The 121,896-nt window shown below is 41.7% G+C and overlaps 2 protein-coding genes across 2 annotated transcripts; one reads left to right on the top strand and one right to left on the bottom strand.

Annotated features, from left to right (window-relative positions):
* The first annotated feature begins 8,989 nt into the window (after nucleotides 1–8,989).
* Nucleotides 8,990–28,168, top strand: LOC139380235 (insulin-like growth factor-binding protein 2-B). The gene is made up of 4 exons (XM_071122770.1): nucleotides 8,990–9,388; nucleotides 19,189–19,364; nucleotides 21,489–21,635; nucleotides 26,706–28,168. The coding sequence occupies exons 1-4, from the start codon at nucleotides 9,025–9,027 to the stop codon at nucleotides 26,883–26,885; spliced, it is 867 nt and encodes a 288-aa protein (XP_070978871.1). The 5' UTR covers nucleotides 8,990–9,024; the 3' UTR covers nucleotides 26,886–28,168.
* Nucleotides 28,169–46,341: 18,173 nt separating this feature from the next.
* Nucleotides 46,342–64,106, bottom strand: LOC139380522 (insulin-like growth factor-binding protein 5). The gene is made up of 4 exons (XM_071123255.1): nucleotides 63,381–64,106; nucleotides 50,797–51,020; nucleotides 50,496–50,615; nucleotides 46,342–50,313 (listed from the first exon to the last, which is right to left on the bottom strand). Exons 1-4 carry the CDS (start codon nucleotides 63,712–63,714, stop codon nucleotides 50,179–50,181), a joined length of 813 nt encoding a protein of 270 aa, XP_070979356.1. The 5' UTR covers nucleotides 63,715–64,106; the 3' UTR covers nucleotides 46,342–50,178.
* Nucleotides 64,107–121,896: the final 57,790 nt, after the last annotated feature.

Here is a 121,896-nt window from a genome sequence, read left to right as displayed (position 1 = left end):
CTCCCTGGGTGGAAGGAGTCCTTTATCCCTGGGCCTCCAGATCGATACCCAACCCAACAAATGGATTGTCGCCTGGGGGATGCCTGATGAATCCTGGACAAATGTCCAGCTTCACATAAGGCCCATATTTGATTTAGTTTCTAAAGATTGTCTTTTTTGAAATTCCACCTAATTTAGTCAATGATGAACACACACACACACACATGCGATTGTATATTGTGTTTATTCCCGGTACAACATTTTTCTCTATGAATATTTAACTGCAGTAGTGACCGTCCTTAACCCAATTTGGTAGATAACACAATAAAAGAAAACAATGAATGTCCCATTAGAGCACAAACACACTTTTGTGTACTCCCCTTATGGAAGAAACTCATGATTTCATATTTTAAATTCCACATGTGAAATCATTTGAAAACATGTTTTTGGTGAAAAGCATGAGGTGGCGCACACCTAAAAAGTTAGTTGAGGTGCTGACTAATGGTGAGTAAACTATAGGCTATAAAAATTAGAGTCGCACACTCCGAGCTCCCAGTAATTTATTGGGTAAAACACCAAAGTTTCAGCATCCCTGTGCCTTCTTCAGGGTAAAATCATGAATGCTTGAACCAGGTTATGTAGATAAAGAGTGTAATACATTTTTATTTGAGCAGACACTCTTATCCAGAGCAACTTACACTAGTGAGTGCATAAATGTTTATACTTTTTACAAAGTGGTCCCCTGTGGGAAACGAAGCCACAACCCTAGGGGTGTATGCACCATGCTTTACCAACTGAGCCACATGGGACACCAATCACCATAATGAGGGGTGTGTCATAGTAAGTAGGGTGATGAGGGATGAAAAAGTGAAACTGTTTATAAAAGACAATAATTTACAGAATGTTTAATATATTAGGCTATTCTTTTGATAATCATATCGCAACATGATCAAAATGATCAAAATGCATTATTATATAATTTCATATATATATATATATATATATATTGTAGCGACCCGCACAGACAGCTGTGTGTTATGTGTTATGCGGTTAGTTGGTTGTGTTGTACTTACCAGTACCCAGTGTTCGTGGGGTCCGACATGCCAACCAACCTGCTATCTGCCAATCACGGGAATGCCTGGAATGTTCTAATGCTGGGCATCCTGGTGGTTGGTGGAGTGGCGGGGAGGGTGGGGGGTTTGGCAGGGGGATGGAGCATTGGACGTTTAAGGCCATGTTTAGCCATTGTTCTCCCTCCTATGTCTGGGCTTCACCAGAGAAGGTCACAGTTGTTTATACCGGTATCTTTCATTTATTTGGTGTGGGCTACGGCCAAACAGTAGCCTGTGTGGAGTTGGGTTAATAAACCGTGAATTCGTAAACTCAAGCCTCTGTCTGGACAATTGTTCCTTTATGATCTAGCCAGGTCATTAAAACGTAGATAAAAGTTAGCCAGATAGCTAGCTGACTACCGTGGCTAGCTAACGTACGTGAGAACGGGGGTTGAAAATAGAGGGAATCCGAAAGTGAAGGTGGAGGTAAGGGACGATTATTGCCAAGGAGGTGCGTGTGCATGGACATCGGAGGATCTGGCTGAGGAGATCGCCAGGGCATCTGAGCACAGAGGCCGCTTGAGGGAGACCGCTAGAATGATGGCGGCTGAAGCGGGTATGAGTGCTCTGTCGACTGTGCTTCGAGTGGATTCTGGTGGGCAGACCGAAGGCGTGACGTCGATCCTGCGGGACAAGGAATCTGGGGCTCAGGTTGTAAACAAACATGCAGCGCTCATTTTCCCGATTGCCTCCGTATCTGCTAAGAAGCACTGAGGAAGCACTTTGGACAGTGTGTACAGCCTGGGCTGCTGCACTCAGAAATGAGTAATAGACGCAGGCAGCCTGGAGAGCCGCTACGGGTGCTAGCTAATGACATTGAGAGCCTCTCTCGGCGGGCATATGCTCACATGCACCCCTCCGTGCCGAGCGAGCTAGCACGGGACCAGTTCATCCAGGCGCTCTCTCCTACGGAGCTGCGCATACAGACCCAGCCGAGTCATTGCAGATAGCCTTGGAGATGGCTTTGGAGAGGGAGCTGGGGCTTCAGCTGGGGCTTCAGTGGGGGTGCAGGGAGACAGACCCACTGTGCGGGATGGGGGGCAGAGCAGCCCAGAGCCGGAAAAGCCTGCATGGGTGGCTGAAATGACTGAACTTATTTGTGCTGTGTCGCTACAAGTGGCACGAAACACATGCCCTAATCCCAGGGTCTGCTGGGGGTGTGGCCAGTCAGACCATCCCCCAGAGTTCGGGGTCCGCATAGATGGGGCAGTGCGGACACCTGGCTCTCTTTCCCAACCACCATCTTCAGGAGGAGCCCACCGACACGCACGGTGGAGCAAGGCTCCACGTCCCCCAGAAGGGCAAACGGAGGGTGGTGGGCTGGACCTGTGTTGTTTTTTTGTTATGTTCCAGTCACTGTGGAGGGGGTGCACTTCACTGGTGGACACTGGGTCCACAGTAACCCTGGTGAGGCCCGGATATTGTGCCAGGTTGGACTCAGATTGAGCCCACAACTGTGCAGCTCCGCATAGTCACAGGTGAGCTGAAAGGGCAGGGAATAATGACTCTGACAGTAGGGGGCAGGACTGTGCGTCATTCTGTGTGGGTGGCGGCTGTGCAGGTCCCTTGTATCCTGGGGTTGGACTTTCTTAGGAGCACAGGCTGCCAGTTAGACCTAAATGGGGGCACACTGAGCTTCCAGGAAGGGCCTGCAGTCACCATGGTCCCCCCTAATGTCACATTCACACAACCCAACAAACCCATTACTCCAACAGTTAAAGCAGCAGAGACTCATGGCTGCCCCCCCCCCCCCTCCACATCTGTGTGTGACTTTTCCCCAGCCCCTCTGTCACCTACGGCTGTGTGTTATATTCCCCCAGATACCTCCACGACACATCCTTCCTTGAGCCTTGCCCATGCCCCCCCAGCCCAGCTACCCCAGATGGGAGAGGAGAAGACACTGTCTGCAGTGAAGGAGATATGGGGGAGGAACTGTGTTGGTCTTGACCCCGAGCAGCAGGAACAGTTGTGACAGATGCTGTTTGAACTCAGAGACCGCTTTGCGCTGAATGAGGAAGAGATGGGTCAGACTCATCTGGTGCAGCATGAGATCGACACAGATGAGCCCCTGGGTGTCCCCGCCATATCCCGCTGGCACGCATTAGGCGGCAGACAAGCTGTGTTGGAGATGCAGCGGGCAAACTTCATCGAGCCCTCAGACAGCCCCTGGGCGGCGCCAGTTATCATGGTTCCTAAGAAGGGGGGCAAGCTGAGGTTCTGTGAGGACTACAGGCGGCTGAATGAGGTAACCAGGAAGGACTCATACCTCATACCACGTATTGGTGAGTTGCTGGACGTGGTTAGGGGGTCCTCCTAGTTCTCCTCACTAGACATCCGCAGTGGCTACTGGCAGGTACCCCTCTCCCCAGAGGCCAGAGCCAAAACTTTGTTCTCCACTAACTGTTGACACTGGCAGATCAAGGTCCTGTGCTTCGGCCTGTGCAACGCCCCAGCTACTTTTGAGCATTTGATGGACAGGGTGCTGGATGGCATCCCCCAACAGGAGTGTCTGATATACCTCAACAACATCCTGGCCCATGGCAGCTCCTTCCAGTCAGCCCTGGGGGCGCTACGGCATGAGCTGGAAAGGGTGGCTGCCGCAGGCCTGAAGCTCCACCCCGAGGAGTGCCACTTCCTGAGGACTGAGGTGTCCTTCTTGGGCCACCGAGTGGGGAAGGAGGGTATCAGCACCATGGAGGATAAGGTTGGGGCTGTCCAAGAATGGCCAACATCAGCTGAAGAGCTTCCAGGGCCTGGCGTCGCTGCTCTTCCTGAACCGCCTGCTGCCGAAGGACAATGCCTTCACTTGGACAGTGGGGTGCGAGGAGGCCTTCATGACCCTCAAATGTGCACTGATCGAGGCCCCTGTGCTTGCCCCCCTGACCTTACATTGCCCTTTATCCTGGACACAGATGCGAGCAATGTGGGCATGGTTGGGGTGCTGGCCCAGGTGGGGCCAGAGGGGGAGAGAGTGACACAGTAGTGCTGGTACTGTGTCACCCGACGGGAGCCCCTGTTGTGGCTTCCATCAAACACTTCAAGTACTACCTGGGTGGCCTGCCATTTAATGTAAGGACTGACCACTCTGCTTCCCAGTGGCTCAGAGGGACCAGGTTGCATGCTGGTAGGAGGAGCTTCAGCCATACAGGGCAGGGGCACACCACTCCAACACTGACGCCATGTCCCGTCGGCACTGTACTGCAGATGGCTGCCGCCACTGTGAGTGGAGAGAGTGCCGTGAGAGAGAGCTGTGAGTGGAGGAGGGGTCTGTTCCACAGTGTGTCGGGCAAGCGGGCCTGTCTGCTGTGAGCTGCAGACTGTCAACGTGGCTGAATGGGGGCAGCAGCAGGGACGGGACACAGACCTACAGCCAGGGCTACAGTGAGTAGAGGCGCAGCTGAAGCCACCGTGGGAAGAGGTGGCAGTGCTCTCACTCGTGACCAAAGGGTTGTGGTCAAAGTTTGAGAGACTGCGTCTGGCTGATGGCGTGCTACAGCGGGCATGGAAGGAGTCAGCTACGGGAGAGGAGACGTTGCAGGTGATGGTCCCAAAAGCACTGCGGGAGGCTGTGCTCCAGAGCACTCATGGGGTGGTGGGGACTGGATACTTTGGGGTCACAAAAACACTCCACCGCCTCTGTCATGGCTTTTAATGGGGGAAGCACAAGAGGGATGTGGAGGACTTTTACCGCCGCTGTGACAACTGCACAGCGAGAAAGGGCCCTCCAGACCGCTCTCATGCTCAGCTCCAACAGTTCCCAGTGGGGGCTCCCATGGCGAGGGGGGGAGTGAATGTAGTTGAACTGTTCCCCACCACAGACAGTGGAAACCGCTGGGTGCTCAAGGCCATGGACTATTTAATAAAATGACCCGAGGCCTTTGCTCTGCCTGACCAGGAGGCAGAGACCATAGTCGACGCCCTGACAGCAGGAATGTTCAGCAAGTTTGGAGCAACCAAGGCATAATTGTGAGTCCTGTGTGTTCGTCACTGTGTGTGAAAAGCTGGGTATGCACAAGACCCTCACTACTCCTCTCCATCCTCAAAGTTATGGCCTTGTGGAGTGCTTCAACAAAACACTTGGACAGCAGCCAAACATCAGCGTGACTGGGACAAGCACCTGCCTATGGTCCTCATGGCATGCCGCTCCACTGTCCAAGACTCCACCTCCTGCACGCCTGCCCTCCTCATGCTGGGGAGAGAGATCCGCACCCCTGTCTCATTGAACTTGCCTGCGCATTTTATGGCTTGTCATGCTTAATTAGATGACTCGGGGGTGGAAAGAATGTGGTAATGACAAAATGACCCTGACAGTGAGTACAGACAAAGTCGTTGGATATCCACAGGGGCTCCAAAGCTCCATAGCCTGTACTTGGACTGCACTCTGTCTGAGTATATGAAATGACCCCTAGTTGTTTGTTTCCCTGTCTAATGGTTAGGGTAAGCTATTCGGGAGGTTATAAGCTTATTCTATACCTGTGCCTCTACACTGAGGTTATTACTGTAGAACCTCCTAGACGTCTCTTCTGTCATGTGCATTCGTATCTGTTTCTATAAAAGGCCTTTTCACACTCCATTGTTCTTAATGTGCTATGTTTTTTTTTTTTATTATTCATGCAGAACGTGTTACTGGCATCACGAGCATATGTAAATTAAGTGAAAGTGCAAATTTTGTGATTGGACAGTGAGAACTCAAGGCGTTGTTCTTGTTTTACACTGGCTATTTTGGCACCATGTTTCTGGGGCTAACCGCGAAAAGTCGGTGCTAACCATATCCCTTAACCCAAGGTGGCTCTTAGCCCTGGGCTAATATGTAGTGTGAATGCGCCGAAAGAGTAACCACAGCCAAGACAGTACATCCAAGACAGACCTGGGTTCAAATGATGTTTTCTTTTGAAATACTTTACTTTCTTTTGAAATACAATGGAGCTTGCCTGGCACAGTGGAACCAATGCACGGTATAGTCCCAAAAGTGTAGATCCTGCACATCTGCGCTCTAGGGAGACTCAATCAGACGCAAGTATTTGAAAGAAAACAAATGCTATTTGAACCCAGGTCTGATCCACAGTGGCCGCTGGGTGGTAGGGGAGGGAACGACAGACATGGTGACAAGAGAATGGATGGACAGACATACATTACCTCACATGCCGGGCCCAGAGGAGTCCTCCCAGGCTGGTGGTCACATGTCGCGGCCCACAGAGGCATGACAGGTAAGGCTATTCTGTAAGCCGGAAATTCCAGTTCTCACTCCAGGTCAGACGCAGGAAGGGTGTTTAAGTGTGGAAAAGTATGTCAACTGGAAAAGGTACACTAGTGTTCTCCCTCTCACCCGGTCACCCAGTGTGCCATCCTGCAAAATGTTTGTGGCTATCCTCAAGCGTGATCATAATTTAACCATAGAGTCATACCTGTCTTCAAAGATACGGTCAATTACTTAATTATAACAAATGGTGTAAACCCAGCCCTCAAATTATTATTTGAGCCCTCAAATTATAATGTATCATTGGCTCCCAGCTAGAATTCCCTTGCTTGTCATGTGAAATCTAACGTTTACATGGGTAAATTACATTTAGTTTCATAGGTGTTTGAGAGATCTCATATATATCTCATATTATGAATCCCATGGTAAGGTAGTCATCAAATGTAATTAATGGACTATCCAAACTAGCCTTTCAGCTTCCTCCTCTGCCCTCTACGATTCATTCTGGGTAGGCAACCCGCTGACCATATACTGTACAGTTGAAGTTGGAGGTTTACATACACTTAGGTTGGAGTCATTAAAACTCATTTTTCAATCACTCCACAAATGTCTTGTTAACAAACTATAGTTTTGGCTAGTTGGTTAGGACATCTACTTTGTGCATGACATAAGTAATTTTTCCAACAATTGTTTACAGACAGATTAATTCACTTATAATTCACTGTATCACAATTCCAGTGTTTCAGAAGTGTACATACACTAAGTTGACAGTGCCTTTAAACAGCTTGGAAAATTCCAGAAAAATATGTCATGGCTTTAGAAGCTTCTGATAGGCTAATTGACATAATTTGAGTCAATTGGAGGTGTACCTGTGGATGTATTTCAAGGCCTACATTCAAACTGAGTGCTTCTTTGCTTGACATCATGGGAAAATCAAAAGAAATCAGCCAAGACCTCAGAAATAAATTGTAGACCTCCAAAAGTCTGGTTCATCCTTGGGAGCAATTTCCAAACACCTGAAGGTACCACGTTCATCTGTACAAACAATAGTACGCAAGTATAAACACCATGGGACCACGCAACCGTCATACCGCTTAGGAAGGAGACGCGTTCTGTCTCCTAGAGATGAACGTACTTTGGTGCGAAAAGTGCAAATCAATCCCAGGACAACAGCAAAGGGCCTTGTGAAGATGCTGGAGGAAACAGGTACAAAAGTATCTATATCCACAGTAAAATGACTGGTGCACTTCACAAAATAGATGGCTTCATGAGGAAGTAAAATTATGTGGATATATTGAAGCAACATCTCAAGTCATCAGTTAAAGCTTGGTCACAAATGGGTCTTCCAATTGGACAATGACCCCAAGCATACTTCCAAAGTTGTGTCCAAATTGCTTAAGGACAACAAAGTCAGGGTATTGAAGTGTCCATCACAAAGCCCTGATGGAGTGTTCATCACAAAGCCCTGACCTCAATCCCATAGAAAATTTGTGGGCAGAACTGAAAAAGTGCGTGCGAGTAAGGAGGCCTACAAACCTGACTCAGTTACACCAGCTCTTTCTGGAGCAATGGGCCAAAATTCACCCAACTTATTGTGGGAAGCTTGTGGAAGGCTACCCAAACTGTTTGACCCAAGTTAAACAGTTTAAAGGCAATGCTACCAAATACCAATTGAGTGTATGTACACTTCTGACCCACTGGGAATGTGATGAAAGAAATACATGCTGAAATAAATAATTCTCTCTACTATTATTCTGACATTTCACATTCTTAAAATAAAGTGGTGATCCTAACTGACCTAAGACAGGGAAGTTTTACTCAGATTAAATATTAGGAATTGTGAAATCTGAGTTTAAATGTACTTAGCTAACGTGTATGTAATCTTCTGACTTCAACTGTACATGCTATAAAGTAAGAAGGCACCCACTAAGACAAATAAGCTTCATTAATATCTGCTAACGTAGGCCCCTGCAGGATAGGCTCCTACAGTGGTTGTGCTATCTTTGGACCCCTTGAGTCAACAAACATTGCTCTCCACGGTGGCCAAGAGACACAGATACCCTGTATGAGTTTACAGAAGCCTGCTTGCTGGATAAGCACAACAACCCCTACTCACTACCAATAAATCAATGGGACATATGGGGGAGGGAGATCCATTTCGGTCCTTCGGACAGCTTTAATTGAGTGTAAATGGAAATGCGAGAAATGGAGTGGTCATGTCAGAGACACCCAGCACACGCTGTAATATTCCCTTAGAAAGTTCTGTTTCTCTGCTCTGCTGTTTGTTGTTTAAACATACTCTCATAAAGAGCAAAAATTATCTTGACATTCACTCGGGACAGCAGTGCAGCCTAAGATAATATTTAAAATGTTCTAAGTAAAGATAATATCATTTGAAAGCACAAAGCAAGCTCTTGCTATAGTCGAAGCATGGCTATTCGAACATATTTATTCAGATATTGACATTTGATCATTTGTTCCTTCAATAATTCGTTATCTACTGCACACTAAGGTTATGCAAGAGACAACTCACTGCAAGCTACATATCGTTAATTACCTGCCTTCAAGACATAAAATATCAGAAACATGACAGTTGATAGGACCCTGCAGATTGCACCACTGGGTCTCCCACTTGTTTACTATGCTAACACAGTTGAAGGTTCCACTTTTGGACCCAAAGTTTACATCCTTATCTATTAATGTTACTCTTTATTAGACGGTACAGCTCGAGGTAGAATGGTGCTATATTATGGCTGCAGTTTGCTGCTGCTTACATTTCTTGCTCTGCCGGTTCTATTGCTCGGGGGCGTGGTATTCCATTGTCAGATCTGTGCTGCGGAGCGCCAAGCTGCATGTCCTAAGCTTGCTACAACCTGCACTGAGATAGTCAGGGAGCCCGGCTGTGGCTGCTGCCCAGTGTGTTCCCGGTTAGAAGGCGAATTCTGCGGCATCTACACACCGCGGTGTTCCACAGGGCTGCATTGTTATCCCACTGCAGATTCAGAATTGCCTTTAGAGCAGCTGGTTCAGGGGTCAGGACGATGCTCACACAAAGTAGACCCGGTACCCAACCTCACTCAAGAGCATCAGGACAAGAGTGGTAAGTAACTAGACTGTCGCTAAGAGAAGGTTATCATTATTGTAGGGTTACAAGTATTCTGTGTTATACATGTCTTTAATCGGCCACAAAGGAGTTCACAATATTGAAGTGCATGATATCTGCTGAATGTCATAGGCTGGTATACTGGAGATCTATTGCTTCTCTATATGTTTCCATTAGAAATCAATACCCCAAGTAGTCCCCTTATTAGGTGTAAATGACAAAACATGTATTTAGAAATAACAAGGATTTGTTCAATGGATCATCATTGATTTCTGGGAATGAATGTTGACATCCGTGGTGTGTTTGGACTAACAGGTAGATCCAAATGCTCTTCATCTATTTTTGTCAAACTGCTAACCATGTTTGTCTGACCCTATTTCTCTGTTTTTTTAAACAAAGTAAGTGCATGACAATTTTCCCCCTTTTTTTATTGCCCAAAGCACAGGTCAAAGATTAATGCTGCCGGCAGTAACTTAGTGCCATCTCACATACAGCATCCCCTTCACATGAGATTTCCATTTCATGAGCCAGTCAAGTGTAAAAGAGGCACTATCAGGTGCCAGGTGTCTTGTAAGCTTGGGGCTCTCTAAATTATCTTTAATTAGGTAGCATGTCATATTCCTACACATAGCTCCACCCTCCATCCATCTCCCTCCCTCCATCAGGTGTTTGTTTGATAACTGTTAGTGTTATTGGCATGACATCACATTTTGCAGCAATGGGAAATGCTGTACGAACTCATGTGCTTTCGTACCAAAATACACGCACAAAACTTCAGAGTACATACAGTACACTCAGGATGAACTCATCATTTTCAAGGGATTCTGTGCTTGGGTGGATGTTTGAAGATTTGTCCTCATCTGACTGAGCACACAATGCATAGGCTGGAACTGCATTCAGTCTCTCAAAAACAGTGGGTTCTGACCAAAAGATTCCCAGATTTGGAAGAGCTAATAGTGACTGTCTTTGCATGTTGATTGCAAACAACTACATATTTGCAATCAACAGACCATAGGTCTGTTACAACTTTTTGCCTCTTTATTGTCTCGTACTTTCTCTCTTTCTCCTCCTTCTCTATGCACTGTCTGTGAACTGGGATTGCCCTTGTAGCCCCGCAGGTAATGGTGTGCTCACACCCCTACAGGTTGTTAATTACACAGAGAGAGAGAGAGAGAGAGAGAGAGAGAGAGAGAGAGAGAGAGAGAGAGAGAGAGAGAGAGAGAGAGAGAGAGAGAGAGAGAGAGAGAGAGAGAGAGAGAGAGAGAGAGAGAGAGACTTAATTTGACCCATTTCCCACAGCAGGAAAATCATGTAAATTATTGTGTGGATTCTAATTAAATCAGACATTATACAGTGGAAATTACAAACTTTAGAAGCCTTGTTAAACCTCAAAACACTAAAGGTTTGCATTTCTAGCTGTGCAGGACATTTCCTGTAACAATAGGGTGATCACATTAAGATCTAACATCTGTAAGGATAGAGAGGGTGCACTCTGGGTGGCAACTGCATGTTAGTACCTTTATTGAACCCCATTAGCATTAGATTTAACCTGTTCCGAAAGGAAAAGTTACGTGCCTGGAGAACTCTGAGAATTCTGAGCCTTTTAGAGGTCAAAACGGGATGGAGACGAGTTGAAAAGGTAATTTCCAAACGAATCAAATATGTTATGAAGGCAGAGCTCGCAATAGTAGCTGTACACTGTAGCAACTTGTTAGCATTAGTTAGCCAAGTTATGCACATCATAATCTTGTTCACCAGACTTTCTCCCAATGCTCAGAATGTCTGGTAGACCAAAGCTTCAAACACAGCCTTCATTAGCCCAGTGGCAAGTTCCGGAAAAAGTCAGGGAGAAAGTCCAAATGCATATCCATTAACAGTGTGGGGAAGCAACTCTGAAAATATAGTTTACCAAGCTACCAATTTTTTATCTGGTCACATTAGTTTTTGGTTAAAAAGTTGCTTTTTTGTATCATCATGATTTATTTGAACATTAATTTGCAATTGACCAAAAGTAAACCAACTTTCTGAATAGGAAACAAAGGCACGGGAATGCCCCTGTCTGTGTGTGTCAGGGCTAAACCAACATACAGGGAAGGTTTTGGAAACCCTCCAAGGCAGTCGATCATCCCCGTCAGTGGCCCGCTTGCGCCAATAAATACAGTATAATGTAATAATGTCATTTTTTATCGAGGCTATATAATTGATTAAAAAAAACAGATGGACCCCAAACTGTTCAGTTGTTAAGTTGATTATTTATCACATGCTTTCTGCACACTATAGATAATTTGTTGGGCAGAGACAGCATGCAGCTCTCAAACAGCTGGTTGTTGCATGGAGGAAAGCAGTAGGAAAGATGTTCCAAGTTATGATATCTACCAGTAAATGCTAAGGCAAGAATAGGTATGCTAACCAGGTATTACTGGTGATGTATAATGAATACTGATGATGCACAATTTAGTCCTGCTAAGCTACAGGACTGTTTTGCTACCACAGACTGGAATGTTCCGGGACTCTTCTGATGGCATTGAGGAGTACACCACAGCAGTCACTGGCTTCATCAATAAGTGCATCGATGACATTACCACCACAGTGACCGTACGTACATACCCAAACCAGAAGCCATGGATTACAGGAAAAATCCGCACTGAGCTTTAAAGGGTAGAGCTTCTGCTTTCAAGGAGCGGGACTCCAACCTGGAAGCCTTTAAGAAATCCCGCTATATCCCCAGAGGAACCATCAAACAGACAAAGTGTCAATACAGGACTAAGACTGAATCATACTACACCAGCTCCGACTCTCGTGGCAGGGCTTGCAAACTATTACAGACTACAAAGGGAAGCACAGCCACGAGCTGCCCAGCGACATGAACCTTCCAGACAAGCTAAATTACCGTTCCGGCCGACTGTGTGATCAAGCTCTCCCTAGCCGATGTGAGTAAGACCTTTAAACAGGTCAACATTCACAAGGCTGCAGGGCAAGACGGATTACCAGGACGTGTACTCCGAGCATGCGCTGACCAACTGGCAAGTGTCTTTACTGACATTTTCAACCTGTCCCTGAGTCAGGGGGCGGCAGGGTAGCCTAGTGGTTAGAGCGTTGGACTAGTAACCGGAAGGTTGCAAGTTCAAACCCCTGAGCTGACAAGGTACAAATCTGTCGTTCTGCCCCTGAACAGGCCGTCATTGAAAATAAGAATTTGTTCTTAGTTGCCTAGTTAAATAAAGTTAAATAAAGGTAAAATAAAAAAGTCTGTAATACCAACATGTTTCAAGCAGACCACCATAGTCCCCGTGCTGAAATTAACACTAAGGTAACCTGCCAAAATGATTACCGACCCGTAGCACTCACGTCTGTAGCCATGAAGTGCTTTGAAAGGCTGGTCATGGCTCACATCAACACCATTATCCCAGACACCCTAGACCCACTCCGATTTGCATACCGCCCCAACAGATCCACATATGATGCAATCTCTATTGTACTCTATCGTACCTACTTGGACAAAAGGAACACATATGTGAGAATGCTATTCATTGACCTCAGCTTAGCTCAAACCATTGGACTCCACATACTTTTTTTTTGTTTTAACGGGATCTGCCCTTGTCTCACAAACACCGCTCTCGCTCACTTCCTGTTAATCACACAGATTAAGGTTGGTATCTATGGATGCAGATGGATGCAGATGAAATAGACTAATCCAATTGTGTAGCTCAAACACACAATGTTGAAAAGGGTTTAGAAGTCCAAAACCTGCACGTGTTACGGTGGCACTCATTGGGTTAAGTTAGCTAGAGATAAAAGGTTAAAAAAAAAAAAGTAGCTACAGCTAGCTAGCTACTCTCAAGATTGGGGGAATGTTTTTGCTAGCACACAACACGTTTCTGATTCAGAACCAGGCCTCACAGTCATGTAATTGGCTTAGATCAAATAATGACAAATATTTGGAGGAGCTGAACCAAAAACAAAACTACTTCTCTGGTTAAAAATGTTCCATGTGGAATTGATAGTAGTCGCAAACATCAATTGTAGTCCCAAAATTGACCAAAAAAAGTGTAAAGTTGAATAATTTATAATGTCAGTATTTTCCAACATTGATTTTTGTGACATTTATGGAAAAGGATGTAAATGTTTTTCTCGTGTTGGGTTTAGATTTCAGTCCTGCCCACATTCCCACTAACGTGGGACCACTGCCTGTTAGCACCCAAATCATCTGAGCACAGCTGCACACTATTCAGTTGTAGCAGCAGAATCAACCTATAACACATCCATTCCTTTACAGACATAGAACTACCCAATGAGACAATGAACAAGACATAGCTACAATACATCATCGCCAATGTTATGTTGAAAGAACAAGAAATGTTCATTATCAAAGGCTTGTTTTTTCCCCCAACTCAAACATCCACACATTTTGTGAGTCAACATTAGCATCACAAACACAACTGTCCTTCCTTTAGACAATTTCGTAGATAGCACGTATGTTTGGGGCTTGGGATAACTCAACTACGGTAAGTGAAGAGGAACAAACAACAATAACTGCCATATATTGATCATAACACATACACATACACATCAAACCACACCCTCAAGATTCAAATCTAGTTTTTCTTGAGGAGAAAAACCCAGGTGAAATCAGTTCAGACCCCTGTCAGTGTTTATATGCGTAATTAGCCTGGGGACGATGTTAGGCACATCATTACTATTCCATCATTACTATTCCCTTTGTATCTCTACTTGTGAGTTGTTGCTAGCTTTTTAGCATAAATTAGACACATTGCAATTTACACAAAATCTATGGAGGTTGACTAATATGACACTTTTGACTGTAATTCCTTTTGGAATAAGTGCTAAGTCATCAAATACAAGACTAGACCTCATGTCCTTTGGGAGCAGAGAACTTGAGTTGGAAGAAGAAGCAAACCATCATATTTTTGGGCTCCCTGCTTCGACAAAACCTACACAATAATTTGATTGTTTGCCAACTGAACTTGTTTGAAGAGGTTTAGCCGCAAGTGGAAGGAACCATCACAAGGTACGGCCATTATCTTGGCAGAAGAAAAAAGGTGTGATTTGCAACCTATTTACCACATTTTGAGCACAATTCAGACAGCTAATTCAGACAGCTGTGAAAGCATGTTCAGTAGCATTCTCAAAGCCAAGGTTCACATAGCTTTCTAACATGCAGTTGCTATGCTGCCAAGATGGGATCAACACTAATGTTTCAAAGTGAAACTAACAAGCTGACGGTTGTTGGCTGAAACTTGTATAATTTTCTGAAATTTGGAATTTCAATAGCTCCTGCCACAAAGCATTCAATCTGTCCAGAACTCTGAACGCCATACTCTCTACTGCTGTAGACATTTTAACCAGAGTGTACTAAGCATACTAAGTAAAGTAATAAAATATGGTATATAAATACACACAAAAATAGATTTGAATACCCCCTCTCTCATTCTCTCATCCTCTATGGCTCTCTTTCTCTCAATTCAATTTAAAGGCTTTATTGGCATGTTAAACATATGTTAACATTGCCAAAGCAGGTGAACTAGATAATAAACAAAAGTGAAAAAATCTCTCTCTCTCTCTTTCTCTCTCTCTCTCTCTCTCTCTCTCTCTCTCTCAGACACTCTGGCACAGTGACTGTACACTGTTTGAATACCTTTGTCAAGTCAATGGGTTGCTCTCCCTCCTGGGAGTGGTTTACTGTCTTAGAGCTGCATTCCTCTGTTTGTATCTCCGTAATTACAGATAAGAGTTAGTGGAGTGAGACACACACACACACACACGCACGCACGCACGCACACACACACGCACGCACACACACACACACACACACACACACACACACACACACACACACACACACACACACACACACACACACACACACACACACACACACACACACACACACACACACACACACACACACACACACACATAGAGACACACCCACAAACACACACACGCTCACACAGTGCCCCCAGGAGGTAGTTCACCTCCACTAAGAAGGCAGGCAGAAAGTCCTTACTCAGCAAGACAACCAGGCTAAAAGTGCTTCCATACTATTCCGTGCTCGCGTCCCATGATAGGGAGTAATGTTCTGATCCGTAGTCAACAATTCTGCACCAGTGTTCTCTATAAGAATAGAAAAATTCAGCTAAATTATAAACAGCGTTTCGGGTTTTCAAAACTGGGTGATTAGGAAATGAGTGTAACTATATCAGAATGTAGACGTTTTGTAATTCTGAGCCCTCCTGAAAAATACCCCATATCCATTGTTGGGCCAATTCAGCCTGATTTTAGTTAACCGAGCGATGCTACAAAAGGGTAGTGTGAAAGACAGTAACTGGGAGCAGCTTCTGTTGTAATACAGATAGCGCTTTGCCAAAGATGATAAAAGTTCAGGTGGACCAAACAAAGATTAACAGTTGGGTACAACTTTATCCACCACCACAATTGTTTTATTTTTTATAATTATATATATTTTTGGGACTGGGATTCGATCTCTCTCAGCTAGAGGCTCATATACAGTGCCTTCATAAAGTTTGCATACCTCTTGACTTAGTCCACATTTTGTTTTGTTACAGACTGAATTCAAAATTGATCAAAGGTATGCTTTTTCTCACCCATCTACTCTCAGTACCACATAATGACAAAGTGAAAACAAATGTTTAGAAATGATTTTGTGAATTTTGTGAAAATAAAATAAAGACATTTCTAATTTACATAAGTATTCACACCCCTGACTCAATACATGTTAGAATCTTTAGAATCTAAGTCTCTAAGAGCTTTGCACACCTGGATTATAATATATTGCACATAACTCTTTAAAATTATTCAAGCTCTGTCAAGTTGGTTGTTGATCATTACTAGACAGCCATTTTTTAGTCTTGCCATAGATTTTCAATTAATTTAAGTCAAAACTGTAACTAGGCCACTTAGGAACATTCAATGTCGTCTTTTATGGGCTCCTAACCAACTGTGCTATTTTGTTTGATTTTTCACATTGTTTGTAATGTCAAAATGTCACTCATTTGGTACATAATGTTGCTGCTACCGTCTCTCACGACCGAAAATAGCTTTTGGACATCAGAACAGCGATTACTTACTTCGAACTAGACTACGATTTTTTCTTTAATGAGTCCGACGCAAAGGATATACTGCATTGTCGAGACAAGGCCCAAATCCCCATCATCCGCGTGAAGAAAATACAGAGAAAAAGGGGGAGGAGGCCGGGGTGCCTTGTAAGAATTTGGCGACGAGTAGGTAAACCACCACTACCCTCCGTATTATTGGCCAACTTGCAATCATTGGAAAACAAACTGAACGATCTACGATTAAGACTATCCTGCCAAAGGGACATTAAAAACGATAATATCTTTTGTTTCACCGAGACGTGGCTAAACAAGAACACGGATAATATAGAGCTGGCTGGCTTCCCCTTGCATCGGCAGGACAGAGCAGCTATGTCTGGTAAGATGAGGGGCAGGGTTGTGTGTCTATTTGTCAATAACTGCTGGTGCGCAATATGAAATATTAAAGAAGTCTCGATGTATTGCTCGCCTGAGGTAGAATACCTCATGATAAGCTTTAATGCAGGCAAACTTAAATATGTTTTTACCTCATTTCTACCAGAATGTCACATGTGCAACCAGAGGAAAAACTCTAGACCACCTTTACTCCACACACAGAGACGCATGCAAAGCTCTCCCTCTCCCTCCATTTGGCCAATCTGACCATAATTATATCCTCCTGATTCCTGTTTACAAGCAATAACTAAAGCAGGAAGTACCAGTGACTCGCTCAATACAGAAGTGGTCAGATGACGCGGACGCTATGCTACAGGACGGTTTTGCTAGCACAGACTGGAATATGTTCTGGGATTCATCCAATGGCATTGAGGAGTATACCACCTCATGGGATTGTATTCAGGACATAAAGTTCATTTCTTTGCCAAATGTTTTGCAGTTTTACATAAGTGCGTTATTGCAAACATCTATCCTCAGTTTTCTCCTATCACAGCCATGTTTTAAAGTCAACATTGGTTTAATGGTGAAATCCCTGAGCAGTTCCTTCCTCTCTAGCAACTGAGTTAGGAAGGACACCTGTATCCTTGTCGTGCCTGAGTGTATTGATACACCATCCAAAGTATAATTAATAACTTCACAATGCTCTAAGGGATATTCAATGTCTGCTTTTTATTTTTTACCCATCTACCAATAGGAGCCCTCCTTTGCGAGGCATTGGAAAACTTCCCTGGTTTTGTGGTTTAATCTGTGTTTCAAATTTACTGCTCGACTGAGGGCCCTTACATATTATTTTAAAATGTTTTATTTAACCTTTATTTAACTAAGCAAGTCAGTTAAGAACAAATTCTTATTTACAATGACGGCCTACCCAGCCGCACCAATGTGTCGGAGGAAACACTGTACAACTGCCGACCATGTCAGCGTGCACTGCGCCCGGCCCACCACAGAGTTGCTAGAATGCGATGGGACAAGGACACCCCAGCCGGCCAAACCCTCCTCTAACCCAGACGACGCTGGGCCAATTGTGCGTCGCCTCATAGGTCTCCCGGTCGGAGCCGGCATCGACACAGCCCGGGATTGAACCCGGATATGTATATGCGGGGTACAGAGATGAGTAGTCGTTCTAAACTATATTATTGCAAGAAGAGTCGATGCAACCTATTATGTGACTTGTTAAAGCATAGTTTTACTCCGGAACTTATTTAGGCCACAACAAAGGCAATGAAAATACTTTCCGACTCAAGATATTTCAGTTTTTAATTTCAAAATAATTTGTATAGATTTTAAAAACAAAATTACACTTTGGCATTATGTGTAGGCCAGTGGCAAAAACATATATTAAATTCAGGCTGTAACACAATTTTCTGTGGAAAAAGTAAAGGGGTGTGAATACTTTCTGAAGGCACTGTATGTGCTGAGGGCTTTGATTTTAACCATACAACCAATCTTAGGCACCATCTCTCATCATTATTTACAGCCTGTAGTACATACAAACTGTCAGCAATAAGATTATAGTCCCGACCACTTCTGAGACTCAATGCCCAGCAGGAGAAGTGACATCAGGGTGTGAGACACATACTGTACCAGCAGGATGGTGCCTTGAGGAAGACAATGTGAATCTTTGTCTTCCAAAGATAACACATTGTTTACAGAAACCTGTCATTAGAAACATAGTGCTTTGAAAGCTCCTTTGGGATTAATTAAAGGAGAGCAAACAATTGTGTGTGTATCTATGGGTGTGGGTGTATGTGTTCTGTCAACCCTGAGAGTCTATAAAGGGAACATTTTCTTCAGCAATCATTTTCTCTTTGTTTGGAACGAGTTTCCAGTGCATTAAAACTTTTTATGTGCAGATATCCTTGTTTGTATTCGGGGCATGTACACTCTTAGAATAAAAGGTTACAAAATGGTTCTGTGGCTGTCCCAATAGGATAACTATTATTGGTTCCATGTAGAGCCCTCTTTGAAAACAGTTTTACAAGGAACCCAAAAGGGTTCTAATTGGAACCAAAAGGTGTTCTTCATAGGGTTCTTCTATGGGGACAGCCGAAGAACCCTTTTTGGTTCTAGATACAGTATCACTTTTTTTCTAAGAGTGCACTAAGTCTTTGTTTGTTTGTGTGTGTGTGTGTGTGTGTGTGTGTGTGTGTGTGTGTGTGTGTGTGTGTGTGTGTGTGTGTGTGTGTGTGTGTGTGTGTGTGTGTGTGTGTGTGTGTGTGTGTGTGTGTGTGTGTGTGTGTGTGTGTGTGTGTGTGTGCGTGAATGCAGGATCTATAGAGGAGCTGCAGGGCACTGAGGGTCCCCCTCAAAAGAAGCCGACCAAAGATGCCAGCCCTTGGATGTGGTCCAAACAGAAGGCTGTGAGGCAGGCCCAGAACGAGCTCAAGACCAAGATGAAGACCAACACCCACCCTGAGGAACCTAGGACCCAGCGGGCAACTCAGGTCAGGACACACCATTCCAAAAATAAATAAAAATCCATCTTTGTTCACATCCGCTATGCGAGAGATACAGTTCAGAAACTTGATGAGCAATTAGTATTATGACACTACATAGCTTAGAATGGCTAAACTTAGGGCTTCCCGAGTGGTGCAGCGGTCTAAGGTACTGCTTCGCAGTGCTTGAGGCGTCACTTCAGAACCGGGTTTGATACCGGACTTTGTCGCAGCCGGCCTTGACCTGAAGACCTATAAGGCGACGCACAATTGGCCCAGCATCATCTGGGTTAGGGGAGGGTTTGGCCGGCCGAGATGTCCTTGTCCCATCGCGCTCTAGCGACTGTGGCGTGCCGGGAGCATGAACGCTAGCACGGTCGCCAGTTGTACCGTGTTTCCTCCGAAACATTGGTGCGGCCGGGTTAAGCGAGCAGTGTGTCAAGAAGCAGTGCAGCTTGGCAGGGTCGTGTTTCGGAGAATGCATGGCTCTTGACCTTCGCCTCTCCCGCGTTCGTATGGGAGTTGCATCAATGGGTCAGGACTGTAACTAACAATTGGATATCATGAAATTGGAGAGAAAAACATGGATTTGGGTAGGGTCAACTGATCCTAGAGCCTCCCAACCTCTCTAAACACGCTGTTGTGTAAATTGATCACAGTTCTGAAAGTGGTATCTGTAAATCCACTATATGCAATTGATTGAATACTGGCCTTAATGACCCTGATTGGTATTTGGTACGGCAATGCCCTCTTCCATACACACACAAAGACACAGCTACTTTGTATGTCAATAAAATCTTTATATATTTATATGTGTTGACAGATTGTCATTTGTTTACATAGACCACTGAAGGCCAATATTCTTATACATTTATTTTAATACTGCAATTGGTAACTGTTTACAAAATACTATCAAATATTGGCAGTATTTTCACCGTCAATCAGTAGAAATATTAGAGCTAAGTTGAATTGTGTTAAATTTGCACACTGCCAACAAACAGCACTCATTCAACAGTGTTTATGTGCTTCATTCAAGATCACGTGGCTTACAAGGACAACCTTGTTATTAGTTGACTAACACAACCCTAGTTAGCCCTACATTAATTTCCCAAACAACCCATTGTCGTCAGGTTCATGTGAACTTTGTTTAAAGCAAAAATATATGGCATGCTAATAAGCGTGGCCCCTGGGGCCCACAGAGAAGAGCCATAAGTGTTCCGACCTAGGAAACAATCATATACATGCCCAGATCTTCTCCCTCATTTAACTCTATGTATTGCCACAAAACACAAAATAAGCGAGGGGAACACAATTGATGAGACCATTAGAGACAACAATGGATATTCTAATGCAGTAAATGGGGGTAGGCAAATGGGGGAGTCAGTTCTGGGGGTTGGTAAGTTGTGGGTTGTGGAGGGACAACTAAAATGACAATTCAAAAATGTTCCAGCCTGGGGTTTGGTGAAATGGAGTGTTAAAGATGGGTTTCCTGTTAACATGAGTGTTTGGAGTTTGGTAGATATAGTGAGATCATTATTTACTCCATCTAGAGATGAGAAGTCTTGCTAAGTTAAAAGCTCGCTTTTTCTACATCCTCCTTCCCTCAATAGAATGTGTGGGAACTTAGCATCCATATGTTATTGAAGGTCCAGATAAGCACCCTGGCGGGTCATGCCCCCCTCTTGTCCCGGACCAAACCATTGGAGGACACACTGATCCACTTTGATGGCTGTCATACACTACTGTATAGTATAAATAGGCCAGCAAAACACAGCCCTCAGCTCTGTCACACTGTGTACCCGTCATACATTTCAATCACTTATTTAAGGGGGGGGATACCTAGTCAGTTGTACAACTGAATGCCTTCTGAATGCCTTCTGAATGCCTTCCGCATTTAACCCAACCCCTTAAGGCAGGTGCGGGGGGCTGCCTTAATCGACATCCACATCTTTGACGCCCGGGGAACAGTGGGTTAACTGCCTTGCTCAGGGGCAGAACAACATATTTTTTACCTTGTCAGCTCGGGGACTCGATCCAGCAGCCTTTCAGTTACTGGCTCAACGCTATGTACGGGATGGTGCTGAGTTGAAGGTGTATTAGTTCAACAGTCAGCATTTTGTCTGTGCTTTTCAGAGCCATTGTCAACAGGAGATGGAGATGGACAAGGTGCTGCAGGAGATCTCCAAGATGACCTTCCATGACAACAGGGAACCGCTGGAGGATCTGTACGAGCTCAACTTCCCCAATTGTGACAGAAGGGGCCAATACAATCTCAAACAGGTGAGCCTCTAATCATTGATTTGGTTAATGTAATATACTGCCGCCTCACAGCATATTGGTCAGTGTTGATTTTTCAGTGTAACATTTCTAAAATAACCACAGTGTTGATGTTAATAACCAGTGTTGACTGTGAGATTGTGATTGTGTCTGTTTTACTCTGTGGAGAGTAAAACATTTCTATCAAAACTATGGCCATCATTATCATTATCCCCAGCATGCTGTACTGCAGCTCGATTTTTGAATGTACATTGATTGATACATTAATCTTATGCTACACAAAGATAAATAACTAACTACTATCAGTTAGGTAGATTTATTGCACGCGTTACTGAAATGGTTGTTCTAGTTTAAATGGTTTAAGGAGTCCCCTTTATCAATATTCCCAACCCTGAGTGTCATTAAGGAATGCAGGTTTTGGTTTAATAAAAATTCCAACTGTTGGATGTCATAACTCTGTCTGGATTCCAATAGGAATTACATATCACTTCGCAAGTCAGCATAATGCGACTTGCAGGCCTGATGTGGCCTGTAAACCAGTAGGTTCCTAACAACCCTATATTGGGGTAAACATGGGCATCAAAGTAAGGCTTTATGATATTATTAATCTGTAGATTTTGGTTGAAGCTCAATGTTAAATTAAAATGTACTTACTACGCCAATATTGTTGATGAAATTTGCAAATCACCTTGATTGTAGGTACGCACTTCCTGCCCCTGGTCATGAGCCATCTGGCCATTTCCGAGAACCGGATTTCCATGAGGTTTCTCAGCATTAGGATGAACACTGATATGGCCGAAGACAACTTCCCTCGAGGGACAACGCATTGTATATTTGTGATGTTAGAGAAGCTTCCATTGAAGAACACTTTGGGTTCTATTGGATAAATAACTCTACAACCATGTGATGGCAGGTAATGTAAAGCCAAAACAAGTGAGTTTCTTCAATACCAATGTATGATCAATAACATCAAATGCAGCACTGTAATCTACCAGTACAGCTCCAAATATAATTTTACTATCAATTTCTTTTCACTAATCATTTGTCATCTGAGTCAGTCAGTATAAGTTGATTGCCCTTCTCTATGTGTATGCTGAGAGTCAGTAGTGAACTTGTTCTCTGAAAAAAAGCATTGCATTTGGTCAAACACGGTTCTCTCCTTCAGTTTACTAAGAACAGGCAGCAAAATGATTGGGCAGCTGTTAGAGCCAGCAAAGGGTGCTTTACTATTTTTAAGCAGTGGAATTACTTCAAATCAAATTCTTTCACCTCTCCCACACTAACTTGACCAAATTCAAAACAGCAATCCTTCTCTTTCGTTGTTAGATGTTTTTTAGCTAAATATGGTGGTTCATTGTTCGATGTTGTGACTTCACTTTGGAGTTTTACCACTTTACCAATGAAATAGTAATTGAAATGATTGGCAATAGCTAAAGGACCCATCAATTTCAAGGAACGATGGAAATGAATTGGGTTTTCCTCGCATGGTATAATTCAACGTACTCCAAAGTATTTTTAGATTGTGTTTTATGTCATTTATCTTGGTTTTGTAATATAATTTATTCTTCATTTTGGGTACAGTTTAGGTACAACATTTCTCCATTTACAGTTTGTTAACCAATCAGCTGAGCAGCATGACTTGTTTGCCACCTCTTTTCCATAATTTCTTTGAACCATACCATTTTTTTTATTCATCATCAATCCAGAGGGCTCTAAGAGTTCTCACAGTTATTTACTTAACGGGTGCATACTTGTCAACAATGGGCACAAATACGTTGATAAATACCTCCAGTGCTGTATCCATATTCACTTCCTCATACACATCAGGTCAACATAAATGATTTTAAGTCCTAAGAAAACATTTTGTAAGATCTCTTATAAATTGCTTTAGGCCCAACCTTTGGCACGTTGACTTTCCTTGTTATTGCCACGATGTTATGGCCACTACAGCCAATGGGAACTGGACAATGCTTGGGTTCTCTAGCTCCAACAGCGAAGTAATATCTATCAATTTCACAACAATACACACAAATCTAATGGAAAGCAATTAAATTAAGAATATATAAATACTTGGACGAGCAATGTCGGAGCGGCATTGACTAAAATAGAATAGAATACAGTATATACAGTTGAAGTTGGAGATTACGTACACCTTAGCGAAATACATTTAAACACAGTTTTTCACAATTCCTGACATTTAATCTGAGTAAGAATTCCCTGTTTTAGGTCAGTTAGGATCACCACTTTATTTTAAGAATGTGGAATGTCAGAATAATAGTAGAGAGAATGATTTCTTTCAGCTTTTATTTATTTCGCCAGGATATTGTTGCTAATTGCTTAGGTTTGCCCTTTTCAAACTATCATCACCTGGTGGAGTGGAGCTGTGTTTTTTATTGCAGCTTGCTTGCTGTTGTTAGCTACTGTATCTCTTTGAAAATCACTTGCATTAAACTTGTTGCGTTTAAACTTTGGATCACCGCTTAATTTGTGTGCTGAACATAAAAAAATATGTTTGCAATGCGAAAGGAAGAGTTGTACATTTTGATTGGGAAATCCTATGCCTAATGGTTGTGTTTTTGTATTGTTATGATTGGGACCTACTGTACTGGCTTATTATGTCTGAGTGAATAGGCTGCTTATCCTTTAACATCATGCTGTGTGTGAGTGCTCTCTTTCTATTGGCCCCAGCTATGTGTTTTACAAAAAGTGCACTCACCTGCATCACAATCCTGTCACACACAACCTTTGATGTGTCACTGTTGTCACTTTTGGTGATAGTGTGATAGTGATGGCGTTAGTCTACCATAGGTTGTGTAAGCAGTGTTGTTGCTGGTAGCATTATCCGTGCAGGTACTGTCTCTGTGTGAGTGGCAGCCCGAAGCTTGGCTCAGCCTCAGGCCTGTTTGATTCAGCTGGGCGCATTAAATTATGCTACCTTTCTGCTATTCTTCTTCATATTTGAGTTTGGTACGTGTTGGAAGATTTATTTTTCTCCAGTAGTGGTGCTTCTCCACTGCGCAAACATGTCTATAATAGACATAAAGACTGTTACAACTTCTCACGGTCTTCCTTTATTAATAGTGAGCGTTCAATCTTCAAACAATTTCCCTACTCTTCCAATCCAATGAATCAAGGAAATTCTGACGATCACGACAACGTTTGAGGATTTTCTTTAATGAATGGACAGTAATGTTATGAGTAAAGTAGAAAGCCCAGTTTTAATAAGCAATAATATATGAAAGGGATACTTCTGGGTTTTGGCAATAAGGCACTTTATCTACTTCCCCAGAGTCAGATGCACTTGTGGATACCGTTTTTTTGTCTCTGTGCCCAGTATGAAGGAAGTTATGGTTAGTTTCGCTAGCCAATTCTAACTAGAGTTATCAAAATGACTGGAAGTCTATGGGTATCTGCTAGCATGCTAGTAGATACCCATAGACTTCCAGTCATTGTGCTAACGCTGGTTAGCATTGGCTCTCGAAACTACCTCTAACTTCTGTCATACTGGACATCCCAAAGTATCCCTTTAATGATTCATGATATAGCCTGGTGAAGTGGTTTTATGCACTCACTGAATGGAAGCTGATAATTATGAATCTTTTACTCTGCTAGTCTTGGAAAGAAATTATGAGTTCTCACTGTCCGAGACAGTCAAGGCCAAGTAAAAATGTATATGACACAGAGACAAGATCAAGACATTCAATATGTGGTCTTTAGACCAGACTCGGGTACTACAACACTGATATTTAGGCTTGGCATGACATGTGGCCCATTGTTTACCTTATCATCAATGACATGTGGCCCATTGTTTACCTTGTTACCTGGCAACAACAAGGGTGTTTCAAAGAGCTGTCAGTCAAGGCGAGCTCATGATTATAAGCTCCCTGCCCACTCAGCCTGTTCGTTCAGGCTCCCTGATAGTTACAGATAAGAGAAAAGGTACAATTTCTTCAATTCTGAGCATTTAAATAGCATAAAAATATTATGGGTGATGTTTTGGTAATTTAAAGGCTATTTTTACTTGGGAAATAAGATGACTGTGCAGGACCATTAACTCAACTCATACTGTTAGAAGGGGTAGTATAATCTGCACGCACACACACTGTACACAAGCACACACACACGCACACACATTTATTTTCAAATATGCCTGAAAGGCAGAGTCAGTGGGTAGAGGCCCAGCAGGAAAGTATGCCCCCTTTATCCACCACCATCCCTCACACACACTCTCACCCGCCCCATGCCCGAGAATGGGGCGATTTTTGTCAACATAGGGGCGACAGCGTCTGTATCCAGAGTTACAAGGTAAGACCTTGGGAAGATTTCCACACTAAGTCGAAACAATGTTTCCCAATGAAGCTTTTCCCAGTTTCCTCTGCAAGCTTGTCTTTGCTGCTGGAAGGGCCCACTTATTTTTAGAATGTGGTCAAAACAATGATATGACATATCTGCATCCTGAAAATACTTCATCTAGGCATCTGTGTGAGGTAAAATGAGGACAGGGGAGAAAGAGAGTGAGAGAGAGAGAGATAGAGAGAGAGGGAGGCAAATGAGGGCATTGTTTTGATGACAAAACTCTTTGGTTCCCAGGGCTCAAAAAACACTGCACCTCCAACAACACTTAATCGTTCGGTAATCATTTTGTTCCTCTCGCAATTACTGTAACTGTCACTTTTTGTTTTTCTCTCTCCTCCCCTAAGGCCCTGTCCCCGTGGTCCTTTCTTGCGTGGCCTAAGAAGTGTCCAGTTAAATCAGTTCAATTATAACCTCATTCTTGGGATAGGGGGGAAGGGTCTCAATGGGGGGTCCGAGGCCAGCTAGCATGCTGGAGGGGACAGAGGGGGGATGGGAGGATGGGGAGGTGGGAATGTCCCGAGGATGGGCTGTTATTGCGGGCGGGAGCCCTACCCATCCACCTCATCTCAGCCAATCCAAATGCAAACGCCCTCTTGTTATGCGGCCTACGCCCCCCCAAACGCCCCATCTCTGACTGTATCCAGTGCCTCATTAAACCCCCACCTCTCCCCCCTCACCCCCCACCCTTCTCTCTCATTTCCCCCTCTTGTGTTCCAGTGCCACATGTCCACCCACGGTCAGCGGGGCGAGTGCTGGTGCGTTAACCCCTTCACGGGTGTCCAGATCACCCAGTCCACGAAGGTGCGGGGGGACCCCAAATGCAGCCAGTATGTGGAGGAGCAGGAGATGGCGACTGGGACACTGCCCACTGTTGTCCTCCATATGGCAGAGACATAGCAGAACTTCACCCACATCCAGATATCCCCAACGGTGGAAAGGTCCAACTTGACTGACAGCTGATATTGTTGTCATGGGTTTCTTTCTATGTAGCTTACATGTTTTTGTTTCAGTGTGTGTATAGAGAGGGGGGGGGGGGTGTTGTCTTTATATGTTTATGTGTGCGTGAGAGGGACAGATAACGAGTACTTCCCTTGTCTTAGGACAGGTCTCCCGTGTGGAAAAGATTTGCGCAAATCAAGATGTTTGATAAAAGGGGTGTGAGAGCAAGGCAAGGATATTATCCATGCTACAATTCAAAGCAGGTTTCATGAATATGTATTTACTGTGTGGGCATACGCACTGTACGTGCGTGTGTGCCTGCCTGCTTGATTGCTCGTGTGCGTGCGTGCGTGTGTCTGTATATGTGTTTGTGTGTTTGACTGGCTGTGTCCCCTGCTATTCATAGGGCTAGGTGCTGCGAGTAGCATGGATGCCGGAGCTAACACTATGCTAATCACGGGGCTGTCACTGCATCTGGTTCAATTGGTGTATCAGGCGGCATATAACCTCCCATTTATGCAGCTGCTTGCCTTCCATGCCACGTTCCATATCTATTTATTCAACCTTTCTCTCATCACACTAGTCAATATGTGTGGTGGACTAACAAAGCCTCACATTAAGCCCTTGACATATAGAAGATCCTAACGAACCATGGGTGACACTTCATTTTGGTGTCTACATACAATGCACACTAATCTGTTGTTAGTGCATCATTCCAATGATGATGATGTACTTACATGCTAATGCTAGTTTGAATGGTTGGAAACACTTTACCTTAATAACCTGTACCGCCACACTCTATTACCAACGCTATTACACAACAGTTCCTATGTAACTACAATGTTGTTACTACAGTTACTACTGTGTAGTTACATAGGTAGGCTACAGAAGCAACTTAAGGTACTCTGCTACCAAATTGTTTCGTGTTAATCGAAGTGTTCCAGATTTTTCTGCAGGGTAACTGTAATGTTAATGATTTGTCTTCTTCAATACACATTCTTCTGTCCTCTCCTCGTTCTGATAAACAGTCTCATGTTTTTGTTAGTGATATAGCTCTGTCCTTTAAAGATATTCCGAGAAATAGCCTGTGCATGAATGTATCCTGTTGGTCCCTCACATCAACAAGGTTAAGTCATTTATGTTCAATTAACTTTAATCTTTTGAGTATTCCTTGATTAGTTCATCAAATGTAGGTACATCTCTTGTTGAATAAAATGTCTGAATAAAATGTACCCAACCAAGCTCTCTCTCTCTCTCTCTCTCTCTCTCTCTCTTCTACTATTTTCTACTCTGCCTTCTTCTTTATCCTTCACCTCATGTGTCCTCTCCCTCTTGTTGATCCTCCAGAATTCTGACCCCCTCCTCTCTCCCTTTCTCCAATCTATCCATCTTCTGCACTCTCTTCGTCCACTCCTCCCACCTCTCTACCAATGTTGTTCCATGATGACACCAGTCTGCAGTGGAATTGGTGTGGTGGTTTGTGTGTGTCTCTTTGCCCTCTGGTACTGTCATGCATCCTGCCCATGTGGTGATGCCCCTGGCAAAGGGTGGTGTGGGTGGTCAAAGGGAAAGGTATATGGGGATCGGTGGTGGTTTGTAGAGGGGGGGGGGTGTTGGAGGAAAGGGTGAATGGGGGTCGGGTCGGCGGGTGGTTTGAAAAAGAGGGTGTGTGGGGGGGGGGGGGGGGGGGGGTGTTGTGGGTTACTAATGAAGTGTTGACAGTGGTGAGAGATTAGAACCCAGGGCTGACATTGACAAATGTGATACTAAGTGGGTTAAAGTGTCTATAAATAAACATAGGTTCCCAAATGTATGTCCGCTATGCCAACGCTGAGGCCTGGCTGCTACACCTCCAGTCCACACACTGCTAGGCAGAGGGCGAACAGAGAGAAGGGAGGTGAGGGTTGGTGGGAGGAGGAGGACGAGGAGGACGAGGGTCTTGCACTTGTGTGTCCTATCCAACCCTGGATCTGGATTTCCCATACTTTTCTTTGGGCTCTTTCCACAATGCTGAGAGCCAAACACTGACTGTCTTAGATGGCCCACTGACCGAATGAAGATATGAATACAAACATGCAAGCATGTCATACCATATCAACGTATCAAAGATTTACAACTAAAACATTAAAAGAAAGGACAAACTAATGTGTGAGACTGTCGTTATGGAAGAACATTTTTTGGGGGGTGATCACTTGAAATCAAAAAACACGTTTTCATATGACCACATGATCTTATTTAAAGTAAATGTGATAACATGTGACATGTAAAGCAACATGTGATAACATGAAACTACATGTGAAAACATGTGATCACATGTGAAGTGTTCCAAAAATACATTTCCACATGTGAAGTCATGTGTTTTTTCTGTAAGCCCACATGTGACTGGGCTTTGACCTTATGACCTTATGTGTTACCAGTCTGCCAGCAAGGTGCTAATCCAGTCACAATGCATCATCAACCATGGCACTCTCCATGTGGAACTGGAGCTAGTATTTTCATATTTCCTTTTTGTTACTGTTTTCTTGGAGTAAATTAGTTGTGCTTAGTATGATTTCAGTGCTTTGAGGATGTTGGCAGTTCGTTTCCTGTATAGATCCCTCTGTGCCCTCTGGTAGTGCACTAAATTTAACGGTAGTTTGAGGCTGGCCTACTTTGAAAACAAAGAGAAACCAATCCCTGTGGTTTTTGGGTATATTGATTTGTCAGAGTGGGCTAAAGTGGGTGGTGTGTGTGTTGATGGAGTGTGTGTGCCGGTGTGTGAAGAAGGGGTAGGTTTGGCTAAGAGTGTGCATATGTATGCGTTCCGGAGTAGTTTAGCACAGAGTGGAGTGAGTGTTTACCATATGCTGCAGAGCAGGTCCTTGGGTTTGGAGAAGCTCACTCTGGGTGACAGAGGGAATTCTCTGAAGCAAAGCAAAGCACCATGTGCACTGCCAAGAACATTCACCGGGTGTTCTCCTTCCTTGTTTTTACTTCATGTTTAATTTTAAGGTAGCACCTTCTAGCATTCTTTCTGATTTGCATAAGATATACTGAACAAAAATAGAAACGCAACATGAACTAATTTCATATAAGGAAATCAGTCATTTGAAATACATTCACTAGGCCTTATTCTACGGATTTCACATGACTGGGATACCAGCCATAGGTACGCCTGGGAGAGCATAGGCCCACCCACTTAGGAGCCAGGCCCAGACAATCAGATGAGTTTTCCCTGACAAAAAGTCTTTGTTGCAGACAGAAATCGCTCCACAGTTTCATCAGCTGTCCGGGTGGCTGTTCTCAGACAATGTTGCAGGAGAAGAAGACGGATGTGGAGGTCCTGGGCTGGTACGGTCACACGTAGTCTGTGGTTGTGAGGCCGTTTGGACGTACTGCCATATTCTCTAAAACGACATTGGAGGCGGCTTATGGTAGACAAATTAACATTCAGTTCTCTGGCAACGGCTCTGGTGGAAATACCTGCAGTCAGCATGCCAATTCTACGCTCCCTTAAAACTTGAGACATATCTAGCATTGTCTTGTATGACAAAACGGAACATTTAAGAGTGCCCTTTTATTGTCCCCAGCACAAGGTGCACCTGTGTAATGATCATGCCATTTAATCATTCTTGATATGTCACACCTGTCAGGTGTATGGATTATCTTGGCAAATGAGAATTGCTCACTAACAGGGATGTAAACAAATTTGTGCACGAAATTTGATAGAAATACATTTTTTTGTGCGTATGGAAAATGTCTGGGACCTTTTATTTCAGCTCATGAAACATGGAACTAACACTTTACATGTTACGTTTATATTTTTGTTCAGTATATATGCAGTATTTTATAAACTGTTGATGTGGAATATTGAAAGATGTGGAACATCATGCTTCACTGAATGTGTCAAAATTAATTTTGGTTGGCCACCCGAGTGGCGCAGCGGTCTGCGGCGCACAATTGGCCCAGCATCATCCGGGTTAGGGGAGGGTTTGGCCGGTTGGCATGTCCTTGTCCCACCGCGCTCTAGCGACTCCTGTGGCAGGCGGGGCGCATGCACGCTGACATGGTCGGCAAGTGTACAGTGTTTCTTCCAAAACATTGGTGCGGCTGGCTTCCGGCGTAAGCAGGCAGTGCGGCTCGGCGGAGGATGTACAGCTATCAACCTTGGCCTCTCCCAAGTCCTAATGGGAGTTGCAGCGATGGGACAAGACTGTAACTACCATTTGGATACCACGAAAAATGGTTACATTTTTTTTGGGGGGGGGGGTTTGTTAACATTTTCACTGTAACATCTCACAACAAAACATTAACCCAACTCTGACTGTTTTACTCTAGGATGAGATTTGATCAGATGTTCTGGGATTCACAGATGTTAGTTATACAGGACCAGCTTTGGGGGATAGAGCGCTTTAAAGGAGTGTTTTGCTTTTTTTAACTAAATCTATTTTTTTATGCAAATGGGGTGTTATAGAAGGGTCCAGGCACTTTTTTGCAATTTCACTTGTGTTAGAGAAAATTTCCCCAACCAACAATTTATTTCCTCATCCTCGTTGTACAGTACGGGGGCTCCGAAAACATGAACACAGGCTCTAGAAAAGCCCAAATGAGCCCAAACTCTCAGTATAGTGATGCAGGTCTTGAAATTGTGTAATTCAGAACTTTATCTGCAACGTTGTATTTTGCATTTTGTTGCGACTGGAGCGATACCACTCTGTCCATTCTAGCAGCGGGTTACACATCGACTGTCTCGAGTCGCACAAAATGAAATATCGCGTTGCATATAAAGTTCTGAATGGCACAAATTCATGTGTTTTTGGGGCATTTGTTAATGTTTTTTTTTGGAGCCCACATACTGCACAAGAAGGATAAGGAAGTTAATCGCTGGTTGTGGTAAGATTCTCAAAAACAAGTAAAATCGCAAAAAAAGGGTCTGGACCCTTCTATAACATGTAATTTACCTCAACAATCGAGATTTGGTTGTAAAAAAGAAAACTCCCATGCTGCGCATTCCTCAAATCGCCTTTCATCTTTATTCCAAATGGAGAAGAACTCCTATTACCTTTTGAGAGATGGAGAGAGTAGTACATGTAGGAGAACACAAGCAGTCATTTGGTATTTGTAGGTCTTGTAGTAAAATATCGGGGTGATTAAAAGCATATTACCTCCAAGGTCTGTGTTTCATTTGTCTTGCCGTTATTAATTATGTTTTTGACTCTCTTATCTACGCATATCACGATATCCTGAACTTGGGAAGCTCTCCGAAATTGAGGCTGGTTTCGGATTGAGTAGTACTGAGGAATTAAGATGAAATCTGTTTATTAATTCCATCAGTTATTAGAACGTTATTCAATATTGCTCAGCACATTTTAGCAGACCGACATTATATACGTTTTACAAAACCCCCTGTGCGACTTTGTAGGCCGATAAACCTTTGAAACCTCAAATACTTGGCATGAATCACCTTGTTCTAGGACAGGTTTGGTGTAGCGAGGCCCTTGTTGCGATTATATGTAGCCATCCATAATTGTTGGCCTAATACTGTAATAAAAGGGGCATGAATGCTTTGAAGCCCTAAGTGCACTTGTCAGTTTCTTTGAAGGCAATAGTAATTGTCATGTTCACTATCTCACAAATCAAATCCTCTACACATGTTCCTTCTCCACAGAGTCTACCCGGCTTCCCTCTTACATTACAGATGCCTTGATCCGACTACACAGGGGAACAAAGTTACCAAGTCCTCCTCCCTCAGTGTCTGTGTGCCGACGCTGCGTCAATCACACACATCTGAAGTTGGTCAAGTCCTCGTGTCCCCAACATCCCTGTCTCGTCATGTAGTTTCCTGGAAGTCGTCGGCAAACAATTCCCCTTACACCCTCTCCTTCTCCCCCAAAACCCAAAAAGCCAGACTACCTTCAGAGGAAGGTGTGTGATAGATGAGCTGATAGTACCCTCCTCTTTTTCGTTATTGAGCCCAAAAATGTTCTCGTTCTCTCTCTCTCTCTCTCTCTCTCTCTCTCTCTCTCTCTCTCTCTCTCTCTCTCTCTCTCTCTCTCTCTCTCTCTCTCTCTCTCTGTGTGAGAGAGCGAGAGAGACAGAGAGCAACTTATAACACTGCTCAATAACTTTGTCCTTCGAAAACTTTGACTTGGCATAACTGCCATTTCTTCCATATGCTGTTAGCCGTTTATATTTAATCAGTAATTTACCATTTTAATCAACACTATGATACTGTATAAACTGAATAGAGTAGATTACCGTAGAATGCACAGTAAAATACTGTTCATTTGTTTTACAGCAAACTAAGATCTTTCTGTAATTTCCATAGTGCATTTTGGGGAAAAGTTGTCAGTGGGATAGAGTCTCTTGTTCATTAATGTTGAGATGTGTCTGTTACTTGAACTCTGTTGTCATGAAATTAACTATATTCTGGTAATCCGACCAATGGAACATATGCGGTGGTACTTAATGAATATGATGTCAGTTCGGTTGTCATCTGAGACATTCTCATCAATGATAAGATGACATAAACTCTACAGTGGAAAGTCTACACATCAGAGTTATCGGATTCACATGGAATTGTTGTTCAATTTAAATGTTTGAATATGAAATGATTTGTGATGGGATGAAATGAAATGTGATTTTAGCTTCTAAAATGTGAGATTTGGGTTTTCATAAGATAGGGCTCTGCTCAATCAGTGGCCCGCCCCTGTGATGGGACATGGGCTATAAAACTTGTCAAACACACCCTCCTCTCCCTTCCTATATAAGCCCTTGACGACAATGTAACCTCCTGTTCCGAGGACGTGAGGACCACAGTCCGATGTCAGAATGGTTCAGATAATAACTACAGAACAAAGCCAACATCAGCGTGAGCTTTGGTTGCGAATGGTATGAACTTTGAACTCTTATTGACTACAAAAGTGATACCTCCTAGCCGTTGAGTTAGCAACAGCCGCTGCAACTGAGGGTTAGGAAGGAACAGACAGAGTATCCCGTCTACCACACAACGACGTTACTACAACGTATTCAATTTACCAGCAGAGACAATCTTCAAAGGACACAGGACTCGGTTGGGCAACACGGCCTTCCATCTACCACCAACCTACAGAAGCGCAGCTCAAGAGTAAATATTTATTGCATTTTCCTTTTCCAAACGGGCGGTAATTTAGAATGCACAAGATACTGTATTTACGATAGCACAGCTTTGCCCTTTGTTCCTCAGCCAACCCGCTCTTTCACTTTCACCCAGCCCCTTTTCTTTTGTTTACAAGCTGTCATATCTGTTCCGCCCACTAGGGACGTTTTCCTTTATGACGTCATTTGTAATCAAGTTATGATTTAATTATGTGTATGTGTAATTCTGTGTGATTAGTTAGGTATTTAGTAAATAAATAATTAAACCCAATTTTGTGTCGCTGATTCAACTTGTTAGCCAGGGTTCGTGCAGATAACTAAGAATTTACAACTTTCAGATGAGACTGAATTAAGATGACGATTAATATTGACTGCTATTGATGTTGTCACGAATATTACCGAAGGTGGCTCCCCTTCTTGTTCGGGTGGCACACGGTGGTCGTCGTCGCCGGTCTACTAGCTGCCACCGATCCTTTGTTCCGTGTTCGTTTGGTTTTGTCTAATTGTTTTCACCTGTTCATTGTTTGTTAAGTTCGTTTAGCCCGCTTCTGTTTGTGCGTGCTTGTTCTTCTGTATTTGTGAGAGGCGTTAGTGTTTTGTTGGGTTTTCTCGCTGTCCTGGCATTTTTACCTAAGGGTACTTATTGTAGTAATAGTTACGCCTGTTGGGTATAACTATTTTGTTATTTTTGATTTTGGACATTAAAGCGTGTTTTTCCTGCATCCTTTACTCTCTGCGCCTGACTCCACACCCATTCACTCATTGAGCGTTACAGATGTAAAATATTACTAGGTCTTTAAGAGTTTTTTCGGAAAGATAACAGTTCTATAAATATAATTTTGTGGTGCCCGACTCTCTAGTTAATTACATTTACATGATTAGCTCAATCAGGTAATATTAATTACGGATAAATTATTTTATAGAATAGCATGGCATATCACTGAATCCGGCATAGCCAAAGACACGCCACTGTGAATCATTTAACTGGGCTGGAATCTGAGTTGCAGTTAACTTCTTAAGGTATAGGGGGCAGCATTTTCACTTTTGGATAAATAGCGTGCCCAATTTCAACTTCCTGCTACTGATGCCAAGAATATAAGATATGCATATTATTAGTAGATGTGGATAGAAAACACTCTGAAGTTTATAAAACTGTTTGAATCATGTATGTGAGTATAACAAAACTTATGTAGCAGGCAAAACCCCGAGGACTAACCAATTTTTTTTTTAGGTCTCTGTCTGTTCAGTGAGTTCTCATTTCTTAGGCACTTGTTTTCAGTTCCTACCGCTTCCACTGGATGTCACCTGTCTTTGGAATTTGGTTGAGGTTATTCCTTTGTGCAATGAAGAAGTACGGCCAGGTAGGTAACACTGTTGAGAGTTGTGCAAGACTTGAAAAGTAGCGTTGGTTTTTTGTCTTCCTGTATTGAACACAGATAGACCCGTCTTCAATTTGATCGATTATTAAGGTTTAAAAATACCTGAAGTTGTATTACAAAAGTAGTATGAAATGTTTTGGCAAAGTTTACAGGCAACTTTTGAGATATTTCGTAGTGACGTTGCACAATTTAGAAGCTGTTTTTTTCTGGATCAAACGCGCCAAATAAATTGACATTTTGGATATATATGGACGGAATTAATTGAAAAAAAGGACCAATTGTGATGTTTATGGGACATATTGGAGTGCCAACAAAAGAAGCTCGTCAAATTTAAGGCATGTTTTAGATTTTATTTCTACGTTTTGTTTAGCGCCTGCAGGGTTGAAATATGCTACTCTCTTTGTTTACTGTTGTGCTATCATCAGATAATAGCTTCTTATGCTTTCGCCGAAAAGCCTTTTTAAAATCTGACATGTTGGCTGGATTCACAACGAGTGTAGCTTTAATTTAGTATCTTACATGTGTGATTTAATGAAATTTTGATTTTTATATAATTTTATTTGAATTTGCCACGCTGCATTTTCCCTGGCTTTTGGCCAAGTGGGACGCAAGCGTCCCCTATACCATATCAAGTTAACTCTAATGATCTTATCATCTGCAGCAGAGGTAACCTTTCCTGTGGTGGTCCTCATGACAGCCAGTTTCATCATAGCTCTTGATGGTTTTTGTGACTGCACTTGAAGAAACTTTCAAACTTTCATCGTTTTGATGTCTTCAAAGTTGACTGACCTTCATGTCTTAAAGTAATTCTTGCCATAATATGGACTTGGTCTTTTACCAAATAGGGCTATCTTCTGTTTACCAGCCCTACCTTGTCACAACATCACTGATTGGCTCAAATGCATTAAGAATGAAAGAAATTCCACAAATGAACTTTTAACAAGGCACACCTGTTAAATGAAATGCATTCCAGGTGACTACCTCATGAAGCTGGTTGAGAGAATGCCAAGAGTGTGCAAAGCTGTTATCAAGACAAAGGGTGGCTACTTTGAAGAATCTCAAATATATTTTGATTTGTTTAACCATTTTTTGGTTACTACATGATTCCATATGTACTATTTCATCGTTTTGATGTCTTCCCTATTATTCTACAGTGTAGAAAATAGTAAAAATAAAGAAAAACCCTTGAATGAGTAGAAGTGTCCAAACTTTTAACTGGTAGTGTTATCATAAAATAAGTTGTTTTGAAAACCAATGCATACCGAACTACAACAACATTTTCCGTAACGGTTACAGAAAACGTTTAGTATCTCTGATTTATCAACCCTGAATGCACTGACTGTACATACCTAAGGACAACCTCAATACTGTTTACCCCTTAACAAGCTCTGCCACTCAAACATCCCCTCAATTTCTATGGGGGCTGTGACTAAGGGTTTCCCAAAGTCGGTCCTGGTCCCAGAAGAATACCACCAAATTTCATAACACCTGGTTTATGACTGTGATGTCTCACCTAGCTATCTTCAGATGAATGCACTTACTGTAGGTCGCTCTGGATAAGCGCATCTGCTAAATAACAAACATTCACATTATTTGTCGTGGGCGTCTGTGTTTGCGCCCATGTGTGTGGACCTTCGTTTCAGTGTGTGTGTGTGTGTGTGTGTGTGTGTGTGTGTGTGTGTGTGTGTGTGTGTGTGTGTGTGTGTGTGTCTGCGAGTCATATAAAGGTTAATTTTCCAAAACATGATGGGGCTCCTTAGGCTACCCTTTCCCCATTTGAATAGCAAAGTTAGTGCCGCCAGAGTTCTGCCCCCTTGAAGTTAGTTCAAACCCCATGTTAAATGACTTCCTAGTTCCTGGGCAATCTCTTTGATTTGTGTTGAAAACCAGGTGACTCACCCCCGGGCAGGCCTTTAATAAAGTAATATCCTGTATTCTATTCTCATCCTGTGGGACCTCGTCTTCATCTTAGTCTGCAAGCTTTATTAGTAACACGCTGATCATATTGGTCCAACCAATAATTTTTGTTCAAGACCAAATGCTATCATCCTAAATAATCCACCTTTCTTTTACTACTGGTATACTTCAAGGGGCCGATTCAGATTTAGGAATGTATGTATTTTGTTACACACAACCTTCCTACACACTTCTCAGTATTTGTTATTCAGATTTACCTTATTCAGTCATGTAACAAGCTCTGCAGGTGTGGCGACCTTGCGCGCGCTGAATACATTTACAATGCCTTGCAAAATAATTCATCCCTGTCACGTCCTGACCTTAGTTCCTTTTGTATGTCTCTATTTTAGGTTGGTCAGGCCGTGAGTTGGGGTGGGCATTCTGTTTTTTTCTTGTGTTTATATTTCTATGTGTTTGGCCTGGTATGGTTCCCAATCAGAGGCAGCTGTCAATCGTTGTCTCTGATTGAGAACCATACTTAGGTAGCCTGGTTTCCCACTTTTGTTTGTGGGTGGTTATTTTCAGTTTCAGTGTTTTCACCATACGGGACTGTTTCGGTTTTCCTTTATTCTCTTGTTCGTTTGTTTTCTGTGTTCACCGTAATAAACATGACGAACACTTACTACGCTGCATATTGGTCCGATATTTCCTACTCCTCCTCAGAAGAGGAAGACGGCAACCGTTACAATCCCCCTTGGCATTTTTCCTATTTGGTTGCATTACAACCTGTAATTTAAATAGATTTTTATTTGGATTTCATGTAATGGACATACACAAAATAGTCCAAATTGGTGAAGTGAAATGAAAAAAATTACTTGTTTCAAAAAATTCAAAAAATTTAAAAATGATGAGTGTATAAGTATTCACCCAGTTTGCTATGAAGCCCCCACATGAGATCTGGTGCAACCAATTACCTTCAGAAGTAACATAATTAGTTAAATAAAGTACACCAGTGTGCATTCTAAGTGTCACATGATCTCAGTATATATACACCTGTTCTGAAAGGCCCCAGAGTCTGCAACACCACTAAGCAGGGGGCACCACCAAGCAAGCAGCACCATGAAGACCAAGGAGCTCTCCAAACAGGTCAGGGACAAATTTGTGGAGAAGTACAGATCAGGTTTGGTTTATAAAAAAATATCAGGAACTTTGAACATCCCACGGAGCACCATTAAATCCATTATTAAAAAATGAAAAGAATATGGCACCACAACAAACCTGCCAAGACAGGGCAGCCTGTAACGACTGTAATCGTCTGTATGAGGAGAAGGTTAGGGAAGATTCAGAATTTGTTGGTAACATATGTAAGATGTTTTATATTCATCAAATGTGTGTAAGTTAATTCTCATCAGAATGGTATTTTTGTGTTATTCTGTGGTGAGGGTTGCAGTATCTGTTCTATGTCAAGACTAAGTTGCATGGCCGCTGAGAGGGGAGAGGTCAAAGTGTCATCATGTGTAAACATATCTTTCACTCTCTACCTTTCCCATAGTGGGGAAAGGAAGGGTGGCAGTGTCTGGAATCATTCTATGCTCCCTCTTATGTTGTTTCTATCTTAACCTATAGCCTCACCCTCCTCTCCGTGAGTTTGTCCAGGAGGTTGTATTTTGAGTGGGTTGTATCTAAATGACAATTTGATATATGCCTGTTGATTTGGAGGATTGGTTTATGGTTTGGGAAAGGAGACAAAGCTGAACGAACAGTGACCAAGAGCCCTCCTGACACTGAATTGATCACAGTGGGGATTTGGTGAGGTCTGTCGGGGTGAGGGGCCAGGGGGTCTGTGTGTTCTAGGTGAAACACAGCACTTGGTGAAGCCCTATTGGAAGAAGGACCTCATTCTGTGCGTCTGTGTGATTTGTCTAAGTGACCCTCAGATGTGGTGAATTCCAATTATTTTAAATGTGCTAGCCAGGTATGCCCTAGGGTTACTCTGTGTGAGTCGGACCGTTCTGTGTGAGCGGGGTAGGTTTACTCTGTGTGAGTCGGACCGTTCTGTGTGAGCGGGGTAGGGTTACTCTGTGTGAGTCGGACCGTTCTGTGTGAGCGGGGTAGGGTTTACTCTGTGTGGGCAAACCTTTTGATGTTCTGTGTGGACGTCAGGAAAGTTCTATGTGAAAAATCTGACCAATCCTGTGTGGATGATCCTGAAAGTTCTGTGTGAGTAACTAAGATTTCTTAAGTTTTATATGGATTCTGTGAATTATTTGAAATTATGATAAATGGTATGTGTGTATAAAGTAATGCTGAAAATGATTAGATACAATTTAAACCACCCATTCGTAGACGTACGTAGGTTTTGAGTTGATATCTTAAATGGATAATTTGATAAAGATTAAGTTTTTAAGCAATATTACAATAATCTACAAAATCTGGGAAATTGAGCTCTAGAAACTGATTAGAGTGTGTCCACTTTTGGTTATCTTACCCTACGATGTGACTATAGAACGCATATTGGATTATCTCCGTCTGGGCGAAACATTTCAAATTAAACTGCCCTTAAGGTCTGAACATGTTAACCTGCCAAGACAGGGCAGCCTGTAACGACTGTAATCGTCTGTGGAGGAGAAGCGGACCAAAAAGCAGCGTGGTGGTTATTCATGTTCTTTAATGGAAAACTGAACGATACATGAAATAACTCAAATCTACAAAACAACAAACGGACCGTGAAAACCTATACAGCCTATCCTGTGACAACAAACACAGTGACAGGAACAATCACCCACAAAACCAAAGTGAAACCCAGGCTACCTAAGTATGATTCTCAATCAGAGACAACGATTGACAGCTGCCTCTGATTGAGAACCATACTAGGCCGAAAACATAGAAATGCCCCAAAACATAGAAAAACAAACATAGACTGCCCACCCAACTCACGCCCTGACCATACTAAATAAATACAAAACAACGGAAATAGAGGTCAGAACGTGACACAGCCCACCAAAGCTCACAGACCAGTCAAGGAGGCATTAATCAGAGAGGCAACAAAGAGACAAAGATAACCCTGAAAGAGCTGCAATGCCCCACAGCGGAGATTGGAGTATCTGTCCATAGGACCAATTCAAGCCGTACACTCCACAGAGCTTGGCTTTATCAAACACGTTTGATTTTCACCAAAAGGCATGTGGGAGACTCCTCAGACATATGGAAGAAGGTACTCTGGTCAGATGAGACTAAAATTGAGCTTTTTGGCCATCAAGGAAAACGCTATGTTTGGTGCAAACCCAACACCTCTCATCAATCCAATTGAGAATCTGTGGTATGACTTAAATATTGATGGGACACCAGCGGAACCCATCCAACTTAAAGGAGCTGGAGCAGTTTTGCCTTGAATAATGGGCAAAAATTCCAGTGGCTAGATGTGCTAAGCTTATAGAGACATACCCCAAGAGACTTGCAGCTGTAACTGCTGCAAAAGTTGGCTTTACAAAGTATTGACTTTGGGGGGGATGAAAAGTTATGCACACTCAAGTTTTAATTTTTGTTGTTCTTATTTCATGTTTGTTTCACAATAAAAAAGATTTAGCATCTTCAAAGTGGTAGGCATGTTGTGTAAATCAAATGATACAAACCCCCCAAAAGCCATTTTAATTCTAGGTTGTAAGGCAACAAAATAGGGAAAATCCCAAGGGGGATTTTTGAATACTTTCGCAAGCCACTGTAATTAAATCACTGGCCAACAGATTTTCTCGTGAATAGGGTTTCAGAGTTTTCATAGAATAGGGTTTTCAGTACATCTATCTTAATAACCCCATCAGTCCGGAGATTCCAGCAAAAATGGTCTTTTCATTTATAGAGTGCATTTGCAAAGTACTCAGACTCTTTTACTTTTTCCACATTTTGTTACTTTACAGCCTTATTCTAAAATGTATTAAATCGTTTTTTCCCCTCATCAATCTACACTCAATACGCCAAAATGTTAAAGGAAAGACTGCTTTTTAGACATTTTAGCAAAGTTATGAAAAAATATTGGAAATATTACATTTACATAAGTTTTCAGACCCTTTTCTCAGTAGTTTGTTGAAGCACCTTTGGCAGTGATTAGAGCCTTGGTTATTCTTGGGTATGACGCTACAAGTTTGGCAGACCTGTATTTGGGGAGTTTCTGTCATTTTTCTCTGCAGATCCTCTCAAACTCTGTCAGGTTGGAGGAGGAGCGTCACTGCACAGCTATTTTCAGGTCTCTCCAGAGACTTTTGATTGTGTTCAAGTCCGGGCTCTGGCTGGGCCACTCAAGGAAATTCAGACTTGTCCCGAAGCCACTCCTGTGTTGTCTTCGCTGTGTGCTTAGGGTCGATGTCCTGTTGGAGAGTGAACCTTCACCCTAGTCTGAGGTCCTGAGCAGGTTTTCATTCAATGATCTCTCTGTACTTTGCTCTGTTCATCTTTCCCTCGATCCTGACTAGTCTCCCAGTCCCTGCTGCTGAAAAACATCTCTTTAGGATGATGCTTTTATCACCATGCTTCACCGTAAGGATGGCGCCAGGATTCCTCCGGGTGTGACGTTTGGCAGTCAGGCCAAAGCGTTCAATCTGAATTTCATCAGAGCAGAGAATTTTGTTTCTCCTTTAGGTGCCTTTTGGCAAACTCCAAGCAGGTTGTCATTTGCCTTTTACTGAGGAGTGGCTTCCATCTGGCCCCTCTACCATAAATGCCTGATTGGTGGACTGCTGCAGAGTTGTTTGTCCTTCAGGAGCTCTGTCAGAGTGACAATCTGGTTCTTGGTCACCTCCCTGACCAATGCCCTTCTTCCATGATTGCCCACGTTGGGCCGGCCGGCCAGCTCTAGGAAGAGTCTTGGTAGTTCCAAACTTCTTCCATTTAAGAATGATGGAGGCCACTGTGTTCTTGGGGACATTCAATGTTGCAAACAGTTTTTAGTACCATTCCTCAGATCTGTGCCTCGATACAATCCTGTCTCGGAGCTCTACGGACAATTCCTTCGACCTCTTGGCTTGGTTTTTGCTCTGACTTGCAATGGGACCTTAGACAGGTGCCCTTCCAAATCATGTCCAATCAATTGAATTTACCACAGATGGATTCCAATCAAGTTGTAGAAACATCTTAAGGATGATCAATGGAAACAGGATGCACCTGAGCTCAATTTTAAGTCTCATAGCAAAAATGTACTTTATACAGTTGTAAAAATATCTAAAACCCTGCTCACCTTTTCATAGATAGCTTTTAATAGGTTGTAGCTCAAACCATTCAGACTCCACATGAATTTTTGTATAAAAGACCCTCCCTCAGGCCTCTTCGGGATCCGTCCTTGTCTCACAAACACCACTCTAGCTCAGCCCCCATTAATCAATGGTGCAACCCAGAAGTATGTAGTTCAAACACACAATGTTTAAAAGGGGTAAGATGAGTCCCAGTGTTAGAGTAGGACTCATTGGGTTAAGTCATCCCTGTAAATAAGGTGTACCCTTTAGTTAGGATTTTGTCAACAGACTATATTGAATATATTGAGAGAACGGGTTCAGAATATTAGGGATCAGTGAATGAAAGCCATTTAAATATTTGCATTTTCATCTCTGTTTCAGCACCAATTGGTAGATTGTAAAATACTCTGATTTGACAGATTATTTAGGTTTAGGAAAGTAGTCATGAATCATAAAAAACAAGTTTGGAGAGACTTTACGCATGTAAGAAAGGAAACAGTGTTGTGATTATTTCAGAAAAATGCCACATTCAGTTTTTTTATATAATTAGCCAAGTCATTTAAGACCAAATTCTTATTTACGATGACGGCCTACACCGGCCAATTCTGCGCCCCCCTATAGGACTCCCAATCCCAGCCGGTTGGGATACAGCCTGATTTCGAACCACGGTGTCTGTAGTGAACCCTCTAGCACTGAGATGCAGTGCCTTAGACCCCTGCACCACTCAGGAGCCCAAAGCCTGAGCTGTTGTTCAAACCATGGTAATGATGGAAAATGTGTGTACATAGAATTACAATAGGGCGTATAGTGTACAATAGTGGACTATACACTCGTCTATTGCCTGCACTAACCATGGAATTGTGTGATGACACAGTCAAGTAATGAACCATGCGTCGGGTTCAAACTGTTATGGCTTGGTCTGTGCTCTGCTCCATAACAATTTAATTAGCCTACTTGTTACTAATGATCCTCATCAATAATAAAATGTATTTCCTCAACTGGTATTGATGTGAGATCTAAAAGTGTGATGGACAACAAATTGAGGAGTGCTGCAAATGGGAAAAGAATGGTTTTCGCCTTATAAGCTTGTTCTCTTCTCCTCCCCAAACAGCAACATCTCTACTCAGTTACGTTGGGAACAGGATTTGTCTCACCGCACTACCGTGGAATGCATTATGGAAAAACACAACAGCAATGTCCAATTGTGTAAGGTATAAAATTAATCAAATGAAGATCTTACATAGGGCTTATATTATATATTATATTACATATGGCTTATATTACAGCACAGGTTGAAAAAAAGGGATCAAAGTCTTTCAGATTTGTCTTGGCGTGGCTGTGGTGAGAGGTTGGTACACTAATGAGTATGTTCTGGAAATGTCCAGCCGTCAAAAGATTTTGGACTGAGGTAGTTGATAAGTTGTCTGGAATTTTGAATCTATATATCCCAATATGTCCTGTAGTGTGCTTGCTAGGAAGTAGGGTGGACAATATCCAACCTAGAACCATGCAACACATAATTGCACTGGCCTTCCTATCAGTCAAACAAACAATACATATGAATCGGAAAGAGTGTAAACCGCAGTGCTTCAGCATGGACATTTGACTAATGCCAGGTCACACAGGATGCCTGGCTTGCTGTGGTAGGGCTCGCTGGGTATCCTGTGTTTCCTGGTTGGACCCAGGCTACCTACCCTCGACCTCCCCCATCTATTGTTTATTGTCATGTTTGGATGTTTGTTGTCACTATGTTGTTGTTTTTGTTCTTTGTAAATGGAAAATAAAGAATAAATAAAAAATAAAATAAAACAAATGATCCTCAGCAACAACCACACAGCCGTGACAGCTTTTACAGAGGAAGTAAGGTAAACTAAGCAATGTAATTAAATTGAATGATAATGTAAGCTATACCAACTGAAGGGAACAGTAAAATGGCAGTTGAATATGTGTGGTTATTAGGGCTACTGACGGTCGATACTCATAGTGGCTAATATTTAACATGATAGAAATAGAAAACTGAGAAAGTAGGGGCATGTTATAATTAAGACATTCAAGAGTGCCCTTGCAAGTTAAAAGGGTGGCAGGTACCCTATTGATTAAGAGCATTGGGTTAGTAATTGAAAGGTTGCTGGTTTGAATATTTGAACTGGCAAGTTGGAAAAATCTGCTGTTCTTTCCTTGAGCAAGGCAATTAACACCCCAACAACTGCTTCCCATGCACTGATTAAGGCAACCCCTGCAGCTCTCTGATTCCGAGGGTTTAGGTTAAATGTGGAACACACATTTCAGTTGAATGCATTCAGTTGTGCATCTGACTAGGTATCCCGTTTCCCTAAAAGGCTATACAATTTAAATGATGGAGAATGGTGTTATATCAACAACAAACAAAAAAAATCCACTTGGAATCGGTAGGCTCACTAGACTACGGTTTCCCAATCTCGGTTTTGGTTTTTGCCCTAGCACTACACAGGTGATTCAAATAACCAATTCATCATCAAGCTTTGATGATTTGAATCAACTGAATCAGACTGAGTTTTGATGATTTGAATCAACGGAATCAGACTGAGTACTGGAAACCCTGCGCCAGACCTTATTCAAGCGTTTCCTCACTCGTAAAATTTGTGGAATTCTAAAAAAATGTAATCAAGGTCAGAATACACAGAGGGAAAAGTGTGAAAAGTTTACACTCGCTTAATTCGGGTCTAGAATCATCTCCCAAGTCTTTACATTGGATTTTAATAGTTTGTATACAGTTAAGTTTATGGCATCTGATTAAACTTGCATCGACTGGATGGATTTATTCAGTCAGCCAGTATTAACTTGTACCGTTTATATTATGGGTAACCAGTAATTTAGTCTTTACAAACCCTGTATTATTTCCAGGCCTTAAAGCAGAAATCTTCAGATGCTACATCCTTTGTTGGACTTAATGATACATAACCTTTGATTCTTGAAAAATATAAGCAGAGCTTATAACTGTCAAATCCCATCAGAATCCAAAATATAAGCTTGTTTTATTCCAATGTTTGTCAACAACATATTTGTAAACCTATACTGTAAAGCCTCAAAACATGGTAAAAGCTATTTCATGTCGTGGATGGTCAGTCCTTGCATCCGTACTGTAGCTCTTTCTATAAATTTCTCCATCCCTCAGCTTTTTATCAAAACATTGGTGGGGATAACTTTTTCTTATTGTTTCAACTGTGGATTTCCCCTTTAAATATAGATTATATTCATCAACATTGGGTATATGTATGTTATGGGATGGGGTATTGTGCTTTGAGTCATTTCCATGACCAGGGCAAGTGTGATCAGTCCTCAGTCAAAAGTGATATCTCCATTGCAGTATACAAAAGCAAGACCACAATCGTGCAGCTGATATCACGGCCAGTGTCTGTAGATACAGCATGTCCTCATCATGTCATATCTGATCACCACACCCTTAGGCCCCATTCACACTGCTCCTGGTAACAACATGGAAGTATTTTCATTGGTTCTAGCCGGCTTAATCTGGGGGCGTCGGCACAAGGAGTGAACTATTTGTATGGGCTCATTTGAATAGCTAGGATTACTCTGAGAACCTAAGTTGTTGTGGTCAGGTTTTTCAAACCTCCACTAACCCACATACAGTATACTCCCTATATATCCCCCTTGTATGGCTGTACTGTATTTTTGGTATATGACTATATGTTAGTGCCTTGGAATAGCATGAACATATTTTTGAGATAAACCATTTTTAGAAGTAGGTTTTGAGGTCTTGAGGCCACACTGCACATCAAAAAAACACATCACTACTAAGTCTTTAAATGAATACATAACTTTATTTAAATAAATGCTTTATCATAACAAAAAAGACAAAGGTTAAAAGAGTACATAAATTACATGTTGAATAAATATTACACAGTGATATTCACTTTAATAATTTGAGATTTTTTGTCTTTTTTGATATTTGTTTCATGAAGAGTTCCAAATGCTGACCATTTCTTGTAACAATCCTCCGGCACCAATGGGTCTTTTTTCACAAGCCAGTTAACACCATATGTTATTAAGATAACCAATTGATTTAGTCTCGTTTCATCCATAAAAACGTTATGCATTCAGAAAAAAAAGCTGTAGTTACTATTGTAGTATGAACTGTATGAGTCTATAACCAGGTTGAAGACTAGGAATCTGAAGACACTTTAAAACTCAACCTCTCCAACACCTCAATCTAACGCCATACCACAAAGATTTTCTTTGTGGTATGGCGTATTGAGAATTTTCACAATTCGCAGCTTGGTTGAATTGTGTCAATTTGTTGATTAGACCTCAAATTATTTAATGCCCTTATCCACATTTTCTTTGAACCAAGATAGCCTTGGCAAATCTTAATTTGGAAAATGGCCAGTTAGACTGCATCATTATGGATGGCCAAGTTCAATAGGCTTCTGATGGACTGCTCTTAAAATGGAAGGTGAACATTGAAGCTGGAGAGGGAGTCAACATCTAAACATCAGTCGCTAGCTGCATTCCTGTTCCTCAGATTCCCAGATCTCCTTGTGTCTGTTCCTAACTGTATCTACTCTCATGCGATTGGTGACCCCTCCGTGATGGGGTGGTGTGTGGCTAGGCCCTGAACATGACCCCTGTCCATGGTGCTCTGTCTCTTGCTTTCGCTCTCTCACTCTGTCATTCTTTCTCTCTCACTCTCTGTGTGCTAGAGTCCATGAGAACAGTTAGATCAAAGCGGGACAGTTGTGTGGTTGCTAATGTATGGTACTGTGTGTTATGATCTCCTTTTCCTTATTGGACGTTGGTGATGGAGGTCCCAGGCATGGGCCATATAAGCCCCTGTCAACGATTACCCAGAAGTCCTTGCAGAGGCCTGATTCTGAATCACAGTAAATGTTTAGCTTGTTTGTTTTTATACACAAGCAACACTATTACAGGACATTGTCTGTCGGTATTAATATTGTAGTTGTTTTAACTTCTATACAGTAAGTGCAAGCTGCTTTCTTTCAAAGTGGACTGGGGTGGAGGTGGGGAAGGGTGCCAAGCTGCATTGGGTATAGGAGGATCTAGTGATTTGCCACAGGGGCTGAATAGTTCACCTCCATATAAGAAGGCATTTTGGATGTGAAGGGTAGCAGGGTATAGTGACTTTTTCCCCACTAATTCTGTCTCATAGTAAATTAGGGTATAAAGCTATAGGCCTGAACGCATTGACCCCATTGTTAGTGTTACAGCATCTCGTTGCCATTATGAGCCATAAAAATCAAGAGTATCCTATCCATCACATCTGTATGTCCAAACGGATAATATTACGTAATGGTTGGTTCACAGACTCAACTGAGGCTGGAGTAAAAGCTCTTTAATTTGTTGTCTGCTGATGGCCTTTCCCCCTGCCTCCCACTCCGTGGCTAGAGTAACTATGACCACTTACGCTGTGGAATAGGATCTGATGGCTAGTAATGCCTTGTACATCTCTTCTCTGACTACTGGGAGAGAGAAGCAGCAGCAGTTTGCTAGTGCTAACTCGGAATTGTAATATCACTTGGCTTATATTTTCTGGCAATCGAATACATTGGCAGTCAACTTTGAAAGCAATGTTCTAGCTTATCAGTGTGTTTGAAAATAAGAGACAGAAGGGGTATTCTGGTCCGCCTTTCCCACAGAGAGGGATTAGCAACGGATTCATAATGTGACTGTGACACGATTACAAGGGCTATGTCACATCCTATAGAGTTACCCTTTGTCTGGACTACACCAAGAACAACTACTCTGGGGCCTCTCAGCATGAGCAGGGTCTCTGTAACTTAGACAGCTACCACGTTGTATTTGCATCACTATTCAAATGTGGATTTGCATGTAGGAAGGCACTGCGACTTGCACACAGACGGACATAAACTACTCTTTCAACTGACCCTGTAGGTAGTGTTCAATGATGCCTCCCTTCAGCGGAAGGAAAACTGCTCACCATTTCCGATGCAAGTAATGTTGTGTTGTGCTGAAAAACAAGTTGTCGAGAAAGAGGGAACAATTTTGGGGTGCGGCATGCAAGCAAAGAGGGAAGGATATAGATGGGGTATAGCTTTTTTTTGACTGTCTCATATTCAAATAAGGATGATGTCATGGAACTATTCAAATTGTTTACAGGCTAAAATACACACGTCCTTTTCCAAGCACCAGTACATTGTAGTTGTTTGTTTAAAAAAAAAAAAGAACATTCATTAATCTGTAGGTCAAAGTAATACACCAAGGTTACACCGTAGCATTGTTAGGGGACCACTTGGTTAAGGAACATGGCTCAAAAGTGGGCGGTTGTTACTTCACTGAAGGCAAAGAAAACAGCACAAACAAAACCATACAAGACTACACCCTCGAGCAACTGAGACACAAAGAGTAAACATCTAGCCTCACTGGTGAATGCAAGTCTACAGCATGCTTTTTCCCCCTCGTTCTCCCAATTTTTGTCCAGACTTTAGCAATAAAATGCATTACTGCTGTTAGTTATTGGGGGGGACTGCATGATTGTTCAGCCACATTCAATATTCTTTAAGTCCAGGTAGTTGGGACCAATGGAGTCTTGCTGAGCACAGCTCTGATCGGATGAGAGAATGGGCACTTTGAGGCAGTATTCCCTTCACCAGTAGGGGCAGTGTTCTCCATTAAGTTCTGTGTTACCCTGCATGGCAGTGTCTGTTAACAATAGGCACAGTTGGCATATCAGGCTAGCTACAGAGTCAAAGAGTCACTTACATAGGTTTGTCTGTAATAAGCTGCTTATTATGTCAAACACTCTCCATTTTCCCAGATATATAGGTTTCATAGAATAGTGGGAGAAATCCATCCTCAAGACTACTTCAAGCACCAGCAATAATGCTTGTTATGTTGTTGTGACAAGACGAAAAGAGAAAGAAAAATGACATTCTTGTGTTAAAGGCTCACTCCCTCTCTCTCTCTCTCTCTCTCACACACACACACACTCAAACACACATACATGCACGCCCACACAAACTTAGTGAAGTTACACATATCCAAGCAGGTTCCCCTATTCATAAGTGCTGTGACAGAACCAAATACCCAAATAGAGTCAACTGTCTCAGAAAGACCCTATCACATGCTTCTTTTTTCTTTTTTGGAAAGCAACCAAACAAAAAAACAAATACCTCTGCCAATAGAAGGTCCAGCTATCTCCTCTGACACCTCAATAGCAATAGATGTGAAAGATCAAAACAGTCCCGTTTATAATCAGCATGCCTTATTTTCGTTTTTTCATCGCTTTTATGTTAGCTTTACATGATACAAAGTTTGGTGCTTACACCCCAGCTTCTATAAAAATATATCAACACAAGTATATATTTTCATGAATCATTAGTGTGGTTCCCAGCTCTTAGTGGGGGAGGGGCCCGAGGGTCAAACAAGGGCTTAAAACCTCCTGGGTTCCGTCTACTAAGAGATGAGCACACAGTCACACAAAAAAAAAGAGATTTCAGGTGTCCTTTTTTCAAGCCTGTCCTTTCGTTCATTTGATGTTTATATTTTTTGTTTGTTTTGAAAATCTCAAAAAGTGACTGGAGGGCGGAGCAGACAGGCAGGAGGGAAAGGAGGAGGCAGGGCCCTGGGTCAGGTGATCGGGACGGGGTTGGAGCAGCCTATTCACTCGTTGTTGCTGCTGCTCTCTAGGTCCTTGCATTGGATGTCTCCCCCGCTGTAGTCTGTACCGGGCAGCTGCACGCCGTACTTGTCCACGCACCAGCAGATGCCCCGCTTCCTGCCGCGAGAGGGTTTGCACTGTGGGAGCGATCAATGTGCAGCAACACAAGGGAGGGAAAGAGAGAATGAGCGAGAGAAAGAAAGAAAGAACAAGAACAAATATTATTTTGGAGCCAATGTGGATCTGAAGAGGCACATCAGTATACAACTGGTCTATGTTAAACCATGAATAAGGATGATGACGGAGGGATAGTTCTCACCTGTTTGCGTTTGAAGAAGCCCTTTCTGTCACAGTTGGGGAGGTACAAGGACAGGGCCATGACACGGGATGTGTCCTTCATTCCCTGGATGATCCCATCCAGCTTCCTCCTGCAAGGACCCTGTGGAGGAACGATACAACTAACATTAGTTCCCAGTGTTAGCGCCATGGGTGGAACAAATTCTTGCACAGTCAGTTCTCTCTCCTAGGACCAGAGTTGAAAATGCACACTAGCAAGCATCAGCATTAGCACAATATTAGCGTTAGACCCCATCTTTCCTACTCTCCACTCTTATACTTACAAACTCTGGCTCATGCTTGTCAATGGGGAGTGAGGAGTAGTCCATGGGCCCAATGGAGCGCAGTTTGGCCTGCGCCCGCTTGCGGTCCTTGTCCTTGCGCATGGCCTGGATCTTCTTGCTGTTGATGACGTCCTGCTTGGGGAGGAGCGGCACTTTAGCAGGGTGCAGTTGGTCTTCCATTATTTCGGTTGTCAGGGTGTCCTCGTGTTCCCGAGACTCATGATCTACACATGGAAAAAATATTTGTATCAATGGGTGTGTCATCAACATTAACTAAAACAGTGCATACTTGTCACATTACCCCCACCTAAAAGCTTTTCCTGCACAAAGGAAGATATGTACTCCCAGATGCTTTTCCCAGAGTTTGTTCCCAGAAATGCTGCTTTTGCATTGTTTACAAAGGAGGGGTCAGGATCAAGGATCAACAGCTGATAAACTACTGTACCTCCTCCACCACCTCACCCCTTCTCCACCATACAAACAGCCATCATCAACTAATGGAGGTCAAAGGAAAGAAAGTAAACATGTGTGAACGCTGACCAAAAAAGCTTATCTCAGTCACTTCTGTATCATGCTGGCTACATTCTTGACCTTGTCTCTAAGACATCTCTACAACAAAGTGTGTGGCATTTTGGGCGAAACAATGGCTTATTTGGTTGATCATAAGCCATTTTGGCAATAAAATACTTCTCTGGGAATTCTTGCAGACTTTCACATCTCTCACAGATCAGATGTTGATGTCATGGTAACTGAGGAGCCATGGCAACTGAAACCTATGGCAGAGGTGGACACATCGTAGGCTGAATGTAAAGTATAACTTCATATTAAGAAACATAACATAATAATGCAAAATAGCCTGAAGCCAGGCAGACAGACCAGTGCTCTCCCCCTACCCTACCCCATCCCACTCCCCAGGGGGCACTACAGTCCTAGAGGTACATTTGAAGTTCCCACCAGGCTAGCGATTTGGGGTCCTGATCCCTTATCCCCTCTCCTCCAGTCCCTCCTATTGGCTCAGCCCCCATAAGCCAAGAGCCCTAGCCTGCATGAGGCTCTCTGAGGCCAAAGAGATGACTGCTCCTCTCCTGTCTTTGCTTAGTCTATCGTAAGCACACAAGGCACTGTTATGGGACTTTGCCAGGCCCCAACTGGCCAGTAGATGACCGGGGATATATTTATCTAGCAAAGAAACCCACAGGTCATTGCAGCGGTGGCAATGAGGAGGGCTGGCCCAACCGGAGTAGTGGTTGAATGTGCATAGTATTGTTGGGGAGAGACAACCGCAATATATCGACAGACATTTGAAGAGTGGGACCATAAAAAAAGAATTGAAACATAACCATGTTTTCATGTTATCTTAATTAAGTATAGGCTAGTGGTCTAGACTTTGTACATGGCCACCTTGGGGGAAAAAATAGAGGTATGTGACCACTGAGCGGTATATTCCAGAGAATTGATGTCTGAAGAGTCGGGACACAGCAGGGATGTCTGGGAGGAGGTGAGTTGGGGGATGAAGGGAGGAGGGTGATTACCGGAATTGGGACCCTGGCTTCTGAACTGCCGTCCTCGCTTTGAAAGTAATCTCACAACTCATGACTTGGCAGGCGTCTCTGTGTTTGGATACGTCCTCGACTCTCCCTGCTCAGACCGCCAGGGCTATAAAACGCTATAAATAAGTATGTCAAATGAGCTTTCCTACGTGCTCGATGCCTGGATGCTGTGGGAAGAATCCTTCATTTGATCACTATTCAAAGTACCACTGATGACAATGCTGCATGTGTGTTTCAAGCCTTCATGAATGATTCTGTGATTTTGCAAGCCATTTTCAGGGTTACAAACAAACCGGAGAATGTAATCCCCATTCCATTTTACAAATGCAACACACACTACATCAATGACCTACTTTACATGTGAGATCCAAAACATTTGAGTATCTTCCAGAAAGACTGCTATGTCTCATGATCCATGACATGTATTCACATTCAGCCTAATATGATTTGGGTGGAGAAATATTAGATTGAGAAATGTCAGCACACTGACATCATTGCACTCCAATTACATTAGCAGTAGGATTTGTGAACAGGCTCATTAGCTCAAGTGAGGGATGAGAGTTTGGTGTTACTTGTGTGTATAAGCTTGTGAGGAAATATTGGACGTTACATTGGATGTTCTATTGAACTATGGGATGGCAGACGTTTGCTTCATATTTGATGGCGAAAATGAAAATCCATCAACCGTTTAAATGTATATTATTATTATAACAAAATGTAGTGTTTATTTTAGTACATCATACTCCTTGCCCAGAGTAAATGAAGTGCTGTTGTGCTTCCAATTCACAAGCTGTCCCTGCAATTCAAAGACATGGAGACAGAATGTACCCATCTTTAGCCAACAATACCCAGAGTGTAGCCTGTTTGCAGACAATGGAGTCTCTCTCTCTCCCGCTCTCTTTTTCTCTCTCGCCCTCTCTGTTTCTAAACCACCAAATTTGTACTTTCTGAAGTGGGCTCTTCACTGCAGCGGCAAAAACTCAGTTTTTCCATGCTTAGGGTCCCCAGCTTGTAAAGGAGGCTTAGTAGGCCTGTGTTTAAGTACTGAAACACTGCCAGGACGCTGGCCTCCAGCCAAGACAGCACGGTCACATGCAGCCCCCTCCATTAAGCCCAGGCTGACAAGGTATTGGTATCTCTCCCCTTGTTCTCACTAAAGTTTTCATTAAGACAAGAGGAACGGAACAGGCAAAGGAGGTGCAACCGATACGCCTCTGTTTAAAAATGTACATGTGTGCGGGGCAATTATGCTTCATGGATATCCCAACCCACTGGGCACACACGGGTTGAATCAACATTGTTTCCACATCATTTCAATTAAATTACATTGAAACAACGTGGAATAGATGTTGAATTGACATTGAATTGACGTCTGTGCCCAGTGGGAAGTTTCTTATAGCCAGGAAGCCTAAGCGTGAACGATAAGCCACTCTTCTTTCAGTTCTTTTTCTCTCTCTCGGCTGGTCTTTTTGAGTTTACAGTCATGCAACTTGGGGTGGAAAATGCACCAGAACAATGAGCTGCTCAAATTCTCATTGGCTCACAGTCCATGAATTAGCACAGAACACCCTCTGAAATTACACCTTTACAAGATCCTAGGTGTTGAGTAAAGGTGCTGCTAATCCGGGGGTCAGGGGGTATGCGATAGCATAGTGATAACGGAGCAGGAAGTCCTCTGTCATCTTTTAGCCATGATACTGGCCAACCATGGGTCTGATGCTGGTAAAATAAAGGGTAAATAAAATACAAATAAAATAAATGGAACATTGCACTTGAGTAATTATATTACAGGTAGGAATACATGATCCAGACCAAGAGCCTGTAGAGATCTAAACAAAATGTACAGTCATTGGAGCACATTGAATTCCACATCGACTGGCCTTACAAAATGCTTGCACATTGGGGCACAACTCAAACACTGAATTGCCCTCCAACACAGCTGGAGGGCAATGCAGTGTAAGAAGAACATGTTGATTTGTTATCAGTAGTACAGTAACAACCTCAACTAAAATGTATGTGGAGATAGTGCCACTATACAGCGCATTCAGAAAGTATTCAGACCACTTCCCACTTTCCACATTTTGTTACGTTACAGCCTTATTCTAAAATTGATCAAATAAATGTTAATCCTCATCAATCTACACACAATACCCCCTAATGACAAAGTGAAAACAGGTTTTTAGACCCTTTGCTGTGAGACTTGATATTGAGATCAGGTGCATCCTGTCTCCATTGATCATCCTTGAGATGTTTCTACAACTTAACTGGAGTCCACCTGTGATAAATTCAATTGATTGGACATGATTTGGAAAGGCACACATCTGTCTATATAAGGTCCCACAGTGCATGTTAGAGCAAAAACCAAGTCATGAGGTCGAAGGAATTGTCCGTAGAGCTCCGAGACAGGACTGTGTCGGGGTACAGTAACAAAACATTTCTGCAGCATTGAAGGTCCCCAAGAACACAGTGGCCTCCATCATTCTTAAATGGAAGAAGTTTGGAACCACCAAGACTCTTCCTAGAGCTGGCCACCCGGACAAACTGAGCAATCGGGGGAGAAAAGCCTTGATCAGGGAGGTGACCAAGAACCCAAAGGTCACTCTGACAGAGCTCCAGAGTTCCTCTGTGGAGATGTGAGAACCTTCCAGAAGGACAACCATCTCTGCAGCACTCCACCAATCAGGACATTATGGTAGAGTGACCAGACGCAAGCCTCTTCTCAGTAAAAGGCACACGATAGCCCGCTTGGAGTTTACCAAAAGGCACCTAAAGGACTTTTAGACCATGAGAGACAAGATTATCTGGTCTGATGAAACCAAGATAGAACTCTTTGGCCTGAATGCCAAGCATCACGTCTGGAGGAATCCTGGCACCATCCCTACAGTGAAGCATGTTGGAGGCAGCATCATGCTGTGGGTATGTTTTTCAGCAGCAGGGACTGGAAGACTATTCAGGATTGAGGAAAAGATGAACGGCGCAAAGTACAGAGAGATCCTTGATGAAAACCTGCCCCAGAACGCTCAGGACCTCAGACTGGGGTGAAAGTTACCTTCCAACAGGACAACAACCCTAAGCACACAGTCAAGACAACACAGGAGTGGCTTCGGGACAAGTCTCTGAAAGTCCTGGAATGGCCCAGCCAGAGCCCGGACTTGAACCCGATCAAACATCTCTGGAGAGGCCTGAAAATAGCTGTGCAGTGACGCTCCCCACCCAACATGACAGAGCTTGAGAGGATCTGCAGAGAAGAATGGGAGAAACTCCCCAAATACAGGTGTGCCGAACTTGTAGCGTCATATCCAAGAAGACTTGATGCTGTAATCGCTGCCAATGCTGCTTCAACCAAGTACTGAGTAAAGGGTCTGAATACTTATTTTATATATTTTTTTACATTTGCAAACATATCTATTGTGTGAAGATTGATTTCCATTTTAGAATAAGGCTGTAACGTAACAAAATGCAGAGAAAGTCAAGGGGTCTGAATAGTTTCCGAATGCACTGTGTAAGTGTTGGTGGATAGTCAAATCATAGTCATGTACAACGTATCTAGAATGACATTATTTCACTTTATTGACACATTTAGATGGCTACTACCAGTCAAAGCAGATTTTGATTCCACCATTAATAGGAGATGTCTTCATTACATCTTCAAAACAAAGGATTCAGAGGGGAAATTTAGCAGGGTGCTTTTCTTTCTGCTTTAAATAAAAATGCTGGACCTCATTATAAAAAGTGTAATCATATTCAGGTGGTATCATTATTAATACACCCTTTTGTACTGATAAATGACAACTTTGGTTGGACAAGGAGACCATGCTACTGCTTTGTTCAGTATGTATTGTTGGTTCCTGTTTTGAACCTTGTATCTGGGCCGTACAATTGCAGTCTCCTCTGTTACTGAATTCAAACTCAATCAGCAACTTACAGGAAATAACTTTTTCTAAGGTACAATGTGCAACAAATATGTATAGTGCAAAAAAAAAAAAAAGAGTTTAAAATAGCAGCAAATAGCAGCAGGAACAATTCAGGGATTGAAAATTAAAGGAACACTTGTTCAGTAGGGATGAGAGTCCCTTCCAAGTAGGGCATAGGTATACTGACCCCACTCCCCCTCTCGCAACTGCTGCACCAAAGACATTTCTCCTTTGAGGTAAAATAAATGTTCGACAGCAGTTGAAAGCACACTACCGCGATGCTACATGCAGCTGCTCTCCTGTGCAAGCCTAATTTTGGTCTGAGGTCTCATTACACATCTGAGTTTTGATTTTTTGACAAGCCACATGGACAGACGCTGCCTTTTTCTGGGTCAACCTTCACCACCACACAATTGCTGGGTGTGACATAATCCCTGGGGGCAGAGGCCACTATTTTGGCTCGCCATGAACGTTCTCTGTCCACTGTCCAAAGCTCAACTTCAGACACTGAGGCCAGAGACGAAGATGAAAATGACAAGATCCACATTTTGGAGCTGAAACTGGCACCAAAGTTGCAGACAAAAGATAAGGACCTCTATTGTTCCCGTTCTGCAAAGAAACTTGAGGCAGGCTTCTTTGTTGAGCTCATTACAGTGACTTTCAACAAGTTAGGTTCTTCTGTGGGAAGTGATTAGTTGATTTTGAGCCCAATAACATCCTTATGCTGTCCTGGTATTGTGTCCAGTAGGGAGAAAATGTATTGAAACAGAGTGAAAAGAAAAGTACTAAACAATAATTTTCTTTTTTTGTTGCAAATCTTTTGGTGTTCCCTACTGAGCACGACCCTGGGGTTGGAGCGGTAAATGGTGGCAGCGTTGGTGCCTACGCAGTTTAGGTCAGATCACGCAGGTTTTAAAGCCAGCATGTGGATGTCACTACCTTTGGAGTCACATGTTTCTGATAGAGGAGACTACTGCGTGAGCTGATTCTCTCCACAGCTGTTACCCACTAGCCTTCCAGGTGTAAGTGACAAATGCTAGACTGATTGCTATAAAACTTTATTGGAAGAACTCATTCAAGCGTGCCAAATCCCAAAGTAGGTTCTCTAGCTTCAATACTGTGCATGGGAACAATGCCATAGCTTGACCGTAGAGCATGTTTGCAGTGTTCTTTTGGAGACCTTACATTAGCAATTGGTTTCCCATGATTAACACTTGCGATGGCACAGCATTCTAGAAAACCAGAACCTACACCAAAGAAGACTACATATTGTACGCCGAGGGCGGCATGTCATTGATAAACTGTTTCAAATCTGATGAGGTTGGTTATATTTAGCATTCAACAACATCCAGTTCTGTGAGGAGGGGGTTCATGGTGAGTGAGTTGTAAAATCCCTGTCAGCAATGGTTTTCTCCCTATGACCTAGCAATGTAACAATGAAACAGTTAGGGCCATCTCTGAGTCAACTGAACTGTCCACAACGGATAGAGCCATTTGTGTGCAATGTCTACACTACAGTACGTGTTCAAGTAGACCATTTATAGTAGATAGGCCAACCAAGATGCCTAACACAAATGTGTATTGTCAGTGGACTCTGTTGAAGGAGACTGGCTTGTCTGATGTAAAATAAAAAATGAAAGAATGTTTTCTCGATTAGGGAATATAACAAGGCAGTAGGGATGTGCAACGTCAACTAGCCCATACTGGCATTCTGCTGGTCTGTCTGATCAGTTCAGACGAGGAGAATTGGTGTGGAAATACATGAAGTTGACCCTGCTACCGTAAAATATTTTCTTTACATGGCTGGGGCTGTATTTTATCTGTAAAAGGGATAAAGAAAATTGAATCGTCCCCCTAGTTCTAGCCTTTAAACAACAGAGCCACAAATCACTTGACACATGGATTAAGTTGTCAAGCTAAGGGAGTACATTTTATTTATAATAAAGGTTACATGGTTAAAATGGGACTTCTCTGAAATGAAAATGGATTACCCTCCCTTGAGCAAAATATATTTGACTTAAACCCTCCCTTAACACTTGAACAAAAAAATCCGGTAACCCTCCCCTATACCCAAAAGAATAATTAAAATAGCAGAGAACATGTCTACCGTTTAACCTGGACAAGAGTAGGGGTGGAAAGATCTCCTTTATAACAAAGCAATGCATGAATCTATGATCTTATTTGCAGGTCCGAGAAAAAATAGCATTTCATCAAAATGTCATGCAATTCTACATAATTTTACATATTAGCAGAATACCACACAAATTACAGAAACGACAGGCTAAGAATATACAGAGAGATGGGCCCATCTAATCATATTACTCCCATGCCATCAGTGTGTCTTGTTTGCAATCTTAGACATTATTAGGAATCTGAGCATGGTACTTTCAAAAGTTAGGCCTAGCATTACACCCCAGACAGAGTAGGCCTAGCTTTACACCCCAGACAGAGTAGGCCTACCTTTCCACCCCAGACAGCGTAGGCCTAGCTTTACACCCCAGACAGAGTAGGCCTACCTTTACACCCCAGACAGAGTAGGCCTACCTTTCCACCCCAGACAGAGTAGGCCTAGCTTTACACCCCAGACAGCGTAGGCCTAGCTTTACACCCCAGACAGAGTAGGCCTACCTTTCCACCCCAGACAGCGTAGGCCTAGCTTTACACCCCAGACAGAGTAGGCCTACCTTTACACCCCAGACAGAGTAGGCCTAGCTTTACACCCCAGACAGAGTAAGCCTAGCTTTACACCCCAGACAGAGTAGGCCTACCAACTGCTGGCTACTATTCTTCCCGGGGCTTAACAAGTGTTTCCTTAAAAGCTGTCTGGGTTTAAACATCTTCTATTATACAGAAAGTGAATAGCTTAATCAATTGATAGTGACAGAATTAGATGACTTCCCAAGCAAACTATATTTATTGTCTCTTCGGCCATGAAAGGTTGTAGCTCAGCCTCTGAATGTCAAAGCAACAAAACAATGAGAGTCACCTCTTTCCCACAGATTTTACAGCTTGTTTCTAGCATAAAGGATAAAGGACCAAAGCGCTGTTATAGATCACGTTATATAATCGAATCTGTTTTATTTTCTTCAGAATCGTAAGCTAACAAGGGCCTTTGCCTTTTGCCATTTTCTTTAATTAAAGGTAGAACTATGGCATACACTCTCATACCCCCTTAATTCAATTTTTGGTTTTAACTTGACAGTCCTTCACTGACACGGACATAGGCTATTTAAAGAGTGCATGGTGGTCAGAGGAATTGACCAACAAATCTATGGATATAGCAGCCTATAGCAACATTTTCTAAAATTGTAAGAAATAGGCTCCAACACAAAGCCCTCTTATTGTTAGTAGTCTAATTAAAATGAAGACCGTTTAACTGAATTATGCCTACTCTAATGTGCCTACTTTCAGCACCATGAGCTGTCCATTTCCGATTGATTGTGTCACAGCTGATGTTTCGAGTTTCAGCACCACAATATGTATTACTAGAATCTGGCTTATTGTGAGGTCAATACCTCTGATAAATACATCATGGCAACAAACACGTTGTTGTTATTAAAATCTATTATAGTAGTAGCAAGCTATCAAAGTTGCACTCCGGTCCTCCGCACCTTCGTGCTCTCCTTCTCAAACTGAACCGAACATAGTGCATTTTTTAGAGTAGGCCTAATAAAAAAAAAAGTATAATCTGAGGAAGCTTTTGACTCTCCTTCTGAACTGCCACATAGGCCTACACAGCACAGCCATATATTAGGTAGCACACAAAAACGTATTTGATCAGCCAGAGCAGAGCAGGCTGGGGCTCAGGGTTGGACTATCCACTGCAGTGTGTCACGCACCCTAGTTTAATTTACACCGTACGGCTATCTTCGACATATAACTTTGCTCTGTGCTTCTCCGAGCATGCACTTCGTAGCTTATAGCCTATAGGCTATGGAACATTTGATTGAGACTACACTAAATATCCTATAGGCACACTTGATATTGCGCGCCCAGCGGAGAATCAGAGATGAGGTCCGGAATTTGGACACACAACGATATATAGCCTAATAAACAACTACTTCTAAAACACTGAGAAATATTTACATTTCATCCATTACAAATGACATGACCCTCCCTTGGACTAGATTGAAAAAAAGCTAAAACCTCCCCGTGACAGAAATGTTAAAACCATGACCCTCCCCCATTTTCCTCCAGGTAACCGTTGTGTGAATTTCGATCCTACCCTAACACCACAGTTGGGGTACGAGCATTTGTTTAGTGCGATAGTCATTGTAAATTGTCTTAACAAGGACAGGTGACCAACAACTGGCTTCTTCGCATTGGCTTGTGATTGAACTAAAACGTGTAAATGTACCACCAAGCCAACCAAAAAATCTTGGAGCACAAACACAAACCCCAAACTCAACATGTTCTGTTCTTTTGGGCTTTGGCAGAAGCTGCATTTGTGTTGATGCTGTGCTTATAAAGCACAACGTGCTTGTTCATGTGCAAGTCAAGCTTTCTAGATTTGTACGCTCTCTTTAATCATCTTCTTGTTTCTTGGCAAAGAGCAATCTGTTCAAACATAAGGCTCTTTCACAAGCTCAGAGAGCAAGGGGCCTTCTGCCATGGAGTCATATCTGTTGGCAGGCGTTCCAGGATCCTATTCTTCTGGGCTAGCACAGTGCACTGAGAGGCCAGCAACACAAACCAGCCTCCTATGCCCAGCCATCAGAGCTAAGCACCATTTCCTTGGAACACAACTCAACAGTCAACAAAAGAGGGTGACACCAGACTTATGCAGAGATGAGAAAGAGACAACAGAGTCGTGTGTAGTTTGGCAACATTGTATTACAATGTTATACCCATATCATGTCAATACATTTGTTAGAGAGAAATACATAGATGATTCAATGTCATTCTCTCTCTTCAAGAAACATATCCTGATCTGGCAGTCCCACTTTAAACAAACTACAACGTATGAAGACCTTACATGTGCTATATATAGCCTTTGTAATATGTGGATTGTTAAAAGTGGGTCCACTTTTCTTGCTAGGATGCTGTAGAATTGCATGAATGCAGCCGAGAGATTGAAGCTATTGGGTCCCCTGAGGATCTGTCTTTGGACACTTGACCTGCCCTCTTTCTGTCTGCCTTGCTCAGCTGGTCAGAGCAGGTTGAAACCCTACCCAGCAGGAAACCAAAGGCTTGTGTCTAATTCCAATCGTAGCCCTTGACAGACAGCCCTTCAGAGAAGAGCAGCCGGAGGCATTCTGCTGAATCACTGTGCTGTGCTTGAGCACCCACACTGCCTAACCAGGGGCAGGAAAACGGACGCACTCCGGTTACCACCCAGTGCCAAAGGAGAAGTCAGTGTTCACACACACACACACACAAATGCACACACAAACGCCTGCACACACACACACACACACACCCACCCACCCACAGGCTTGACACAGAGTGCGTGTTGGAATTCAATCTCCTAGATCAGAGTGACACTTATAGCTATACAAAAGTACTAGGGTTTATTTCAGTTAGAGCTGCAAGTATTCGTTGGATGTTATGTATAGCCTTGCTGCCATTACTACAGACAATGGTGACCTCTTGAATGGGCTGAATTCCATTCTAATGTTGTTTGATGTATGTGCTCCCAGGGAGTTACATGCAGGGTGTATCCAAAGCCCAAATAGCCTGAGTCTTTCCACCTGGCCAACCGAAGAATAAACCAATAGCATTCATCAAATTTAGCTTGTCACCAAAACTTGTATGTAGCCTAAATCTTGAATCATCTAATAACATGTGTCTATCTCTGACCTCTAAATGTTGATGTGTGGTTCATTTATACCTAACTTCTCTTGCCCGTGCACACACACATTTAAGAATTAGAAGTGCGCACAGACTACGCACACACACACACACACAGGCGCGAACAAAAAAAATACACACACACACATCATCAGATGCAATATTTGAGCAGTAATCCGACTCTCAACACCAGCCACAGGGACTAGACCTAAATTCAGCTTTCAAAAGATCTGTAGCCTCAAGAGCAAAAGCCCTCTTCAGTCAATTAGGCTACAATAAGAAGAACCGGATATTATATGTTGGAAAATATATATTTTCTTCATGGGTGGCAATTGTGTTTGTGAGAAATGCAAGTGTCTGACACAGTGAAAAGTGATATAACTAATTTCCAGTGGAAAAAAAGAACAGCAGCAATTAGTATTACCACATACAATATGTTATCACGTGAGAAAGAGAGCACAAGCATGGATGTCCAGGCAGGCATTGCGACAAGGGAGGGACACAGCCCTGTAGATAAGCATGCAGAGGAATGCTTTAAGTCAGTCTACCATACTGTACCATACAGTCTACCATACAGCGACTGCAAATTAGAGCAGGGATTCCCAAACTCTGTCAAGGCTGTGCTGCTCTCTAACTCAGGGTTTCCCAAAGTAAATAATCCTGCAGCAACAGGACATGTGAATTATTATGTGGATTCAAATGAATGGACATTTTTGTAGGGGTTGCTACATTTTTCGTCAGGGAAAATCAATTCTGAAATTTCAAAGACGAAATTACAAACTTCAGAAGCCGTTTTAAACCTCAAAAACACTACAAGCTTTACATTTCCTGCAATGCAGGACAGTTCTCCTGCAACAGGGTGATCAAAGTAAGATCCTACATCTGTATGCTATAGCACATGTATTCTGTGCATGTGCTGTTATTGTGGCATGTGATGAATCCGACTGTGTGCAATTTAATAACGACCCAGATTCACAATTAAGCCTGCCGCAATCTCGTACAAATCGGACCGTTTGCTCATAGGAGCTACTCATGCATGCTATGCAGTTATTTCAAATTTGGATTCCAAAACGTCAGTGTGCTAATGGAATTGCTTACAATAGCATTACTTTACAAAACTGAAACATCATGCAAGCTCGTTTGCGAGGTTTTTAGCGCGGGGTCATGGAAGCACTTTTCATTTAAAAACGAACCAAAACGTCTATGATGCAGTTTACCGGGGCCGGTATAGCTGGAACTGAATTTAAACTTTGCCACAATAATCATGATGTTGTATTTTACACAGTTCCCTTGGATCCCCTAAGCACACGCATTCATTGCGCCGTCTTACCTATGGGTGGATGGAGGGGTTTGTATCCTTTCTCGTTTGTGCACACTCCTCTGCCATGGAGAAGCGCGTGAAGTGGCTTCTCTTCTCCATTTCGCGGCAAGCAGCGCAAGCCATGGGTGCATGTTCCGGTGTAAACGCCGCACGCCTGACCTTCCGATAAGGCGCAGGTTAGGCAGCAACCGCAGCCCGGCTCCTTCACGAGTTGACAACCGACGGGGACTGGGGGGCACATAGAGAGCGCCTTCTGGTCGCACGGCTCGCAGGGCACATATGAGCCCAAGCACCCAGATAGCCCCAGGATAAATGTCACCAGTAGACAAAAACTGAGAAACATATTCGTCTCGCGATTGTTAAACCTCAAATGTGGAACGAATTGACCGACAATGCCCGTGGGTTAAATTATCCGATAAATAAAGCAAAAAAATTGTCCGCATCCAAATGTATAGTGTTTTCAGCACTCCAGTTTAAATAAACTGAAAAAAAGACTGTTTGAGTTTACAAATAAAAAGTATTCACAGAACAAGTCAAATATCATGAAAAGACTACACTTGGTTGCAATGTTTATCTTAATTGACAGAACTGATGTCCTCTCTCCGTGCAATGCAATTCTTTGTACAAAACCTGGACCTTTCCCCCTTTGAAACCGATTCCAATACTTTCCCCTCCAGAGAAGTTTCTTGAGCAGACTGATCAACTTCAGGCCAGGCTTGCCTTTTTAAAATCAGCCAAACCCCTAACTATGAATACGCCTAACAGCAGGGAAGGGAGGCGCACTTGTTCCAGGTCTTGGCAAGTGGCCAACCTTTTTACAGCAATAGGATCAGTCTTTCACGCTGAAGGCTGAAGTGATGCCAAGTGCGAGGAGCAACACAAGAAACAAACGCAACCTTAATCAAAACATATATATTTTTAAACACTTCATCTGGAAGCATAATTGGAATCCACGATTACTGAATACGTGCTTTTGCTAATCGAGCACACACTTCTTTCTTACCCCTAAATGTTTTCCACCCAGTCTCAAGCGGTGCACATCGATTGACTTAAAGAAAATAAGCTTACGCATGAAGCTACGAGCAAAACGAAAGGAAAACCAGTTCTCTTAAATCATAGTTGCATTACAGACGGAATGAGTAAAATGCATGATCATGACAGAATAGCAAGCACACTGTGCTGCATCAACTACAGTACTTTGGCTACAATCTGTCTGGGGTGAGAACCAGTATGAGCTGACACATACCCATCAATGTCAGTCTGGCTCCAAACTCTGCTCGGTGGTTGATGCTTCTAGTCCGGATCAGCTCTTGGTGACATGTTGTGCTGTTTGTACTGTATGTTTTACATTCTGTAACGGTGTATTGACCGCAGCTTCTCTCTTGGCCAGGTCTCCCTTGCAAAAGAGATGAAGTGTCACAATGGGTCATTTTCCGGGTTAAATAAGGGTTAAATACAACATATATATATAAAAAAGAATGCTACATTCTGCATAAACGAAGCATGTGAATAGGCCTTTACTATAATGAAAGTACATGCACTGTATTTTTTTGTAGGCTACTGTAAGCATTATCAGGCACAATATCGAACTTGGTATAGAGAGTGGAGGGGTAATGAAATCAGTGTTTATTGTCATAGCTAATCAACATTACATTTCCCAAATAGGTTGTATAAATGTGTTAAATCACAGTCAAATCATGCTGTTGTAAAAAAAAAAAAGATGTATGCTTAGACCCAGTAGAGCTTGACGAATATATGGCAACAATCAGGCAATGCTTGAAGACTCTGTCTAAGATGCTCTCTGTTTTGTATTTAGATAACGCTGGCTGTGGATGCCTATTTCACTCTAAAAATAGGCATACTTTAAAGCCTGCACCTGTTCTCTCCATTGGACACCATTTCTGATACAAAGGTAGCCAACTGACTGATTTAAATACATGCATGCCTCTCAGTGTGTGTGTGTGTGTGTGTGGGTGTGTGGGTGTGTGTGGGTGTGCGCGCGGTTTGTCTGCGTGTTACTCTCTCAGAGGGAGTAGAATATAGTGGCTCAGACCCTGATGTGTAATAGCCTGACATCTTCAATTCAACATGAGACCATCATTTGTTGTTCTCCTTTCACACAGTCTGGCTAAGTGAAGACTGCTATCTTTTTCTGAATTTAAAAACATTCTATCTCATTCAGTTGTTCATCTCCAGTTAGTGGGAGATTCTTGCTGCAGCCCTGATTTACCTCTGACAGTTTGACAGTTGACCACTAGAAGGAGCTGTTACCAATGACAAGAGCTCACTATGGGAGTTCCCACAAATAATCAACCATCAACTTCATCGTTGAAGGTTCACGACCACTGTGTGCAAGGCTGACAATAAAATGGCTTGCTAGGGAATATGAAGGTAGCCACAGGCTGTTCCTTGAATGTTGGCTTCTGTATGCGGTGTATACTTTAATGTAACTCAATCTGAAAAAAGGGGAGACAGATATACATAAATGTTATGTTCCATATCTTAGCTCTTATATGACCTATTGAACTACATAGTTTAGTGTGATACATTAATATGAAAAAAGGAACAGACATATTGTCACGTACCCCGGATAGATGCAGTTAAGTATGTTGTTTTACAGGGTCAGCCATAGTAGTATGGCACCCCTGGTCAAATTAGGGTTAAGTGCCTTGCTCAAGGGGGAAAAAAATGACAGCTTTTTCACCTTGTTGGCTCAGGTATTTGAACCAGGAACCTTTCAGTTACTGGCCCAACACTCTAACCACTAGGCTACCTACAGTACAATGACTATGCAGAACTACTAATATAATTTTTCTTGATTATTTTGAACATTCTGTACAAGCACCACACACATGCTTTACTATTCATCATTATACGATTGTAATTTTGTCCGTGTATCTTTAGTGCAGAGATGTGTCAAAACCACTTGAGAACATGTCTGCCATGTCATTTTATCAAACTGATTACAACACATTTCGCATAATATAGTGTCTATTCCTTTGAAGCCTTCATGAATGTTCTGATCCATTCATTAAAGGATCTTGAACATAGTGGTGTGCCCACTGGCACTGCCCAGTCTGTTTCTGTGTCTGGGCACAGGTTTCCCATGCATGGCTCTTGCCTCCTTTCCTTTCCTTTCCTTTCCTTCCCATTTCTCCTTTTTTTCCCCCCATGTCTTCCTCCTCTGCGTTAACCAGAAACCACAGTTACTGCTGTCTGAACTTGGCTTCCATTCCCATCGTATAAGGTGTCGGATTGCTCCTGGTCTGCCTTGCTTGATTTTTTTTTACACTGGAAAGAAACTGAAACCTGCCAGAAATTTCCCCCTAGTACAGAAGTCGTTGAAAAGACGCTGGAAATGTCATCCAGTTACTAATGAGGAGATAAACTGTCGCAAATGACTTGAGGCCGGCTCTGTGGTGTGCAGTGCTGCTGCCATGGTGATTTCCCCCCCCCCCCCCCCAGGAGTGGTGTCTACTCACCGCAACATGCAAGTCTGATATGGCATCAAACTGCCCCTACGTCATGGGGGAAGAGTAGTGGTCTGAGAACAGAGAGTTGAGGAACACTGACACATTCCGTAGATTTCTAATATTAAGCCATTTCCATCTAAAGAAATTATTTGATACCTATTGAGCAGATTTAAACCTGGCAAGAGCCTGCCGGCGTAGATTGTTGAAACCACTGTTTAATAAAGTACAGGATAGAGAAAATGCCTTAGGACTGAATGCTATTTGGAGCAGACTTTTTAACCTTTCAAGATTTAACATTTGATCCCCATTTTATGACCCTTTAATGGTGCTCCTTCAGCACCTGGGTCAATGTGAATTACTTTCATAAACCACAAGTCTTTCACCTTGAACATACAGTAATATATGGACAACCTCAGTACCAAAACTGCTCTTACCATATTTAGGTGTGAAACATTGCAACTGGGTCCACATTTGAATCATTCTAGTGTAGTGCTGCACGGGGGTGGTGTTTTGTCAGTTAGAAAATATTTACTTCTCTTTCATTTCTCTGTGTATACAGTCACCCACATACTAAATAGATGACTTATTTTCAACCAAAACAAAGAAGAGAAACACATATTTTTCCAACCCGTTTTAATAGGGAATGAGATTGTGGGATATAAGTGGGTGAAACTGATTTTCCCCATTAGTCAGCTGTGGATGAGTGTTCTAAGATTTCTTGGGTATTTTGCTGTATTTTGTTGGTAATTTCATGTCGTGGGGCAATGGGGTCATGTGAGTGTCTAAATATGTGGGTGTCTTTAAATGTTAATGGTACATCTGTGTCTTATTTAATCCAAATAAATATCAACAATTGTGGCCCTTGCATTGTTTACGAAATTGGCTCACCTAATGACTAGATCATATTAATCCGGGCTTGATCTCATGGTGACACTTAGCTCTCTCTCTCTGTCATGTGTGTGCCGTAAATGTACGTGTCTGAGCTGTATGCATGGAGTTTGGTTGTGTGGGTGCCGTGCATGAGATGAGTGTGTGTATGCTTAAGCTGTCTGTGTGTGTGTGTGTCCTGTGATACCTCGCCCCAACAGATGGAGAGGAAAGACAGAGCTGAGCCTTTAATGCTTTCCTGTCCTACTTCATCAGATACTCATTTACATACACATGATTCATAAACATACACAAATACATACTGTGCACAAACACTCACATGAGGGTTGAATGGTGGGAAACCAGTTACAGAGATTTTCCAGGATTTACCACCCCCAAAACCACTCCCTTTCCCGGGATAAATAATTGCGAGAAACCGGTAAATTCGAACAAAAATGATTTGTGTGAACAGCATGTTGTGAAATGGCGTTAAGTTATATGTGATGTCTAAATCTGGCCTCTCTACTGCCTCTGCATGATGAATCAACGCTCAGGGTGGGGACAGACAGCCCATCTCAGTATGGAGCGCAGTTCACTATGCATGTAGACTTACGTATCATCTTATCATGGGACTTTTTTATCTAGTGACAGGTAGCCTATGCTACAGTAATATAAAGACCAAAATGCACGTCTAATTTACCCATATCCATACTGGCATTCGGGGGTCACTTGTTTTTTTCATTGGAAAGATACTATTTTTAGTTGCAGCTGCAGAGTTAGCACTGGAATATTGTTGCTTTAAAGCAGTGCACAAGCGAGCACTCACAGCCTCTCTCTCTCTCTCTCTCTCTCTCTCTCTTTCACTCTCTCACTCTCTTTCTCTCTCTCTCACTCTCTCTCTCTCTCTCTCTCTCTCTCTCTCAATCAACTCCATTTAAATTTCATCCAAAATAGATAATCCTGTTCTAGATTTACACATAGCCCTACAGTGGCAAGAACAAGAATGTGAACCCTTTGACCCTCCTTTCGGGCAGCAAAAAACTCAACCAAACCTTTTCTGTAGTTGCAGATCAGACCTGCACAACGGTCAGGAGGAATTTTGGACCATTCATCTTCACAAAACTCTTTCAGTTTAGCAATATACTTAGGATGTCTGGTGTGAACCGCTCCCAAGGTCATGCCACAGCATTTCAATCGGGTTGAGGTCAGGACTCTGACTGGGCCACTTCATAAGGTGTATTTTCTTCTGTTGAAGCCATTCTGTTGTTAATTTACTTCTGTGTTTTGGGTTGTTGTTTTGTTGCATCACACAACTTCTATTGAGCTTCAATTGGCGGACAGATAGCCTTACATTATCCTGCAAATTGTCTTGATAAACTTGGGAATTCATTTTTCCGTCGATGATATAAAGCTATCCAGGCTATGAGGCAGCAAAGCAGCCCCAAAACAAGATGCTCCCTCCACTATACTTTACAGTTGGGATGAGTTTTTGATGTTAGCGTGATGTGCCTTTTTTCTCCACACATAGTGTTGTGTGTTCCTTCCAAACAACTCAACTTTAGTTTAATCTTGCCAGAAGCGCTGTGGAACATCCAGGTGCTCTTTTGCGAACTTCAGACGTGCAGCAATGTTTCTTTTTGGACAGCAGTGGCTTCTTTTGTGGTGTCCTCCCATGAACACCATTATTGTTTCGTGTTTTACGTATCGTAGAATCGTCAACAGAAATGTTAGCATGTTCCAGAGATTTCTGTAAGTCTTTAGCTGACACTCTAGGATTCTTCTTAAACTCACTGAGCATTCTGTGCTGTGCTCTTGCAGTCATCTTTGCAGGACTGCCATTCCTAGGTAGAGTAGCAACAAGGCTGAACTTTCTCCATTTATAGACAATTTGTCTTACCGTGGACAGCAAGGCTTTTAGAGATACTTTTGTAACCCATTCCAGCTTTATGCAAGTCAACAATTCTTAATCTTAGGTCTTCTGAGATCTCTTTTGTTCGAGGCATGGTTCACATCAGGCAATGCTTCTTGTGAATAGCAAACTCAAATTTTGTGAGTGTTTTTTTATATGGCAGGGCAGCTCTAACCAACATCCCCAATCTCGTGTCATTGATTGGACTCCAGGTTAGCTGACTTCTGACTCCAATTAGCTTTTTGAGAAGTCATTAGCCTAGGGGTGCCTTGTTAAAAGTTAATTTGTGGAATTTATTCTTAATACGTCTTAATACGTTTGAGCTAATCTGTTGTTTTGTGACAAGGTAAGGGTGGTATTGTAACGGTTTTCCTCCTCTTCAGAGGAGGAGTAGGAAGGATCAGACCAATATGCAGCGTGGTACGTGTCCATGTTAATATTTATTTAAACTGAACACAAAACAAAATAACAAGAGAAAGAACAAAAATGAAACAGTTCTGTCTGGTGCAGACACAGAGACAGAAAACAACTACCCACAAATCATAGTGGGAACACAGGCTACCTAAGTATGGTTCTCAATCAGAGACAACGATTGACAGCTGCCTCTGATTGGGAACCATACCAGGCCAAAGGCAGAAATACCAAACATAGAACAAAAACATTGAATGCCCACCCCAACTCACGCCCTGGCCAAGCTAAAACAGAGACATAAAAAGGGAACTAAGGTCAGGACGTGACAGGTATACAGAAGATATCACTATTTGGTAAAACCAAATCCATATGTTGGCAAGAACAGCTCAAATAAGCAAAGCTCTTTCAAACTGGAAAATTGAAATAACTTTGAAAGTTTCTTCAAATGCAGTGGCAAAAACCATCAAGCACTATGATGATACTGGCTTTCATGAGGACCACCAGAGAAAAGGAAGACCTAAAGTTACCTCTGTTGCAGAGGATATTTTCAACAGAGATACCAGCCTCAGAATTTGCAGCCCAAATAAATGCTTCACGGAGTTCAAGAAACAGACACATCTCAACATCAACTGTTCAGAGGAGACTGCGTGAATCAGGCATTCATGGTCAAATTGCTGCAAAGAAACCACTACTAAAGGACACCAATAAGAAGAAGATACTTGCTTGGGACAAAAAAACACAAGCAATGGACATTAGACCGGTGTAAATCTGTCCTTTGGTCTGATGAGTCCAAATTAGACATTTTTGGTTCCAACCGCCGTGCCTTTGTGAGACACAGAGTAGGTGAACGGGTGATCTCCGCATGAGTAGTTTCCACCGTGAAGCATGTAGGTGGAGGTGTGATGTTGTGGTGGTGCTTTGCTGGTTACACTGTTTATGATTTATTTAGAATTCAAGGCACACTTAACCAGCATGGCTACCACAGCATTCTGCAGCGATACACCATCCCATCTGGTTTGTGCTTAGTGGGACTATTATTTGTTTTTCAACATGACAATGACCCAAAACACACCTCTAGGATGTGTAAGGGCTATTTGACCAAGGAGAGTGATGGAGTGCTGCATTAGATAATCTGGCCTCTACAATCACCCGACCTCAGCTCAACTGAGATGATTTGGGATGAGTTGGACTGCATAGTGAAGGAAAAGCAGCCAACAAGTGTTCATCATATGTGAACCGTTTCAGGAAACCTGGTGTATGTCGCAGTTCACTACTTCACACGAGAGCCATTTGAAAGTATTTTTTATTTTCATTTCATCAAAATGTGTTTTTTTTGGGGCCTTCTGAAACATGTGAATTTTCATGTGTCTTAATAACAAACTTGTATGCCTGTATCTGTAAATACGAATACAATTGTTAAATTACAAGTCTAGTTGGTTTAGTCACAGAAAAAGTCAGCAACGTTCCTGCTAGCCATTGTTGGCTGAGATAATGAGTGGGGTGGACATGCCAAGAGATGAGTTCGGTATGGTCTGCCATATAGCACGCTTTTGTCGATTTGAGCTGGTTAGTATGTGTAGGTAATCCTGTCTAAATTATATATAAAAAATATATATTGCTTAGTAGAACTGCATAAGTGTTGCTCTCCACTTTCTGGAGGACCGAGTTTTGAAATCAGTGGAAATAGAGTATGATAGCTAAGGAGATGGAGAAAACACCTGTCTCTGGATTACATCTTCAAACTAAGGGCAACCATGGCATCCGTGACCAACCATGATGTATAGAGTTAAGATAGTCTAGCTAGCTACATTTCAGATATTACACATTTCTAATTTTGACAAAGTCGTTTTCATTTCAAGTTAATATGTACTGTTAGCTAGCTAGCTAAAGTTAGCTGGCTGGCTCGCTAGCTAAAGTTATGTCTTATTATTCGTATCTCAGAGCAATTTCCTTGGCTAGTCATAGCCTAATTTTAGCTAGCTAACATTGAATCTGGTTGGTTAGCTACCTGGTTAGCCTGGCCATCAACTCCAATTTCAGCGCACTCTCATCTGAGTATGCCAGAGCATAGAATAACTTATGAATTTACGAATGCTCAACACCCGTTGAATATGGCTGGTGTCAGTAAATGTCAGCAAAAAAGCATAATTAAATTGTTGCCAGCAGCACAGTTACAGTCACCAACGCTCTGGATAACATGAAAACAGCCTAACCAGCTCTGCTAGGGCGAGTAATGTTCAGTGAGCTATTCTCTCATTTGTGTCTGGAATTAGCCAGCAAGTTAGCCAGTTAGCTTGGGTGCTTGACTGCGGTTGTTAGAGATGGGTCGGGCTAAAGCTTAACCTCTAGTGACTCCCCATCCCGCATGCGGGAGCATAATCATCGCCTGACACGAATTAGCATAACGCAACAGACATAAATATCCCTAGAAAATATTCATATTTATGAAAATCACAAATGAAATATATTGAGACACAGCTTACCTTTTGTTAATCACCCTGTCATCTCAGATTTTCAAAATATGCTTTACAGCCAAAGCTAGACAAGCATTTGTGTAAGTTTATCGATAGCCTAGCATAGCATTTTGTCCAGCTAGCAGCAGGTAACTTGGTCACGGAAATCAGAAAAGCAATCAAATTAAATCGTTTACCTTTGATGAGCTTCAGATGTTTTCACTCACGAGACTCCCAGTTAGATAGCAAATGTTCCTTTTTTCCCAAAATATTATTTTTGTAGGTGAAATAGCTCCGTTTGTTCTTCACGTTTGTCTGAGAAATCGCCTGGAAATTGCAGTCATGAAAACGGCAAAAAATATTCCAAATTAGCTCCATAATATCGACAGAAACATGGCAAACGTTGTTTATAATCAATCCTCAATTATCTATTCGATAATATATCCATCGGGACAATTAGTTTTTCAGTAGGACCAATTGGAGTAATGGCTACCTCTGTATTTTAGGCGAGAATCTCTCTGGGAGCATCAGGTGACCACTTGCGAAATGTAGCCGCTTACGGGTATTCTTCAACATAAATGCGTAAAACTACGTCACAATGCTGTAGACACCTTCGGGAATACGGGAATATGGTTGATAGCCCATTCACTGCTCAATAGGGACTCATTGGAACGCAGCGCTTTCAAAACAGGAGGCACTTCCGGATTGGATTTTTCTCAGGCTTTCGCCTGCAACATCAGTTCTGTTATACTCACAGACAATATTTTTACAGTTTTGGAAACTTTAGAGTGTTTTCTATCCCAAGTTGTCAATTATGCATATACTAGCATCTTGTCCTGACAAAATATCCTGTTTACTACGGGAACATTTTTTTCCCAAAAATGAAAATACTGCCCCCTAGTCACAACAGGTTTTAAGAGGGTGTGAACGATGTTGAATGGGTGTAGACAAAGAAGAGCTCTCCAGTTGGTAGCAACACTTACAAATGTAATATTCTCAAACGTGAGGTTACAAGTTTATCAACATTCAAAGCAGAATTACTTTTCCGTTGTTCCTCAAATGCAGTGTATGCAATACCATTCTGTCGCTCTGTGTCTCTGCTTTTATCCAAAGTAAAAAAAACACCATTTCAAATGTTGATACTTGAGATGGAATCAAGCCGGTCAGTCACATATGTAAGAACTCCTTCAAGACTGTTGGAAAAGCATTCCAGGTGAAACTTGTTGAGAGAATGCCAAGAGTGTGCAAAGCTGTCATCAAGGCAAAGAGTGGCTATATTGCATAATAAAATATAAAAAATATTTTGAATTATTTAACACTTTTTTGGTTACTACATGATTCCATATGTGTAATTTCATAGTTTTGATGAAATAACACATAAATAACACAAAAATAAAGAAAAACTCTTCAATGAGTAGATGTGTCCAAACTTTTGACTGGTACTGTACATATGTTGTGTGCATGAACATTAGAGTCAGCCTGAATGATAATTGAAACTTTGAATCCATATTTTTGTAAACATTTTTTTGTCAGTTAATTTATTTGCACTTTTTGCAAAGTTGTTTGCCACAAAGCACTTGTGTGTGTTAAATGTATGTTGAAGTGATAATTTCCCTGTGTGTGTGTGTGTGTGTGTGTGTGTGTGTGTGTGTGTGTGTGTGTGTGTGTGTGTGTGTGTGTGGTAAGGTGATCTTACTCTGAGGTCTGATCCTTAGCCAGTCCCTTAGTTTGAAAAGACTAACGTTTGGCTCTGTTAAAAGGTGATATATTTGAGTGTTCTAATTTCCTAAGCTTCAGCTCCAAGAAGACTTACCTGAGGCATCGTTATGTAGGTTGAATTCTGAATCTGTATCCTGTTTCTCCATATTTCCATCAGCACTCATAATTCACAAGGTCTCCCAATTCGGCATTGTGGAGAAGGCAGATGGATTGTTATGTTCTCCATATAATGTATTCTCATGGAATTTTTTACTTAAATTATTCTGATTGTAGATATAGCCATCTGACAGGCTTGCCAGACTAATGTCACAACAATAGTAATATATACTATTCACTGCCTACACAACTTCATTATGAAAAGGCAATATAGCGCCATACAGTTTTTTTTGCACAGATCTGTGCTCCTTTGCACCATGAAAATGTTGCCCTAGAATGTTTGAACATTTTACAATTTAAACTTGTGGTAAATGACAACCCTCTTCTTGATTGGAATGTTGAATCAACATATCTATAAAAAAAAAAGCAGAGGATAATTAACGTGATTATATACTGCCTCTACACAGAACACACAGTACAGTGTTGTAAGAACTCCCTTTCCTGTAACTACTTGGGGTGGATTTAATACAATCTGATGCCCTGTGGTACCCTCCATCTAAGTTATGTTGATGTGCCCATCTCTATGTCAACGCCAGCTTGCTGTACATTACAGTAACAGTGGCAAGCAGAGCCTTGATACTGGGCATCTCAGGTATGTCCTACCTTTAGACCATGACTGGCGTTTTGGACCGCGTTCTTGGCCAGCAAGACACCCCATCTGCTGCCTGGCATGTGTTCCAGAACGTGGGGCTCCACTGGAAGGCAGATCAGACGCATTACCGTAGCAATGAAAGCCAAGACAGAGATATGCGTGTCTGTCTGTCTGTCTGTCTGTCTGTCTGTCTGTCTGTCTGTCTGTCTGTCTGTCTGTCTGTCTGTCTGTCTGTCTGCCTGCCTGCCTGCCTGCCTGCCTGCCTGCCTGCCTGCCTGCCTGCCTGCCTGCCTGCCTGCCTGCCTGCGCATACCTTTTGGGGGAGATTTACTAAGTATTTGCACCTGTTCAGACTTTTCCTATTGTGGCTCTTTTTCTTTCCAAAGCTTTGGTTGTCATACAGTCTAGACAACTCATTGGACAGTGATATGGACCATAGCTCTTGAATTTCTGAATTGAACTGAACTGTCTGTGTTGTCTGTTTGTCAGTAGTCTGTCTGTGTGCCTGCATGCCTGTATCTCTCATTCTTTGTCTTTCTGAAATGACAGCTAAGACTTTTTTGTTGTTGTTGCTTTGGTCACACTTTATTTGGATAGTCCACTATATTCTACAGATGGTGATACTATTAACAAACTATCTGTTGATATGCAACTGCTTACTAAGTTCATGGTTTGAGGGTTAAGTTTAGAATATGGGTTAGGGTAAGGGTTATGGTTAGGGATAGGGTTAGTGGATAGTAAGTTGAAATGTTGTTGACCAAATAAAGTGGTACCGTAGTGTCTCATACCTGGTCATTGACTTTTTGATCTGTGTTATTCTTCATTCAGACCTGACACATGTTGGACATGCCAAGCTGCCACTCTCAGTCTAGTTACTATTTCACCAAAATATGTTTCTCCTCACCCAATTATCTGTCTACAGTGCTCTGTAGAAAATATGCAGAGACCTGTACAACAATGGTCATATTGTTGGTGTCCTATTTTCACCTACTTATCTAAGGTACTGTGACTTCCCAAGTTCCCATACACCACAATTGGGACTTTGCTACAGCTCGTTTAGGATTTTCTCAGCAAAACCAGACAAATATAATTATGGGACTTCTCTTCACCAGTCACAATAGAGTTCCTTCAGCACAGCGCTCATTTACCATGGATCGAATGAAAACTTTTGACCAAACTGCAAATCACAAATTACACCCCGACTGTTGGTGTAAGGGTATTTAGTGAACTGCAGACATAAAACTTTGCCTCTGGATGTGTGTTTTCCAGTTTTTGATTAGAGGGTTTGTTTGAATTTCGATTCGTCTATAATACTACAGAGACTCCCAAATGGACCCGGAGGCTCCCAACCAAAACAAAAAAGCACTTTAACAGAAAAACCACATGATTTCACATTTGGAAATTTCCTCATGTTTTGCCCATGTAAAAATGTATTTCACATGTGAAATACTTCACGTTATAATATTTCACATGAAGTTTCACATGTGGATTTTCACATAAGATCATGTGACCTTTCACATTTAAATCATGTGAATTAGGACACGTGGTTACATTTCACATAAGATTTCACAGGTGTTGCTTTAGCAGTATGTTTAGGGTCATTGTGGAGTGTACGGCTTAAAGTGGTCCTATGGACAGATACTCCAATCTCTGTGGAGCTTTGCAGCTCCTTCAGGATTATGTTTGATCTCTTTGTTGCCTCTCTGATTAACGCCCTCCTTGCCTGGTCTGAGAGTTTTGGTGGGCGGCCCTCTCTTAGCAGGTTTGTTGTCGGGCCATATTCTTTCCATTTTTAAATAATGGATTTACGTAATGGTGCTCCGTGGACAAAGACTATACAGGTTATTTTTCATATTTTGTTTTTAATATGGGTTTATTCTTGACAGTCAATAAGACACTGATATTAGCAACACAGTTGTTGAAAACAAGAAGAGGCAGTAATTTATGCAGAGTATCAAAACAGCATCTTGAAACATCTTGGCACCAGCATCAGCCGAACAGACAGGGTGTCTCAGTGCTACTGTCAAAGTTGTTTGTTATTTTTGCAGCCCAAGCAGTATATCCAGCTCATCATCCCCACTCTCAAGGTTTCAACCAAGCAAACACTCTACAGATCTTTTTCTAATCAGTTGAGGGGAGTTTGGCGATACAATTCTAGTCAGAGGAACTGAAAGAGACAGATGAAGGGATAAAAGGATAGACAGAAAAAGAAAGAAAGAAATGAGTGTGAGAAAGAGGAAAAGGGAGACTGAGACAAAAATAATAGCTATGAAGAGAGCTTGATGGTTTAGCTATGATAGAGATAATATGTTACAGGAGCCAACCTGTGTGCTTAGTTAGACACAGAAATTCAGGTAGCCCAGTGGTTGGAGCGTTGGGCCAGTAACCGAAAGGTTGCTGAATTGAATCCCCAATCTGACAAGGTAAAATTCTGCCGTTCTGCCCCTGAACAAGACAGTAAACCCGTTGTTCCCCGGTAGGTGGTCATTGTAAATAAGAAATTGTTCTTAACTGACTTGCCAAGTTAAATAAAAAATAGACTTAGTTTAAAAATGGTTGAATTGAAAAGACCCATATTAACTCTGCATACATTCAGGATTCTTATAGCTTCCACACCTTAGCATTTAAAAAAAAGGGTAGTTCCTGAAAGTGTGTGTGTGTGTGTGTGTGTGTGTGTGTGTGTGTGTGTGTGGGTGCGTGTGCATGTATGTGCACATGCATGTGTCTATCAGTGTCAATGGTGCCTCACCCTATAAAAAAAGTGACCAGAAAACCGGTAACCATGGTTTGCATTACGTGCCGCTGAATAACTCTCCTCAATTCTAGATGAGAGATGAGCAAACTCAAGCTAACAACGTCGTCAATAGGATTTACTTAGTGATGGTCTTTGACAGTGGTTTCAAGCTCTCCTACTTTGAGATGTAAGACCCACACTTAGAGACCCCCCAGAGAGAGAGCAGAAATACATAAAAAACAGTGATGATAAAAACAGAGAGGTGCAACCTCAAACTGCTCCCCAGAAGTCCTCAATCTGAAACCTCTGAGTGAAAGCTTGAAGTTTAGGCTTCATTTACTGGAATTGGACCCTGGCAAATTGAGAAAATGGAGAAGCCATCACGCTTTTTGGCTGTCCAGAAAATGCCTTTTTGTTTGTGCATGCTTTCTACCCAGTGGGGGGAACTTGTAAGCTTTGGGAAGCAAGCTGCATTCAGGCCCTATTTAGAAGGGGCACAGCCTGCTCCACAGTGGCCCCAGGAAGGGGGGGTAAGGGGGAATTTTTGCACTCATTCACGGTAGTCATGGTCACAAATGTTTGCTGGACCACTTTATTGGAGTGCCAATGAATTTTGGCACGTTTTCACATTAACATTAGCAGTATCTATGGGGACAGGTTTTGTTACCACGGGGACATTGATGATTATTTAAAATGTTTCAAACTGTCAGCGTGACATGTTTCAAGCCCATCCAACGCTGCACAAAAACATCTAGTTCTTTATGTCTATGGCAGTAGTGTTGTCATTGCGGTGGTGAAAGTGGATTTCCAGGCTTTTGTTTAAAGCTTGAATTTGATGGCAAGCACTGGCAAGCACTGTCCAGTTGGCGCCCCACGTTGCCAACCGTAATGTTTACAGCACACATCAGATGATCAGGTTGCCTGTTACTCTATGGCTGCCATAGCTGGGCATATTTCTATGCCAGCTTCCCTTTTCCCTATAGCCTTCGCCCATGGTCGCTCATGGCTGGTCAATGCATTGTGCCATGGTTGCCCATTGTTGTTAAAAAGCATTGTGTTGCCTTGATCCATAATTGATTTTGCCCTGAGTGTGACTTCCCCAACCACCCTTTTGGAAAAACTACATGCATTTCACATATGATCACGTGATCTTATGTGAAGATAATGTGATAACATATGGCGACATGTAAAGGCTCCCATGAATGCAACACAAGTCAAACTTTGGGGGGGATTCTAAATAACGCTAATGTAACCATTCTCCTATTCGTTTAAAATGCAGTGGTAAATATGAAAATAAAAGCTTCCAAATGAATAGATCATGCCCACCGTTCTGTCATTGTTTAAACCATTTATTTATATACAGTGCCTTGCGAAAGTATTCGGCCCCCTTGAACTTTGCGACCTTTTGCCACATTTCAGGCTTCAAACATAAAGATATAAAACTGTATTTTTTGTGAAGAATCAACAACAAGTGGGACACAATCATGAAGTGGAACGACATTTATTGGATATTTCAAACTTTTTTAACAAATCAAAAACTGAAAAATTCGGCGTGCAAAATTATTCAGCCCCCTTAAGTTAATACTTTGTAGCGCCACCTTTTGCTGCAATTACAGCTGTAAGTCGCTTGGGGTATGTCTCTATCAGTTTTGCACATCGAGAGACTGACATTTTTTCCCATTCCTCCTTGCAAAACAGCTCGAGCTCAGTGAGGTTGGATGGAGAGCATTTGTGAACAGCAGTTTTCAGTTCTTTCCACAGATTCTCGATTGGATTCAGGTCTGGACTTTGACTTGGCCATTCTAACACCTGGATATGTTTATTTTTGAACCATTCCATTGTAGATTTTGCTTTATGTTTTGGATCATTGTCTTGTTGGAAGACAAATCTCCGTCCCAGTCTCAGGTCTTTTGCAGACTCCATCAGGTTTTCTTCCAGAATGGTCCTGTATTTGGCTCCATCCATCTTCCCATCAATTTTAACCATCTTCCCTGTCCCTGCTGAAGAAAAGCAGGCCCAAACCATGATGCTGCCACCACCATGTTTGACAGTGGGGATGGTGTGTTCAGCTGTGTTGCTTTTACGCCAAACATAACGTTTTGCATTGTTTCCAAAAAGTTCAATTTTGGTTTCATCTGACCAGAGCACCTTCTTCCACATGTTTGGTGTGTCTCCCAGGTGGCTTGTGGCAAACTTTAAACAACACTTTTTATGGATATCTTTAAGAAATGGCTTTCTTCTTGCCACTCTTCCATAAAGGCCAGATTTGTGCAATATACGACTGATTTTTGTCCTATGGACAGAGTCTCCCACCTCAGCTGTAGATCTCTGCAGTTCATCCAGAGTGATCATGGGCCTCTTGGCTGCATCTCTGATCAGTCTTCTCCTTGTATGAGCTGAAAGTTTAGAGGGACGGCCAGGTCTTGGTAGATTTGCAGTGGTCTGATACTCCTTCCATTTCAATATTATCGCTTGCACAGTGCTCCTTGGGATGTTTAAAGCTTGGGAAATCTTTTTGTATCCAAATCCGGCTTTAAACTTCTTCACAACAGTATCTCGGACCTGCCTGGTGTGTTCCTTGTTCTTCATGATGCTCTCTGCGCTTTTAACGGACCTCTGAGACTATCACAGTGCAGGTGCATTTATACGGAGACTTGATTACACACAGGTGGATTGTATTTATCATCATTAGTCATTTAGGTCAACATTGCATCATTCAGAGATCCTCACTGAACTTCTGGAGAGAGTTCGCTGCACTGAAAGTAAAGGGGCTGAATAATTTTGCACGCCGAATTTTTCAGTTTTTGATTTGTTAAAAAAGTTTGAAATATCCAATAAATGTCGTTCCACTTCATGATTGTGTCCCACTTGTTGTTGATTCTTCACAAAAAAATACAGTTTTATATCTTTATGTTTGAAGCCTGAAATGTGGCAAAAGGTCGCAAAGTTCAAAGGGGCCGAATACTTTTGCAAGGCACTGTATGTGCCTGCACAAACCCTCTCCCTGTCCACTGCGCTGTCCACTCAGTAATGATGAATTTGGCCTCAGCCAATATTTGTTTACTTTCCTGGATCAGCTGATGATGGTCACCAATATCACTAGACAACTAGCCAACAGCTAGACACGAATGCACATCCAATCCATCCAACATTAATGCCATAGGCCTATAGTTGACTCTTTCGGTAAGTAGCATTAGATTTCGCAATGGCATAGGCCTACATTCTTTTGGATTTGTGTGCCCATGAGAACTGTTTTCATGGCTAAACATAAAGAAATGTTATGTAGGCATAGTTACACTTACAGTGCATTTCCCGAGAACTCGAAGATCCAGGAATCATGCAGAGTTGAAGTTCAATGTTCTAATTCAATTGTTAAATGCTTAATAATTACAAATAACCCTGTCATAAATGTAATTAATGTAAGGAAAGAAAGGTAGTGTTTTATGTTACACGATCTGTGAAGACTCCAAGAATTCAACTCATGAATTATGGACAATTTATAAATCTTTACCAATACCCCCTCTATATAACCTCAATATTGTATTTTTTACTTTTGTTAATTTAGTAAATGTTATCTTAACTCTATTTTCTTCAAATTAAATTGTTGGTTAAGTGCTTTGTAGTAAGCATTTCACGGTAAGGTGTTGTATTCGGCGCATGTGACAAATAAAATGTGATTAAAAACATGTTTTGATTCAACTTATGTATTATATTGAATGCTGTTCTGCATGTGTTCACATGTGCAAAATTACCTCGGCTGAGAGCGTAGCCTACCGGCAGTGTTGTAGGGAAAAACTATACTTTTTTCACTGCGACAGGCAATCAAAGTTTACCCACCTATTTATTTTTTATCACTGGCTACCGGAAGGCCTATTTGAACTTCATGGCAATAGGCCTACACAATGTAGCCTAGTCTAGTAAATGTATTTGTGTGTTAGGGTGACCATCCCATTGTTCCCGGTATGGTTTCAGCCCTACATAAAAGGTAAATTTGTCAGCAAAATGCATCAAAGAATGTAGGCCTAATCAACGGCAATCGCTGAATGTCATTAGGCACACTTTTGTAAACAGATATTTTCAGTCATTGCACTGTTTGGATGATTTTGGACTGGGCGAACATGCACAGGTAGCCTACTTTTTGAAGTGATTTGTTTGACAACCAGATGAAAGCATCATGACTGGTTGTGTTCATGCCACATTAAATAGTGATACATTTTTACAGTTAAATTACATCTTTATTACTAGGTTTGTGCACCCAACAGAGAGACTCCCCTGAATATCATGGTGTAATTCACATTCTGCACTTGGTGCTGACGTTTCAATATGACCGCACCTGGGATTTGAACTGATCTTTCTGCTGCTCCACATCATCTGTAGCTTTCTCAGAAGTCCCCTACAGATGAAATACCTAGAATACATCTCTGCACTTAGGAAAAGAGTGCCATCTGCACTTCTATTTTAGTAAGCAGTTAATCTGACTATTTTCTCATCATTGATTTAATTTACATATTTCAGCAATTTGAGGGTTTTCTGTATACTTGTCTAATGTTGGTGGGGCATATTATTCTGTTTAAATGTTACTCCTGAATCACAATGATGAATATAATCGTTTTTTTTTCTATATTTATAAAAAACCTGAGGTTTAATTTGAAGTGCAAAGTGTTGGAAAACAAGTGAAATCAGTTATAAACTCAGATATGGTGGCATAGCAGGAAGACTGCTTCGATCACGTGGATTGGGATATGTTCCGCATTGCGTCCAAAAACAACATTGACGAATATGCTGATTCGGTGAGCGAGTTCATTAGAAAGAGCATCGGCGATGTCTTACCCACAGCAACTATTAAAACATTCGGTGAATGAGGGCAGAATGAAACGGTGGAATGAGGGCAGCATTCAAGCAAAACTGAAAGCGCAAACCACTGCTTTTAACCAGGGCAAGGTGACCGGAATCATGACCGAATACAAACAGTGTAGCTATTCCCGCCGCAAGCCCGCCACAAGGATATCAAACAAGCTAAGCGTCAGTATCGAGACAAAGTAGAGTCACAATTCAACGGCTCAGACACAAGAGGTATGTGGCAGGGTCTACAGTCAATCACGGATTACAAAAAGAAAACCAGCCCAGTCGCGGACCAGGATGTCTTGCTCCCCGACAGACTAAATAACTTCTTTGCTCGCTTTGAGGACAATAAAGTGCCACTGACACGGCCCGCTACCAAAAACTGCGGAATCTCCTTCACTGCAGCCGATGTGAGTAAATCATTTAAACGTGTTAACCCTCGCAAGGCTGCAGGCCCAGATGGCATCCCCAGCCACGTCCTCAAACCAGCTGGCTGGTGTGTTTACGGACATATTCAATCAATCCTTATCCCAGTCTGCTGTCCCCACATGCTTCAAGAGGGCAAACATTGTTCCTGTTCCCAAGAAAGCTAAGGTAACTGAGCTAAACGACTAGCACTCACTTCCGTCATCATGAAGTGCTTTGAGAGACTAGTCAAGGACCATATCACCTCCACCCTACCTGACACCCTAGACCCACTCCAATTTGATTACCGCCCCAATAGGTCCACAGACGATGCAATCGCAACCACACTGCACACTGCCCTAACCCATCTGGACAAGAGGAATACCTATGTGAGAATGCTGTTCATCGACTACAGCTCAGCATTTAACACCATAGTACCCTCCAAACTCTCGACCCCGCCCTGTGCAACAGGGTACTGGACTTCCTGAGGGACCGGCCCAAGGTTGTGAGGGTAGGTAACAACATCTCCACCCCACTGATCCTCAACAAGGGGCCCCACAATGGTGCATTCTGAGCCCTCTCCTGTACTCCCTGTTCACCCACGACTGCGTGGCCATGCACGCCTCCAACTCAATCATCAAGTTTGCGGACGACACTACAGTGGTAGGCTTGATTACCAACAACGATGAGACGGACTACAGGGAGGAGGTGATGGCACTCGGAGTGTGGTGTCTGGAAAATAACCTCACACTCAACGTCAACAAAACAAAGAAGATGATTGTGGACTTCAGGAAACAGCAGAGTGAACACCCCCCTATCCACATCGATGGGACAGTAGTGGAAAGGGTAGTAAGTTTTAAGTTCCTCGGCGTACACATCACGGACAAACTGAATTGGTCCACCCACACAGACAGCGTTGTGAAGAAGGCGCAGAAATTTGGCTTGTCACCAAACGCACTCACAAACTTTTACAGATGCACAATCGAGAGCATCCTGTTGGGCTGTATCACCGACAGGTACGGCAACTGCTCCGCCCACAACCGTAAGGCTCTCCAGAGGGTAGTGAGGTCTGCACAACGCATCACCAGGGGCAAACTACCTGCCCTCCAGGACACCTACACCACCCGATGTCACAGGAAGGCCATAAAGATCATCAAGGACAACAACCACCCGAGCCACTGCCTGTTCACCCTGCTATCATCCAGAAGGCGAGGTCAGTACAGGTGCATCAAAGCAGGGACTGAGAGAATGAAAAACAGCTTCTATCTCAAGGCCATCAGACTGTTAAACAGCCACCACTAACATTGAGTGGCTGCTGCCAACATACTGACTCAACTCCAGCCGCTTTAATAATGGAAATTGATGTAAAAAATATATCACTAGCCACTTTAAACAATGCCACTTAATATAATGTTTACATACCCTACATTACTCATCTCATATGTATATACTGTACTCTATACCATCTACTGTATCTTGCCATCTTTATGTAATACATGTATCACTAGCCACTTTAAACTATGCCACTTTTATGTTTACATACCCTACATTATTCATCTCATATATATATATATATATACTGTACTCGATACCATCTACTGCATCTTGCCTACGCCGTTCTGTACCATCACTCATTCATATATCTTTATGTACATATTCTTTATCCCTTTACACTTGTGTGCATAAGGTAGTAGTTGTGGAATTGTTAGGTTAGATTACTCGTTGGTTATTGCTGCATTGTCGGAACTAGAAGCATAAGCATTTCGCTACACTCGCATTAACATCTGCTAACCATGTGTATGTGACAAATACAATTTGATTTGATTTAAGATCATAATGCTGTGAACCAAGAGTTGTTGAGTTAAAATCCCAGGTGAATACACGTTGAATAACAATTACTGTATAAATAAACATATACAACATAATCATGTTTGTCAAATATGTACATTGAAAGACTGCGTGATGTTCTGGGGACATCCTAACAACACATTTTTGTTTGCAGGGCATCAGCTGTGAAACTCCATGTGAAATATAATGTTCCAAAACCATATGGTTTCACATGATGTCACATGTGAAATGTTATGGGATCATGGGAAAATCCACATGTGAAACTTCATGTGAAATATTATAATGTGTTTTCACATGATTTCGCATGGGATTTTCCTATATGTATATAGGCCATTCAATTTATGCTGAGATCTTAACTTCAGCTCTGTGTCAAAATAAACTTTTGTAATATAGACTCAAGGTTAAAATGCAACATTTGATTTGAGTTGTATGCAGATATATAGTTTCTTCAAAACTATATGTAATGTATACAGTATGCATATAGCTCATTAGTTGTATTAACGCTGTAATTTACAGTATACGGAGTATGATCTCTGAGGATCTATTTACCTATTCCCCATGATCCTGTTCTCTCTACCTCAGTCCTACTCAAATGTGACTTTGATAGAACGCTGGCCATAAACGAAACTAGACGTTAATGGTAAAGGCCTCGCTTTCTCTGTGGAAAGAGAGAAAAATGATCCCCATTTTCATGACTTTTTAAGAGGCAGCTTTCGTAAGGTGTTCATTAGGCAGAGGAAGAGAGCCATAATAAAAATACTATCCAGACTTACAAAACGACCCTATTAGTTTTGACTGACGGTACTTAAATTACTTTCATAATCCTCAAATTGTATTAGGATTATTTACTTGGGATTTTGGGCATACTTTATGGACACAACTGGAAATGTTGAAAAGGAGTCTTGAGGGGAATACTTTGTTGGATTCATCATTCCTAACCCCAAATGGAGGATATTCTTTATTTGATATGGTTTTGCTGCCCTACACAAAATCACGTCAGACACATGAGCCATGGTCATTGATATAGTGGGAATTTATAAATAAAATATTTGGTATGGCAATTCACTGCTTTATTTGCTGTAACTATAAAATACAGCCAATGGGGTAACAAGGGGGTAACATATATTATACCCCACCACCCCAAAAAATGACAATGACATGTCCTTCTACTGTGTAAGACTCGTCCGGCACATTTCAGACTTTCAGACAGACAATCAATTTGAGTAGGTGCAAGTCAACTGTTCCAGCAAATAAACAGTGCAGCAATCTGGTGTTGACATTATTGAGTCTTTGCGTGTTTACAGTTTCGTCTGTTCTCCCTCAGTCTTGAACCATTGTGAAAGATTTATGTCACAGACCGGACATTCGCTAAGCTTGTGATCGGTTGCCATGGAGCTCCTCAATTAGTGGTTACACATCACGTCACTGCAGATATGCTAAGATAATAGATTTGTCCACAGCTAAGTAACCATAAAAATTAGGACGGATGCCAATGAGCTCAATTCTCCATCCAAGTATTACAACATATTTTTTTATAAACTCAAGGCCAAATAAATCTCTAATGAGGGATAATTGAGAGAAGACATTGTTAAAAGATCATGTGGTTATTAATACGTTGCTAAACAGAGGAGAGGAGGTTGCACACATCAGTAGATCATGTCTGCCAATGCTAATCACATTACAGAGGTGTTATTTAGGAAGTTATTTTCTGCAGTTCATGTAGATTTATAGCCTTGGAGAAGTGGAGTTCTGTCGTCAATCATCTACTGAGCGGTGTCTAGCACATATCCAGGGGCTGTGTTAAATAAGTATAAATTATTACTTGAATAGCAGGATCTGTACTTAAAAAGTGTCTAAGAGTGGGAGTGCTGATCTATAATCAGGTCCCCCATGTCCATATAATCTTATTTATTATTATCAAAAAGGCCAAATTGATCCTATATCAACACTCCTATAAAACCCAGGCTTTTATGAGTGTGAGACATCCTCCATGGGTCTGGCTGAAATTAAGCCTGTCTAAAGAAAATGTACAGTCTAGCAGGTCATTCCAGCAGCCGAGCTGCTCGCTTGATTGGCTCTCCTAATCACCCACGAGCCTCTATGTGTCCCATGAGAGCCTGTGTTCCCCTCACGCCATCGCCGGGGGGATGTCGATGGACATTAGACAACACACAGGCTTGGTTTCAACATGTGAGCACTGACCCCTAGTGCGTATCACTTTGCACTCATTTAAAAGGTCGGGACAGGTCAGGACACCGGGGAGACCTTATGCCTTTTGTCTACCCTGACCTTTGACCCCAGACAGACACTTGTTCAGTCTTCAGACCAGACAAAGGGCCCTTTCAGAGGAGGGCAACCTGTGGAACATCTGCTGCTGTTTATAGGGAGAGGGACATGGCTGTGGTACAGGGAATGGTCACAATGATTTTACAGTACCTCTAATCTAGTATGCAATGTTTGATATACTGTATAATGAAGGGGTTATTTATATGTTGAGTAACGTGGTAAAACAGTATGTTTAATATGTTGTTGTTTTATCGATACCAACATGCTGCATTTACTATTTTGAGAATGATGTTTAACCCAGTCTATGAAATGACTTTATGGAGGCCTATTTTGATATATCCCATATGTTTTATTTCCAGATTTAAAAATGATCATAACAGCCTAAGGCTAAAGCTTGGAGTTCTTCTCTGTAGTTTCAAACATTTAGACAAGCATTTTGAGCACATGGTCTGAATAAGACTAGCTGTAATTGAAATGCTTTCACCAGTTGTGGTCTCATCACAAACTTGTTTTGATTATCAATAAGCTGGATATCATTGCATATTTTAAAGGTCAAGCAAAATATCACATTTTTTTCAGAAATGAAAAGTCTTAGTAAAGATCAAGACCCTACGGCAACCCCATTTCTGATTTCATTTAATGTGAGTGTTTTGTGTCTGACTTGTTTTGTGTCTGACACATTTTAGCTCTTTAAGGATATCACATGCACGCTCGCTTGCACACCTGCACACACAAACACACACACACACACACACACACACACACACACACACACACACAATACGGCATGGAGAGTCATACTATTTACATTGCAATAAACACTCATCTTGTCTAATCAAAACGAGAAAAAGACCCTGCAGACTTCACGCAAGGCATATCCAGTTTCACCAGTCAGTGTGCTGCGTGATATGTACAGTAATTGGCCCCTGTCGTGCCAATCTATTTTCTGCTGATCCAGGCACAGTGGAAAGGCGTGACGTGACAGGCGTCTCTCTATCCTCAGGCGTTGCATCGATGGTAGACAGGCAGCAACAAGACGTTGAGTCACAGCAAAATAGTGCTGACACGCTCACTTTCTGCTCTCGTCTCCAGTAGAAAAGGGGCCAGAGTCACTTGGCCTATAAAATGAGTCAGCAAAACTGTTAAACTCTGCCCTAGAGTTTTCATGTCATTTTTTTAAGTGTGCTTTTTTTTATTGTTCCTCGAGCAGTCATAAATTTGGGGTTTTGGATCGATCAGAGAAGATATGTTCCTTTTTGAACTGGCGGTCGTGGTTGTGGAGGGATGGCTGAATGGTTGGTGAAGACGTGGAAGAAACATACAGTACCAGTCAAAAGTTTGGACACACCTACTCATTTCTTTATTTTTTACTATTTTCTACATTGTAAAATAATATTGAAGACATCAAAACTGTGAAATAACACATATGGAATCATGTAGTAACCAAAAAAGTGTTAAACAAATCAAAATATACTTTATATTTGAGATTCTTCAAAGTAGCCACCCTTTGCCTTGATGTCAGCTTGGCACACTCTTGGCATTCTCTCAACCAGCTCACCTCGAATGCATTTCAATTAACAGTTTGTTAAAAGTTAATTTGTGGAATTTCTTTCATAAAATCTGTTGTGTTGTGAAAAGGTAGGGGTAGTATACAGAATATAGCCCTATTTGGTATAAGACCCAGTCCATATTATGGCAAGAACAGCTCAAATAAGTAAAGAGGAACGGAAGTCCATCATTACTTCAAGACATGAAGGTTTTGATGTCTTCACTATTATTCCACAATGTAGAACATATCAAAATAAAGAAAAACCCTTGAATGAGTAGGTGTGTCCAAACTTTTGACTGGTACTGCATGTGCTTAAAAAATGTACGCAAGTTAAAAGGTAAATGCATGTACATTACTTTGTGTGTGTGTGTGTGTTTGTGTGTTTGCATGCGTGTGAGCGTGCATGTAATGCATGGGTGGGTAGATGTGTGTGTGTGGATGAGAAATATGTGAGACATTCATTCTCCACATTTACAGTGTGAATGGATATGATCAATAAGCAGTAGAGAAGGGTCACTGTCAATGATGTCACAGTGGGTGTGTATGCCCAATCCAATTACTACTCGCTGGGTGTGTGTGTGTGTGTGTCTCTGTGTGTGTGTGTGTTATTACTGATATCAATATCATAATCCTTTGTACACTGTCCCTTTCAATCGGCAGTTGTTTTCCTGGATTTGTTCTTATGTAGCAACATCTGAAATTGTGTTTTTTACATTGGATAAAAGTATAGACTCAGAACTACAAAATGATATATCATACACTGCATTTTTGAGGAACAATGGAAAAGTAATTCTGCTTTCAAAATTGATAAACTTGTAAACTCACTTTTGAGAAAATGGCCTTTGAATGTTTTGGTATGTAGTGAAGAACTCTTCTTGTCTACACCCATTCAGCATCGTTCACACTCTCTTAAGCTTTATCCCTACCCATCTCGTTTCGCTCTCAGCTCAATCATTGCTCTGGTCAATGATTTGTTTACCTTTGGATAAGATGAAAACAGCCTAACCAGCTCTGCAGCAAACAATTTCGTTGCGCTTTTTTGCCGAAGTTTACTGACACCGGCCATATTCAACGGGTGTTGTACACTTTAGCTGAAGACATGTAACTAGCTAGCTAGGTAAACAATGAACCTAGCCAGGTAAACAATGTGTAAGATCACACACGTTATGTAACGTTAGCTAACAAGCCAGCCAGCTAACGTTAGCTAGTTAAACAACAATGTTGTGCCAAATCATGTCGTTACTACCCTGCATGAATCTGCTGGGAGCTAACCAACCAGGTTCAATGTTAGCTAGCTAACATTAGTCTCTACCTAGCAAAACAAATGGTTCTGGGATGCGAATAATAACGTCATACACGTAACATTAGCTAGGGAGCCAGCCAGCTAACGTTAGCTAGCTAGCTAACAGTACACTTTAGCTTAAAAGGAAACCAACACAGACACAGACTGACTACCTCAAATAGACAGAAGTCTTCTATATGGCAGACCAATCCTCTCTTGGCATGTCCAGCCTACTCATTATCTCAGCCAATCATGGCTAGTGGGAAGGTTGCTCTCTTTTCCTGTGGCTTAATCAACACGGCTCGTAATTAACAATGTTATTCATATTTACAGATGGCATAGAAGTTTGTTATTGAGACACATGCAAGTTCACATGTTCCAGAAGACATTTCTACCAAAAACATTCAAATGACTCTCCTGTGAAGTTATGACTTGTGACATATGCCTAGTTTCCTGAAACGGTTCACATATATTCCACTCACTTGGCCAGAGCTTGGCTATACAGTGCGAAGGGATGCGCAGGTACTGTGAGGTAATGGCACAGTGGATGCTAATACGATTAGCTGTGATGATGCTATGTGGGTGAAACATAACCAGATGACACATTAATGACACTTACAGAGAGTCCTCACAAAGAATCTGATTCATTTTCCCTCTGGTCTAGATCATATAAAAAATAATAATCATTCCAAAAACACATGAGAAAATGTGTGATTTATTGTATTTTTTCTTTGCAAATAATGAAGGATGCATCGTAAAACCAATGCCTTTGAGTAGTTCCTTTCTGACGCCTATATTCTCATTTACTCATTTGATCATGCTGTGATGTGTAATTTGAGATGTTGCAAAGCTTTTCCAACCCCTCCAATGTTCTGTCTTATTGCAATGTCCTCCTATTCTCCCTAGAAACGGACACTACATCTTCCCCCATCTGGCCAGGGAATCTTCTCACATCAGCCGGCACGTGTAGTCCTCAAACGATTCCCCACTACCACAGGAGCCTGGTGTTTAAGTTCCCTATTTGTGTGTCAGAGATGGCGCTGCAGTGGTTAGCTGCCATCTTATGGGCTCTGACCTATTCTGATATTTTGTATTTTTTCCCCGTGTTCTCAACTTTTTTGCCATAATTTCCTACGATTGATAAACAGCTTATGGGCATCAAAACAGCGGTCACTAAACAAAATTTGGATGAAGATTTCTACTTCAACGAGTTGGCAGCTCTAGATGTTATGCTTTCCCGGTACCAGGCCCTGATCCCAGGGACTTGAAAGAGGGAGAAGAAAGAAAGGTAAACGAGGCGGTGTCATGATTAGACTACGTCGGCGTGCATCTAGACTGCCATTTTCCTATGTTTTGTTTGCGAACCTACAATCACTGGAGTACAAACTGGACGAGCTCCGTTCGAGACTACCCTATCAACGGGACCTGAAAAAATGTAATACCCTATATTTCTCAGAGTCGTGGCTGAACAAGGACATGGATAATATATACCTCGCTGGCTTTTCCAGGCATCCTCAAGTAAGATGAGAGGGGGAGGGGTGTTTCCTTGTTACCTACAGTTGGTGCAAAATCTCTAATGTTAAGCAAGGCTCGAGGATTTTGCTCGCCTAAATTAGAATGCCTAATGATAAACTGCAGACCATAATATTTACCAGTAGAGTATGTCTATATATACAGTACGACATTTTGGACACACCTACTTAATTAAAGTATTTTATTTTTTTATTACTATTTTTTACATTGCAGAATAATAGTGAAGACATCAAAACTATTAAATAACACATATGGAATCATGTAGTAACCAAAAAAGTGTTAAACAAATCAACATATATTTTAATATTTGAGATTATTCAAAGTCAAATCAAAACCAAATCAAATTTTGTTGGTCACATACACATGGTTAGCAGTGTCTGTGCGGTGCAGCGCCATGCTTGTGCTTGTAGTTCTGACAGTGCACTGATATCTAATAAGTAATCTAACAATTCCACAACAACTACCTAATACACACAAATCTAAAGGGATGGAATAAGAATTTGTACATTTGTACATAAATATATGGATGAGCAATGACCGAGCGGCATAGACAAGATGCAATAGATGGTATAATATAGTATATACATATGAGATGAGTAATGTAAGATATGAAAACATTAATAAAGTGGCATTATTTAAAGTGAGTAGTGATCGATTTATTAAAGTGGCCAATGATTTGAGTCTGTATGTAGGCAGCAGCCTCTCTGTGTTAGTGATGGCTGTTCAACAGTCTGGTGGCCTTGAGATAGAAGCTGTTTCAGTCTCTTGGTCCCAGCTTTGATGCACCTGTACTGACTTCACCACCTGGATGGTAGAGTAGTGAACAGGTAGTGGCTCAGGTGGTTGTTGTCCTTGATTATCTTTTTGGCCTTCCTGTGACATCGGGTGGTGTAGGTGTCTAGGAGGGCAGGTAGTTTGCCCCCAGTGATGTGTTGTGCCGACTGCACCACCCTCTGGGGAAGCTTTCAGGTTGAGGGCGGTGCAGTTGCAGTGAGGGTGAGGGTTTTAGTTGACAAGCCAAATTTCTTCAGCCTCCTAAGGTTGAAGAGGCGCTGTCGCACCTTCTTCACCACACTGTCTGTGTGGGTGGACCATTTCAGTTTTTCTGTGATGTGTACGCCAAGGAACTTTCCACCTTCTCCACTACAGTTGCATCTATGTGGATATGGGGGTTGCTCCCTCTGCTGTTTCCTGAAGTCCACAATCATCTCCTTTGTTTTGTTGACGTTGAGTGAGAGGTTATTTTCCTGACACCACAATCGAAGTGCCCTCACCTCCTCCCTGTAGGCTGTCTCGTTGTTGTTGGTAATCAAGCTCACTACTGTTGTGTTGTCTGCAAACTTGATGATAGAGTTGGAAGTGTGCCTGGCCACACAGTCATGGGTGAGCAGGGAGTACATGGGGGGCTGAGCACGCACCCTTGTGGGGCCCAGTGTTGAGGATCAGCGGGGTGGAGATGGGGCAGCCCATCAGAAAGTCCAGGACCCAGTTGCACAGGGCGGGGTTGAGACACAGGGCCTCCAGCTTAATGATGAGCTTGGAGGGTACTATGGTGTTGAATGCTGAGCTGTAGTCGATGAACAGTATTCTTACATAGGTATTCCTCTTGTCCAGATGGGATAGGACAGTGTGCAGTGTGATGCCGATTGCGTCATCTGTGGACGTGTTGGGTTGGTATAAAAACTGAAGTGGGTCCTGGATGGCAGGTGCTGTGGAGGTGATATGATCCTTGACTAGTGTAATATTCTTGTTAGAACCAAGTATTCCGTTTATTTGTTATAATTAATGGCCATTGTAATGTTGTTAATGCATTTCTTTTGAATAAATATTTATTTAATGTATAAGTGAATAGGTTGGTTTACTTTTAAGTTTAAGTTTTGACCATTAAGGTTGCTTGTTAAGCTCTGGTCAATGGGAGAGTTGACCTGGTTAACGGGAGGCCTGGGGAAAAAAAGGGAGAGAGAAGTTGAAAAAAGGATGGACATTAGATTATGGTGAAGAAAAATTATAAAAGAAGACAATAACTATAGAACAAAACCCATAATTACCGAGTTTTGAAAGGAAATAACGATTTTTGCGGTTGCGGCGAGCAAACCCGGATCCGGGATCCTATTTATAGACCTAAGCTCATTACAATAACGCAACGTTAACTATTCATGAAAATCGCAAATGAAATGAAATAAATATGCTAGCTCTCAAGCTTAGCCTTTTGTTAACAACACTGTCATCTCAGATTTTCAAAATATGCTTTTCAACCATAGCAAAACAAGCATTTGTGTAAGAGTATTGATACCTAGCGTAGCATTTAGCGTAGCATTCAGCATGCAACATTTTCACAAAAACAAGAAAAGCCTTCAAATAAAATCATTTACCTTTGAAGAACTTCAGATGTTTTCAATGAGGAGACTCTGTTAGATAGCAAATGTTCAGTTTTTCCAAAAAGATTCTTTGTGTATTAGAAATCGCTCCGTTTTGTACATCACGTTTGGCTACCAAAAAAACCTGTATCCAGGAGTGTATTTATCCCTGCAAGCTCATTAGCATAACGCAACGTTAACTATTCATGAAAATTGCAAATGAAATGAAATAAATATGCTAGCTCTCAAGCTTAGCCCTTTGTTAACAACACTGTCATCTCAGATTTTCAAAATATGCTTCTCAACCATAGGAAAACAATAATTTGTGTAACAGTAGCTAGCTAGCGTAGCATTTAGCGTTAGCATTAGCGTTAGCATTTAGCAGGCAACATTTTCACAAAAACCAGAAAAGCATTCAAATAAAATAATTTACCTTTGAAGAACTTCAGATGTTTTCAATGAGGAGACTCTGTTAGATAGCAAATGTTCAGTTTTTCCTGAAAGATTATTTGTTTAGGAGAAATCGCTCCGTTTGGTGCGTCACGTTTGGCTACCAAAAAAAAAACGAAAATCCAGTCATCAATATGCCGAACTTTTTTCCAAATTAACTCCATAATATCGACTGAAACATGGCAAATGTTGTTTAGAACCAATCCTCAAGGTGTTTTTCACATATCTCTTCGATGATATATCCTTCGTGGAAGTGTGCTTTCTGTTCTGAATCCCAGGAGAAAATGACCGCAACTGAAGATTACGCACGAATTTAGACAAAGGACACCGGGCGGACCCCTGGAAAATGTAGTCTCTTATGGCCAATCTTCCAATGATATGCCTACAAATACGTCACAATGCTGCAGACATCTTGAAGAAACGACAGAAAGCGCAGGCTCGTTCCTGCTGCGTTCACAGCCATATAAGGAGACATTTGAAAACAGAGCTTCAGGATTTCTGCTCATTTCCTGTTTGAAGTTTCATCTTGGTTTCGCCTGTAGAATGAGTTCTGTGGCACTCACAGATAATATTTTGGAAACGTTAGACTGTTTTCTTTCCAAAGCTGTCAATTATATGCATAGTCGAGCATCTTTTCGTGACAAAATATTGCGCTTAAAACGGGCAAGTTTTTTTATCCAATAATGAAATAGCACCCCTATAGACTCAACAGGTTAAAAGAGAGTTGTTATAATTTTGTTAAGAAAGACAGCCTTGAGGTTAGCCTAGCATCATGTGACACCGAGAGAGAATTGCTTGGGAAAGATTAACGAGTTCATGTTCCCATGGGATATCTGTTACTGCTAAAGAGTACTGTCTGCATTGATAGCTGTGCTTGCTGTGGATCTTGTGAGGAAGCCTGCAAGGAACTGCCATACTTCGCTAAAGGAATATTTACGAGTAGTGAGTTAACACAACGGTGGGGTGCTTCGGGACTTTATGTGTGCTGTCATTTTTTTTTAGTTCCACCGCGTGCCAAAGGGTTAAGCAAGCTTGAAATAATTTTGACATGGGTTGTGCACAACTCATTGGGGTTTATTATTATTATTTTTATTTGTATGTGGTGCTTTGAAAATGTAATACACATTTTGAACCTCATGTATTTTGCCTTGGTGGAGTCATTTGCTGTTTCAATTTAATTTAATGCATGGAAAGTATATCATTATACAATTACAAAAATCTATAATCATTCCATCTGAAGTTAATACCCTATTTGTCATCAACCTAGATAGTTTACAATAGGGATTCTTATTGAAGATGTCCTTCTTACCTAACATCCCATGCTGTTGAGATACTCTACTTAAGTTAATATCATGAGAGTCAAATTCGAGCCTGGTGAGAGGGTTACACTAGTCTCTCAAAGCACTTCATGATGACAGAAGTGAGTGCTATGGTGCGATAGTCATTTAGTTCAGTTATCTTTGCCTTCTTGGGTACAGGAACAATGGTGTCCATCATGAAGCATGTGGGGACAGCAGACTGGGATAGGGAGCGATTGAATATGTCCGTAAACACACCAGCCAGCTGGTCTGCTCTGAGGACTTGGCTAGGGATGCTGTCAGGGCCAGCAGCCTTGCGAAGATTAACAAGTTTAAATGTCTTACTCACGTTGGCTACGGAGAACAAGACGTCGGTGTCCGTGACGTGGCTGGTTTTCTTTTTGTAGTCCGTAATTGCCTGTAGACCCTGCGACATGCATCTCATGTCTGAGCCGTTGAATTGCGACTCCACTTTGTCCCTATACCGACATTTTGCTTGTTGTATTGCCTTACGGAGGGCATAACTACAATGTTTATATTCGGCTATATTCCTAGTCATCTTTCAATGGCTAAATACAGTAGTTCGTGCTTTCAGTTTTGCGCAAATGCCGCCATCTAGCCACGGTTTCTGGTTAGGGTAGGTTTTAATAGTCGCAGTGTGTACATCTCCAATGCACTACCTTATAAACTCACTCACCGAGTCAGCGTATAAATCAATGTTATTCTCTGAGGCTACCCAGAACATTTCCCAGTTAAAATCCCCAGCTACAATAAATGCAGCCTCAGGATATATGGTTTTCAGTGAAGTTCCTTGAGGGCCGTCGTGGTATCTGCTTGAGGGGGGATATACACAGCTGTGACGATAACCAATAAGAAAACTCTTGGGAGATAATATGGTCGGCATTTGATTGTAAAGAATTCTAGGTCAGGTGAACAGAAGGACTTGAGTTCCTGTATCTTGTTATGATTACACCATGAGTCGTTAATCATGAAGCATACACCTCCGCCCTTGTTCTTCCCAGATAGATGTTTATTTCTGTCAGCGCAACGCATGAATAAACCCGGTGGCTGTTCCGACTCTGACATCATATCCCATATTTCCATCAAACAGAGAATGTTGGAAGGCAACCCTTGCCCTAATTTCATCCACCTTGTTGTCTAGAGACGGGACTTTGGCGAGTAATATACTTGGAAGCGGTGGGTGGTGTGCACGCCTTTGAAGTCTGACCAGGAGACCGCTCCGTCTACCTCTTCTGCGGCGACGTTGTTTTGGGTCGGCTTCTGGGATTAGATCAAATGTCCTGGGTGGTGGCCCGAACAAAAGATGTGCTTCGGGAAAGTCGTATTCCTGGTCATAATGTTGGTAAATTGACATCGCTCTTATATCCAATAGTTCTTCTCTGCTATATGTAATAAAACTTGAGATTTTCTGGGCTAATAATGTAAGAAATAATACATTAAAGAACAAATACTGCATCGTTTTCTAAGGACTCGAAGTGAGGCGGCCATCTCTATCGGCGCCATCCTTTGCCTTGATGACGGCTTTGCCCAATCTTGACATTTTCTCAACCATCTTCATAAGGTCACCTGGAATGCATTTCAATTCACAGGTGTGCTTGTTAAAAGTTAATTTGTGGAATGTCTTTCCTTCTTAAGGCATTGGAACCAATCAGTTGTGTTGTGACAACGTAGCGGTGGTATACAGAAGATAGCCCTATTTGGTAAAATACTAAGTCCGTATTATGGCAAGAACAGCTCAAATAAGCAGAGGGAAATGACAGGTCATCATTACTTTAAGACATGAAGGTCAGTCAATCCGGAAAATTTCAAGAACTTTTAAAGTTTCTTCAAGTGCAGTCGAAAAAACAGGACTTCATGTTGCTGCAAATAAACCACCACAAAAGGACATGCTTTCCAGTATATTGTATCTCTAACAGAGATGGCTGATTGGCCAATTTTACTGTGTTGAAACGGGACAACGCAATCCCCTCTAGTTACTGCCCTTGTTATCCTGGATGTGCTTTCCTTGAGCATGATATGCCGACATAGGGGTGGAGGGGCAAGACCATGCAGGATCTTAAAGGCAAGGCTTGCATCTACATACTGCTTAAAGCTATCCAGACTAAATAAATTATGTTTTTAAATGATATCACAATGGTGGTAACTGTTTGGTTTGTTATTCAAAATCTTAAGTGTTTGTTTGTAGAGTGATTCAATTGCTTTCAGAATCGTAGCTCCTGCTTGTGAACAGCATTGGAGGCAATATCTCAGATGTGAGAAGATCACAGCATGTATATATAGTTTGGCGGCCTCCAGAGGAAGGAAAGGTCTGATAAACCTAAAGTTGGATAATCCAAACTTAACCGTGTTAAAACTTGTTGCTCCTACTTGAGACGTCTGCGTCTCAAGTAGGCACCTGGAAATGCAAATGCGCTACGCTAAATGCTAAATGTACTCGTTAAAACTCAAACGTTCATTAAAATATACATGTAGGGTATTGAATTAAAGCTACACTCGTTGTGAATCTAGCCAACAAGTCAGATTTTTTAAATGCTTTTCGGCGAAAGCATGAGAAGCTATTATCTGATAGCATGCACCCCCCAAAATACCAGCACGACACGTAAACAACAGATTTTGCGGTAGCCGGCGCTACCCAAAACGCAGAAATAAAATATAAAACATTCATTACCTTTGATGATATTCTTTGTTGGCACTCCTATATGTCCCATAAACATCACAAATTGGTATTTTTCCCGATTAAATACGTCCATGAATGCCCAAAATATCCATTTGTATGGCCTGTCTGCATCACGAAAAAAGCTCTCTTCCAACACGCAACGTCATGTTTAAAAATGATATAAGTTGCCTATATTCTTTGACAAAAAACTTCAACCTACTTTTATAACCCAACTTTAGGTATTTGTAAACGTTAATAAGCGATCAAATTGATCACTGGGCGATCTGTATTCAATAGCAGCTACAAAAGAAAACAGTGTCCATTTTTCAATCTTCCAAAATCGATTGAGGCAGGCTGGATGGAATCAAGGATCTATTCGTAATGTCTCAATGGATTTTTGTCAATGAAAATGGCGACATCGTGTGGAAGTTGTAGGAATTGCATCCGTCTCCATATTAAATTTGGTTTCCTTTAAATAATCCATGAAAGGGGCGCATGGATACTTTTTTCAGATTTCAGTGAGCAGTTTTTCTTGCGCTTTTCGATGAAACACACGCTCTGTTATAGTCACAGCCGTGATTTAACCAGTTTTAGAAACTTCAGAGTGTTTTCTATCCACACATACTAATCATATGCATATACTATATTCCTGGCATGAGTAGCAGGACGCTGAAAAGTTGCGCGATTTTTAACAGAATGTTCGAAAAAGGAGGGGGTAGGATAAAGAGGTTAACCACCTTTTTCACATGTTTCTTAATAAATCTCAAGTTGGAGTCCAAAATGACACCAAGATACCTGAAGTTAGACACAACTTTCAGATTCTCCCCATTAACAAGAACAGCTCGTTGGGAAGAATCAATGGATTTCTAAGAGAAGTTCATACAAAGAGTGTTGTCGATATTTAAATGCAGGCAAAAAGTAATCATCCATTTAGAAACATGTATTATAGCTTCAGTTAACTTGTTAACAACCAATTGTCTATTTTTTGAGTGTACATACAGAACTGTATCGTCTGCATACATCTGCATGTTAAATTGTGGGCAAGTAAGTGGGAGATCCTTTATATAGTTGGTAAACAGAAGTGGGCCTAATATTGACCCTTGTGGGACCCCAATGTTATATTAAAGAGAGTCCGATTGAGTGTCCCCCAAACAAACCCTTTGACTCCATTTGTCAGATGGGAAAACATCCAACTAATGACTTCAGTGGACACATTAAGGAAAGATAGTTTGGATAGGAGGACCTCATGATCCACAGTATCAAAGGCTTTTTTAAGTTCCAAAAAGACTGCGCTGACTTCACCACCTATGTCCAGTTTAGATTCAATGCACTCCAGAAAATAGCAATTGGCTGTTTCGGTAGAATGGTTCATTCTGAATCCAAATTGCATTTGATGTATTGAGTTGCCCTCAATACGGTGGTCAGTCAGATGATCAGCCACCTATCTTTCAACCTATTTTGATAGAATCTGGTGACCCAACCAGTGTTGGGTCACCATATTTTAAAACAGGTATCACTGCAGCAGACTTCCAAACATTGGGGAATAACCCATATTTGATAGACAGATTAACTAGATGTACAATAGGGGCGATACGAGAATATTTGTGTCTCTTCAGGAATGCAGTATCAAGACCAAATACATATTTTGCTCTAGAGCTCCTGAAGAAGCTAATAATACTGTCCACTGCTGACGCTGAAATTGTATTATTATCTATGGGAGTGAGAACTGTGGTCTTGGTTGAAAATATTTGAGCCAGCTCCCTGACAGAGTCAACAACAAAACATTTTAATGCTGGTGGATATGAAATTGGAGTCTTGAATTAGAATCCCATCAACCTTTAATTAAGGATGTTTTTTTGACTTGTCAGCTCCTCTCCCTGTTAGTTTTTTTGCCATTTCCTTTCGCTTCATTGATCACTCTGAGAAAGAACTCTGCTTTTGCTTTTTTTTATTTTATTCCTAACCACCTTATTTCTCAGTGATGCAAATATACGTCTGTCATCAACCCCACCCACTTTGCCAAAGCACAGCCCCCACTCCACTAGAGGGATATCTTCAACCACAAACTTACCATCCTGAGACAAGGCAGAGTATGCCCCACAAAGATCTCCCCCATGGCACAACCCAAGGAGGGGCACCAACTCAGACAGGAAGATCACGTCAGTGACTTAACCCACTCAAGTGACTCACCCCTCCTACGGACGGCATGGAAGAGCACCAGTAAGCCAGTGACTCAGCCCCTGTAATAGGGTTTGAGGCAGAGAATACCAGTGGAGAGAGGGGAACCGGCCAGGCAGAGACAGCAAGTCTCCAGTGCCTTTCCATTCACCTTCACCTGCCTCCAGCTGTTCGCTTAGAAATTCTAGGGACAGTAAGGAGTCCTGCGTCTTGTGACCGTAGCCTACGCACTGGAGTAATATAATCACATTTTTTGGTTCTAGTCAAGATTCTAGCAGTCATGTTTAGCACTAACTGAAGTTTATTTAGTGCTTTATCCGGGTAGCCGGAAAGTAGAGCATTGCAATAGTCTAACCTAGAAGTGACAAAAGCATGGATACATTTTTCTACATAATTTTTGCACAGAAAGTTTCAGATTTTTACAATGTTATGTAGATGGAAAAAACTGTCCTTGAAACAGTCTTGATATGTTCGTCAAAAGAGAGATCAGGGTCCAGAGTAACGCCAAGGTCCTTCACAGTTTTATTTGAGAGGACTGTACAACCAACAAGATTAATTGTCAGATTCAACAGAAGATCTCTTTGTTTCTTGGGACCTAGAACTAGCATCTCTGTTTTGTCCGAGTTTAAAAGTAGAACATTCACTTCCTTATGTCTGAAACACAGGCTTCCAGGGACGGGGATTTTGGGGCTTCGCCATGTTTCATCGAAATGTACAACTGTATGTCGTCCGCATAGAATTGAAAGTTAACGTTATGTTTCCGAATGACATCACCAAGAGGTAAACTATATAGTGAAATCAATAGTAGTCTCAAAACGGAGCCTTGAGGAACACCAACATTTACAGTTGAATTGTCAGAGGACAAACCATCCGCAGAGACAAACTGATATCTTTCCGACAGATAAGATCTAAACCAGGCCAGAACTTGTCCGTGTAGACCAATTTGGGTTTCCAATCTATCCAAAAGAATGTGATGATCGATGGTATCAAAAGCAGCACTGAGGTCTAGCAGCACGAGGACAGATGCAGAGCCTCGGTCTGACGCCATTAAAAGGTAATTTACCACCTTCCCAAGTGCAGTCTCAGTTCTATGATGGGGTCTAAATCCAGACTGAAGCGTTTCGTATACATTGTCTTCAGGAAGGCAGTGAGTTGCTGCACAACAGCTATTTCATATATTTCTGAGAGGAATGGGAGATTCGATATAGGCCGATAGTTTTTGATATATTTTCTCGGTTAAGCTTTTGCTTTTTCAAGAGAGACTTTATTCCTGCCACTTTTAGTGAGTTTGGTACACATCCGATGGATAGAAAGCCGTTTATTATGTTCAACATAGGAGGGCCAAGCACAGGAAGAAACTCTTTCAGTAGTTTAGTTGGAATAGGGTCCAGTATGCAGATTGAAGGTTTAGAGGCCATGATTATTTTCATCAATGTGTCAAGAGATATAGTTTTAAAAACCTTGAGTGTCTCCCTTGATCCTAGGTCCTGGCAGAGTTGTGCAGACTCAGGACAACTGAGCTTTGGAGGAATACGCAGATTTAAAGAGGAGTCCGTAATTTGCTCTCTAATGATCATGATCTTTTCCTCAAAGAAGTTCATGAATTTAAGTGAAAGCCATCCTCTCTTAGGGGAATACTGCTTTTTAGTTAGCTTTGCAACAGTATCAAAAATATATTTGGATGCACCAAGTCTGGTACTAACAGGACACTAAACAGCTTCAACCTTCCAGCCATAAGACTACAAAACAGTTCACTAAATACTGTAGCTACCCAGACTATCTGCTTTGACCCTTTTTTTGCAATAACTCTTTTGACTCATCTCATATGCTGCTGCTCCTGTTTATTATCTATCCTGTTGCCTAGTCACTTTACCCCTACCCACAGTATATGTACATATCTACCTCCATTACCTCTTACCCTTGCACATCGACTCAGTACTGGTACCCTGTGCATATTGCAAGGTTATCGTTACTCATTGTGTACTTTTCGCTCTGCATTGTTGGGAAGGGCCCATAAGTAAGCATTTCACTGTTAGTCTACACTTGTTGTTTACAACAGATAAAATGTGATTTAATTTAATTTGATTTATTGTCTGACACATTTCATTTGTGGCACCCCTTTCAAAAAAAGCTAATGACAAGTATCTATGACAGGGTTAGATGGAGGACAGGAGAGAAATTAAAATAAACAATTGGGCATTGAGCTGGACAGGCCCCTGAGTTGGGTACACTGTTACTCGTCTCGGGGAGAACGCACAGGCTAAAACACGCTCTGGATAAGATCTCTTCACTGCTTTGTGAGGACAAAGGGAGGAAGCTGTGAAGATAATCAGACACTTCGGTGAAAACACTGGCCCGTTGTGCCTCTACACATCCAGCTACAACGTTCTGGAGGGAAAGAGGGTTTATGTGAAACTGAGAGCACAGAAAGAGAGAGAGGGATTACAATCTCCCATCTGATAATGTTAGGATCCTGGTTCAGACAAGTTATCAGTTGAGCGTGGAGAGGTGAAATGGTTTGATGCCGTTTCCACACTGATGCAGTCGTTTTCGTTATGCCTCATTGGAACGGCCGTGCAAGACGCAGTGGCCGCCAAGGCACTTGACAATTAAACACACATGAAAGTCGACGGAACATGACGAAAGCCACTGTTCTGCTTGTACATGCATATCAGTGTGTTTGTTCAACTACACTGAACAAAAATATAAATGCAACATGCAACAATTTCAAAGATATTACTGACTTCCATTTCATATAAGGAAATCCGTCAATTGAAATAAATTCATTAGGCCCTAATCTATTGATTTCACATGACTGGGAATATAGCTATACATCTGTTGATCACAGATACCTTAAAGAAAAGTAGGGATGTGGATCAGAAAACCAATCAGTATCTGGTATGACCACCATTTGCCTCATGCAGTGCGACACATCTCCTTCACATAGAGATGATCAGGCTGTTGATTGTGACCTGTGGAATGTTGCCCCACTCCCTAACTCCTTTTCAATGGCTGTGTGAAGTTGCTGGATATTGGTGGGAACTGGAACAGGCTGTTGTACACATCTATCTAGAGCATCCCAAACATGCTCAAAAACTGGGATGTACTGGGGACATTTTCAGTTTCCAGGAATTGTGAACAGTTCCTTGCGTTATGAGACCGTGCGTTATCTTGCTGTAATATGAGGTGATGGCGGTAAATGACTGGCACGACAATGAGTCTCAGGATCTTGTCACACTATCTCTGTGCATTCAAATTGCAATCGATAAAATGCAATTGTGTTCATTGTCGGTAGCTTATGCCTGCCAATACCATAACCCCACCATGGGTCACTCCAAAACATTGACATTAGCAAACCGCTCTTCCGCACAACGCCATACATGCTGTCTGCCATCTGCCCGGTACTGTTGTAACCGGCATTCCTCCGTGAAGAGAAACACCTCTGGTGGACATTCCTGGAGTCAGCATGCCAATTGCAGGCTCACCCAAAACTTGAGACATCTGTGGCATTGTGTTGTGTGACAAAACTGCACATTTTACAAGGAGCAGCTGTGTAATGATCATGCTGTACAATCAGCTTCTTGATATGCTACACCTGTCATGTGGATGGATTTTCTTGGCAAAGGAGAAATGGTCACTAACAGGAATGTAAACAAGAAACAAGATTTTTATGAATGTGAAACATTTCTGGGATCTTTTATTTCACCTGATGAAATATGGGACTAAACACTTTACCTGTTGCGTTTATATTTTTGAAAAGATTATCTAAGTGAAAGTACATCTGACAGTATATTATCAATACTGTATTAAAGGGGGATGAACTCACCTATTCCACATGTCTTCCTGCTGCTCATTAAGAAAAACAAGATTTGGGTCTTGGGAGTTAATTTGGATGTTTTTGCTGAGGAGGTCTTTGTGCAATTTTACATCTAGCTAAGGTGTTTGGTGCGGTATATCTCAAGTAAAAAAAAAAGAAAAGGTAATTGGACTGCATCATCTGCTGCTGGCTGCGCTCAGGACTAATTTCGTAAATAAAGCACAAGCTATTGCACACTGTTTATTGGTGCCCAAAATCACTAGCTAGCTAGATAAGTTCCATATCTGTGTTTGTCAATGAAGCCAACTAGTAGTAGCTAGCAGATACGTTTGAGCAGGCAGGCCACATTAGCTGAATCGAGTCACTCGCGTTACAGTCACTCATGTTACAAAACAGGCCACGGTAGGACACAAGATGCTTGAGAAAGGGTTTTGAATTTTACAATATGGCAGCTGGGATGGGCAAAGTGATCCTACTTACACATTTTAGTCAATTTTGCCACTGGAATAAAGGTTTCTGACTAATATTGATGTCACATAGGCCATTTTCAACCAGATAAATGATGTGTTTGCCTTCAGTTGCTCTTTAAGGCACGGACACACTGGTAGCGTTTGAACAGAGTGCTGGCTGTAATTTGCTAACTGCACGCAAACCTATTCTACATGTAGAAACATTCTAAAATCTTGTCAGTCCAGCTCGGAAGGCTTCCCTGCCTATGTCGAGTAAAGGATTGACCTGCATGCTTATCTGTCTAGGCCCTATTGTGAACCCTCAAGATCCAAGTCACAATGGTTCCCCCCTTACTCATGAACAAATACTATGTTCATCTCAATGGAGACACAGGAATCCTATGCACCTTGACACTCAAACATGCTCTGAGTCATTAGACTTACAGTACCTTTTGCCCCAACATGTAGAGCAGTATTTAAAACGTTTATTTATTTATTTTAGTTCTCTTCTTTCTGGAGTCAGACATTAACATATTGGGTTTCTGTGTCTAAGGGCAGATAGGTCTGTGCACTGACTAATCTCATTTTGTGGATTATGCCACAAATGGAGGCAACACAATCCCCATTATGCTCTAGACAGTTGGAGTACAATGGGTGTGAATTAAACCTGGAGTTTTTCATTTTCATGTATAGTCATTGCTATATTCTTTTACACCACGGAGACAGAGCTACAGAGCATAAGCCCATAAACCCTTTAACAATTTATGGTGGATAATATAAGTGGCCTCAGTTTAAAATTCAGCTTATAAAGACTTCGTAAAGCCTTCATAATGCCTTCATAAGCACTACATACATGTGTTAAAGCATCTATAACCATATGTCATGCTTTATAAAGGGGTTCATAAATGTGGAATAACTGTTTGACATAATTACCAATGTCAAGTGTGACATAACCCACTTTATGAAGGGTGACATGTTGTGCTCAAGGATGGCATACGCACTAAAGTGAAGACACATTAGTCACATTATACCTAGTCTCATTCCCAGACACATCTGCACTAATGCGCACAAGGTCTGGTGGCCCAATGCATCAAACTTGGCCTTCATTAGTTAGTGTTAGATTTCAAATCTAATTTTAGGAAGATCAATTGTGGAAATGGGCAGGGTTAAGCCATAATTCAGACTTTTTGAGTGTGTTAACTAGTGACGATGACAAATAATTTACTCAGGTCACTACTATAGATTTCTATGGTCACTCTCACTAAGGCCAACTTTGAATGGTTGATATCCCAGGCTTATTTGTGCTGTGTGTGCAACAGCCTGGTGACGACGTTACACCAAGAAACACTTACCTCGATGAAAGCCCCCAACCTTAAGAAATTGAAAGTGTCTTTCTTCTGGAACGAAGTTGCATGTTCCTCAGTACACAAACATGCACACAACGAAAACGAGCCAATCCGAACTCTGCTGGGCCCAGTCAGGTCTTTGATACATTCACCCCCTCCCATGCTGAACGAATAGCCACAACATGTTGTCACTATTGTTAACAAGTTGTAATCAAGCCCTGGTCTCCAGCATGGGAAGAGAAGAGGAATGCCTGGTGTGGTTCTGACATACACACAAACTTTGTAGGTTCATCAACACCCTACAGCAACCTGTGGATCATAAGATAACCTTTATAAATCAGCAGAACGTTAATAACCTATTTATTGAAATGTTATGTAATATTCTGTAATAGTGTGAAGTGAGACGCTTTTGGTTGTTCATGATACATCTATGAAGACACTGTACTTAATTTAAAGTGAGACCCCTTTGTCATTTATAAAACAGACATAAATGCTTTGTATCGTATGACGCTGTACTTACTATAAAGTCAGACATCTTTGGTCATTGATAACACATACATAAAGGCCTAATGATGTAAAACAAAAATTTATTAACACTTCAGGAATTATCACTAACAGCTAAAACAAATAAACATTAAAGATTTGTTTAAACCATACGTTTCCTTTTATTTGTACATTTTTAAAACAATACAAATATATAAAGTTTTAAAAAGTCCAGCAGTGCAATTACATTGAACATTACACAGGGCTGTGAATAGTGTAGCTTGAGTTGGCAAACCCTGAGTTGGCAGACAAATGATTCTTGCCTCTCTTCCTGCTGGAGGTACTGCATGTTGGTTCCAACCTTAAAAGTAACAAAGAAAGTTAGCAGGCCATTGAGGAAATGTCTTTGTCACACCATCTGGATAAGGCATCTCTGTTCTGAGCCAGAAACTCTAAATGGGGAGATGGAAAACTCCATTTGATTCGTATTATTATATTCCTCTTTCAATTACAAATCTCATGACGTGACAATGAGATGTGGCTGTATCTAGGTGGATTTTTATTTAGGTGAGCTTGCTAGCTAGCACAATTTCGGATGGATAGCAATTGCTCTGAAGTCACTGAAATTATTTAAAATAATGATTGAGGTAGCTACAGTATGTAATCTAACACAACACTCAACTACTACAAACTAATTTAAATTACAATAAATAAAGGTCACGTTACTTGATTTTCGCTGTCCAGTGGCACCACAAGTGGTCATTTGATTTCCAAACTTATCACATGATCAGTGTCTCGTCAGCAACACTAAAAAAGTGATTCCGTGTCACGGAATTTCTGAAATTTTAAAAGTTAAAGTCCCCCACGTTTTAGTATAAAAGTGTCAATAACCTGTATTTTTTTCATGATATATTGAGTTATTGTCTAAACATTATCAATGATACATATTTGTTCATATTTAAGTGACATTTGTGTAAAATGTGGGTTTTAAAACATGTTCCAAGGTCAAATAAATGCCCCAATGTGAATCACTGTATATGGAATACATATTGGCTTAGAGCAAGAACTATACTTGGTGCCGCAGTAAAATAATTGTAGGGAATACTCAGTAAATCTGTAGAATGTATGGTTTCATTACTTTTACTGTATATGGATATCAGTGTATATGGAATACATAATCATTACGTATATACTACATATGCACTACAGAAAACCCGCTAACCAAACAATGTTAAAGGGAAGACCTCTTAATGTCATCCCCTGATGTGGTTTAAGCATTGTTGTGAACACATAAAATCAAATGTTGTTGTTTTTCTATAAAAAAAGTGTGAAAAACTTGAAAACCCAGAAAAAAATGAGGAAATATGAAAACTGGACAAACAAATAAAAAAAAGACAAAAAATACAAAAAATGTAAACGGATTTTAAAAGGTCCTACCAACATTTTTTGCCATGCATGACTTCAATTTAGAGCGTGTGTCATCCTGCAGCACAGCATTTTTATGGGAAAAGTTGAGGTCAGGTCCAATTTTGACTTTGCCCCCGAGAGGAAAAGAGGTTGGGCCATCCTAGAAATGTTTTAGAGAAAAATACAGCGCATTCGGAAAGCATTCAGACCCCTTGACTTTGTAAAAATGTTGTTACGTTACAGCCTTATTCTAAAATTGATTAAATTGTTGTTTTCCCTCATCAATCTATAAACAATATCCCAGAATGACTAAGCAAAAACAGGTTTTTCGAAATGTTAGCAAATGTATTAAAAATAAAAAACTGAAATATCACATTTACACAAGTATTCAGACCCTTTACTCAGTACTTTTTTGAAGTAACTTTGGCAGCGATTACAGCCTCGAGTCTTCTTGGGTATGACGCTATAAGTTTGGCACACCTGTATTTGGGGGATTTTCTCACATTCTTCTCTGCAGATCTTCTTAAGCTCAGTCAGGTTGGATGGAGAGTATCGCTGCACAGCTTTTGGCAAACTCCAAGTGGGCTGTTATGTGCCTTTTACTGAGGAGTGGCTTCCGTCTGGCCACGCTACCATAAAGGCTTGATTGGTGGAGTCCTTCAGAGATGATTGTCCTTCTGGAAGGTTCTCCCATCTCCACAGAGGAACTCTGGAGCTCTATCAGAATGACCATCGGGTCCTTGGTCACCTCCCTGATCAAGGCCCTTCTCCCCCAATTGCTCAGTTTGGCCGGGCGGCCAGCTCTAGGAAGAGTCTGGTGGTTTCAAACTACTTCCATTTAAGAATGATGGAGGCTACTGTGTTCTTGGGGACCTTCAATGCTGCAGACATATTTTGGTACCGTTCCCCAGATTTGTGCCTCGACACAATCCTGTCTCGGAGCTCTACGGACAATTCCTTCAACCTCATGTTTTGGTTTTTGCTCTGACATGCACTGTCAACTGTGGGACCTTATATTGATAGGTGTGTGCCTTTCCCAATCATGTCCAATGAATTGAATTCATCACAGGTGGACTCCAGTCAAGTTGTAGACACATCTCAAGGATGATCAATGAAAACGGGATGCACCGGAGCTCAAGTTCGAGTCTTATAGCAAGGGGTCTGAATACCTATGTAAATAAGCTTTTTTCCGGGTTTTATTATTTAGTAAATTAGCAAACATTTCTTAAAAACCGGTTTTCGCTTTGTCATTATGGGGTATTGTGGATAGATTGATAATGAAATAAATAAACTCCACTATCCTGGCGTTGCAATGCTCTACCAAGATGCATTGTGAATACTTTGTGAAGCCTCAATTGAACATGATTTATAAGGCCTTTATTAAACTGTGCTTATGCCACCCTTTAGAAAGCACAGATTTATGTCACATGTGACATAGTGGGTTATGTCACATTTTACTTTTGGTATTTATGTCACACAGTTATGCCACATTTATGAACCCTTTATAAAGCATGACATATAGTTAGAGATGATTTGTACCACAGGTATGTAGTGTTTCTGAATGTTTTAAGAAGGCATATGAAGCCTTTATATGCTGCACTTAATTTAAAGCGACACCAATAGTTAAAGCGACACCAATTTAACAATGTGCACTGACTGCACTTATACGCAGTAGTACATTTTGTATACATACCTTGAGGAATACTTATTGTGACTACAGTATATGTAATTTCTAGGTTATTACAGTGTTGTCATAATTACATGTGTTATTCCTCTGTAGTTACTGTGATATAAGGCTTTATTTCATGTAAATGTCTTTATTATGTCCTGTTTTCTTGCAAGTGGGTTTCCTGTTCATGGCAATGACAGCTATGACAACAGACCATGCTGGTATGGAACCGTTGTTGGGGTCATCCTGGTAACAAGGCAGGAGGTTATGATACTAATACTCTCGCAGGGTGACTGATCAGTACTGCTTCCACAAATATAAAGAGGATAACCACCTGTTCTACCGACAGAGAAAAGGAAATCATTGAGCATCCACCCTGAGAGAGAGGGGGAGAGAGAGAATCAAAATCTCTCTCTTCATACACAGAGATTAACCTGTTCTCTGTGGAGATGGGATGGAGGGATAAGAGGAGTGTAGAGAAATACAGGCCTGGCAGATAAGACACATGAAAGCTGTTGCCAAGGAGATTACAAATATTCCCACCCTTGACCCTGGAATGAGTCACCGTGACCCATACTGGAAACAATACTGGAAATGATCCGTGTTGTTATGTGCTAGGAGCAGCACTCATTCAAAGTGGCTGAAGAGAAGAAAATATCCTGTTATTCTCAATCACTGTAAATGAAACTGAATACTCCTGGTTATTGTTTTAGGAAAGGGTAGGTGTTCGTCTTGCTGTTACGAGGTGGGATCCGAGTTGTGTGTCCTCTGAGTCACATTAGACATACTCATTTTGTCTCCATTTGGAGTCAACTCAAAGGGAGATGTTTGGAATATTGTGTTTCCACCTTTCTCTATGCATTTATCAAACCTTGCACTCTAAATTACATTTTGCTCTGTGGCCATTACGTTTCACCATAACAGTACATTAAAAAACAAGATTAATATACCCTGGCAATAAAGAGGCATGGAACTGTCATATTGTGCAATTTTAACCATTATTTCTGAGAACCCTGGCGGTTTTAGGTAGTTAATACTTCTCAAAGAGCTACTCGTTTCAACTCATGCAAGAAGGCTGTGCACAAGCATAAATATGGGAATATTGTATTAAATGTCATAAGATTCACAGCATGCAAAAGCAGAGGACGTGAGAATCAATCTCAATGTAACAGTTCCAAAAGTTCCAAACAGTTCCAAAAGTTCCAAACAGTTCCAAACTCCTGCTACGCTAGACAAGAGGGTCCCATTTTAAAGGTCTCCATGCAGCAGGCAATTGAGATGAACGTTCCATCGATTTAACCAATTTAAGTCCAATTTTACATTAAGTATTTCTAAACCTTATAAAAAAATTGCTGCCGCAAAAGGCTATATCCCGATTTCAAACCCTTCTCTCGCTGACTCAGTCTTCCTGACTCAGTCAGGAAATGACCAAATCACAGAGTTAAATGAGGCACATCTCTTTTTTAGCATAGGCCTCAGTCTTCTCCAAATTGAGAATTGAGAGCAGGCATGGACCTGACCATGTGGAAACAGTACTTAATTGCACAAGAGGATAATTTGATATGAACCATTCAAAGGTGAGCGTTGGTCCCAATGAAGACTCTGTCAAGTTTTATGAGGTGAGAGAAATATGCTGTTCTCCCATATGGGCCATCTCAGTGTCCACTTCAATACATCTGGAGTCTCCTTCTAATTTAAAATAGTGTGTAAAACACACCTGTCATGGCTTTCAATCCCCAAGATTCCTTGTCCTGAAACAGCCTGTGCTGTTTTTCTGAACAGCCAATAGGGTTTCTACTGCTGTCCCAGGTCCTTCCCTCGTTCCAATACCCAAAGAAGAGCTTCCAATGTCGTAAGATGGATTTTGTTTGCCAGTTCCCTAATAATAATTTCCTAACACAACAATCCTAACCTACTGACTCACTTGATAGCTATGGACTTGATAATTGGAGGCAAATAGACAATTAATCATTGAATTTAAAAAAATGTGCACATAGCACAACCAGTCTGCCATCTCTGGCTTAGGCCTAATTTTTGGCAAACACAAATTTCTACTGCAATGCATGGAACAAATGATCAGATCTCAAGCCAGCGAGATCTGACTCACATGCAAATCTCTGTACGGGAGGACTTGATGAGGTGCTGGGTCCTATAAAACTACCAGGGAGATTAGGCTTATGCAATCATGGTGGGCTCTAGTCCTTCAGTCCCAGCATCTGCCTTGCACAACCCTTAACTTTCTGATCATGTCACATTTTAGCAGATCCAAGCTGGGTTCCAGCCTACCAAGTCCCCACTACATTTATTGGGGAGCAGAAAGGCATACAGAATAGCCTTTTAATGATTATGAATGCTGCCCGTTTGAACTTGTCTTATTCTACGTAACAGATGATGGAGGTGGCAAGGTCCAACTGTGATACGTAATGGAATATTCAAGCCCTTAGTCAAACAAGCTGTGGCCAAGCAGCATTATAATAACAAGCATCTACTATGATTTAGGGCTGACATCTTTGTATCGGAATTAATTTTGGCATCATCTGGGGAGAAGTTCTCCCTGATTGCTTGTGTCTTGTGCACACAATAACATATTGTACATACCAGGGAGTTGAGAGCAAGTGTCGGGATGGGGCAAAGATAAACAGCTGGAGACATGGTCCTCATTATCAAACATGCAATGGACATCCTGAGGATTCGGCTTGGTCGCAAAGCACCTCGACCGTTTACGGAGTCATTATGCTTGGGTTTTATTTGTCAAGGGTTTGCCCTAAACAGGGATCATTTCCATGTGTCAAACAACACGGCGATTGGAGAAAGAAATAACAGTCATTTTTTCAGTTTATAGTTTCAAGGATGTGATCTTTGAAGTCATAATTCAACATTTATGGAGACCACAATGCAGTGACAGGCCTGCCAAACAGTCTACCAAGTGATGTGGCCGCAGCACCGTCATTAATGTGACTGTCACCGCTCACATTTCTCGACTGGAGCTGGAATAAAAGACTAATGAATGACACCACAAGGACTTGATGCGCAACTTCCCCAATAATGTGTCAATGTCTTTAGAAAGCATCGGGTGCAGCTGGTTATCCAGCCCACACATGGGCTTGTCACCAAAGCCAAAGTGGCGTTCTTCGAGCGAGGAACGGTCAGGCGCCTTTGTGAAGGAGTGACGGTGTGGCAATGTGGAACCAGCCTAATGGCGGGCTGGTGATTAACTACCCTTCGCCGACGCTGGAATTTGTCCGCACAAAGCCAGACAACAGTGGGTGCCCAGCCAAGTCAAGTGTTCTTCGAGTCATCACCACCTACCACCGTCCCTTTCTTTTATTACTTGGACGCTCGCTGGTCCCTCTTGAAATAACGAAGAGCCCTTCACTTTCCATTTACGTTGACCAAAGATTAAAGACAACCCCCCAAAGCTGTGCTTTTGTCTTCTGAAAACCTTTTGTGGTGTGTCTTGAAAGGGAACATGACTAAGCGACTCTCCCACGTCATCATATAAACCACCCGGAGTCTGTTCTTCCTCATTAATGTGAAGTTTCCTGATATCTCACACCTTGGCACTGGGGAAACACACATGCCTGGGAATGGGAAACTCTATGACGCTGGCAAGCCTTCCCATAGGCTCTGGAAAAGTCCCTCTTTGCTCGGCACTGACCTCTGAGTCACTACTGCCTGGCACGAGCCAACCAGGAAATGCCAGATGCCACCAGGGGGAATTCCCCCGGGTGGCGAATGGTGAATCAGATAATTGCTTTTGAGAATAAAATGTTCCCCCTAGATAAGGTGTCCAATGCAAAACCCTGATGTGTTTCGCAAAACAAGGTGAGATAATTGGTGGGTGTGATTCTCAGTTGATTTGGAAGAGGGAATCCATTCGCTATATATATATATATATATATATATATATATGTTTTAAGGTTGCCAGTTTGTATTTTCTGTCAGATCACACTCACTGTCCATAGGTTTGGAGTAGTGCCGCTTGCTATATCCATAAATGCCGATGTACAAATTGTGAGATATTTTCCAAAACAGTCATTGAAATGGACTCCTTAATACATCAACCTCCACTCTGTTTTTGCAAGTGCGTGTCAAGCTGTCAGCTTGGGTCTGTGCTGGTTTCTTTCATAGTTGTGAGATGATTGATTATTCATTTTTTTTCTGTTGAGTCATGACATAACATCAACGGGGAGATGGCAGGCTCATAAAACTTTAACTAGTGAAAAACTGCAGTATGAGACATTTTGTGCATTCCTCAGGTATACTCACATCATTCATGATATCAATAAAGAAAAGGCCATCACATGTAATATATCGAAGAAGGCAAATAAGAATTTCTGTTGCAGTAAACATTCTGAGGAAACTGTGTCAAGGGGAAATTATAAACTAAGTGTTTGGAGAATTTCAACCAACAAAACTGCAATTCAAATATGCTCTCTGATGAATTGCATTCAAACTGAAATGCTTAAAAATGTGAAAATGAATAAAGGATAAATATAGACATCATCACATCGATTAAACCTTTTGAATAATCTCAGATTTTAAACGGTTTGACACAACGGTTTGATAAAATGCCTTCCATTTACCCCTGTAATACTTCCTACATCATAGCAATGCCCAAAATAAACCAGTGTAGAGATTTGGCATCTGACGCACATCTAACTCAAGCACTTCCTGATCAAATCTAAACTCACCGTGACGAGCAAAATGTGTTATGTAAAACCGTTTCACCCCTCCACAAATCCAAAGCCTCTTTATGGAAGAAATCTGTGAAACAATCCAAATATTCCAAACGGGTTTGTTCTGACAGTTTATGAATAAACTTTAATCTGGTGGGTTATGTCTCTTCAGACTTTGCTTCACAGACACACCATAAATGGCGAAAGCAGTCAGAGCGGAACAAAATGTCTAATCCTTCATTTTTTCAACATTTCCAAACAGCTTCCCTTCTGAATGACATATCATGCCTTCTTCCGATAACTGTGGGCCTGAGCTGCATACAGTATCTCAAAATGACTGTGGCTCCATTAGGCTACATGTAATATGTTTGCAGTGTGTGGTTAAAATCACTGGGGAAGCCAAGCCAGGGGAGAAAAAAAAAACATATTACAACCTATGTGTTATGATAATTGTGTTGTTTTCTCTATAACCTGTTAGTTCATATGCCTTGCCACTGTGATATGTAGGCCTAAGGCTAAGACAATAAGAAGACACAGTGGCAGAACGCATTCAACCACACATTTGTTTCATCACAAAACCAGCGCAACATCTATCCGGTGGAGTCCACAAAGCATATTGCATGTAACAAACAGCTCCATGACCTACAGCATGGCCAATCAAGTTAATGTTTCCGACATTTTTGGACCACTAAACAATTTGATTTAGAACACTGGAGAGTTATCGCAGGTAGCAAAGAAAACAGGTGCTGCCTCCACTATTCCAGCACCATTTCAACTTCAACATTTCCACATCATCAAATCACCTATTCTTAGCCTAATACAATAACAACTAAAAGATTACAAAAACAATTTCGTCCAATTAACGTAAGCTAAATATCATGATTTCTGATTTCTGCGTGTGTGAATCGTTCTACTTGTAGAGAACCGCCAAAGCCATCCTCCTCTCTTCCATGTTTCCGAAACTGTCTAAGACTTTGTCATACAGTACACACTTTTAGTTTTTGTTGTCCTAGGCTACCTGGCTAAAATGATTGCTTGCTAGCCTAACTTCCTTTCATGGACAACGATTAGCCAGCTAGCCTACTACATCTAACAGTGGAGGGTCCTCAGAGGATGAAGGGGAAGACCATCCTACTCAGTGAGTTTCAGAATAATTAAAACTATACTAAATATATCCACATGTCACCAAATACCTGATTAAAACAATGTTTTGCAATAAAGGTCTACAGTAGTCTCAACAACACACTTTAGGCTAGCACCGTGGTGTAGCCAGAAGACAGCTATTCTCTGTCCTCCTCTGGCTACATTGACTTCAATACAAAATCTAGGAGGTGTGTAGGCCTTACCCCCTTCCATAGACCTACATGGTAATTATGACCACTTCTGTAGGACGTCCTCCAACCAGTCAAAGCTTTTGCAAAATGAACTGACATGTTGTCCATCCAATCATAGGATTAGGGGCAGAGAACAAATCTAGTGTTGTATATTGGGGTTGTGCCACAGAGCATTATGGAGGTTCTATATGTTGGAAAGCTTGGTGAGTTGGTGACATATTGGATAGAGACAGAGTGAAGTGTGATAGTTGAGCATTTTAAGGATATTATTAAATTCAACTTAGTTTCTTCAAACTACAGGAGACGGAGGAAGAAGATTATATATTGTTTTCTTGGTTTTATAACTTTATTTTTGTGTGGAGTAAGTGGAATTTATTTCAATTTGCCTTGCTAACGTTAGTAGCAAGTGCTAAAATTAGCTAGCTACCAGAGTAGAGTTTTCCCTGCCAGAATCTCTAGCTAATGCTAACAACAATGTAGTGGATTTTTTTTGTTGAAGAACCCCTTTCATTGCCAACATCAGATTCAAGCTTCTTGGAAAACGCCACATAGATCATCTAATGGATGAAGATCTGCGAATTCAAACTAATGGAGTGTATGTAAACTTCTGGCCCACTGGGAATGTGATGAAAGAACACAATAAGAAGGTAAGAAGAAACAGGTTCACAAGCAGCGTATCAGCAAGAGTTGGCTTTTACTTAGCGGCACGGTGAGAGGGAAAGTTCAGCTAACAAGAGCAACCACAAAGACTTTGCTGAGGTACAGTTGAAGTTGGAAGTTAACATACAATTAGGTTGGAATCATTAAAACTTGTTTTTCAACCACTCCACAAATTTCTTGTTAACAAACTACAGTTTTGGCAAGTCGATTAGGACATCTACTTTGTGCATGACACAAGTAATTTTACCAACAATTGTTTACAGACAGATTATTTCACTAATAATTCACTTATAATTGACTGTATCAAAATTCCAGTGAGTCTGAAGTTTACATACACTAAGTTAGCTGTGCCTTTAAACAGCTTGGAAAATTCCAGAAAATTATGTAATGGCTTTAGAAACTTCTGACATCATTTGAGTTAATTGGAGGTGTACCTGTGGATGTATTTCAAGGCCTACCTTCAAACTAAGTGCATCTTTGCTTGACATCATTTGAAAATCAAAATTAAATCAGCCAAGAACAATGGTTCATCATTGGGAGCAATTTCCAAATGCATGAAGGTACGACGTTCATCTCTACAAACAATAGTACGCAAATATAAACACTATGGGACCACAAAGCCGTCATACCGCTCAGGAAGGAAATGTGTTCTGTCTCCTAGAAATGAACGTACTTTGGCGCAAAAAAAGTGCAAATCAATCCCAGAACAACAGCAAATGACCTTGTGAAGATGCTGGAGGAATTAGGAACAAAAGTATTGATATCTGCAGTAAAAAAAGTCCTATATCGACAACTGCACATGGGGACAAAGATTTAACTTTTTGGAGAAATGTCCTCTAGTCTGATGAAACAAAAAATAGAACAGTTTGGGCATAATGACCATCGTTATGTTTGGAGGAAAAAGCGGGAGGCTTGCAAGCCGAAGAGCACCATCTCAACCGTGAAGCAAGGTGGTGGCAGCATCATGTTGTGCGAGTGCTTCGCTGCAGGAGGAACTGGTGCACTTCACAAAATAGATAGCATCATGAGGAAAGAAAATTATGTGCAACATCTCAAGACATCTGTCAGGAAGTCAAAGCTTGGTCGCAAATGGGTCTTCCAAATGGACAATGACCCCAAGCATACTTTCAATAAAGTCAAGGTATTCGAGTGGCCATCACAAAGCCCTGACCTCAATCCTATAGAACATTTGTGGGCAGAACTGAAAAAGCGTGTTCGAGCAAGGAGGCCTACAAACCCGACTCAGTTACACCAGCTCTGTCAGGAGGAATGGGCCAAAATTCATCCAACTTCTTGTTGGAAGCTTGAAGAAGGCTCCCCGAAACGTTTGACCCAAGTTAAACAATTTAAAGGCAATGCTACCAAATACTAATTGAGTGTATGTAAACTTCTGACCCACTGGGAATGTGATGAAAGAAATAAAAGCTGAAATAAATAATTCTCTCTACTATTATTCTGACATTTTACATTCTTGAAATTAATTGGCGAGCCTAACTGACCTAAGACAGAGAATGTTTACTAGGATTAAATGTCAGAATTTGTGAAAAACTGAGTAGAAATGCATTTGCCTAAGGTGTATGTAAACTTCCGACTTCAACTGTAATTGCACATTGCGATGCTTTACTAGCAGAGCGTACTGTACTCTCTGGGATGTCAAAATCAATTCAGAATGATTTGATCGCTTCCATCCATTAAAATTTAGATTAAAACAAGAGGTTGATGCAGCAATTTTTTTTGTTCACACAAGTAGGCTTTCCATTTTCCTACTGTATTTATTTAGCAAAGGTGATACCACATAATCCCTCCTGACAGACACAAGCAAAAACTCATTACATACATGTTGCAGCAGCCTAAGCTACACCTAAACATTAGCGACTTGACATGCCTTATGGGATGGAAATGAGACAATTTTTCAGTCGGATCAATTGTAGGCTACTAATAATAGCAGCTGCATACAGCCTATGTGCCCTGTCCATCTGGTCAGGGTAAACAAATTAGTAACCTTATGTATTTCATGAGGGTTCAGTGGCCAGCGCCTATACTTTTGGTCTCCCATGCTCCTTAATTTTTCAAGTCACCAGCCTCCACTGACATCTAGATACACAATGAACTTCCATCCTCTCAGGCCAGAGGCACAATGTATGAATTTATAGTTGGATCAGAACCTTTGTTATAATAAATGGCCAGTAGGTAGAATTAAGTAAAACCACAAGTCCAAAGCCCTATCTCCATTCATGGCTAATTTAGGAAAGGGCTAATTTTAGCTAGCTAGATACCGGAGGAAAGCAACACAATGAAATGCAACACTTCAAGTTTTTTTTCTGTCAAGGACATTTGGCTTTTGATGTGATGTGATTGGTGTGAAGCCAAATTCAAACTGGCTTCCCTTGATCATTTTTTTCTAGTGCGCTGCATGATGGCCTGTCCCTGTCCTTCTCTTGGTTTTGACAATCCTTTATAGATAAATTTGACCTACATTGGGGTCCGGAATTTTTGGATCCCTTGAAAAAGATGAGCAAAAAAGTCTGTAGAAAAAACATACAAATACTGAGCTACTGTATATTGTATGCTCCAAAAAAATAAAAACATATATAATACAAACACACACATCAAACTCCACAAAGAAATGGTTAAGTGACCACAAAATCAACATTTTGAAATGGCTATCTCAGTCTCTGGACCCATTTGAAAACCTGTGGTTTAATTGAACAGGGCAGTCCATAAAAGCAGACAAAGGATATCAAGGATAAAGAAAGATTATGTATGGAGGGAATGGTCCAAGATCCCTCCCAATGTGTTCTCCAATCTCATAAAATCTTTTAGAGAAAGTCTGTCCTCGCAAGGGGAGGGTGCAGAAGCATTGAAAATAGGGGATCCAATCATTTTGATCCCTATCTTTTTTCAGTTTTTATTTAATCTCTTTCTCTGAGAAACTGTATTAGTATAAAATGTTAGTATTAGTATTTTTTTTAAGCATAAAACATTTATTTTATACAGTCTTTTTTGCTTTATCAAGGGATTCAATAATCCCGGATCCCACAGTATCTAATGAAGCTTTAAACTGAGTTCATAAAAAGAACCATTACCCATACCATATAATACAGTGACAGTATTGTGTTTCTGCAAAACAAATGTATCTACCAACAGAGACAATTGCCATAAACTCTGATTTGACCTTGTAAGAGGTGGAGCACTCTGGCCTCGTTGTAACCCTTATTTGCTGTTTGAATCAGAGTGGGAATGATGAAACCAGTCTCAGCGTTGAAATGGTATTATTTTTCCTGTTTGGCAAAATGGATAGCAATTACATATCTGGAAGTGTATCATTTTTAATAGGCTTTTCATCCCTCTCCTTCACACTTCATAAACTACACCCTGTTCTTTTGGGAGACCTTGTGAAGCGCTGATTTTAGTGAGTCATTTCCTTTTACTATATATATATATATAATAATGTAATCTCGATCCGATCATAATGGACCTTATTACAATTTCTGAAATGCAGCCCACACATTAGTGGTCTTTGGAAGAGGTGCATAACAAGGACTTGTAATATATGACCACTGGGGTGCAAACTAACAACCCTCGACACTGTAACAGTCATAACATTGAAGAAGCACCATCACTACCATTGACACACAAAAGGCTTTTTTGTATTCGGCATAGCAAGTGATGGGCTTAACTATCCACCAAAATAAGCATTGCTTATTCAGTATAGGCCTACCCCGACAAAATGCCACAAATGTCTCATGTTTTGAGGGAGCATGCAATTGGCATGCTGACTGTAGGAATTTCCACCAGATCTGTTGCCAGAGATTAAAGAGAATTTGGCAGTACTTCCAACCGGCCTCACAACCACAGACCACGTGTAACCACCCCAGCCCAGGACCTGCACTCCCAGCTTCTTCACCTGCGGGATTGTCTGAGACCAGCTACCCGGACAGCTGATGAAACTGTGGGTTTGCACAACTGAAGAATTTCTGCACAAACTGTCAGAAACCGTCTCAGGGAAGCTCAACTGTGTTCTCGTCGTCCTCACCATGGTCTTGACTTAACTGCAGTTCTGTGTCATAACAAACTTCAGTGGTCAAATGCTCCCCATTGATGGCCACTGGCACACTGGAGAGAAGTGTGCTTTTCATGGATGAATCCCAGTTTTAACTGTACCGGGCAGATGGCAGACAGTGTGTATGGCATAGTGTAGGTGAGCGGTTTTCTGATGTCAACATTGTGAACAGAGTTTCCTATGGTGGCAGTGGGGTTATAGTATGGGTAGGCATAAGCTACGGACAACGAACACAATAGCATTTTATCGATGGCAATTTGAATGCACAGATACCGTTATGAGATCCTGGGGCCCATTGTCATGCCATTCATCCGCCGCCATCACCTCATGTTTCAGCATGATAATGCACGGTCCGTGTCGTAAGGATCTGTACACAATTCCTGGAAGCTGAAAATGTCCCAGTTCTTCCAAGGCCTGCATACGCACCAGACATGTCACCCATTAAGCATTTTTGGGATGCTCTGGATCGATGTGTACGATAACATGTTTCAGTTCCCGCCAATATCTACCAACTTGGCACAACCATTGAAGAGGAGTGGGACAACATTCCACAGGCCACAATCAACAGCCTGATCAACTCTATGCGAAGGAGATGTGTCGTGTTTTATGAGGCAAATGGTGGTCACACCAGATACTGACTGATTTTCTGATCCACGCCCCTACTTTTTTTTTAAAGGTACAGTATCTGTGACCAACATCTGTCTTCCCAGTTATGTGAAATCCATAGATTAGAGCCCGATTAATTTATTTCCTTACATGAACTGTAACTTAGTAAAATATTTGAAATGGTTGCATGTTGCATTTCAGTGTTTGAATTTTGTCAACAGAACATAATGAGTTGGGTTCTGAATAATGGGTTCAGAATTTTAGGGATCAATTAAAGAAAGCCATCTAAATGTATGCATATTCATATCAGCTTCAGCACGAATCGGTAGATTTAAAAATGATCTGATCTTGTAGATTATTTAAGTAACTTAGATCATGTATTTTCAGACTTGCGAAGCAGCTGCTTTCTATCCCTCTTGATCACCAGTTCTCTCTTCTCTCAGTCTCCATGTTTTGCTCCACACAGACTGGACAAATTTAAGAGGGTGCGCAATGGATGATAGTCATTGTAGTTAATTAGCACGTTTTCTGTGCTAAACTATGCAGAAATTTGGCTTGTCGGACTCTACAACTACACCGCATAGTTCAGGCTTGATCTGATTTATCTCTACAGAAACTGTACATCAAGCTCACAGAAAACCATCAGTCTAATTGTATTTCAAATAATTTGAACCAATGTCGGTCAATTAGTTGTTTAAAACATTTTAAATAGCCAACATTTTGGTTGACTTCTCAGCACTATTAAATTATTTTATTTTTTATTTTATTTCACCTATATTTAACCAGGTAGGCTAGTAGAGAACAAGCCAACAAGAGCATACAGGTCGCAGTGGTGGGTAGTATATGGGGCTTTGGTGACAAAACGGATGGCACTGCGATAGACTACATCCAATTGGCTGAGTAGAGTGTTGGAGAGTATTTGTAAAGTCAAGGATATTGCCGAAGTCAAGGATCGGTAGGATAGTCAGTTTTACGAGGGTATGTTTGGCAGCA

The sequence above is a fragment of the Oncorhynchus clarkii genome, chromosome 22 (assembly GCF_045791955.1).
Source record: "Oncorhynchus clarkii lewisi isolate Uvic-CL-2024 chromosome 22, UVic_Ocla_1.0, whole genome shotgun sequence".
NCBI lineage: Eukaryota > Metazoa > Chordata > Actinopteri > Salmoniformes > Salmonidae > Oncorhynchus > Oncorhynchus clarkii.
Note: the sequence above shows the minus strand (reverse complement) of the source record. Positions and strands in the feature narration are given on the sequence as shown.

Bases quoted from the DNA above. Each gene is read 5' to 3' on its own strand.
- LOC139380235 (XM_071122770.1), top strand. From the start codon at position 9,025: ATGGTGCTATATTATGGCTGCAGTTTGCTGCTGCTTACATTTCTTGCT. The intron at 9,389-19,188 runs GTAAGTAACTAG...GCGTGAATGCAG, and splicing joins AGAGCATCAGGACAAGAGTG to GATCTATAGAGGAGCTGCAG. The intron at 19,365-21,488 runs GTCAGGACACAC...TGTGCTTTTCAG, and splicing joins GGACCCAGCGGGCAACTCAG to AGCCATTGTCAACAGGAGAT.
- LOC139380522 (XM_071123255.1), bottom strand. From the start codon at position 63,714: ATGTTTCTCAGTTTTTGTCTACTGGTGACATTTATCCTGGGGCTATCT. The intron at 51,021-63,380 runs GTAAGACGGCGC...TTCCATGTGTAG, and splicing joins ACCCCTCCATCCACCCATAG to ATCATGAGTCTCGGGAACAC. The intron at 50,314-50,495 runs GTGAGAACTATC...TCGCTCCCACAG, and splicing joins GCTTCTTCAAACGCAAACAG to TGCAAACCCTCTCGCGGCAG.